The sequence below is a fragment of the Protopterus annectens genome, chromosome 15.part0, assembly GCF_019279795.1.
Source record: "Protopterus annectens isolate FY-2018-M chromosome 15.part0, PAN1.0, whole genome shotgun sequence".
Taxonomy (NCBI): domain Eukaryota; kingdom Metazoa; phylum Chordata; order Ceratodontiformes; family Protopteridae; genus Protopterus; species Protopterus annectens.
The window spans coordinates 678,082,171-678,226,349 of NC_056749.1; positions in this window are offsets into that span (position 1 = coordinate 678,082,171).

Here is a 144,179-nt window from a genome sequence, read left to right on the forward strand (position 1 = left end):
TATGAAATACTAAAGCCTTTTAAAACTCATGTGAAATCATTATATACTGGCATACCACATACTGTTGACATTAAGACGGTTAGTTACTAGCAAGAAACTTTATGATAATATAATGACTTCCTGCTGAATTTACTTATAATTTGTTTGTGTCTTTCGGCTTATCCTGGTTAGGGGTCGCCACAGCGGAACTCCGGTCCGCTAATGATTGGTAGTGGATTTTTACGTGCCAAGTTACCAGCCCTGATGCACAACCTTCAACGAAGGCACGACCCATTCACGTATGCCTCCACACAGTAGAAGCTCTTGCTGAGAATCAAATGGGAGAACGTCTTGCGTCTTGCTGTGAGGCGACAACGCTACCGCAGCACCACTTACTTAGAATGATGCTTGAAATTAGCTTATTTTATTTCAAGGTGAATTGGTTTTCAATTTTGTGAGAAACTGCAATGGGCGCTTCTTTCACACCTACAATGCTGATTTACAATGGGATATCTCAAAAAGAAAATTAATTTATGACACCAGTAATACTGGCTACTTAAATTATATACCAAAACAACAATTATAAAGATCACACAGAAAGCAAAACCTTCTAAAAGACCCTTGTAAATCTGAAACTTCACTGTGTAATACTAATACTGTTTAACCATTCATTGTGGAAGTCTGTAGGAAATAAACAAATGACCTAAAGATATAGAAGAGTTTCCTACTTATTGGACTGAATGCCTCAAAAAAGATGCAGTCAGAGAGCCATGTAGTGAGAATACTTGCATGTCATTAAGATGTCATTTGCATATATCCCATAGCCCTTCTTCATAGTAGAATTAATGTATTACACAGTGAATTCTGTGGTTTACCATGGTATTGTTCATAAGCCGCGGGGGTGCAGTGGTAGCATTGTCGCCTCACAGCAAGAAGTTCTCCCATTTGATTCTCGGCTGGAGCGCCGCCTTTGTGGAGTCTGCATGTCCTCCCCATGGTCAAGTGGCATTCGAAAGACATGCACGAATGGGCATGCCTTCGTTGAAGGTTGGGTGTTGGGCTGGCACCTCAGCACCATAAAAATCTACTGCCGATCATTAGCAGACCGGAGTTCCGCTGTGGTGACCCCTAACCAGGAAAAGCCAGAAGAAGAACAACAACAACCATGATATTTTTCATGTTTTTGCCTTAAGTGGCTTTTCTGTATTGCATTTTATATGGGATTCTGATATGATTTTAATTCTTATTTATGGACATAAAGCCTTTTAAAAGGTGAGTGCTTTTAGAAAAGCCACTTATATTCTATTGATAAAACAATAAAAAAGATGAAGTATCTCATATCTGCAGCTATTGGGATTTGGTTTTATTGTCCTCAATGCTCAGAAAAACCTTATGAAAAATAAAAAATCAGTGGGAATTCAAAAGCCATGTAGATGGAACACTTGAATGTGTTCAAGGTGTCATTCGCATATTTTTCATGGGCTTACGTCAGAGGGGGTTTAAGGTATTATACAATGCAGACTGGTTTGTCAGGATCTTTTGATGTTTTACTTAGTATATTAGAAATATAGTGCAGATTCCTTGAGAACTGCTAGCTAGTTTGGTATGGAGAAAATAAAACACATTGTAAAGTAATTGAATAATAAACATTATGGTATATTTTTTTACTTTGAAATATGATCTTTTTATAATAGATTACTTAGACGTGAAAGCAAAAAAAAAACTACTGGATGGCTCTGTACACACAGCATTATGTAGAAATAAATCCCATATGTTAAAAATGTTAGCCTTTTAATCTAAACATTGCCAACTTCACATGTTATCAAAAAATGCCTAAAAACCAGTATATTTAAGATAAATATATCTAAAGTAATCAAGAAGATTTTTGACAAAGATGTAAAAAATTTGGATAAAAAATTAAATGGAGGGATTATAGTGATATACAGATTAAGAATGGGTATGGCTCTATTAGGAACACCAGCATAGTTGAAGTATTGTAGTATAAGTTGGGTTCCTTATGATTTACAATCAAATGACCCTATCAGAATGGTCACCACTTACGGTGACAGCTTTTTTTAGCATTAACCAAATAGTTTGTATTTATTGGTAAAAATGTCTTTCAGTTTTTCCTGGTTAGGGGTCGCCACAGCGGAACTCTAGTCCACTAATGATTGGCAGTGGATTTTTATGGTGCCGAGTTGCCAGCCCAATGCCCAGCCTTCAAGGAAGGCACACCCACTCACGCTCACACCTACCTGCATGTCTTTAACGTCACTTGACCGTGGGGAGGACATGCAGACTCCATGAAAAACAGTACTATTTTAGTGATTTATTACTGCACAGGTGTACATTTAGTTTTTCTCAAGCCAAGATGATACTGGAACATCTGTCTACGTATATGAATATATTGACAAGTCTATTCAAGTGGAGTTTCTAGGAAGAACCCACTTGGGATATTTTTCTTGTAGAAGCTGTGGTCATTGCAAGAATGTCTGAAGGACAAAATATTTTACATCAGTAAACATTTCAAAATGCAATAGCTTAAAAGTTGTAGTACTGAATGAATTATCTATATGGCTATTTCTTCTTGTACCCTTTTTTTATTAAATAGGACACATTACCATAACTTTCAAACAGTGAATAAAATTAAATCTTAGTTAAATGTGATGATAAAGAGAATATAGTCAGCTTTGTTTAGGAGATACCTTCTTATGTTTTCCATAATATGAGTAATGCATCAAAACATGAGCTAAGTTTTCCCTTTTATCTAAACCACTAGTAATTCCCCTTTGGAAGCAGTGCTGCAGTGGTACTGCAGTGTAACAGAGCTTTTGAAATGTGGTGCACCTGAGAGTGCGCTTATTAGATGCAGATTTCTGTTTCCAAACAGCAAACTCAGAACCAAATCCACACTACTCAGCTGTGGAATGAACTCTCAGAAGTGCCCACGCCAACCCTTGGTCTAAAAACACAGATTCTGCCGAAAAAAAACAAATTAAACACACAAAGACGAAGACAAGAAAGATGCAGTCAGAATCTCATAGGAAGTCCACCATGTTTATTCGAGCCATCAAAGCGCAGTTCCAGATATACAAATTACTGTCTTCAGAGATATCTTCAGTACAGCTTAGGAGGAATGTCTGACTAACTGGAATTTTATATAGTCACCCTATTGCTTATAGTTATCAGTTAGATAGACAACCATGTATTTATAATAGTCAGATATTCCTCCTAAGCTGTACTGAAGATATCTCTGAAGACAGTAATTTGTATATCTGGAACTGCACTTTGATGGCTCGAATAAACGTGATGCACTTCCTATGTGAGTCTGACTGTGTCTTTCTTGTCTTTGTCTTTGTGTGTTCAATTTGTTTTTTTGGCAGAATCTGCGTTTTCAGACCAAGGGTTGGTGTGGGCACTTCTGAGAGTTTGTTCTACAGCTGAGTAGTGTGGGTTTGGTTCTGAGTTTAATAAGTGAACTCTCGGGTGCACCGCATTTCAAAAGCTCTGTTACACTGCGGTACCACTGCAGCACTGCTTTCAAAGGGGTATTACTAGTGGCATTTTTTCCTCCTTGCTGGGAGGCTTATACCCCATCCCCTGAAGGCTACTTCAAGGATCCTTTAATCTAAACCACACAGATATCTTGGAGATTCTTTTCCTCCACTAAGTCTGTGATTCTATGGATACCCTCTTGTACATCAAACTTGCACACCATGTTAGTTGATTTCAGTATTCTATTCTCTAATACTTCTAACTAGTGTGCATTGCTTTTGACAAAGACATCTGTAGTGAACTTTGAAAATATACTGCTTTGTATTTGAGCATGCACTTATCTTTTCCCCGTTAGCACAGTTACTTTAGATAAACTATGTACTTTACACTTAAAATTGTATATTTTGCTAAGTACATCTGCAGATAAGAAAGACCAGCTAATGTAAAAGACTTCTTTATTTCCAATATCTTCAGCCAATATGGCCCGAAAACACCACAAGTAATATAACAATTCCACCGTTAAACAGTTAGTTCAGCCAATGCGGCCCGAAACCACAACAACAATTCAAAGTTGAGCACGAAATATGACACAGAGTGAACATTATGATTACTTAATTAATTAATTGAACAGGAAGTTATATATGTACTGATTTTCCTATGTCCGTGTGTTCTGATGAAGCTTTGCACTGGGCAAAGAGAAAGCGCGCTCAACTTTAAATTGTTGTTGTGGTTTCGGGCCGCATTGGCTGAACTAACTGTTTAACGGTGGAATTGTTATATTACTTGTGGTGTTTTTGGGCCGTATTGGCTGAAGATATTGGAAATAAAAAAGTCTTTTACATTAGCTGGTCCTGATTTTCCTGTCGTGGGTTTGGTGTTTTTTGTTTAGCAACATTTTTTGTTTTTTTGTGGTTTTGACATCTGTAGATAACCAAAACCTTATTCTTTGGAGATAGTGGTCAAACTCCTTAATGGACTGATTTTGTCTATATTTGTTTCAACCAGTTTCTTCATTTCTTTTCAGGCTTCTCTTACAAATTTGTGGTTAGCATATAGAGTGTGTGTTTCAGTCAATGATTTGCTGCATACTGACCACCTTGCATTGTTCGCAATGGACACTGGTGCTGTTATGGCATACAGGGGTGTGAACTTCCTACCAGTGTTGCCCATGCTTCTCTGTCCACAACACTATATGGTCTGCATTTATGTTCTGTTGTTGGGGATGAAGGAAACACATTATTATGGAATAGCAGCATACATAAACATATTCCTTCTGTAAAGGTAGCTGCGCCTGGTTGCCTATAGGAGTTTGTGCAAGTCTCTAATAAAATGCATTGTAGATCCCCTGTGAATTTCCTCATGAACATACATTACCACTTGTGCAAACTAAGCTGTTTGTAAACCATTGTCCATGTCTGCCCTTGGTGTAGATATAGGGGTGCCACATTAAGACCATCCTCGATGATGGTATAAGAAAAGTGGCATAACTGTGTCTATAGTACCCGATCGAATGTTTAGGTTTGCGAATACCTAAAGGTCGACCTGATAATATCGAAAAATTAAAACAATGAACAGCTGATTTAACATAGGGAATGAATTCCCTCAGCCGCAAAAAAAAAAAAAAAAAATGTAAACCAAAATGAAGTGAGGGGGCTTCACCCCCACACACCCATTGTGGGGGGGCTGCACCCCCCACCCCCTAACTAAATATACCAACTTCGAGATCACTCTACAGTGGGGTAAGGGCTAAGTGAATTCTTTCCCTGCGTTAAATCGGCTATTCGCAGTTTTTTGCTTTTGCTATTACCAGATTGACGTTTAGGTATTCGCTAAACCTAAATGTTCGATCAGGTAATAGGAACCTACATAACCTGTGGAATGAAGGCATTGGCTTCATGCATGCATCTTTATCACTATAAATTGCATACAATAATGCATCGTTTCCTCCCTTTATGCAATTTTTATAGTGTAGTAGTCCTGCACTGAGATTGCCTATAGGTATTAGCTAATAAGGCCATGTTTCTTGGAGTTTCCCCTACAAATAAGAAGTAATTTGCTATTGTTCCCTAAGATAATACTTGCCATAAGTCTTCATTTGCTATATGTGTACACCTCTCACTTCCAGGACGCTAGGCTTAGATATCTGTAATTGTGCTGCCTGCATTATGAATAAGCTGTATTTATCGAGGTTATGGAGTACAGTTGTTTTAGTAAGCATGGCATAACAGTAGATGTTCAAAGAGATTAAAGCTAGGGTGAAGCTACCATAATTAACTCCTGTACAAGTAAAATTGCTGATTTAGAGAATAAATTGCCAGATGCCTAGAATAAAACTACAAAAGCTGAAGATTTAGGGATAAGTCCCAAGTTAAAGAATACAAGCTTCTGCTCCAGCAACTTAATGTAGCATTAAATGAGAAAGCACCATTATATTTAAGGCATGCAGTCATCCATTCTAGGTCAGAATAGAATAAGTCAGGCAAACTACCAGGATAGCATGGATGCTTGCGGTCAGATATTCACTTTCAGACAAAGTGATTACAAAAGTAAAATACATTACTACGACCATGCAAGAATGAGTGCAGTCTCTGTTACACTGAGTGGACTTATCTAGATTATCCCCTGATATGCAATCACCGTTAGCTGTTTCGATCACTGATCAAGATGTTTGTTCAGCCATAGCTGTCAGTAAAAAAAGGTAAATCTCCAGGGCCAGATAGGTTAAATCTTCAAATTTTTAACACTTTAAAAGAAGAAGCAAACTCTGGTATGACAAATTTACTTCATTCATTTCAAAATTCTTAAAAAATGAATTACTCCTGACTTTCATCTGTCATTAGTGCCATAACATAGCTGGGTAAGGATATCGCAATTCTCTCCAGTTATAGCTCAGTATCTTCAATACATGAGGACATTACACTTTATTCAAATATTTTTATCCAAATACCTAGAATCCCTGCTTCCTTCCTTAATTAATAATCACAGTGCAGTTTTATCAAAGGTAGGAGCAGCACTGGCCATCCTCATGCTTGTATGCTTTACACCCAAGGACTGAAACATTCCTTGGACCCAGCTATAGCTCTTACTATTGACGTTGAGAAGGCCTTTGATTCTATTAAATGGACTTAGTTATAGTCTCTATTATATGCAATTGGATTTCCTGAGGAATATATGCTCCCAGTCAAGGTATTATACCAAATACTACAAGCTGGACTCCTCGCAAATAATACACTGTCTAATCCCTTCCATTTAAAGGTTGCACATTTTCCCCTGCTTATTTGCAATGGTGATGGACAGGTTGACAGACGAGATCAGACAGGAGGCTCCATGGACTATGATGTTTGCAGATGACATTGTGATCTGTAGTGAGAGTAGGGAACAGGTGGAGGAGTCCCTGGAGAAGTGGAGATATGCTCTAGAGAGAAGAGGAATGAAGGTCAGCAGGACTTAGACAGAATATATGTGTGTGAATGAGAGGGAGGATAGAGGAATGGTGAGGATGCAGGGAGTAGAGGTGGCAAAGGCGATGAGTTTAAATACTTGGGATCAACAGTTCAGAGTAATGGTGAGTGTGAAAGAGAGGTAAAGAAGAGAGTACAGGCAGGATGGAGTGGGTGGAGAAGAGTGTCAGGAGTGATTTGTGACAGATGAGTACCGGTAAGAGTGAACGGGAAGGTCTACAAGAGGGTAGTAACACCAGCTATGTTATATGGGTTGGAGACAGTAGCATTGACAAAAAGGCAGGAGTCAGAGCTGGATGTAGCAGAGTTAAAGATGCTAAGATTTGCACTGGGTGTAACGAGGGTCCACAGGATTAGGAATAAGTATATTAGAGAGTCAGCCCAGATTGGAAGGTTTGGAGATAAAGCCAGAGAGGCAAGATTACGTTGGTTTGAACATGTGCTGAGGAGGGATGCAGAGTATATTGGGAAAAAGATGTTAAGGATGAAGCTGCCAGGTAACAAGAAAAGAGGAAGGCCTAAGATAAGGTTTATGGATGTGGTGAGAGAGGACATGCAGGTGGTTGGTGTGACAGAGCAAGATGCAGAGGACAGGAAGAAATGGAAACAGATGATCTGCTGTGGCAACCCCTAACGGGAGCAGCCGAAAGAAGAAGAAGAAGACATTTTCCCCTGCCTTTTTTCTTCTAGCAATTGAACCACTGAACAGAATTAGCATTAATACACAGGACCTGTCTGGATGGACTATATATATATATATATATATATATATATATATATATATATATATATATATATATATGGTTCCAATTCATATCATCGAATTACCATTTCATCGAATTGCAAATCATCGAGACCAAATCTTCGAAAACTCATTTCATCGAAAACTCATATCATCGAATCTCAAATCATCGAAAACTATAAAGCAACTACAAATAACATCCCAGACACTGTTTACTACGTTTATGCAGGGGGAAAAGCCCCCCTGCACCCCCACACCCCCCATAATGAAATATACCAACTCCAAGGTCACATTAAAGTGGGGTTAAGAAATAACCTCTTTCCCCCACTGTAGTGCAACCTTGGAGTTGGTATATTTATTTACGGGGGGTGCAGGGGGGCTTGCCCCCCTGCATAAATGTAGTAAAAACTTTGTGGAATGTTATTTGTAGTTGCTTTTTAGTTTTCGATGATTTGAGATTTGATGATATGAGTTTTCGATTAAATGAGTTTTCGACGATTTGCTCTCGATGATTTGCAGTTCGATGAAATGGTAATTCGATTATATGAAGTGGAACCATATATATATATATATATATATATATATATATATATATATATATATATAGATATATATATATATATTAGAAACCAGGGGACTGTTTTCTGCAGATGGTTGTGTGATTCTCACTCGATATCCCCTTCACAGTGTCTTTACAATGCAACTGCTTTTGGATGAATTTGGTACATTATCCAGAATGTATTACTATATCCAAATCAAAATTATCCACCTTTAATTCAAAAGCCCAAGCTTTGAAGCTAGACACCAGAATATTTCCTTTCAGATGGACCAAGACCTCTCCCCATTATGTAGGCTTTAAACTGCATCCTGATATTCAGAAAGTGCTGAAGCTTAACCTCTGTGCTTTCTGGGAATAATCTTTCTTATGGCTTCACTCCTGAAAAAAAAAACTCTTTCTTTAATGAATCACATAGCTGCAATTAAAATGTTTGCTGCTCCTTTCTATTTTATGTATTTTTGTGCATTGCTACTTGTCAAGGACATCTCTACCTTAGGAAAATTAATAAATTGGTAGATAATCATATTTGGGATGATAGATGGAAAAGAAAAGGTAAGGATGCAAGAATTGTCCCAATTCAGATATTGGGGTTTGGAATACCTGACTAGGGGCGATGCTGAAAAGCTTTTCTACTTTCTCACCTTTTTGCAGTTGATCACAAATTTTTCTCATGATAAAATATTTTGGTGGGCCGAATTTTAAATTTTTTTACACCTTGGGCACCTGGTGCCCCAAGTCACTCTTTAAACACTATAAGACTTAGCATTGCACTCTGTTACTGAAGCATGTCTAGCACTGCTATGACTTTGTAAAATTATAAACTCACCTACAATCTAGAGCAATGTGGTACCTCTATGGGATAATCTTAGTCAAATTTTAGATGGCTCCACTATTAAAGGCCTTTGAGTGGGAAAATATAGATATCAAATGGCTTTCAAATCTCATCTCCATCAATATGGGAAATAATATTCTTAACACTTTTGAAGGTTTACAAGAGCTATGGAAAATCAAGCAAGCATCTTTTTAAAAATATTTATGTCTTTGTAATATGTTAGGTAGATTCCCTTTTTCTAAGCACATTCCTTATATATATAAATGTTTAAATACTAGCCACTCTAAAACTAAGTTAAGTGCTTCCAGTTTCCAATATTTGAGTATATCCCATCCTCAACAAAAAATAGTTTCCCAGATCCATCCTGGCCTATGAGTATGCAAATAGATCCTCCTGAGATAATTGTCCCTACCTTATTAAAAGATGTTAGCCTCATACATCAGATCTCCTAGGTATGTGAAAAAGTGGTCTAATTGATTTGCATTGGATGTTGAGACCCAGGCAGAACTATTAATAGGGGATTTGTAGAACTCTTTGTTCATGATGTGGTTCCCCTAACCTACCACAACCTACAGTTTTTGGGATTGTCTACCTGTTCATTAGTTCTAGACTTGAGTAATATGTTATCAACAAAGTTGCAGAAACTTTGCAAAGTTCGCAACCAACTCCAACTACCGTACATATCACTGTACATCACTCAAAGAATTAAACTGGTTAGAATTAACACAACAGCTTTCATATACACACCTAATTGCATCACACAACCTATTTTATAGGCTCACTGCCTGTCCAGCTCTAGAAGACCTAATACAACATTACAAACCAAACAGACCCCTCAGATCTGAAGATAAAAACCTCCTCTCCTTAAAATCTACAAACCTTCTATAAACCCAGGAAAATCTCTACACTCGCACTCTACTGCTAAATCTTGGAACACCCTCCCTCCCAACATTAGGCTAACTCCTAGCCTACCTCTCTTTAAAGCCTTCCTAAAAGAACACCTAAATAAATCATGGCTATGCACATGCATAACCCCAGGCTAATACACAATCTGTCGTCCTATACATCCTTCAATTACATTAACATTTCCACTACCATTAAGCACTGTCAAGACTGGAAAAAATGTACCCTACTTTTTCTTCTTCTTTCGGCTTTTCCTGGTTAGGGGTCGCCACAGTGGATCACCTTGTCTGCTCATGATTGGCAGTGGAGTTTTACAGTATCGAACTGCCAGCCTGGTACCCAACCTTCCACAGAAGTCACACGCATGCACACACTCACGCCTAGGGCCAATTTAGAGTGTCCAATCCACCTACAGCATGTCTTTGGGATGTGGGAGGAAACCAGAGTACCCGGAGGAAACCCACGCGACCACAGGGAGGACATACAGACTCTGCACAGAAGGCACCCCAGCTGAGGATCAAACCAGAGAACCTCTTGCTGTGAGGCAGCAATGCTAACCACTGCACCACCGTGGCTGCCCTACTTCTAGCTTTCTACCTCCTTATGAACTAAACAGCACAAGTACTCTTCCAATTCAAACATGAAGAATGGTACTGTGCAAATATCCTAACACTGAGGCACTGACACTGTATCATGTTAAAAGTCTTGCCAAATTTGTAAAAGTCTTGTCAAATTTATAATTTTGTGTAAAGTGTTATCAAGATAAACGTGTAATGTATTCACTGTAAACTTATTTCTACTAAGTTTACTTGTAAGTCTTTGTGTAAAGTGTTATCACAGTTAACCTAGCAATGTACTCACTGTATACTTACACACTGTAGTTTGCTTGTAAGTCTTGTAATTTTCTAAAACTGTGGATCTTTTCTCCCCGGGCCTCCTCTGAAAATGGGTCTTGTGATCCACTTGGACTATCCCGGTTAACAAATGTCAAATAAATAAATAAATAAATAAAATATTACACGTAAGCAATAAATAAGAATTTAATGTTCCCTGTTCGAAACTAAGCATATGAACGTGTCATTCTTCCAATTCTGACCCTTTAGATTACAATACAAGACATTGATATCTTCAGTCATCAACTGTTGTTAGAACACATATAGCATCCTTATAGAAATCACCCTTAAAAATCTCCATAGAATCTTTACATTCTTGAATTATCAATAAGGGAAAACTATTTACAGCTGCCTTAAGACACTCTTTATGAAACCCTAAGAGTTGTTAGTCTCCTCCTTTTCTTAGAATCACTGAACAAATATGGGATAGCTCCTGAATGGTTATAAATTAGTAGATAGCTCCCAGGTTTAATGTATCATATTACTAACAATGCCTTTAGCTATAACTTGTGAGTCCTTTGCCATACTCCTTCACTGTTTTTATTCACTGCCCTCTCTCTCTCTCTCTCTCTCTCTGTTGTGTGTGTGTGTGTGTGTGTGTGTGTGTGTGTGTGTGTGTGTGTGTGTGTGTGTGTGTGTGTGTGTGTGTATGTGTGTGCATCATTTATTTTAATGAAATTCTCTAATAGCTGAAAGGGTTTTAGCAGTTTCATTCTATTGTTGTAAGCTTCCTGTTTTGTATATAGTTTGTTGCAGCTCTTACTGTGTTAACTATGTATCTTTTTTAAAATGTGCGAACAAAGCAAACACTGAGATGCCAGTGATAATACTTTCTTCTTCTTCTTTCGGCTTTTCCCGGTTAGGGGTCACCACAGCGAATCACCTGTCCGCTCATGATTGGCAGTGGAATTTTACAGTGTCAAGTTGCCAGCCTGGTGCCCAACCTTCCACAGAAGGCACACACACATGCACACACTTATGCCTAGGGCCAATTTAGAGTGTTCAATCCACCTACAACATGTCTTTGGGATGTGGGAGGAAACCGGAGCACCCAGAGGAAACCCACGTGACCACAGGGAGGACATGCAGACTCCACACAGAAGGCACCCCAGCCAAGGATCGAACCGGAGAACCTCTTGCTGTGAGGTGACAATGCTAACTGCTGCACCACTGATAATACTTTATTAACATAAAATAAATATAAATAAATAAAACTGATTTAACACACAATCCTGTGTAAGCACTTTGTTGAAGGTTGTTGGTAGGTAAACTATGTGTCTTATTTTATTGATACTGTTAGATCCGGTTGACTTTGTTTAAGAGTAATTTTAAATAAACATAGTATAAAAATAATATTCTAAAAGATAACTATTGCAGTAGCCTAAGCTATATAAGATATTTTGTCAAGCATCAGACCAGATGGCTAGCTTCCAAAGCTTTAGGGCACCTTTTTAGATGGCCAGCTTCCAAAGCTTTAGGGCACTTTCTCCATGCCCGAACCACTGCACAGTTGAAGGGGAACAGAATAAAACCAATCACTAGGGCACAAAGATTTCAGAGCTTTCTTGCCACAAAAGAGGGAGGCTTAAGCCCTACCAGATAGGAACACTAATAATAAAAGTCCCTTACCCTGGCATAAAAATTGTAAAAAGATGTTGATGGGGGGTAGGTATGGTTACTGCAACAGTGATCTCTTCAAACATCTATTGCTATTAAGTTTACTTACCCAGCTATACTATAATCATCATTAGATCACTGTTGCAGGAGCCTAAGCTATATGTGATCATTGCCAGAGCTTTGAAAGAAAGGGAGGAGGAAAAATGACTGGAGAGCATTTCTAGAAAAGCCTACTCTAGACCTTGAGAAGGCATTTAGTTTGTAGTTCTTGGTAAAGGTGTATAAAAATTACCAAGTTACAGACTGTAGTATATTTCCAGAGTTCACACCTTTGCAAGATGCCACAGAAGTAGCCATAGTCCTGGTAGAGTTGGATGTTGCGTGAAAATCTCCTGCTACAGTTAGAATAACAAAAGACAACAGCATGAGAAAACCATTTAGAAATTGTCCTTTTGGTTCTGGTTGTCCATTTTTCTTACTTTCATAGGAAATAAACAGTTAATAAGAAGTCCAGAAGATTTTTGTCCTATTGTTGTAGCATCGGAATTGCCCATAGACATCCAGAGTGTATAAAATTCTATGTTTCTGATTTTTAGGTTCTGGAAAGAAAACATGGAGGTGAATTGCGTAGCTCAATCTTAACTCTGAAGCAACATTCAACACAAAGGAAGGAAGGATTTATTCTCGAAGTTACCCATTTTTTGTCAAAAATGTGGTAGGGGTGACACATTATAAGAGGTTGGTGCAATGAGTAATGCTGTTTTCTAAGATAAAAACTTCAAATCAGCCTCATGAGTAGTTTCAAAAGGAAGCAGTGAAACCTTTTCAATATGAAATTAAGATCACAATAAGGAGCCATCTGCCTTCTAGGTGGCCACGCTTTCCTTTCTCTCCTTTAAACCTGCTGTTCATCCCCAGAAAAAAAAAATCTGTCATCCAGGCAGTCAAGTTTAGAAGTTGAAAAATGGGGTTTATCAGACAGCCATGTTTTGTCTGAATAAGTCCATTATGTAAGGGAGCTTGTAGTAATCCTCTTGGCCATTTTTAGAAGAAGGGAGAAATACTGTTTCCTGGGCAAAAAGGGAGTCACCGCATTTATTTTTAGGGAGCCATTTTGAATCTTTACAAGAACCCTAGTTATCGGTAGAAATGGTGGTAAAGCATACAGGAATGTTGCCATCCATGAGAATGAAAAGCCATCTGTCTTCCAGGCCTGCATACAAGGAGTCCTGGAACAAAACTTCTTTGTCTGTTGTGGATGATGGCAAGCAGATCTACCTGAGGTTCTCCTACAGCTGGATCAAATCCTGGAAAATCCCCAAGTGCCACTTCCATTTGTGAGGCTCTGTCCTTATCCCGCATAGCTTGTCTGAAATAATGTTTTGCTCTGAAAGAATGTAGTTAGCCTAGACAGGCAGATTGTGCTGAGTTGCTAGTTCCCAGAATACTATAACTAGTCTGCAAAGGAGGTAGGACCTGGATCCTCCCTGTTTTTCGTGTTGTTTGTGATTATTGGTAGATGTCCTGGAATCCAAAGATGGTTAACAGATTTGGTAAAATTTATTACAGCCATGAGTTCTTTGACATATATGTGCTTTAATTTGTGATGCTTGATTCAAAAGCCACAGACTTTCATCTCTTGGAAAGAGTTCCCAAGCAAAATGTGATGCATCTGTAGATACAGACTGAGTAGAGACTGGAAGCCAAAAATGTAAACATGGGTTGAGAAACAACTAACTGACCCACCAGAGTAACTCCTTTTTCACAAAACATAACACTGGAAGCAGAATTGAAAATAGATAATGGTGTTGGGTCAAACTGACTTGATGAATCATTGAATTTTCCTCATGTGAAGTCTGACCAAGAGAATCATGAGAATAGCAGAAGCTGTGAAACCTAGAATTCTGAGATATTCACTGTCAGATGCTAAAGTTTGGCTGGAAAATATCAGAAACTGCTCCTTGTAGCATTCCATTTTGTCCTGAGGAAGAGAAGGCATCATTAGGGATGTCCAGTAGACATTCCAAAAACACTATCCTATGAAACAGAATCATAGAATGTTTATCTGTGTTTACCTGAAAACACAGACATAAAAAAAAGTTTTTTATTCAAGTCAAAGATTCTTAACACCTTGTAAAAGAATTTGCAAAAATAGGACACTTGTCTAAATGTGGGAAAATGTGAATGCCCTGCATCCTTGTAATGTTCTTTTTCAGGAGCCAGGCACTTTGTAAACATTCTTGGATATGGTGACAAACCAAAGAGCAACGCAAACAACTGAAAATGTAAACCAAGCACAGAAAAATGTTAAAAGCATCTGAAATCTTTGAGAAGTGGAATGTAATGATAAGTACATTTTAAATCCAGAGTTACTAAAAAACTGAGAGATGGAATTAGAAGTAACAGAGACTGTTGAGAGAGTATTTTAAGGTTTGAGAATGTAATATGTAGATTTATAAAAGAAAGGCCTAGGACAGGTCTCCGTGTTTCTTATTTCTTTGGCATCAGAAAGACTCTTGAATAAAATCATTTTCCTCTTAAATCTGGTGGGGGGGGGGGTGTTCTACAACTTCTAGAGACAGCATTTGATCTAGAACAGGAGGAACAGAAAGATTTTAATGGGGGGATGAAGAAGAATCTCTTGAAAGGCAAGAAGGAACTCCCAATGACAGTTTTAACTTGGTGTCTAAAGTTATTTGATGCCACAGAGGAAAATGAAGAACTAGACTTTTGGGAAAGTTTCACAAGAGTGTCATGGTCGGAGGGGAGACCTCATTGAGGGGTATGCAGTCAGCATGCTTCTTTGATTTTGGGAGGATCCTCCCTTCTTCTTTGAATCTCCCTGCCATTGCTTTTTGAAAATGTGTTTGCCTGTGCCTTGCTAGAAATGCTTTTTCTGTTTCCTGAAAAAGGAACCTAAAATGGAAGAAAAAATGTCTACTTATACTTTGGCAAGGAGGGTTGAAAAATCTGGGTAAGCCCTTTTACCAAACCTTTTAATGATCATAGCAGAGGAAGGACCAAATAGCACTTCTTTATCCAGGTTAACATTTGTGATCTCAGCTTTGACATAGTCTGATAAATTGTTCTTGTCAGCAGTGATATAAGCACATCTTAGAAAATGTTTGGTTATCTGAGACACAGAGGACAGTAATGAATTCAGAGATGCCTTGGTCTCTGAAGATGGTGAGTCACAATTAGCTTTGTCATATTATCAAAACAAAGCCAGCAAAACGTAAACAAGTTGAGCCTGACAATTCACAATTATGAAACCTAAAGTGGAAGGAATGTAAACTTTCTTTCCAAACCTTTCCAAGGCTTTTCCTTACATAAAACCTAGATCTCAAACACATTTAAATTGTTTTTCACCATTTCAGAAACAGATATGCTTAATAAAAAATGATAGAGTAGTCACACTTCGCATGAGACTTCAGGAGAAAAAAATAGAGAAAGTTATCATTCCTTGCTACATCATTTCATCACTTAATATTGTCTCACCCTGCAAATCATGGTAGTTGAACTCAATAGAATTGTATAAATACTTTGCTAAGAAAAGTAATAGACTAACTAGAGTCAGATAAATGCTTTACAGAGGCACAGGTAGTATTACTTTTCAGTCAGGAATGCATGTGAAATATATGCTGCATTTTCTTTAGTCATTGACAAATGAAGCATGTAAGAAATGTGTGGTTTGTGCAGAACACACAATTGTCACTAAAGATTATTAGCATTCTTCATGATGCCTTTTATGCAATGTGACAAACATTTTAAAGACTTGTTTCAGCACATTATAACATTTCTAACAGAATGGAAGCTCAAGATATCATTAACATTTTTCATTGAATATTTTTATGGAGTGGCAAACACAAACTTCATAGAAAAACATAAGCAGATAAGAAAAAAGCACCCACAGCAGTGCACTAGAATATTTATTCAATTTAAATGTATATACAGCTCAGTTACTGACACATCAATATATGCTGTTTGCACTATCATCAATATTCAGAATATATCACCACTCTTAAAACTGATATCCATAGTAAGAGAAAGTTCTTTTCCATTCCAAAGTTATCCTATGTAAAATATCTTGGTCTTTAAACAGATATAAAATATGCCTCATTTGCATCAGAATACAGTTATATATGTTAAGAAGAGTGTCATGCACTGAAAACTTTCCACTTTACGTAAAGATATTTACACAACACTAGCCCAGCTAGTTCCCCCTCATCCCTGCTTATCTGTATTTCTTTCCTCTCTGCCTGTACTTTTTGGATCCCTTTCTAAACTGGTTTCTGCTTTATTCCCCCAGTTCCACATATATTCATCTTGCTATTCCCTTCTTTGTACTGGCCCACTTCTGCCAGGGTGCCATTTCCTTTGGTTATTGAAGGTAATACCTATATGCTTAAACTGTTCAAATGTGAACAAATCTCTTTTAGGCATTTCATATTCTTTACAAAGTGTATCAAATGTTTTAAAATATTTTCCATTAATTGTCAAAATGTGAGACCATTTTGTAGTCTCTGCACCTTTAGTGCTTATTCATATAGAATGCTACTCTGCCTTACATCAATACATATTTTGTGCCACAGCCTGCCTGGTATTGAAGAACCACTGCCAATCGTGTTATCTCTGCTGCATTTGTCTTGAAAAGAAGACTTTAGCAGAATCACCTGTGGTAGTTTTCGGTTATTTTTTGCTTATGTCATACCGTCTGACCTTTTGGATTTTTTTTATCTCTGCAACATTACTAGCCCAGAGGCATTGGGTGCTTGTATGCTAACCTTCCCTTTACCCATGCATTTAAAAAAATAGATGTGCATCTACAATCCTGGCAAGAATATACTTACATATTTGCGTTCTTTTTTAACCAGACACTGACTTATGACATACTGTTGATCATTATGCATGTGTATATTTGCATTCTATCAACTACTTTGTTTCAAAGTTACATAACAGGGAGAGAGAGACAATTGTGGTCCTGGCTTGGCAGAAAATGTTATATCACTATGTTAATTGACAGAATAGTTGATGACATAAAACCAGTGTTAATAGAATGACCACAAACATGAAAGAACAGATGTAAGTTATTTGCCAGAAAAAAAAAACAAAAAAAACATCTGCTTTGAAATTGAGGCACATCATTTGAGGTTTTTATGGATGTGAATGAAAACTACCTTTCCAAGTATGTTAAAGAATGATCTTGTTCCTGGAGGTGATAATTCAAATGTACTAAACAAATTAAGTAGGTAGAGACAGCAGCAGATGTCATGAGCTAAGGAATAGACTACTTTAACCCCTCAACCTCAACACATTTACTCACTGAGCTTGTTAACTTGTTTTTGCTAAAAGCCGTCTTAAAGGTCTTCTGAAGTGCATGTTTTTCAGCTGAATGAAGAGCTGTGACACTTGGTAGAAAGTGAAAAATTAATGCATACATAAACCCTAGATCTCAAACACATTTAAATTGTTTTACACCATTTCAGAAACAGATATGATTAATAAAAAAATAGCAAAGTAGTCATACCTCGCATGAGACTTCATCAGAAAAAAAATACTGCAAGTTATCATTTCTTGCTACATCATTTCATTGTTTAATATCTTTACATACTGAAATCATGCTAGTTGAACTGAGTAGAAATTGTATAAATACTTTACTAAGAAAAGTATTAGAGTAACTGAAGTCAGATAAATGGTTTACAGAGGCACAGGTAGTATTACTTTTCAGTCAGGAATTCATGTGAAATGAATGCTGCATTTCCTTTAGTCAGTGACAAATGAAGCATGTAAGAAATGTGTGGTTTGTGCAGAACACACAATTGTCATTAAAGATTATTAGCATTCTTCGGGATGCCTTTTATGCAATGTGACAAACTATTTTTAAAGACTAGTTTCTGCACGTCATACTAACATTTCTAACAGAATGGAAGTTCAAGATATCAATAACTTTTTTCATTGAATATTTTTATGGAATGGCGAACACAAAACAGCATAGAAAAACATAAGCAGATAAGAAAAAATGCACCCGTAGCATTGAACTAAATTATTTACTCTATTTAACCGTATATACAACTCACTTACTGACACATCAATACATGCTATTTGCACTATCATCAATATTCAGAAAATTATATCACCACTCTTAAAATTGATATCCATAGTAAGAGAAAGTCCTTTTCCATTCCAAATGTATCCTTTGTAGTCTCCTGGTCTTTAAACAACAAAGAGTATGTGTCATTTGCATCAGAATACAGTAATACATGTTAAGAAAAGTGTCATGCACTGAAAACGTCCCACTTTACGTAAAGACATTTTCACAAGACTAGCACTACTAGTTCCCCCTCATCCTTGCCTATCTGTATTTCTTTCCTCTCGGCCTGTACTTTTTGGATCCCTGTCTGAACTGGTTTCTGCTTTATTCCCCCAGTTCCACATATATTCATCTTGCCATTCCCTTCTTTGTACTGGCCCACTTCTGCCAGGGTGCCATTTTCTTTTGGATAGTGAAGGTAATGCCTATATGCTGAAGCTGTTCAGATGTGAACAGATCAATCTTAGGTATTATATTCCTCACAAAGTATATCAAATATTTGAAAAGATTTTCCATTAATTGTCAAAATGTGAGACCATTTTGTAGTCTCTGCACCTTCACCTGAAAGTTTCACATTATCTATAACAGTTTGACATACTTTTGAGTGATTCAGTCTATCACCTGTAGGCCCAAGGCCCCAAGATAACTCTCATATTCTTTTAAGATTATAGTGCCATGCCAGAAGCCATTCCTGTACAATTCATTTCCTTCACCTCTAAGAACTTTTAGAGGTTTTATATATTGATATATAGGTATACTGAATATGAGCGAAACACCCAAATGTCAACTTTCAAAACATCGACCACAAAATGTTGAAAACAAGAAAAGTCACACTCTGCTACTCATGCACTGAGCAATAACCTCACTGCTTGCAAAAATCAGACTTAGAAAACTTAAAAAAAATATATATATATTTTTTGCAGGAGTCAAGCCCCATGCATCCCTTATCCATACTAATTGTATATACATATATATATTTACATTTATATATATATATATATATATATATATATATATATATATATATATAGTGTATGTATATATATATATATATATATATATATATATATATATATATATATATATATATATACTAACTCTGACATTGCACAATATCAGAAAAAAGCCATATTCACAAATACCAAGAATTTTGTGATCTCACACACCTGTTGACTATCTAATTACTCATTTAAACAGATGTTGACCAAAGGCAGTTATGACAAAATTCAGTTCTGCCATATATCTGTGGGAATAAAAAATAATAGTGCAGTGTCCATTTAGAAATATAGACTAACTTTGAGAAGAGAACACATTCTGCAAAAGTAGTGTCATATTTTACACAGCATATAATCATTGGGACAGATTTCCTCTCTTCACAAAGTTATAGAGGCAGTGGGAAATGAGAAGTGTACCTAAGACATCATAACTTCATCTGAAGGGAGTAGAGCTGGGGAACCACTGACCTGGGACCATACATCTTCACCCTTCTGTGCTAGAAAGATGAGACCAATCAGCAGTTGCGTCCATTAGAAAAATGTTGAGAAGGTAAAATCCCCAAGGAACAAATGGTGCTTAACAACAAAAGTAACGTAGAAAACAAAAGTAAAAAGCACCAAAACACAGCAACATGCATAAAAGGTATGAAGTTAATATAACTGCTAAGCGCTTTCACACAATACACTGTGCTTCATCAGACCATACACAATAACATAAACCATTCATTTAAATAGCGTTTCAAATCAAATTAGCAGTTCAAAACAACCAATAAGAACACATCATTAATAAAATATTAAAATCATTATTTAAAAAGACCCCTTGCTTTAAGAACAGGTTTAATGGATGTTCTCCCATTAATACCTGGATGTCTATCAGCCTGCAGGGTTATAATCCAAAATAAGTCATGGGTTTTGGTATGGTTTTTAAAACCACCAACTCGCTTATTGGAGGTCATTGTCTCTATCACCCTAAAACCAAAAACATGTTCTTTTCCCCAATCTATGTGATGTTTAGCAAGAGCATTGCATGTATCAGAGGTATTAATACAATATATATGTTCTCTGATCCACTCCATGAGGGACCTATTGTTTTTTCCTACATAAAAACAATGGCAAGCTCTGCAGTTAGCTAAATATACTAAATCCCTACTACAACTCTTGGCATTAACCTTAAGCTTGTATTCTTTATTAGTTACTGGATGGACAAAATAAGTATACGGGTCTATATACATACAAAAATTGCAGGTGGAACAAGTTTGCATTCCTATTATAGCAGGTCTACTGGGTCCTTCTGCTGGTGAAAGGCTCTTATAACAGAGTTGTCTTTTCAGAGACTTCTTGTTCTTAAAGACAAACCTTGGTTTCTCACCAACAATAGTTTTAATCTGTTCATCTAAATGTAGAATAGACCAATTTTTCTTAATTATTTGCACGATACTATTAATATCACTGGTATAAAAGAGGGACAATAACAAATTATTTTGCTATGGTTTGGATACTTAAATACTCAATGACCAAGGGATCCCCTTTATGTGAAAAATTATACATCTATTCTTCCTGAGCTGTAAAGGGGGTTCCTTGGTTAGTGAGTATTTCTTGAAGTTTCTCCAACCTGGAGAATATTAACATCAATTATTTTGCTATGGTTTTAGAAATAGATTTCCTAAGAGGAATTGCTTCTGGGTATTTGGCTGCATAATCCAGAATAACAAATGCACATTATGGCACCCATTGCTGGATTTAACTAGTGGTCTGACAATATCTATGACAATCCTTTTAAAAGGTTGTTCTGTTATAGATGCAGTTGATCAGGGATTTATAAACCAGTGTTCGGGATGTTTTTTAACACTAGGGGCACCTCACACAAAAATTGTCTACCTCTGACATTGTACTTGCCTCTAAAATTTGACAACAACCTAGGTTTTGCTTTTGATCATTTATCATGAACTTTCTGAAGGGTTTAGGCAACAGCTAGTGACTGTTAGGGAACGCTTAAAGAAATGCTCGTTGACTAAGGAACCACCTATATGTGAACGATCATACACCAGCTCTGCTTGAGCTTTAAAGGAAAGTAATTTAAAACATCCATGTACCATCCCCAGACTGATGGACTTGTAGGACTGAAAGGAAATGATAGCAATCTGAATCCATGGGGAAGTCTACCCCCTTAGTCTTTTAACTATAACTTCCCCATATAGCTGGAAAACAATAATTTGGGGAAAAAAAGAATGATTTCTGCTGGAAAATTTATTGAGCACTTTTGTCCATATATAAAAAACCCTACATCAAAATGACATCACTGACACTCAAACCAATTTTAATAGAAACACTAACCAATCAAATGCACTCAGCAATCAATCAAGCAATTAATAAAGTGATTGAATTGAACCATCACTTATAATATATAAACCTTCTTTTTAGGAATAAGAATAATACTAAATTAGCCATTTAAACCAGGAAATGTGCCTGCATTTAACTTTATTTGGCAAAACAGCATTCTGTTCAGTAATTGAATTTCTAAGTTACCTACTCTTTCATCCTTCCCAACCTTTTCAAGTATGAAAAAATGATGCTCTGCAAATGTTCACAAACCCAGAGTTGCAGCCACTTCTCGGTTTTAATGGCTTAAAGTCAACATGTTGTATAGATGGCTATGTACACTACTTCTACTATTTTACAACTGAATTTACCAGAACAAGTAATTACCTTGGGGAAATCAAAAATTGCAATAGGCAATATGAGATTTCTCATGAATCAATACACAATATTTGCAGTACTCAGACTAGGACATCTTACCCCCCCCCCCCCAACAAATCCAGATATCTTCTCCTTAAACAATTTTTTTTACATAATAACTAGTCTTATATGTGAACATTTGCTTACCCCCACCTAACTGCTTTATCATTACCGACATAGCTAAGATGTAACTGTCTGACACAGCAGAGAATGCTATATAACGTTTATCCAATTAAAGGTTAAAATGCTACAGCCTGACACAAAAGATGCACAAGGAAGACTGAGTAACTTTGTTCCTCTACACAGCTAAAATGTAGTATTTAACTAAGATTATAAGTAAATGGCAAAACAGTTACATTGTGTCTATCAAAGAAGTAAAATGTAATGGTGACAAACATTCTATCAAAATATACCGACACACAAGACATACTTTGTTTCTTGGTATTAGCTGATTAGATGTTTATGAATTTGTCAAAACAATTGATGGTTTTGGGGTTTAACTCAGTACTGTATTTTGCTGATAATATTTTTAAAACACTATTTTTCCTTATTTTGATATGTTGAAACCAGAAAAGAATGAGTTTCTTCAAAAGTTCATAGGTTCATAGGTTCCTACTAGGCTATCTGCCCTAGGGCATTTATAAGCCTAGCCAGAGTGTGTGTGGCTTTTGCCACCCCTTGGGATGAGAATACTACACCCATTTAGGGTTTAGTTTACTGTGCCTCTGTCTAGTAGTGACACAGAGATGACCCCCGGGGTAAACCTACGATCTCCCATCCACTCGTCAAGATTTCTCTTGAAGAGAGTTAGTGAGGGGCTCTGCCTAACATGGACTGGGATTCTGTTCCAGAGTGTAGGGAGCCTCTGGGTTATGAATCTGTCCCTCCAGCACGTCCTGTTTATTTCTATGTTGAGGTTCAAATCTCTTGCTCTTGTGGCTCTGATGGATTTGGATTTTCTGAGGTGGAGCATGACCATTAATTCCAGATTGGACATGGCCTTGTACGTCAGGCATAGATCACCTCTGAGTAGGCAGTATGCGACTGAATAGAGCTGGAGTTTCTTCAGCCGGGCAGCATATGACATATGTTTGAGACCCTTTATCCTCTTGGTGAGGAACTTTTGGGGTCTTTCCAACTGTTGCAGGTGTCGGGTAAGATACATCTCAAATGGGGCATTGTACTGAATCATGGGCCTGATAAGAGAAGAGTACAGGGGTACAATGACCTCTCTTGATCTAGATGTGAATCCCTTCATGATAAAGTGGGCAATATAGAAGGTCTTCCTAACCACCTTGGCAATGTGAGTGTCAAATGAGAGGTTACTGTCGACTTGGGTCCCTAGGTCCCTGATTAACTCTTCCGTTCTTAATGGATTACCACCTATGTGGTAATTTGTGGGTACCTTGTTTTTCCCAAAGGGTATGACTATACATTTTTTGGCGTTCAGTTTAAGGCCATGGCTCTGGCACCAATTATCCATTTCTATGAGGCCTTTCTGAAGGATGCTTGTGTCCGCTGGAGTATCAATTATGGCGTCCAGTTTGCAGTCATCTGTGAACTTTGTCAGCCACAATCCTCCTATGTTTGCTTGTACCTTGGAAAAATAAATGCTGAACAAGAGGGGTCCCAGGACTGAGTCCTGTGGGACACCGCTTGTGACTGGCTTAGAGTCTGACATGGCTCCAGCAATTCTGACCTTGTGGGTCCTGTCCTTGAGCCAGTTTGCAACCCATCTTGTGACATATGGGTTTACATTTAAGCTGGTGAGTTTGTCAATGATGCCCAAGTGGGGTATTGTGTCGAAGGCTTTTGCAAGGTCAAGGTAGGCTGTTTGAACTGCCTTACCCTCATCAATGGCCTTAGTGACTGTTTCAAAAAAGTCGACTAGGTTCAAAAGGCAGGATCTGCCTTTGACAAAGCCGAATTGGGTAGGATCCAATGTCTGTAGGTCCCCAATGTCTTTGTTTATGAGTTCCATAATGATCCTTTCCATAGCTTTGCAGACCAGGCTTGTCAAGCTTATGGGGCGGTAATTTCCAGGGTCCGTAGAAGCACCTCCTTTGTGGAGTGGGACCACTGTTGCTGTACACCACTCTTTGGGTACGTATCCTGTAGTAAGGCTAAGATTAAACAGCAGCCTTATATGCGGGTTTAGTTCCTCTTGGAGTTCATGTAGCACGCAGCCCGGGACACCGTCTGGTCCCATTGATGCTGTGTTTTTAGCTTTGGAGAGGGCGGCTCTCACCTGGGCATCTGAGATGTTAGGGAGGCTACACTCTGCTGGGATAGATATTTCTCCTTCTGGGGGGGAGGGAGCGGAGAAATTTGCACTGAACCTGTCTGCCAGAATGTTGGCAATATCTGTGGGTTCAGTGTATTTTGTGTCATTTTGGACTAATTCTGAGCATATCTGGGAGTTTCCACCTAGGTTTCTAACATAGCTAAAAAAGACCTTGTGATTGTCTTTTGTGTCTTTTGCGATTTTTCTCTCAAAGTTGGCCTTGGATGATTTTATGAGTGATCGAAGTTTTTTGCTAGTACTGATCAGAGATGCCTTCCCTTTTGGGGATTTTGCTCTGTCATGTAGTAGCTTCCTCCTCCTGTTGTAAAGTTTGTTAATGGCTGGGGTCCACCAGACAGGATGCCTGCCTTTGTGGGAATGGGTCTTGGTTTTATTAGGGATTGCATGATCCATGCATTCTTGAAGGTGTCCGTAGAAGGCATTTATAAAGGATTCAGCGATGTGGGTTGTGGTTTCCACTGGCCCAGGGGCCTTGAAAGATACCACTTCAGTCTTAAGAAGTGTGAAGTCGGCTTTTGAGAAATTCTTCACTGTGGTCTTCTTTGCAGGGGGTGGGGGTGGGATGTAAATTTCCAGTGAGATTAATTTATGGTCTGATCTCACCAATGAGGGGTATACTTCCAGTGTGGAGCATTTTGTCCCCATGTTTGTGATGATCAGGTCTAGTATATTATCTCCTCTTGTGGGAGTGGTGACTAGTTGTTCCATCGCGTTTGAGTTTATGAATTCTAGGAACCTTTGGGTTAGGGTGTTGGGGCTTGAGTAATGTTCCCAGTCTATGTTTGGGTAGTTGAAGTCTCCCAATATGATGGTATTTGGAGAGACATTCATACTCTCCAGTGTCTTCAGGAAGGCTGAGTGGGGTTCCTGAGTTTGAGAGGGTAGTCTGTAGCATGCTACAAACTGTAGGGCAGTTTTGCCTATGGTTAGTTGCACCTGGATGGTCTCCGATGCTTCGTGCGTTGCCACTAACCTGGAGATGTGGGTATCTTTGATGAATATGGATACTCCCCCTCCTTTTGTGGTTCGGTCCAAGTTTTGGGGCCGGAAAGCATGATATGAGGTATAACCTGGTAGTGCTGGGGTGCTCTCAGGAGCCTTGAACCAGGTTTCAGTCACTACACAGACATCGATGTTCTCCATACTGAGGAGGGCTTGAGGCGTGCATCTTGAGGTTTAGACTTCTGGCATTGAGCAGCATTACCCTTAGTTTTTTCAATTGTGTTTTCTAGGGAGGTGGGTTTGTCTTTTGAGCCTTGCCTAAAAAAGGCACTATGGGGGTGGCAAGAGCCTTGGCCAATATCCGGAAGCCCAGGGGTGACAGGTGCAAGCTGTCCCTTGCGAAGCAGCGTGGCTTGTCAAGCATGTCATCCCAAGCGGACAGATATTGGATCCCCTTAGAATGACACCAGTAATGAAGCCAATTGTTAAAGCTGATCATTTTGTCTCTGTACTGTGGCATCATTCTTGGTGAGGGTAAGATGCTGCTCAGGGTCAGGGTCATACCGTCCTGGGCTACATAATCAGAGAGCTCCTCTATGTCTCTTTTCATGTAGTCCAGGGAGGTACATCTCAGGTCATTCACACCGGCATGGACAATGACTGAGTCATATTTGTACTTGCTTTGGAGTGACCTGAGTGCTTGTGTTATGTGGCGGATTCTAGCGCCCGACAGGCAGCTTACTGTAACCTTTTCCTTGTTCAGTCTGGTGAGTGGGACGTCAGTGTGTCTGACTATGGAGTCACCTATTACAAGTGTATCTGGCATGTTGTTTAGCCTTAAGGGCTGTGACTGTTTAGCACACTGACTTTGTGAACTATGTGTTGCATGTGCTATGTCTTGAGGTAGTGGTCGCTTGGGTGTCTGCTTTGGAGGCCTCTGTTGTTTTGGTAGATTTTTAATTAGAGCCTCCGAGTATGTTTTTGTGTGTTTATGTGTTTGGTTTGCAGTTGTGATAGGTCTATGTGAGACTGGGATTGTGGTGTGCGTGGTTACCTTCTCCTCCTGACTGGTTTTGCCAGTACTGAGTTGAGAGAGCTCAGCCTCCAGTTTGGCTATATAGTTGCATCTCTCACATATATTTGTATTTGTTGGGAGGAGGAGGAGAGGGTTGTCTGTGTACATGAGGCAGTTGTAACATTGCCTCAAGATTCCCAGATTCACCAGCTGAACAGGAGAGGACGCCAGCAACTGACCCTTCGACATGCTAGGATAGTGTATAGGATTGCTGTGTAACTGAGTCAGAAAGGACCTATAGGGAAATGGGTACTCAAGGGGATTTAGGTAAATGAAGTACTTCCTTTTTGTTTTAGAGTGCTTTATCTGTATAAAAATGCTTTAGGAGTAAGTGCTGGGCTTTTCATATAGAGAATAGACTGTTTAGATTGCAAGTACAGCAGTTCTAAGGGAAAAATTGAAGAGCAGACTTTGCGGAGCCAGAAACAGTTTAAACTTGATTAACCGGCTCTGCCCGATGCTGCTCTATGAGCAACTTCGCTCAAATTCGCGCAAAAGCGCGCTAAAGCGGGCTTTATAGCAGGGGGTTGAAAAGAGCTAGGAAATGGCCCAAAACGGCCAATAAACTACAAGTTGCTGGGCTGGAACCACTCCTTTAGGGACAAATAGGCTGCTCAGTGCTCCCCACTCCCACTGGTGAACAAAGAAGCTTCCTCCTATCCAAATAAGGATATGGACAACACAGGAACTATGACACAGCCCAGAGATCAGCAAAATCTGAAGACTGGACTATTCTAGTTCAGTAAAGGTGGGAAAACAAGGATAAAAAAGCACACCCACAAAATGCACCCCCAAGAAAAACATAATAAAATACATGTAAACCTTATTTTAGCAAATTCCCTCAGGACCCAACCACTGACATGTGCCCCATCATTTCACCCCCTCTGACAGCATGCATGTAAATGTGATGCTGATGATTTTTATTCATTAGATATTCTTGAGGTTCTAAATTCTGAAAGTTCACTCACTCACTTAAGAAAATGTCACTTTTGTCCTGAGGGAATTTGCTAAAATAAGGTTTACATGTATTTTATTATGTTTTTCTTGGGGGTGCATTTTGTGGGTGATGCCAGTAACATCCATGTATGTTTTTTCACAGAATCAAATTCATGTCTTGCTTTACTTAAACTGAAGACAGAATTAGAGAGCAGTCGTATTAAAAACAAATCACTAGTAGAGGTTTTCTATGACACATACATCTAATCAAACAGTGCAGATTGGTAACACACATAAAAAAAAAAAATTGCCCCACCTTTACCAGACATAAGATAATTTTGCTAATTAGAATGTGGGAGTAGATGCCAGCTATTCTGGAAAATGATTCCAGACAACTGTCAGACAAGGGATAGCAGTAAATAAATATATTTTGCCAAATGGAATTCTTGCTGTCTGCTGAACTGACATACTACATGTGCAAAATATGTGCTGCACTTGTTAATACATAAATCTTGTCGAAAAGCCAAGTGTATCACCTAGGGTCCTGTAGTGTGATGACATCCGCATCCTGCACAATATAATACTGGTGTAGAGCACATGAAACGTCAGACAGAATTAGAGAGCAGCCTTACTACAGAGCACATAGGCACAAACTTTTCAAATGCATCTCAAGCAGATTAACAGGTTTGCCTCCTTCAAGGTAAATAAACCTATATGGACAGCCTCAGTTTCTCCTTCATTCCAGCTTGTGTGGCCCTCCTTGAGGCTAGAGGAACTTTTGAATATGGTTTGTTGGCTAGGCTTGTAATGGTCTGCAGAATGACTGTCTAGTCCTTACCTATGAAGCTATGTTCATCAGTACAGCAAATGCAGATTGTCAGAGGGGGTGAAATGATGGGGCACATGTCAGTGGTTGGGTGGGCACTGCCAAAAATGAAGTTTACATGTTTTAATGATTTGTGTGCTGTTTGTTGTTAATGTGTAAACATGACAAGTTACAAATCATAATTCTTGGTGAGAGCCTGAAGGTAGATCACAGCAGCAAATGTTTTCTACTGATGTCTTAGTGTTTACTGGTGTCTTTTTAACTGCAACAGGCAGCCCATCAACTCACATTTCTTAAATAGTAAAAGTTTGAAACTCTAATATCCAGCATTATTGACTAACTTTAACTCTCTATGATTTGCCATCATCATCATCATGCCATCAAGGCTTAGAGCAGAACTAAGCAACAGAATCAGGGACACCTAAGAGGCATGGTGACTGTATGGGGGGCATGCAATGCTTTCTAGTCTGTATGTGTTTCTTCTTTCATTTTGATAACAAGACACCTCAAGTGCATTCACTCAACACGCTGTCTAGAACTCCTGAGTGAGTGTGTGTGTGTGTGGAAAAATATTTTGGATGCCAAAAACATCAGCCAAGAACAATTACATATCCTACAGTACATCTGAAACACTAGGTACAGGAATCATTTTACATCAAAGACATCAGTAAACACTGTCTCTATCTCTCTGTGTCTTGCTCATGCTGTCATTCTCTGTCTCATTCCCTCTCTCTCACACACACACACACACACACACACACACACACACACACACACACACACAGCTATACATTACTTTTTATAAATTTATTTACTTTTTTGTAGATTTTACATTCCCTAAACAGCAAAGCCTCGTTTAGCAAATTTTTTAAAATGGTAGCTGTTTGCTTTTTGTATGTCTGTCTGAGCTTCATTGTAGCTTAATATGCTGCCTTGAAGTGGTGGACTTGTTTATTAATGGACATTGCCAATACACTAATGTGCAATCTGTTTCTTTGAGCTCAGCACTTGTTCAGAACTCGTAAGCACTAAATAAGCTACAAATTACTACAGCACTCAACTTTCCTCACTTGTCTAGAGGAAAACAGTTTCTAGTACTTAATAAATAAGCACCTGTCCAGGCATGTCTAAAGGTCAGCTTCCGGTGTTTTCTCCTGTCTACCTGATGAATCTGGGCATCTTGGGGCAATGCAGCAATTGCCTCATGTACACAGACAACCCTATCCTCCTACCACCCAACACTACAACCTTTGAGAGATGCACTTATATAGCCAAGCTGAAAGCAACGCTCTCTTCACTGAAGACTGGACTAGACAGTCAAAAGGAGAACGTAAACACTTGCACCTCACCACACTCATCACATAGTCCCTCAAAACCTACACCACCAAAACATACACATAGAAGCACAAAACACACACCTAAATTCACAGAGGCTCTCAAAAAAAAATCTGCCCAAACAACCGAAACCTCCAAAGCAGAAATGCAAGCAACCTGCACCCCCCAACACAACCCAAATGACACATAGCCCACAAACTCAGTGTGCCACTCAACTACAGCCCATAAGGCATAATGAACCCAACACTCTAGTCATAGGTGATACTATAGTCAGGCACACTGATGTTCCACTCATCAGGCTAAACAAGGAGAAAGTTACTGTCAGCTGCCTGTCAGGTGCCAGGCTCCGCCACATAATACATGCACTCAGGTCACTCCGCAACAAGTACAAATATGACTCTGTCATTGTCCATGTTGGTGTGAATGACTTGAGATGTACCTCCCTGGACTACATGAAAAGAGACATGGAGGAGCTCTCCGATATTGTAGCCCAGGCAGGTATGACCCTAGCCCTGAGTAGCATCCTGACATCACCCAGAATGATATCACAGTATAAGGACAAAATGATTGACTTCAACAATTGGCTAAGCTTCTGGTGTCATTTTAAGGGAATCCAGTATCTGTCTGCTTGGGATGACATGATCGACAGACCAGGATGCTTTGCCAGAGATGGCCTGCACATGTCGCTCTTGGGATTCCGGATACTGGCAAAGGCTCTTGCCACCCCTAAAGTGCCTTTTTTAGGCAAGGTTCAAATGACAAATTCACCACCATAACAGGTACAAGCAAGCAAAATCTGAGGGTAATGCTACTCAATGCTAGAAGTCTAAACCTCAAAATGCACTCACTCGAGGCACTCCTTAAAATCGAGAACATCGACATCTTTGCAGTGACAGAGACCTGGTTCATAGCTCCAGAGACCACCCATGCACTACCAGGCTTTAATTCATACCACACCTTTTGGCCACCTAACCCAGACCGAAACACTAAAGATGGAGGCCTGTCAGTATTCATTAAGGATGTCCACATCTCCAAGCTAGTTGCTCAGCATAATGCATCTGAGATTATCCAAGTGCAACTAACTCTGGGCAAGACCGTAATCCAAATTGTAGCTTGCTACAGACCCCCAACCATGCCCCAGGATTCCCACCCCTCTTTTCTTGATACACTGGAAAATATTAGGGTACAACCCAACACATTAATAATGGGTGATTTCAACTACCCCACCATTAACTAGGAAAACTACTCATGTACCAACTCTTTTGCTCAACGATTTTATGAATTCATAAATTCCAAAGCCTTGGATCAACTTATCCACACCCCCACCAGGGGCAGCAATATCCTAGACCTGGCCATTACCAACATGGGCAATTGGTGTTCCACACCAGAGGTCAATTCCTCTTTGGTCAGATCCAACCACAAGGTAATCACCCTAGACATCCACATCCCGCCCCCACCCCCCATTAGGGAAACAACCATAAAAAATTTCTCCAAAGCCAATTTCACGCTTCTTAAGACAGAAGTAGCAAACTTCATGACACCCATGCAGATGAACAATAGAGGTATGACTGCTGAATCCTACACAAATACAATTTATAAGCACTTACACGAGTGCATGGATCATGCTATCCCTAACAGAACCAAGATGCTATCCTCCAAAAAAAGGAAGCCAATCTGGTGGTCTTCTGCCATAAACAAACTCTACAACAGAAGAAAGAAACTGTTGCAAAAGAGAGTAAAATCTCATGATTGGAGGAACTCTCTGGTCAACCTCAGTAAGAAGCTGAGATCCCTCATAAAATCCTCCAAAGCTAGTTATGAAAACAAAATCGCCACTGATTCTAAAGACAACCACAAAGCATTCTTTAGCTATGTCAAGAATCTCAATGGCAACACTCAGATCTGCTCTGAGTTACAGCACAATGGCACTAAATATACAGACCCAACTGATATTGCCAACATCCTGGAAGATAGGTTCAGTGCTAACTTTACCCCCCTCACCCCCTAAAGGGCCCATCTATATAGTGGAAGAATGCAAAGTTTCTGTAATCACGGCTGCACAGGTAAAAGCCTCACTCTCAAAAGCCAAGAACAAAGCATCCATGGGACCTGACAACATCCCAGGCTGCATTCTACATGAACTACAGAATGAACTGGCACCACACCTAAGTACCATGTTTAATCATAGCCTCACCTCAGGCTTTGTGCCCATTGAATGGAGCATTGTGATGGTTATTCCACTCCACAAAGGGGGAGCCATGACAAACCCCAAGAACTATCAACCCATTAGCCTGATGAGCCTGGTCTGCAAGTCCATGGAACATATAATCATGGAACTCATAAACAAAGACATTGGTAATCTCCAAACTCAGTACCCCACACAGTTCAGGTTTGTAAAAGGCAGATCATGTCTCCTAAACCTGATAGACTTCTTTGAAGCAGTCACCAAAGTCGTATATGAGGGTAAGGTGGTTCACACAGCTTATCTAGATCTTGCCAAGGCTTTCAATACCATCTCCCACTCTGGAATTATAGATAAACTCACTAAACTAGGTATAAATCCCTATGTTACAAAATGGGTTGCCAAATGGCTTACTGACAGAACCCACACTGTGAAAGTAGCAGACTCTAAATCCGACTTCAGACCAGTGACAAGTGGAGTACTACAGGGTTCAGTCCTGGTTCTCTCCTGTTTGGTATCTACTTCTCTGAAGTAGAGGCTAACACAGAAGCTCTTTGGCTAACGAAGTTCACAGATGACTGCAAACTAGGAGCCATAATCAAAACTCGTAACGATGTGGACATCCTACAAAAGGGCCTCAATGAGACAGATGCCTGGTGTCAAAGCCATGGCCTCAAGCTCAATGCCAAAAAGTGCATTGTCATCCCCTTTTGTAAAAACTCTGTACCCATGAACTACCACATAGGCGGTAGTCTACTTAACACTGAAAGTATAATAAGAGACCTTGGGACACAGGTGGACAGTAGTCTCTCCCTTGATAATCACATCGCCACAGTGGTCAGGAAATCCTATGTGGCACACCTCATAACAAAAGATTTCTCATCCAGAAAAAAAGAGGCCATTGTTCCCTCTACTCATCACTCATTAGACCCATTATAGAGTACAACACCCCTTTTTAGTATGTGCCTCACAAGACATCTACAACAACTGGAAAGGCCGCAGAAATACCTCACAAAGAGGATTACTGGCCCTAAACAAATGCCCTACGCAGACCGTCTCAAAAAACTCCAAATTTACTCTGTCTCATATCGCCTACTCAGAGGTGATCTCTGCCTAACATACAAAGCTATGTCAAACCCACAGCTGTTGGACATGCTCCACTTAATCCCCACATGCTCTAGGGATCTAAACCTTCTCACGACAATAAACAGAACATGCTAGAGGGATAGATTCCTGTCCCAGAGACTTCCCCATACTCTGGAACAGACTACCTAGCTTTGTCAAACAGAGCTCCTCATTAGCACTCCAAGAAAAAACTTGATGATTGGATGGGAAATAGGAAATTCACCCCGGGGATCACTTCTATGGCTCTGCTTGACAGGGGCACAGGAAAATAATTTTCTTGGGTGGCAAAAGCCAAGGTACCTTTTTGGCTTGGTTTATATAGGCCCTAGGGCCAATAACCTGGTACCTACCTATGAACCTATGAACCTATAAAAAAAAAATCCATTTACTTTTTACTTGACTGCTATGTAGAATTCCTGTGCAACACAAAGCTTTTATTAATGTTGGAAGAATGCCAGATAGAATGGAAATTTTACTTTAGTAAACTACCAGTGAAATGTTGTAGCAGCAGAAAATGCTTATAGTCCTCATGTTGAAAAAAATAAAAAAACATTCTATTGTTAGATTAGGGATTTCCATTTTAAAATAGTTATTAGACATTAGACAGGCTAAAGGGTAAACTAAACTGTGTTTCATTTATGCATAAAAGACAGTTAAGCAGAAAGGAATATAACCTTGCTGGCCAAGCATGGAAGACTGTTTATTAAAGAGAAAAAGATAAGCATAAAGTGTGCAGCCAGAATATTCTTTTCTCAAGGAAAAGCTCAGCTCCAGAATGTTCCTTAATAAAGCACATATGAAGCCTGAGACCAAGGTTAGAAAAGTAAATAACTTACTGGACTGAAGCAATATAATATGTTGTGTTCAGGATACCAGTTCAGTTAAGGTTAGTAAGTTCATTCCACCTGTTATTTTAGAGAAGATGTCTAACACTCGATCAATGTACAGAAAATAGGCCATCTTGAGACTATGTCAGTTTATGCTGTTCAGAACAATCAGAATATGAAGTGCAACACCTTGAATTGTTTATAAGCACTGTTAATGGAGACAGTATTTAGATACTGTAAACATCTAATAAAGCCTTATTAAATGAACTACAGTGTTTGAAGAATTCATTCTGAAAAGTACACAAGACCTGGCCCATAAGGGAGAGACTGGCACCTATTCAGTACAAGCCTGGGTAATTAAGACTTTCGTTTCTCAGTCTCATTGTATACAGTGTTTCCAGCTAATTATGGTACACTACAGTATTAGCAAATCTTACAATAGCTGCTTTTCAGGGCTATCTGATCAACTATAACCAAAACTTGGTGAAGACACTATTGCGAGCACACACACAACCCCCCCACACAAAGTGATTATCAGTAAGAACTAATGATACCTTTCTAGTACTAGCAATCCATTTTTGTTTTTACAGCAGTATGCTGCATCAGCTAGAGTAATTTATGACAATGAGAAACACAAATATTGTCTAATCTTAAAATAAGATAACTGCTGGGATCTAAAATAAGCACTCTTGAAAAACAGATGTCAACAGTTAATAATTTACTGGGGGGGGAGCTCTGTAGCCATCTTAGGGGGAATTGCATCCCATACCCTATAAATGTACATGCATAAACACACCAAAACACATGCACACACACGCACACGCACACACACACACACACACACACACACACACACACACACACACACACACACACACACACACACACACACACATTTTATATATATAATTCTGAGATTACAGAATAAGGGGAGAAGAGTGAACTTCTTTATCCATGGTATTCTTAGATCTTACAAATTCAGATGGCTCCCATCTGATTAACATGTTATTAGAAAAAAAACGGTACCCTCTGTATTAAACTGCATAGTGCACAACTTTGTCTTAATAACTATATATTGTGATTTATTTTATGGATATATGTTTTATGATAAGACTTTTTCTTTTGGCTGCTCCTGTTAGGGGTTGCCACAGCAGATCATCTGTTTCCATTTCTTCCTGTCCTCTGCATCTTGCTCTGTCACACCAACCACCTGCATGTCCTCTCTCACCACATCCATAAACCTTATCTTAGGCCTTCCTCTTTAGCTGTTACCTGGCAGCTTCATCCTTTGCATCTTTTCCCAATATACTCTGCATCCCTCCCCAGCACGTCCAAACCAACGTAATCTTGCCTCTCTGGTTTTGTCTCCAAACCATCCAACCTGGGCTGACCCTCTAATATACTTATTCCTAATCCTGTCTACCCTTGTCACACCCAGTGCAAATCTTAACATCTTTAACTCTGCCACGTCCAGCTCTGACTCCTGCCTTTTTGTCAATGCCACTTTCTCCAATCCATATAACATAGCTGGTCTCATTACCCTCTTGTAGACCTTCCCTTTCACTCTTACTGGTACTCGTCTGTCACAAATCACTCCTGACACTCTTCTCCACCCACTCCACCTTGTCTGTACTCTCTTCTTCACCTCTCTTCCACACTCACCATTACTCTGAACTGTTGATCTTAAGTATATAAACTCATCCACCTTCGCAACCTCTACTCCCTGCATCCTCACCATTCCTCTATCCTCTCTCTCATTCACACATATATTCTGTCTTAGTCCTGCTGACCTTCATTCCTCTTCTCTCTAGAGCATATCTCCACCTCTCCAGGGTCTCCTCCACCTGTTCCCTACTCTCACTACAGATCACAATGTCATCTGCAAACATCATAGTCCACGGGGACTCCTGTCTGATCTCGTCTGTCAACCTGTCCATCACCATTGCAAATAAGAAAGGGCTCAGAGCTGATCCTTGATGTAATCCCACCTCCACCTTAAATGCATCTGTCACTCCCACCACAGACCTCACCGCTGTCTCACTACCCTCATACATATCCTGTACCACTCTTACATACTTCTCTGATACTCCCGACTTCCAGATACAGTACCTCAACCCCTCTCTAGGCACCCTGTCATATGCTTTCTCTAAGTCCAAAAAGACACAATGCATCTCTTTCTGACCTTCTCTGTACTTCTCCATCAACACTCTCAGAGCAAACAATGCATCTGTAGTGCTCTTTCCTGGCATGAAACCATACTGCTGTTCACTAATCATCACCTCCCTTCTTAACCTAGCTTCCACTACTCTTTCCCATAACTTTATGCTGTAACTGATCAATTTAATCCCTCTATAGTTACTACAGCTCCGCACATCACCCTTATTCTTAAAAATCGGTACCAAAATACTTTTTCTCCATTCCTCAGGCATCCTCTCACTTTCCAAGATTTCATTAAACAATCTAGTTAAAAACTCCACTGCCATTTCACCTAAACACCTTCATGCTTCCACAGGTATGTCATCTGGACCAACAGCCTTTCCATTCTTCATCCTCTTCATAGCTATCCTTACTTCCTCCTTGCAAATCCACTGCACTTTCTGATTCACTATCCGCACATCATCCAACCTTCTCTCCCTCTCATTATCTTCATTCATCAGCCCCTCAAAGTACTCTTTCCATCTGCTCAACACACTCTCCGCGCTTGTGAGTACATTTCCCTCATTATCCTTTATCACCCTTACCTGCTGCACATCTTTACTAGCTCGGTCCCTCTGTCTAGCCAATCGGTACAGGTCCTTTTCTCCCTCCTTAGTGTCTAACCTTTCATACAGCTCTTCATATGCCTTATACTTAGCCTTCACCACCTCTCTCTTTGCCATGCACCTCATCTCCATATACTCCTGTCTACTTTCTTCATCTCTCTGACAATCCCACTTCTTTGCCAACCTCTTTCTCTGTATACTCTCCTGTACTTCCTCATTCCACCACCAGGTCTCCTTGTCCTCCTTCCTCTTTCCAGATGTCACACCAAGCACCTTTCTAGCCGTCTCCCTTACTAGCTCTGCAGTAGATAGCCAGCTCTTCGGTAACTCTTCACTACCACCCACTGCCTGTCTTAACTCTTCCCTGAACTCCACCTCACAATTACCTTTTTCAGTTTCCACCATTTGATTCTTGGTGCTGCCCTCACACTCCTCCTCCTCTTTTTATCACCAATATCATCCTACAAACCACCATCCTATGCTGCCTAACTACACTTTCCCCTGCCACCACTTTACAGTCTCCAATCTCCTTCAGACTGGCCCTTCTACATATGTTTTATGATAGGTCCACCTCCATATTTTAATAGGCAATATATTGTTATATTTCTTTATTGCCATCGATAACTGAACATATGACTCATACACACACACACACACACACACACACACACACACACACACACACACACACACACCTGTGTGTATATGTGTGAAATAAAATCATTCTATATACTTTATCACAGGAGTTACTGATATTTTGCTGAATATTGCATGCTTTCGCTAATAGAGCTAATTCTATATAGATAATTTACACACATTAAAACATTACGAAGCAGCACTCTTCAAACGTGTTTGTTAATGAAGTTTATTTAACTAATTAGCATTAGAATAATGTCTATTGTAACCCCTCATCACATATCACCTTTCACAATGCTGAACTGTTCTTTTGGAATTACAATCTTTATATTATTTATTTTTCCTGCTAGTGACAGCTTACAAAAAATTCTCATAGACTTGAGCTACTCTAAAGTGACAGAAGAATGGCAGAGTACAAATTAAAAGAAGGAAAAGGAAAACATGCAGCAATCGTCTAAAAAATACTGCCATTTTTGCCACAAATGTGAATAACATCTGGAAATTGGTCTAGGAAAAGGGAGATAATATACATGCATTTAGTTCAGCAGCTAATTTTACTTGAGTTCGATAATCATTTGTGGTTAGTGCAGAGCAATAGCTCATTTAGATATGATCTAGAAATAATTACATATCATGTATAAAATGCTACTGCATGCAGTTAATCAAAAGATCTCCTCTAAGGTTAATTATCATAGCGATTTGGATGCAAACTGCATATGCCTGTCAGTTCTGCAGCAGCTGTGCTCAATTACAGAGCCACAAAAATCGATAGCAGAAATAAGGAATATAATTTGCATCAGATAACAATGTAGTCAATCATTAGAACATTGGCGTCACGGAGAACAGATTTGCTGCATTCTCAAAATTAAGTGTTAAAACATACAGAATAAATATAGTTGAGCAGATTACAGCAACATGCATGTGTGTTTGGGTTGTTTCGAACATTATATAATGAATCATTTCTATTCTAACATTTGTCATAGGTCTATTTTTGAACTGTATGCATGGACTTATTCGGACTCACTAGCAAATAAAGTATTCATGGCAGAGAACAGCCCAGTTCTTGTTATGATAATGTGTCTTTAGGGAAAGGGTTGAACAAGGTCTGTGACCCTACCAATACAGCAATCATATTACATGACAATATAAATTCAGTCCCTATAGACAGGATTCTGTTTGCCAGTCAGATCAATACATACATGATAATTTTGAGGCAGGAGGAACTACAGTTATACAAGAGAAGGGGCAGATACGTACCTCTCAAATGTCCAGACTTTTAGAGAATGTCCAGATTTTTGCCTCATTCTTTTGGCCTGTTCCTAATAAAATTTATGATTTTCTGGCAAATTGTTGAGGAGGAGTAACTTAATAATGACATTTGACTTTCAGACTTCATACCCTTCAGAAAATGCATACACATGCAAAACCTGTTGTTCTAGAAACTTTCTAAGTTTATAAGAACGATGGATAAAATCTGTCTCTATGTTTGGGCCTCCCCCCCCTGTTATTTTTGGATTAGTCCAGATTTCTTGCACAAAGAAGTTGAGAGGTATGGGCAGATACTAAATAAAAAAAAAAAAAAAAAACAGAAGACAAGAGATGGAGCAGAGCAAAGAAGGGACTAGCAGTAAAAACGAAATGTGCCACTTTTATTGTTTTAACTTACAAATTAAAAAAAAATAATGTGAATTAAAACAGAAGCAAAATGAGGCATAAAAAGTAAGTGTAATTATATTATGTTTATTTGTTTGTTTGTTGACCTGAGTAATGGATTGATCCATAAGTGATCCATTTAAGTCACAGCACAGGAGTTTCAGAAAAACAATTATACAATAAACGCATACTAACATTCAAAACTGCGCTTGCTGATGGGGCATCCCAATCAGTGTGCTTGTATTAAATCCTGCATTACCCACAGAAAAGAGTTTTGTGTAGTGCTGCAGGGATATTTACTTTTTTGGCACGGCTTCCAAACTTGCACATCACGGCCTGTTCATTTTTACTGCACAAAGCAGTATAAAAAGAAAAAAAAGCCTACTGTTAACTTATGCAGCTATAAGTAGTAATTACCCAACATAACTCTGGGTAGCAAGGCATAGATATTTTTAATTAAAAAAATGGATTGGGATGCCAAGATCAGAAGCATCTTCAAGAATACAGCAGCCTGACACCTGTTGAAAAAAAAAGCAATGGAACCTAATACACTCAACATGTACTATACAGGTGTCGGCATGTATATGTTGCATGCATGTGAAATGCATGACTCCCACATTAGCCATCAGTAAGAAGATGTGGAAGAACACTAAAGTATATTAATACAATGGCATTATTTAAAAAAGTTAAGTAATTCATTTTTTAAATAATGTCACTGTATGATAGCAACAATCCACTCCTGTGTGTAGCTATATCAGGATGTACCCATGGTTGGCTTTGTTTAATCACTCTGGCTTCACTCTCATGATCAAACCACACCAATCATGTGTACATTATACATCAGAGTCTGTTATTTTTCATTGCATAAAGCAGTACAAAAAGAAAAAAAAGCCTAGTGTTAACTAAACTATGCCATCATGCATGTTAATTGCCCAACATAACTATGAGTAGCAAAGGATTCTGCAAGCTTCGCCCTTATAATCAAACCAGACTAACTATGGGTAAATTCTGATATAGTCCCACAGATGGTCATGGATTATTGCTTAATTATAAGTTTATGTGTGCAGTCAGGAGAATACGAATAGTAAAATATTGCCAATATATAAACACAAGCTATAAAACAACAGTGCATAATATAATTATTTATGGTGTGGCAGAAATATTTGCAGAAGAGATTATCTTCTTATAAGTGAAGTCAAGTAAAAGTAGAGGTCAATAGTTGTTAAGGGCCAGTGAATTCTATTTTTAGGCAATTAAGAGAGAGCTGGAGATGGGAATGTCAGTTTTTGTGGTAAGTTAAAGCATATAAAAGGAGGATGGTGAAGAATTGTTAAGATAAGTGGTTTGGTTAAGTAGGTTTGTGTTTATGACATTGGTTGGTAAGAAAGATCTGTACTACTAGCTCTTTTAACCAGAAGGTTTAATAATTTTTCTCTAAATTAGTCGTTAAGCTTGGATGTTAATGATTTCAATGTGTTAAGGAAAAAAGCAGTTACTAGGGTGGGGTGAAGTAGGTAGGTTCCCTGTGTCAAGCTGTTGGAAGGTATGTGCAATTGGCAGTGTAGAAGAGATGATGGTAATTTCCTGGAAGTTGTTACTTCTGTTGGGTGTCTGCTCGACTGAGCTAAAGTACAGGATTGGTATTCATTTATTAAGCCAAGATCTTGTAGCTTTTAGGTGCTTAAATGATTTGCTTGTGTGTGTGCGCACGCGTGTGTGTGTGTGTGTGTGTGTGTGTGTGTGTGTGTGTGTGTGTGTGTGTGTGTGCCTGTGTCTGGGTGTTAGGGCATTACAAAGGAATTCATTTAACTCTTTACTAAAGTTTCTGAATGTAAGTGAAAAAAATATTATATATAACCATAATAGCATTTTGGCCAGAGAACCTGATTTTTTTTTTATCCTCAGCTCTGAATGGGGGTGGGGGCTGATGGGAATTCTACAGGACATCAATTGATCCAGCCACACCTCTGGGGGAGAGTCCCACAGTTTGTGAGCCACGCTGTGAAAGGCATGCTGAGTAGAAAGGAGTTCTTAAATTTGGTCAGTATTTGGGCATTATTGGCTTGAGAATAGAGGTGGTAGGGTACATCTTTAAGGCTAATCTGTCATTAAGGGGAAGGACAGAGTGAATGTAGAGTGTTTTATGAACAAGACAATTGAGCAGTAGGACCCCACATCTTTGATAGGGAGCCGGTTGGTCCCCTTGAATGTAATGCAGTGGTGCTTGTTTGTTTTAAGACAGGAGCATGAATCTGCAGATCTTGTTTGAGAGGGTTTGTAGGTCTCTGAGGTTTGTATAGAGGCATTGATAAGTAATGGTAGGGCATATTCTAACTGAAGTTAAAGGATGCTTTTGCCAACTGTGTTTATCCCTTCACTGGTATGGAAATGTAAGATTCTGTAGCACAAAATATGGCACCAAATTATTTTTTGGCCTTAAGGCTGGTAATGTAAAGTGAAATGATTAGGCTGAGATCAAGAATAACAACCAACTAAAGTTTGCAGTTGACTGCAAACTGGGAGCCATTATTGAATCCCCAAATGATGTGGATATTCTACAAAAGGACCTTACAGAAACAGACGCCTGGTGCCAGAGCCATGGGCTCAAGCTTAATGCCAAGAAATGTATAGTTATCCCCTTTGGAAAAAAACATTACCCATGAACGACCAATTAGGTGGCAGGACACTAAATATTGAAAGTGTGATGAGAGACTTAGGGACACAAGTGGACAGTGGTCTCACTTTCGATAACCACATTGCCACAACAGTCAGGAAATCCTTCTATGTGGCATACCTCATCACTAAGGGCTTTTCATCCAGAAAAAAGGAGGTCATTGTCCCACTGTACTCATCCCTCATTAGACCCATTATAGAGTATAATGTCCCATTTGGTATGTACCTCACAAGTCATCTGCAACAGCTGGAAAGGCCACAGAAATACCTCACTAAAAGAATCACAGGCCTAAAGCAGATGCCATATGCTGACCGTCTAAAAAAACTTCAGCTATACTCTGTGGCATATCGTCTACTCAGAGGCAATCTCTGCTTAACATACAAGGCCATGTCAAACTCTGAGCTGTTGGACATGCTCCACTTAAAGAAATCCCAATCCCTCAGAGCCACACGCTCCAGGGATCTAAACCTTATCATCACAATGAACAAAACATGCTGGAGGGATAGGTTCCTGATCCAGAGACTCCCCATACTCTGGAATAGACTGCCCATACATGTCAAGCAGAGTGTCTCATTGGCCCTCTTCAAAAGGAACCTTGATGATTGGATGGGAGATAGGAAATTCACCCCGGGCATCACATCAGTCACCCTGCTAGACAGGGGCCCAGAGAAGTAAATATTGTGGGAAGAACTTTCCAGGGAATTGTTATGGCTAGGCTTGTATAGGCCTTAGGGCCGATAGCCTAGTATCAACCTATGAACCTATGAACTACTTGAAGGAAAAAACTTCTTCTATAAGCTATTTAGTATAGCTTACTGGGGTGACTAGTGGGTTACTTTATTCACTTTTATGCTGCACCAAAGAGTATTTGCTTGGTCTTTTCGGCATGCATAGTTACTTGCTTCTCTAGATATCATGGCTGCATTCCTTGGAGTGTGTTTTGGAGCTCTTGCAATAAAGTGGTAAAAATCAGTGGAAAAATGATGTAAGACTGTCATCCACATTAAAGAAGACATTGGATGTTTTTCAATCTGAAGGTAAACAATTAATGAAGATACTGTAAAAAATAAGTGCAAAGATTGAGTCTTTGGAGAGCAGATGCATTAATTTGCTGTGGAAGTGAAAGAGAACATCTATATTTAACTGAGAAGATTCTGTGTGAGAGGTAACTGAAGATTCATTTTGAGACAGAAGATCTAAAACTTGAGTACAAGAGGACTAAGTAGGCATACATGGTTTACTGAGACAAAAGCTATGGATAAATCTACAAACAGGGTACTTGTAAGGTGGCTTTCTTAATGTTGGAGAATATAATATCACTTTTTATGAAACATGTGGATGGGAGGAAAGGATATTGCAGTGGTGGAGAAAAGCAATAAGCTGAGTGTGTGCAGCTTTTTCAAATAGTTTGCCTTGGTAGGGAGATCAGTAGGTAGTCTGAAGTATTCAATGGTTTGGCACATTTATGGAATAAGTCACTATAGCTTTCTCCCAGCTATCAGGGAGGAAGTTTGTATGAGGGAGATTTTAAATAAGAGGCATATGTGTTTGAAGATGATGTCTCCATACTGTTTGAGGAAACATGGAAAGATACTATCTGAGCCATATGGGCCATGCCTGGGTAGTGATTGTAATAGCTTTTCAAAGTATTTCGAGAAACTTCCTAGAGGTAGTGGCAGGTAGGTTTTGAGTGTTAGGGTGTTTGGGGATTTGATATGTGAGGTATCAGGAAATGTATTGGTGAACTTTGTTGCAAAGACAGGGAGTTAATAGAGTGTGGTATATACTGTGTTTTATATGACCTGTTAGATGATTAACTTCCTTCCTAAAAATCTTGGGGTTAAATCTTGGGATTAAAGAAGGTTAAATATTAGGATTAAAGAACATTCCTTATAAAATGCACAATACATGAGAAATAAAATTGATCAAATTAATGCTTTCATCACTTAAAACAATACAGACCCACTGACTCCTGGATTAAAAAGTACAACTCATCAATAAACCACTTGTTTCTTGGATATAATCTGTTTGTTTTTTGTTTGTTTTTCTGTTTGTTTATTTGTTTGTTTGTTTTTCTGTTTGTTTATTTGTTTGTTTGTTTGTTTTAATCAGGATGCAGCACTGATCACAATCTTCTGGTTTCATTATCAGTATGGAAAGAAAGAGAGGACAAGTATCTACACTACAGAGTAAGAATATAATGGAAGCACATTCTAATGTTTAAAACAGTATTATATACAATGTTTACAAAACCATGCATGTTCAAAATTCACTTACTGACAAGTGCCTAAAATGCATGCTATAGAGGATGAAGCTGGGAAGGTCGGGAGTTAAAAGACTGGAGTGAGAAAGTAGTGAGATTAGGTTATGTGTCCTGTGAGAACCTGTTGCTTTTTACTTATTTTTGAAGCTGAGTTTTAAGTAAGGAAAGTGTGCAGCTTAAGGGGCTTGAGTTGCTTGTGATGGTTTTGCTAAGGCTGTCTTCCAGATGTTGGGCTTGATATTTTGTGATAAGCATAGGTTACGTACATGTTGAAGAGGCATTTAAATGTATTCCCTGCCGTGGTATATAAAGCAAGGATAAAGACCGATTGCACTAGTGGTACTGTGTAGTTGTGTTTGTTCCAGAAGGGGGGATTATGTCTTTGGTTTTAATGTGTTTAAATTAAAATAAGGGTGCATATGAAGGGGGCATGGGAGGGGGTGCAGGAATAGTTGTGGGGGATGTATGCTGGCTATATAAGGTTGAGGGGTTCCTAAATTGTATGAGGAAATCAGAGGTGGGTTAACTGAGACGCTACTATTCTGTGAGTTAGTTGTGGTATTGTGGCCAATAAGTTCTTTCACTGATCTCTTTCCAGAACTTTTTGGGGGTGTTTATTACAGAGTTTTGATTTGAGTTCATTAGTTGGCTATTATGGCACTGGATTGTTTGTTTAGCAAGGTTACTAAGGTGAATGGTTTGTTTTCAAAACCTCATCCCTGACTTTCAGTAAGATTTTAAGGTGGAAAGTTTTACATGGGTCCCTCTTGGTCTTGTAAAGTCTTATAATTAGGTGGAAGCAGAAAACGTAGACATTTTGTAATAAGCTGTTAATTCAGAGGAATAGTAGGGGGTCTCATGGACTTAGTATAAATCACTAGTCCAGGGTGGAAAGGAAGGTTTTTAGTTTGATAATGTTGGGATCAAATTTGTATCTGAATAAGATTAGTTTGGGAGGGATTTTGAGACGGTTTTGTTTAAGGTTGAGGTTTATGAGATGGCAGTCACTGAAAGAGGGGATGTTGCAGTGCAGTGGAGAAATTTAAGTAAGATTGTTTGTTATTACTAGGTGAAGGAATTAGTGGCAGGATGTTTTAAGGTTTGGGTGGGTGTTTGATGTACAAGTTGTATAAAGTCATATTGCCTGAGTAATTCTGAGAAATAGTTAAGCATAGGGTTATATATATATTAAAACTGAAATCACCTAAAATTATAAAATTTTTGATATTTGAGACAGAGGAAGTATTTTGAATTAGGGGGTTGAACTTTTACCGGAAGAAGGTATAGGAAGATATGCCACTGCTCAATGCAATGGATTCTGTTTAGAGTAGGGTAACTGGATTAGCAGACTATTTTGCTGAGGTAGGATTATCTTGAGCTATGAGATGGACTTTTAAGTGTGATTTATAGAGAAGGATTTTCTCTCCCATTTCTAATTCCTGGTCTTGCATCAAAGAGGAAATTATACCCAGGAAACAAGTGGTTTATTGATGAATTGTACTTTTTAATCCAGGAGTCAGTGAGTCTGGGCTGTGTTAAGTGATGAAAGCATTAATTTGGCCAATTTTATTTCTCATGCATTGTGCATTTCCTAAGGAAGCACAAGAGAAGGAAGGAAGATGGCACTACAAGCAAGGTATAAACAATGATACCACCCAATGGCAGACCACCAGATGCAGCAATGAGAATGGGAGGTAGAAGAGGATTATCTGTACATCTGTCTACATCATCACTTGAACAGAGATAAAAAGTTCATCCATTCAGCAGATGCAACGTTCCATACTCTCTGCATTGTCAGCTGACCACCAGCAGTTTATCACATAATCAGTGGCAGTGTTCTGGGATATATGCAGTCTGTACATTTGTACTTCTCACAGTCCTCAAAAATTAATGCACGGTTTCCCCATCTATGCTCCACTAAGGAGTTTCAGCACTTCCTTTAAGTCAGACTTTGGTTGCACCTGAATTATTTGGTCAGCAACCTGCACAGGTGGTGAAGACGGAGAAACCAAATTTAGATGGTCTGATGAGACACTTCCTGGACTTGTCCATGTAATGATCCTCGACCCAGTAGTTATAGCACTAGTTGTGCAGCTTACAAGTATCCAAGAATGTCTTTTGACTGCGGGATAATATATGATTTTAGTGCACCTGCTATTTATTTATATTTGTTATATAAGGTTATTTTTGTGTTATCATCATCATCATCATTATCATCAGTATCACATCTTCATCATCATTATCACCCCCATTTTTCTACATGGGGTCAGTATTTTGTGTCAACTGTCACCACCTATTTCAATTGAGTGCTACTCTCTTACTTTCTTTGACCATTGTGCTTGACTGTTGCAGGTCTTTTCTCATGCAGTCAATCTCTTGGCTAGATATCCACAGTTCCTCTTGCTTTCTTCCTGTCACTCCCAAATCTTTTTCACCAACTCATCCTCTCCTTTCCTGCAGATTTGACCAAACCACCACAATCTGTTCTCCATGAAGTTCTCTACAATTATTCTCTTTGACTTTGTCTGCATTTAGTTTTTGCTTTGAAATCCTCATTTAATTTCTATGTGTTATGATCACTGAGAGAAAGTGTTTGTTTCCAGACCTTCCAAACACTGTCTCTTTGCTGAAGAAGGTATGGGAGTTCAGTTGTAGGTAGTTGTGTTGCCTTATATAGCCTGAAATGGTTGAGATAGAACTTCACTTGGTATGCTGACTAGGACTTTGTTATAAATGACACTACCTCATTGACATTGGTGATGGCATATAGCACATTCCATTTGATGCTGCTAATGGTGTTTTCATCATTTTGCGAGTTGGCCTGAAAATTGTTTCAGATTTGATGGAGGATGAGTTGGGAGGTTTTTTTGCCTTAAACAGTAAGTAAATGTTAGAGTACAATTATTACTTATGTTAGGAGGATGCACTGCAGTTGATGTTACAAACGGGGGCTGCATACCTCTCAATCTCTTAGAACAAGAAATTTGGACAAAGCCCTACATAATGGGAGACAAAGGTCCAAAAATAGGGACATATCTTAAATTTTGCTCACATAAACGTAGAAAGTGGCTAGAATAACAGGATTTGTATTAACATGCATTTTCTGAAGGTTTTGATGTCTGAAACTCAAATGTATGTCATTATTTAGTGACTTCAGTCCTCAGTGATTACCAGAATGTCACAAATTGTATGAGGAACAGATCAAAAATATGGGGCAAAAATCTGGACATTCTGCAAAGTTCTGGGTAGTTGATAGGTAGGGCTGGTTGGTGATGAGGACATCAACAAGGATACTATTTCTTTGTTATGATTGGTCTTATTGGTTCTTTGATCAGTCAATAGAACTCATGGCTAGAAAAGAAACTATTTAGGTCATGTTTCTTATGAGCAAGGAAATTAGTGCTGAGGTCACTTCAGAGTAATATATATATATATATATATATATATATATATATATATATATATATATATATATATATATATATATATACATACACACATGCACACACACATATACACATACTATTCAAGCAAAGAACAACACCCAACCAGTGTATACAAAAGCAAATTTAATATATTGAAACACAAAGTGAAAAAATGCAAATGAGTATCTTCAGTGCATAACAAGTGCAGAAACAGTAGCCACTTATCAACCAAATCTCACTGAAAACTAGTTGCAAACAATTATGAAAATATTTAAATATACTGGGCTAGATTCATGAACCCCTACACTAAGTTTACATGATCTGTATTCAAGAACATCCCAAACACATTTTTGCTCTGTCAATTCACACACAAAAAATAGACTAACCATGGGATTCATGAACAATCGTGTAGGCTTTGCACAAAGCCTACACAAAGTTTATGTGTTAGTATGATGAGCAGCAGTGTTAATTGCATATATATGCTGCTCAGCATGTGTACATGAATACAAGAAAGGTTTCCTGGCCAACAACAGTGTTGGCAGTGAGGAAAACATATTGAGTAGCATGAATACACACAGTAAACAAACAAGCGTGGCTTTGAGCAAACCTATTAAACATGCTTGCACGGACAGCACAGAGTGCTCCATCAGGCAAATCAAACAAATGAATACAGAAATAAGAAAGAAGTGAGGGGAAACAGAAAGGGAAACTACAATACATAAGTTACCAGACAGAACAAGTGTACTAAGGACAATGTGCACAGAAATCAAAGAGATATATACAGAAATAAGTAAGAGCGAGGGTATACAGAATATTCAAATACTAGTAAGATAATTGATGTGAAGATGCTTAAATATAGGTAAATAAAAGCAGGCATGATACTATAGCATCTGACAGTTACAAAAATTAACATTGTAACAGAAGGGAATTACATGACATATGCATGTCATTGACATGCTGAGTTGAGATGACAGTTCACATACATCTCAACTCCCATACATTATGTGATATTTGTACAGTGTGCATTTTATCAATATAACATTTTGGAAAATAGGAATGGCTCAGAAGCCACAATCTCAGTTTGCAAGAATCAAACCTAGAATATCAATGTTAACAGTGATCTGTGCAGTAACTGTGTACACAACAGAAATAGACCTAAAAATGTACGGGGAGGATCATCCTTAAAGGGAATTATGCACTTCAGTATTCCAATGGTTATTCATCACATAAGTAGGTATATGAGGTATTACAAATGTGGGAGTAGAGAGAGAGAACCATAGCTATCCACTTCTTCACAACATAAATGAAGTATAGACAGAGTTTACTGAATTTGAAATGTCATCAGAGCAAGGGTAAGTGACAAGAACAGAATGATATTGTACAGTCAATTCTACCAACTCAAGTGAGCCAAGAAGACACTTAGGTGGAGTGGAGAGCTATTCATGGGATATTATTTTTTGTGAGACAGGTGCCCAATTTTTACTTTTTTTAACTTTCAAAGAGAGAGGAATGTTGTAGAAGGGGCTTAGAATGTGAGGGTCAGGTGGGAAGGTTAGGTGAGAAGCAGGCGCAGAAATACAGGACAAACAAGACAGACAGGGATGCTGAAGGGCACAAAAGTTTGGGAGACACCATGACTGTGGATAGGTAGGGGATATCAGAGGTACACCCACATCAACCCTGAAAACAGTGAGAATCTAGTTCTTACCCTCAGAACTGTTATCACTGTCTCCTGCCACAGTTTCCTGTGTCAGAGTTTGATGTGGCATCATCTTGGCAATATTACAAAGCATCATTTCTACATGGCTGATTTGTGCACTGAGACCCTTTTCCATGATACTTTCTATCAGTCCTGTCAGTCTTGCTGGGTGACAAAACCAAAAACTCCACTACTACTAGTCCCAGAGGACAGAAGCTGGGCTAGAGCTAACTGACACACATGGGGCAGGTAGGGAAGAGGTTGTGGAGGCAGTGCTAACAGCTTGGGGCCTTGAAGTGCTGGGTGTCATTGCTGCAACCTGTGGAGGTATGGATGACCAATCTGCAGTGGTTGGTCTACCTCTCTGTGCTGCATATCAGTTTTTTGAATCAGAAATGTATGACAACAGAACATTTTTAAGTCATATAAAATATCTGCCCCCAAACAAAAAGAGAGGGAAGGGGTTGGTGATATAAAAAAGGAGACAATTAAATCCATGGCATGTCATGACTATATAATTTCACTACACATATACTTATGATTATCCAGTCTATACACCTTTGCCACTTCTAAGTATGATGGGAGGCTCTTACACTGATGTACCATTAATCAACTGCACAGCTATTATATCAGAGATACAACTATTTATTTCAGTATTGCCATATTGCATGCGATTATGATACTTATTTGGCCTCAGTAAGGCCTTATGCATATGTACCCTGTGCCTATCTGAGGTGAGTTAGCTTCTGTTGGTGTGCCTCATAGTTTACTGCAATGTCTTGAGCTGTACAATAGAGAAGAAGAGGAGAAAAGAAACATGAAAGCATAATGAATAACAGTTTTAGTTGTTTACTTCATTCTATATAATTGAATGGAGATGGGTCAGTAAATTTACACAAGTGAGGGGTGTCAGCAGTTCCAAACTCATCCCCCCATCAGCTAAGGAGGTTTTTATTTTGCTGTTACAGGTCACTATAGTAGTAGTGACAACAACTCTCTCCAGTATGTGGGATGCCAGCTGCTTAAAAACCTCAACTTTGGCCAGCTAAGAACTACCTGTATTCAACTGGACGTATAAGAGAATTTAAATACCTTTATCTGCACTTTTTTAAAAAAATACAGTATTTAAATTGATTTAACTGTGTTGCAGGAATATTAACTGAACTGGAAGTTAGTCAGTGCTTGCTGAATTTTATTATTTGCTAGTAATTGCAGGTGTGGGGGTAGCCACATTCTTTGATTTCCTGTCTTTGCCTATTTAAGTGGTACAGTGTGAAATATTTTCTGCTTAAAAACCTCATCTTTGCCTGGCTAAGAACTAGCTGTATTCAACTGGATGTATAAGAGAATTTAAGTACCTTTATCTGCACTTTTTCAAAAAATACAGTATTTAAATTGATTTAACTGTGTTGCAGGAATATTAACTGAACTGGAAGTTAGTCAGTGCTTGCTGAATTTTATTATTTGCTAGTAATTGCAGGTGTGGGGGTAGCCACATTCTTTGATTTCCTGTCCTTGCCTATTTAAGTGGTACAGTGTGAAATATTTTCTGCTTAAAAACCTCAGCTTTGGCTGGCTAAGAACTAGCTGTATTCAACTGGATGTATAAGAGAATTTAAGTACCTGTATCTGCACTTTTTTAAAAAAAATACAGTATTTAAATTGATTTAACTGTGTTGCAGGAATACTAACTGAACTGGAAGTTAGTCAGTGCTTGCTGAATTTTATTATTTGCTAGTAATTGCAGGTGTGGGGGTAGCCACATTCTTTGATTTCCTGTCCTTGCCTATTTAAGTGGTATAGTGTGAAATATTTTCTGCTTAAAAACCTGAGCTTTGGCCAGCTAAGAACTAGCTGTATTCAACTGGACGTATAAGAGAATTTAAGTAGCTTTATCTGCACTTTTTTCAAAAAATACAGTATTTAAATTGATTTAACTGTGTTGCAGGAATATTAACTGAACTGGAAGTTAGTCAGTGCTTGCTGAATTTTATTATTTGCTAGTAATTGCAGGTGTGGGGGTAGCCACATTCTTTGATTTCCTGTCCTTGCCTATTTAAGTGGTACAGTGTGAAATATTTTCTGCTAAAAACCTCAGCTTTGGCTGGCTAAGAACTAGCTGTATTCAACTGGATGTATAAGAGACTTTAACTACCTTTATCTGCACTTTTTTTCAAAAAATACAGTATTTAAATTGATTTAACTGTGTTGCAGGAATATTAACTGAACTGGAAGTTAGTCAGTGCTTGCTGAATTTTATTATTTGCTAGTAATTGCAGGTGTGGGGGTAGCCACATTCTTTGATTTCCTGTCCTTGCCTATTTAAGTGGTACAGTGTGAAATATTTTCTGCTTAAAAACCTCAGCTTTGGCCAGCTAAGAACTAGCTGTATTCAACTGGATGTATAAGAGAATTTAAGTACCTTTATCTGCACTTTTTTCAAAAATACAGTATTTAAATTGATTTAACTGTGTTGCAGGAATATTAACTGAACTGGAAGTTAGTCAGTGCTTGCTGAATTTTATTATTTGCTAGTAATTGCAGGTGTGGGAGTAGCCACATTCTTTGATTTCCTGTCCTTGCTTATTTAAGTGGTACAGTGTGAAATATTTTCTGCTTAAAAACCTCAGCTTAGGCCCGCTAAGAACTAACTGTATTCAACTGGATGTATAAGAGAATTTAAGTACCTTTATCTGCACTTTTTTTCAAAAAATACAGTATTTAAATTGATTTAACTGTGTTGCAGGAATATTAACTGAACTGGAAGTTTTGACTCTGCTCTTCAGGTAGTCCCACCCACCCTCCCTGTTTATGTTTTGGTGTTAATCTTAGAGGCCTTGAACCTGCCCGCCCCTCTTGTAAATTTGTGTTTGGATACTCCTTCTGGGCCCATCTCATTTGCTCACCCAACTGAGTGCAGTGAGATCATATTCTGATTTCAGGCACTCCTACTGTGTACAAAGAGAGCAACTGCGAAACAGAAAAAAAAATTAAGCTTGTTTCCTGCCTTTCCTGTTAAGTGGTATAGACTATTTGTAGACTTCTGAGCCCCCAAACCCTTCTGTGTTGGAGGGAAGCCTTTTAGCTTAGTTTTTTTTCTAATAACTAGCCAGTTTTCTAGTTTCAACACTCAAATCTGTTTCTTTGATCTCAGTACTTGTTCAGAACTCATTGTAAGCACTACATAAGCTGCAAATTACTACAGCACTCAACTTTCCTCACTTGTCTAGTGGAAAGCAGTTTTTAGTACTTAACAAATAAGCACTTATCCAGGCATATCTAAGGGTCAGCTCCCAGTGATTTCTCCTGTCTACCTGATGTATCTGGGCATCTTGGGGCAATGCAGCAATTGCCTCATGTACACAGACAACCCTCTCCTCCTACCACCCAACACTACAACCTGTGAGAGATGCACTTATGTTGCCAAACTGGAAACAAAGCTCTCTTCAACCAAGACTGGACTAGACAGTCAAGAGGAGAAGGTAAACACTTGCACCACACCACACTCATCACATAGTCCCTCAAAACCTACACCACCAAAACACATACATAGAAACACAAAACACACACCTACATTCACGGAGGCTCTCAATAAAAACCTGCCCAAGCACCAGGGACATCCAAAGCATAAATGCAAGCAAACTCCACCCCCAACACAACCCAAATGACACATAGCCCACAAACTCAGTGTGCCACTCAACCACAGCCCATAAGGCATAACAACGTACCCAACACTCTAGTCATAGGTGACTCTATAGTCAGGCACACTGATGTTCCACTCACTAGACTAAACAAGGAGAAAGTTACTGTCAGCTGCCTGTCAGGTGCCAGGATCCGCCACATAATGCATGCACTCAGGTCACTCCACAATAAGTACAAATATGACACTGTCATTGTCCATGTTGGTGTGAATGACCTGAGATGTACCTCCCTGGACTACATGAAAAGAGACATGGAGGAGCTCTCCGATCTTGTATCCCAGGCAGGTATGACCCTAACCCTGAGTAGCATCCTGCCATCACCCAGAATGATATCACAGTACAAGGACAAAATGATTGACTTCAACAACTGGCTAAGCTTCTGTTGTCATTCTAAGGGGATCCAGCATTTGTCTGCCTGGGACGACATGATTGACAGTCCACGATGCTTTGCCAGAGATGGCCTGCACCTGTCGCTCTTAGGATTCCAGATACTGGCTAAGACTCTTGCAACCCCTATAGTGCCTTTTTTAGGCAAGGTTCAAATGACAAATTCACCACCGTAACAGGTACAAGCAAGCAAAATCTGAGGGTAATGCTACTCAATGCTAGAAGTCTAAACCTCAAAATGCACTCACTCCAGGCACTCCTTAAAATGGAAAAGATTGACATCTGTGCAGTGACAGAGACCTGGTTCAAAGCTCCAGAGAGCACCCATGCATTACCAGGCTTCAATTCATACCACACCTTTTGGCCACCTAACCCAGAAAGAAGCACTAAAGGCGGAGGCGTGTCCATATTCATTAAGGATATCCACACCTCCAGGCTAGTTGCACAGCATAATGCATCTGAGATTATACAAGTGCAACTAACTCTGGGCAAGACCACAATCCAAATTGTAGCTTGTTACAGACCCCCCACCATGCCCCAGGATTCCCAATCCTCTTTTCTTGATATACTGGAAAGTATTAAGGTACAACCTAACACCCTAATAATGGGAGATTTCAACTACCCCACCATTAACTGGGAAAACTACTCATGTACCAACTCTTTTGCTCAATGTTTTCTCGAATTCATAAATTCCAATGCCTTGGATCAACTTATTCACACCCCCACCAGGGGCAGCAATATCTTAGACCTGGTCATTACCAATATGGGAAACCGGTGTTCCACACCAGAGGTCAATTCCTCGTTGATCAGATCTGACCACAAGCTAATCAGCCTAGACATCCACATCCCACCCCCAGCCCCAATTAGGGAAACCATCATAAAAAACTTCTCAAAAGCCAACTTCACACTTCTTAAGACAGAAGTGGCAAACTTCATGATACCCATGCAGACGGACAATAGAGGTATGACTGCAGAATCCTACACAAATGCACTTTATAAGCACTTACATGAGTGTATGGATCATGCTATCCCTAATAGAACCAAGATGTTATCCTCTAAAAAAGGAAGCCAATCTGGTGGACCTCTGCTATAAACAAACTCTACAACAGAAGAAAGAAACTGTTGCAAAAAAGAGTAAAATCCCATGACTGGAGGAACTCCCAGGTCAACCTCAGTAAGAAGCTGAGATCCCTCATAAAATCCTCCAAAGCTAGTTACGAAAACAAAATTGCCACTGACTCTAAAGACAACCACAAAGCATTCTATAGCTATGTCAAGAATCTAAATGGGAAAACTCAGATCTGCTCTGAGTTACAGCATAATGGCACTAAATATACAGAACCAACTGATATTGCCAACATCCTAGCAGATAGGTTCAGTGCTAACTTTAGCCCCTCTCACCCCTAGAGGGCCCATCTCTATACCTGAAGAATGCAAAGTTCCTATAATCACGGCTGCACAGGTAAAAAACACACTGTCCAAAGCCAAGAACACAGCATCCATGGGACCTGACAATATCCCAGGCTGCGTTCTACACGAACTACAGAATGAACTGGCACCCTACCTAAGTACCATGTTCAATCAAAGCCTCACCTCAGGCTTTGTACCCACTGAATGGCACACCGCAACAGTTATCCCACTCCACAAAGGGGGAGCCACGACAGACCCCGGGAACTACCGCCCCATTAGCCTGACGAGCCTGGTCTGCAACGCCATGAAACATATCATCGTGGAACTCATAAACAAAGACATTGGTAATCTCCAAACTCTGGACCCTACACAGTTTGGATTTGTAAAAGGCAGATCATGACTCCTAAACCTGATTGACTTCTTTAAAGCAGTCACCAAAGCCATAGATCAGGGTAAAATGGTTCACACAGCTTATCCAGATCTCGCCAAGGCTTTCGACACCATCCCCCACTCTGGAATTATAGATAAGCTCACTAAACTAGGTATAAATCCCTATGTCACAAGATGGGTTGCCAACTGGCTCATGGACAGAACCCACACTGTGAAAGTAGCGGATTCCAAATCCGACATCAGACCAGTGACAAGTGGAGTACCACAGGGTTCAGTCCTGGGTCCTCTTCTGTTTGGTATCTACTTCTCTGAAGTGCAGACCAATACAGGAGGTCTTTGGCTAACAAAGTTTGCAGATGACTGCAAACTAGGAGCCATAATTGAAACTCCTAACGATGTGGACAAACTACAAAAGGGCCTCAATGAGACAGATACCTGGTGTCAAAGCCATGGCCTGAAGCTCAATGTCAAAAAGTGTATTGTCATCCCCTTTGGTAAAAACTCTGTACCCATGAACTACCACATAGCTGGTAGTCTACTTAATGCTGAAAATGTGATAAGAGACCTTGGGACACAGGTGGACAGTAGTCTCTCCTTTGATAATCACATCGCCACAGTGGTCAGGAAATCCTTCTATGTGGCTCATCTCATCACAAAAGGATTCTTATCCAGAAAAAAAGAGGTCATTGTTTCCCTCTACTCATCACTCATTAGACCCATTATAGAGTACAACGCCCCTTTTGGTATGTACCTCACAAGACATCTACAACAACTGGAAAGACCACAGAAATACCTCACAAAGAGGATTACTGGCCTCAAACATATGCCCTATGCAGACCGTCTCAAAAAACTACAGCTTTACTCCATCGCATATCACCTACTCAGGGGTGATCTCTGTCTAACATACAAAGCTATGTCAAACCCAGAGCTGTTGGACATGCTCCACTTAAAGAAATCCCAATCCCTCCGAGCTACATGCTCTAGGGACATTAACCTTGTCACCACAATAAACAGAACATGCTGGAGGGATAGATTCCTGTCCCAGAGACTTCCCATACTCTGGAACAGACTACCTATCTATGTCAAACAGAGCTCCTCATTAGCACTCTTCAAGAAAAATCTTGATGATTGGATGGGAAATGGGAAATTCACCCCGGGGATCACTTCTGTGGCTCTGCTCGACAGGGGCACAGGAAAATAATTTTCTTGGTTGGCGAAAACCAGGGTACATTTTTTTTCTAGGCTTGTATGGGCCCTAGGACCGATAGCCTAGTACCTACCTATGAACCTATGAACCTATGGAGACAGACTTAGCTAATCTAATCCAAACCTCAGTCTTATATTGAGACCAAGTATAGTCTCCTCCACTGCAGCAGCCTTTGGCTGTAGCACTTCATGAGGAGGACCACAAAAATCCTGAACTCCTCAACACCCCATCTCTGTGCTCTAAATTCAGCACCATCATCTCCTGCACCAGCCACTCCTGCAGAAGACAAACAGCAACTCTTCATTCTGAATTGGCACCAAATTCCAATCTCGCATTTAACAGCTAGAGTGCAAACACGGACAACTATTCCAACTGTATTTGCATGATGGAAAGCACAGAGAGGCATTTGCAAACAAAGATGACAGCATTTTATCAAACAGCAATGAAGGTGTGAAACATGGCTGTGACGTTTACCATGTGTAATGCTCAACCTATTCATCCATTTTTAGATGGTCAACACTGACAGTCTCAAAAGGCTCTGATTGTTATCTCTGTTGTTTTGAAGGTTAAACAAGAGGATGTGACACATAATTTGCTGGAATTGCACACTGTAAAAAGTTAACCAATGGGGGCATCAAACCTAAGGAAAAAATAATACATACATTTAAGCAAAAGGGATCATTTGTTAGTGCTACAGGAGAACTTCCTTTCAGCCATTTTCATTACAGATCAGCTGCATTCAGCATAAATGGTGATGTACTTCAGCTAGACGTAAGTGTGTGTGTGTGTGTGTGTGTGTGTGTGTGTGTGTGTGTGTGTGTGTGTGTGTGTGTGTGTGTGTGTGTGTGTGTGTGTGTGTGTGACTTACTGGAAGTCGTGAAATGCATTTTCATAAAAGAAGCAATAATACTCTTTGTAAATATATGTCTGATGGACAGACTTTCATGAGCTGATTAATACAGATTGGGGTATGATACATATATACTTCACTACACATACTGTCATCAACACAGAGTTGGGCTATGTAAAGAAAGATGATTTTAAGTATTCTGCCCATCATAGATATGCAAGTGCATTTTTAATTCTTTCTCATAATTATCATGCTATACACACATTCAACTGTGTTTCATAACTAAATCATTTATGAGATATGCTACTTAAAAAATTATCAAAGCATTAATGAGACATTTCTTGCAATAAGCATAATTATGATAGCCATTTGTATGTAGTGCTATCTTCCTAATCAAAGTGTTGTTTGAAATTACATTCTGACACCCTTTATAAAGATACATGTCATCTGGATTTGAACCCTGGATCAATTACCCATTTGTATGTAGTGCTATCTTCCTAATCAAAGTGTTGTTAGAAATTGCATTCTGACACCCTTTATAAAGATAAGTGTTATCTGGATTTGAATTCTGGATCACCTGTGTTTTCTCTTTAATGTTAGTGCATTTACACCTCATGCCACAAAGACAGTCATATTGCAGCTGAATGTACTCCATTCAGTATTGTCCAAAGTACTGATGTCTGCACATTGCCGCTAACCCTATTTACACTACAGAAGGCTTCCCAAATAACATATTTCACTTTTTCCTTAACTAGGTAAGCCTGATTGCTCAGCAGCAAGCAACTGCACAAGGCAAAAAAACAGGAAAAAAGCATATGATGTTCTGGTGAAAGGAAGTCAGATATCTGGTGTAATCATTTCTATATTCTATTTACACTGTATGGATTTGAACCCCAGAGCTGCTCTGTTAAGGGGCCAAATTCACTGCATTAACAGCTTCTGCAACAGAAACTGGTATACAGAATGTGCACATCACCTGCTCATTAGAAATACCACACACTGGTAACAAAACTGTTTGTGCTAATGGACATTACAGAAATTAAATTGTTCACTCTTTCCTTCACCTGTGTGCTCTGTTTGCACTCCACTAAGTAGTGCAGAAGTTACCCAGGCAAAAAGAAAAATTTATAACAATTTATATTACATACAACAAAATACAAGATGCATTTTCATAGCTGACTTCTCTGTTTAATCTAGCAGAAGCATATCGGCATCAAGCAGGAATGGAAATCAAACCAGAAGCAGATAAAAATCATGCAGCAACTGAATGTGCCAAAAAACAAAAGAAAGAAAGAATATAAGGTGAAGGACCAGATGAGAAGGCAAGAAATTTGGAAAAAGCATAAATATAGTTGCAAGTATAGAAAACTTCTGGAAGAAGCTCATTTCACACTGAGCTAATCGGTGGAAGTCAGAGGAAGGGCTCTGAGCTAACTAATCTGTGATATATAACATTAAGTATTCTGTTTTTTGCTTATTTCTGAGTTATTTATCACACTTTTATTGTCTGCATATACTTTGCTAGCTAGTTTCAAAGTGTATGAGGCATTAGCTAGAATTTGCTACAGTTGTTAAGCATCTGGTTGGGTTTGTTTGTTCTGATTTTTGTTTCCCACCCTCCGTCCCTATTGGTATCCTGTTTTTATACTTGGTGGCTTTGCAGTTGCCCACCCCTACTGTAAATTTGATCTGGAACACTCCTCCCAAACTAGTGTCATTAACTCATTCTACCTATTCCAGGGAGAACATTTGAGAAGGCCAACCCAGTTAGTTTCTGCTCCTCCTTTCTCTCTTTCCACTTTAACAAAAAAAAAAAATTCTATGCTTGTTTCCTGCCTTTCCTGTAAGTCATCTAATCCAGATGCAGATTTGCTGTATCCAGGACTGTTTGTAAGCTTCTGAGCCCCCAATCCTTTCTGTGTTGGAGGGAAGCCTTCTAGCTTAATTTTGTTTCTTAGAACTAGCCAGTTTTCTAGTTTCAGTACTCAAGTCTGTTTCTTTGAGCTCAGCACTTGTTCAGAACTCATTGTAAGCACTAAATAAGCTACAAATTACTACAGCACTCAACTTTCCTCGCTTATCTGGAGGAAAACAGTTTTTAGTACTTAATAAATAAGCACATATCCAGGCATGTCTAACAGTCATCTCCCGGTGGTTTCTCCTGTCTACCTGATGAATCTGGGCATCTTGGGGCAATGCAGCAATTGCCTCATGTATACAGACAACCCTTTCCTCCTACCATCCATCACTACAACCTGTGAGAGATGTAATTATATAGCCAAACTGGAAGCAAAGCTCTCTTCACCCAAGACTGGACTAGACAGTCAAGAGGAGAAGGTTAACACTTGCACCACACCATGCTCATCACATAGTCCCTCAAAACCTACACCACCAAAACACACACCTACATTCGCGGAAGCTCTCAAAAAAAATCTACCCAACAGGGACCTCCAAAGCAGAAACGCAAGCAACCTTCACCCCCCCCAACACAACCCAAATGACACATAGCCCACAAACTCAGTGTGCCACACAACCACAGTCTATAAGGTATAACAATGTACACAACACTCTTAGTCATAGGTGACTCTATAGTCAGGCACACTGATGTTCCACTCACCAGGCTAAACAAGGAGAAAGTTACTGTCAGCTGCCTGTCAGGTGCCAGGATCCGCCACATAATGCATGCACTCAGGTCACTCCACAACAAGTACAAATATGAATCTGTCATAGTCCAAGTTGGTTTGAATGACCAGAGATGTACCTCCCTGGACTACATGAAAATAGGCATGGAGGAGCTGTCCGATCTTGTAGCCCAGGCAGGTATGACCCTAGCCCTGAGTTACATCCTGTAATCACCCAGAATGATACCACAGTACAAGGACAAAATAATTGACTTCAACAATTGGCTAAGCTCCTGGTGTCATTCTAAGGTGATCCAGTATCTGTCTGCTTTGGGATGACATGATCGACAAACCACAATGCTTTGCCAGAGGTGGCCTGCACCTGTCGCCCTTGGGATTTTGGATACTGGCTAAGGCTCTTGCCACCCCTATAGTGCCTTTTTTAGGCAATATTCAAATGACAAATTCACCACTGTAACATGTACAAGCAAGCAAAATCTGAGGGTAATGCTACTTAATGCTAGAAGTCTAAACCTCAAAATGCACTCACTCGAGGCACTCCTTAAAATGGTGAACACTGACATCTGTGCAGTGACCCGGTACAAGGCTCCAGAGAGCACCCCTGCATTACCAGGCTATAATTCATACCACACCTTTCAGCCACCTAACCTGGACCGAAACACTAAAGGTGGAGGCGTGTCCATATTCATTAAGGATATCCACACCTCAAGGCTAGTTGCTCAGCATAATGCATCCGAGATTATCCAAGTGCAACTAACTCTGGGCAAGGCCGCAATCCAAATTGTAGCTTGCTACAGATCCCCCACCATTCCCCAGGATTCTCACTCCTCATTTCTTGATACACTGGAAAATATTAGGGTACAACCTAACACCCTAGTAATGGGCGATTTCAACTACCCCACCATTAACTGGGAAAACTACTCATGTGCCAACTCTTGTGCTCAACGTTTTCTGTAATTCATAAATTCCAACGCCTTGGATCAACTTATCCACACCTCCACCAGGGGCAGCAATATTCTAGACCTGGTCATTACCAACATGGGCAACCGGTTTCCACACCAGAGGTCAATTCCTCATTGGTCAGATCCGACCTCAAGCAAATCTCCCTAGAGATCCACATCCCACCCCCACACCCCCATTAGGGAAACCACCATAAAAAAAAATTCTCCAAAGCTAACTTCACGCTTCTTAAGACAGAAGTGGCAAACTTCACGACACCCATGCTGATGGACAATAGAGGTACGACTGCTGAATCCTATACAGTTGCACTTTATAAGCACTTACACGAGTGCATGGATCATGCAATTCCTAACAGAACCAAGATGCTATTCTCCAAAAAACGGAAGCCAATCTGGTGGTCCCGTGCCATAAACAAACTCTACAACAGAAGAAAGAAACTGTTGCAAAAAAGAGTAAAATCCTATGATTGGAAGAACTCTGTGGTCAGCCTCAGTAAGAAGCTGAGATCCCTTGTAAAATCCCCCAAAGCTAGTTCCGAAAACAAAATTGCCACTGATTCTAAAGACAACCACAAAGCATTCTATAGCTATGTCAAGAATCTCAATGGCAACACCTAGATCCGCTCTGAGTTACAGCACAATGACACTAAATATACAGAACCAGCTGATATTGCCAACATCCTGGCAGATAGGTTCAGTGCTAACTTTACCCCTCTCTCATCCCCTAAAGGGTCCATCTCTATACCAGAATAATGCAAAGATCCTGTAACCACAGCTGCACAGGTAAAAAACACACTCTACAAAGCAAAGAACACAGCATCCATGGGACCTGACAACATCCCAGGCTGCGTTCCACATGAACTACAGAACGAACTGGCACCCCACTTATGTACCATGTTCAATTATAGCCTCACCTCAGGCTTTGTGCCCACTGAATGGTGGATGATGCACAGCAATGGTTATCCCACCCCACAAAGGGAGAGCCACCAGGGACCCCAGGAACTACTGAACCATTAGCCTGATCAGCCTGGTCTGCAAGGCTATGAAACGTATCATTATGGAACTTATAAATAATAACATTGGTAATCTCCAAACTCTGGCCCCTACCCAGTTCAGGTTTGTAAAAGGCAGATCATGTCTCCTAAACCTGATAGACTTCTTTGAAGTGGTCACTAAAGCCATAGACGAGGGTAAGGTGGTTCACACACCCTATCTAGATCTCGCCAAGGCTTTTAACACCATCCCCCACTCTGGAATTATAGATAAACTCATTAAATTAGATATAAATCCCTATGTCACAAGATGGTTCGCCAACTGGCTCACTGACAGAACCCACACTGTGAAAGTAGCAGACTCTAAATCCAACTTCAGATCAGTGATAAGTGGAGTACCACAGGGTTCAGTCCTAGGTTCTCTCCTTTTTGGCATCTACTTCTCTGACGTAGAGGCTAACACAGAAGGTCTTTGGCTAACAAAGTTCGCAGATGACTGCAAACTAGGAGCCATAAGCAAAACTCCTAACGATGTGGACATCCTACAAAAGGGCTTCACTGAGACAGATGCCTGGTGTCAAAGCCATGGCCTCAAGCTCAAGCCAAAAAGTGCATTGTCATCTCTTTTGGAAAAAACTCTGCACCCATGAACTACCAGGTAGGCGGTAGTCTACTTAACACTGAAAGTGTGATAAGAGACCTTGGGACACAGGTGGATAGTAGTCTCTCCTTTGATAATCACATCGTCACAGTAGTCAGGAAAATCTTCTACATGGAACACCTCATCACAAATGGTTTCTCATCCAGGAAAAAAGAGGTCATTGTTCTCCTCTACTCATCACTCATTAGACCCATTATAGAGTACAACGCCCCTTTTGGTATGTACCTCACAAGATATCTAGAACAAGTGGAAAGGCCACAGAAATACCTCACAAAGAGGATTACCAGCCTCAAATAGATGCCCTATGCAGACCATCTAAAAAAACTCCAGCTTTCCTCTGTCGCATATTGCCTACTCAGAGGTGATATCTGCCTAACATACAAAGCTATGTCAAACCCTGAGCTGTTGAACATGCTCCGCTTAAAGTAATCCCAATCCCTCCAAGCAACATGCTCTAGGGACATAAACCTTGTCACCACGATAAACAGAACATGCTGGAGGGAAAGATTCCTGTCCCAGAGACTTCCCATACTCTGGAACAATCTATCTATCTATATCAAGCAAAGCTCCTCATTAGCACTCTTCAAGAAAAATCTTGATGATTGGATGGGAGATAGGAAATTCACCCCGGGGATCACTTTTGTGGCTCTGCTTGACAGGGGCACAAGAAAATAATGTTCTTGGGTGGCAAAAGCCAGGGTACCATTTGGCTAGGCTTATATAGGCCCTAGGGCCAATATCCTAGTACCTCCCTATGAACCTATGTACCTATAAGAATCTCATGTTGATCAGGAACGAATGCAGGAATGGTTAAGGAGAGGAGAATTCAAACCAAAAGATGGAAGGTTAATACTGGCAGCCCAGGATAGTGGGCTACGTACATGCTGGTTTACAATGTCCATTGAACATGTGGGAAAAACAGACAAATGTAGGTTTTGTAAAACTGAATTGGAAACAATTACACATCTCATTGCTCGTTGTGACATACTAATGGCAGAAGGACTGTATACTGAAAGGCATAAAAATGTGGCAAGACTGTTGCACTGGGGATTGTGCAACATTATGGTATTGAAAAACACTGGACACAAGAGCCACAAAACATCATAGAAAATGATAAAGTCTACATCACATGGGATCACTCATTACCAACAGTTCAAAAGATAGATACAATAAAACCAGATATAGTGATCCATGAAAAGAAGACAAAAATAGCATTGTTCATTGAAATCACCACACCCATTGACTACAGTGTGTTGCATACAGAGAGACACAAAATCATAAAATTGCAGGACTTGCAGGCAGAAATGAGAGCAATGTGGAAGAAAGATACCAAGACAGTTCCGATAGTAGTAGGGGCAACATGTTTTATAAAAAAAGAATCTACAATCATATTTAGACATCTTAGCAATACATGTAACCCCATACAAATTGCAGAAGGAGTCATTACTGGGCACATTAAGGGTGCTGTGAAGAGCACTTCTGGCTGATGTCAAAGATTGAAACAATACTAATTTCATGAAATTTAATCGTGCTTTGACTTAGGAATGGGGTCCTTTTCCCTTCATGGTATTAGAAACCCAAAAGACTTGGAGAAATAAAAAAAAAAGAGAGATGGCCTTTTGGGACATCACCGCTTCCAAACCTTGTGTACAGCTGCAAGTAGTGCCATATGTGTGAGTCTTGGTAATTGCCTGGGTTGCCTGCACAGACATTTAGGATGATCCCCTGGGCATTACAAGTATGCTGGCAGTTGACTGAGTGGAACCTATTCCTGTTGATGTATGTCCATCCTTGTTTTTATTTATGTTTTATTTCATTTATTTAACATTTTCTGACTGGGAAGGTCTGACTAGGACAGAGTCTATTTTCTTTGGAGGCCTGGGGAGAAATGCACCAAACTCATGTTTTTGGAATGTGGGAGGAAACTGGAGTGCCCAGAGGAAACCCATGCAAATGCAGCGGGGACATGCAGACTCCACACAGAAGGCACACCTGCTGAGAATCAAACCGGAGATCCTCTTGGTGTGAGACTGTGAGGTGACAACATTAACTGCTGCACCACTGTGCTATCCACCAGGTGGGGCTATTATTTCTGAGTACAGTCTATGTCCCCCAAGACTTCAAGGAGGTGTACTACAGCACTGAATTATTGCGTTGTTCTTGCTCTCTCATCTGATGTACATGGAAAATAAATGTACTCCCTTGCATGTTGTAGCAGAACATTAAGACATTGGTGCAATATTCTGGATGCTGAGGACTGTGAAACCCCTAGTAGATCCCCTGTGGTATATACCAGTAGCTAATATCCTTAAAGCTACACATACCTGAGTTTCCAATAGTATAGGTTCTCCTTGATTTCCTCCAGAACTGAGGTGGGGTGCCAGGGGTTGCAGAGTTCCTGTAGTGTTTGTCCATCAACCCTGTATCATCGTACTATTTCAATATCATGCAGTCACTGATATGTTACATGGGGACTGAACACCCTTCTCCTTGGATGAGGTCTATCGGCAGCAGCAATACAGATCTGAACCTTTTGCACATAGACTTGTAATGGAGCAGCATCAGCTCCTAACTTTCCTTTTTTTTCCAAAGTGTGATGGTGGCTGTATTCCAGTAGGTTTTGGAGTTCATGGCAAAGGGCTACACTATATCTGTGTGGTTACTTTGTAGCTTCCTGAATGGCTCTGCCATCTTGGATTGCTTAAGTAACATGTAATTCAGCTGCTTATGTGTTCATTAGCATACTCTGCTGTTTACCTTTGCTTGTCAGCTCTACACAATGTGTAGAGCTATTTAATGAATGCAAAATGCACATGATAGCAGTGCAAAAATTAGCCGTTGTTGAATCCGGACATAAGTGTAGATTTTGTCTACACATGTGGTAACTTTTATGAATACCCCTCAATATTTAAGGGTGGAAGAAAATCAGTAGGAAAACTAAAATTAGGAGGAAGAAGGTGTGAGTTATACTTGTTGTCTACTCACTCAGAATGATGTACATTTAATATACACTTACCCAGGGTTTCAATAAACTATGTGTAGACTTTGCTGGAAGCCTACACAGAGTTTATGTTTTTTTGCACAATGAGCAGGAGTGCTAATTGCATATGCATGTCTTGCATTGTGCTTACATGGATACAAGCAGTTTCACGGCCAGTAACAGAGTTGATGGCCAGGAAATCATGTATAGCAACACAAACGTAGATAGAACATGCAGACAAGTTTGTCTGTGGACAAACCTGCTCTGCAAAAAACTGTGTGGGCAGCCACAATGACAACCAGGGGTTACAATAGCTGAAACAACTGCAGTATTAATGCATCATAGAAAAGTGTACTCAGTAAAATGTACACTACTAGTTTTTCCAGTGTGAAATAATGTATGTTGTGGTGATCAGCAAGGGCAAATACAAAGCAACATAAACAGGGAAAGTGTGCAGATTAAAATGGCCACAGACATGAATGACATGACTGGAGAAAGAGAAGTGTGCATGTAGAGTATGGCAATGTACCCAAGATAAGTACAGTAGCATAGCATGAAGCACATATGCAGATAACACATACTTGCTGCTGTTTACACCTCCTTTGTGAGTATATGTATATCATCAACATGATAGTATATATATATATATATATATATATTATAAAAACACACCGACGGGGAGAACACTGGAATCAGGAACGGAGGAGTAAGGACCGACGGAGGAGTCGCTAGACCGACGAGTAGTAGAAAGGAATGGGGAGTGTGTGTTGTGATGGTGATGGAACGGTAAGGTAAGTGTGGGTTAGGTGCTGTGGGTATAGGGATAGGGTGGGATAAGTGAGTGTAGGGTGAGGTCTGGGAGTGGTTTAGCAAAGGAGGGGCTGTAAGGATAGGGGTAGGGATAAGTAGAAGTGAGGGGTTAGTAAGGTAGTTAGGGGGTGGGGGGATAAGGTAAGGTTAGTAGGGGTGGGATAAGTGGGGGGGGGAGGGGTGGGATAAGTGAGTTAGGGTGGGTAAGTGTTAGGATAGGATAGCGGGTTAGGTGGTAGGGGTGGGTAAGGTGGACGGTTGGATAGGGGTGGGTCTGGCAGGAGTTAGGGTGGGGGTTAGGGGTAATAAGGCTGTTAGGGGTAGGGTGCAGTAGTGATATTTTTATTAGTGGTGGTTTAGTTAGTTAGGTTAGGGGTGAGTATAGGTTAGTTGTAGGGGTTTTAGTTTTAGTTGTAAGGATAAGTTGTTGTTGTTAGGGTTGGTGGTGGTGTTGTGTTGGTTTGTTTTTTTTTTTGTTGTTGTGGTTTGTGTGTTGAAGTGTGTTTTGGGTTGGTGATGTTTTGTGTTTGGATGTTGGTGGTGTCTTTGGTGTGTGTTTGTTGTGTGGTGTGTGTGAGTATGTTGTTTGTGTCGTGAACTGTCGATTATGTGGTCAGGAACTGTCGAAACATCATAAGCCTTGAAAATCAAAAATATAAGAAAAAAAAAGCATAAAACTGAAAGAATCCCATCAACTCAAAATCCTGAAAAGCCCTAAGAAAATCAAAACCCAAAAATCCTGAAACTGAAAATCAAAAAAAAACACAAATAATGCTAATATGTCACTAAAAAAAAGAAAAATCCTGAATAAACAACTATAAAGACAAACTCCCCTAACTCAAAACCACTCCTATATACACACCACACCTGACTAATATCTACCACTCCCTCACTCACCCTCTAACCTAACCTAACCTCAACTAACGTGCCCCTAACCCCAATATTTGTCACTATTGCATACATGCCTAACTCCTCACCCCTAACCCTAACTCTAAAAAAACCCAAGCCTAACCTGCTTACTAACCCCCCGCGCAATTTAACCACACCACAGGGCTAAACATAGCAAAGCCACAATGACTAACAAAACAGATATTTTTGTGTTCTGTGGATTTTGTATTTCAGTTTTTTGACATTTTTTTGGATTTAGTTTTTTTGATTTTGAGTTTTTTTGCTTTCCCTCTTTCTTTCAGGCTTTTATTTTCAGTTTTTTGATTTTCAGGCTTTGATTTTTGATTTTATCGAATTGAATGGGAACCATATATATATATATATATATATATATATATATATATATATATATTTATATATATATATATATATATATATATATAAATATATATATACATACACACACACAAACACACACACACACACACACACACACACACACACACACACACACACACACACACACACACACACACACACACAGTGGATATAAAAAGTCTACACACTCCTGTTAAAATGCCAGGTTTTTGTGATATAAAAAAAAATAAGACCACAATAAATCATTTCAAAACTTTTTCCACCTTTAATGTGACCTATAACCTGTACAATTCAATTGAAAAACAAACAAATCTGTTAGAGGAAAAAATATAAAAAATAAAAAAAATTGTACAATAGGCTGGTTGCATAAGTGTGCATACCCTTAAACTAATACTTTGTTGAAGCACCTTTTGCTTTAATTACAGCATTCAGTCTTCTAGTGTACACACCTGCCATCAATTAAAGAGACTCTGATTAACCCCAAATAAAGTTCAACTGTCCTAGTAGGATTTTCCTGACATTTATTCAGTTGCCTGCTACAGTAAAAGCCATGGTTCTCAGAGAACTTCCATAGCATCAAAGGAATCTCATTATTGAAAGGTATCAGTCAGGAGAAGGGTACAAGAAAATTTCCACAGCATTGGATATACGTGGAACACAATGAAGACAGTCATCAAAAAGTGGAGAAAATATGGGACAACAGTGACGATGCAAAGAACTGGACATCCCTCCAAAACTGATGAAAAGACAAGATGAAAACTGGTCATAGAGGCTACCAAGAGACCTACAGCAACACTGAAGGAGCTGGAGAAATTTCTGGCAAGTACTGGTTGTATATTACATGTGACAACAATCTCCCATATTCTCCATATGTTTGACCTATGTGGTAGGGTTGCAAGATGGAAGCCTTTTCCTACACAGAAAAGCATCCAGACCCAGATAAAATTTGGAAAACAATACAGCAAGTCTCCCAAAAGCATGTGGGAAAATGTGTTATGGTCTGATGAGACCAAGGTTGAACCTTTTGGCCACAATTCCAAAAGGTATATTTGGTGCAAAAACAACACTTCACATCACCAAAAGAATGTCATCCCCACGGTGAAGCATGGTGGTGGCAGTATCATGGTTTGGGGTTGCTTTTCTTCAGCAGGAACTGGGGCTTTAATCAAGGTGGAGGGAATTATGAACAGTTCCAAATACCAGTCACTTTTGGCTAATAAATGAAGTATTCAAAGACAGAACTCAAGTGTGAAAAAATAAAATAATTTTAATATAAAATCACAAAACTCTCATAAGAGCTTTCATCTCCCGAAGAGACTTCATCAGATAAATCAATGACAAAACAAACCCCTTTTATAGTGAGTACAATTATTAAGGTGATACACTAATTAACGTATCACTTAATCTTAACACAAAAAAACCACTCAGAGTATCAGCTTTTTCTTTCAATATAGAACCTATAGAAACCTGGTCATTTAAACCAGGTAAAAAAAGTTGCATTTAGTTTTAACTGCCATATAAGCTCCCTTTTAAAAAGTGTTCTCTGCCAGTCACCTCCCCTTGAAGTTACTTTGATCTTTTCCAAAATACCAAGAGTAAGTCTTTTAAAATTAGGACAAACAAGTGAATGTCTATAAAGTGCATTTGTCTCCTTCTTCTTAATAATGTCATATTGGTGCTCGTAGATCCTTGTTGTTAATACCCTTTCTGTCTTTCTTATATAGAATCCTGCACAGTCTTCACACTTTGCTAGACATACCACTTTACTTGATTCACAGTTGCCATTGGCAAATGTGACCTTACTGTGCAGAGTATTCTCGAGCACCAATATTTTATTTCTATAGATGTAACTACACAGAGTGCACCTTCCACATAGGGTGGTGCCTTTTATACTTTCATCATAGTGGTTTAATCCTCTCTCCAGTAGTTGTTTAAAATGTTTTCCAGTCTTATACACGAAAACTGGCTCTGTTCAACTAGTTCATGTATTTCCTAATTAACCCTAAAAATATTGCACTTTTTGTTTACTAATCTCCTAATATCTCCAGGATACATATTCTCTTCCAAGACAAATGCCTTTTCATATCTTTTTTCATATCTATCCTGTTTTCTCTCACTATATTCCTTCCTAGAAGTGGTTGATATTTTTTACCCCATCCTACCTTCACTTCTTTAAATATACTATCCACCATGGACATGGGGTATTCTCTCTCCAAAATAATTTCTTTCAATTTATTTAGTTCACTCTCTAAATCTTCCCACTTGGAGGTCATTCTTGCCACCCTTATGGCCTGTCTTTTAACTGCGCTTTTTTTCTGAGAATGAGGGTGGTTACTACTGTAATGTAAATATGAGTTACAAAAAGTTTTTTTTCCTGAATATATTTGATTTAAAACCACATTCATTTTGTGAGATCAATATATCCAAGTAATTTATACTATCTTTGTTACAGGAATGAGTACATTTCAAATAACTATAACATCCATTAAGATACTTAATAAATTCACCAATTTCTCTAGCTGTTCCATCCCACAAAACAAAAATGTCATCCAAAAACCTTCCATAAAATCGCATATGCTTAAAATATGGACTAGGGAACACAAATTCCCCTTACCATCCTAACATGACCACATTTGTGAAAGTGGGGGCACAAGCCCCTTAATTTGCTGGTAGAACTCCCCTTCAAAATATATGAAGTTATTCAAAACTAACTCCATGAGTTCTACCACCAATTTGATTTTATCATCAGATAAAAGTGAATAGTGCTAGCATATCTTGAAAATATTGTATTCCCTCTTTCTTAGGAATACTGGTGAACAAGTCTACCATGTCAATAGTGAGAAAAATAAGTCCTTCCTTCCAAAATTCCTTTTTGATCTTACCCAAAATGTCCCACAAGTCCTTCAATAAGTGTGGTGTCTTGTGAACTAAGTCCTTCACCCACCTATCTATTAACAAAGCAATGTGGTGGGTTTTACTCTCCCTTCCAGCCACAATGGGTCTCATGGGTGGTTTTATTTTGTTCTTATGAACATTTGGGATACCAAATATGTTTGAAATTATTCTTTTTCTGTTGCAAAAATGTGTAAGTATCTAGGTCTATACGGTCCTCAAGCTTCTATTCTCTGATGTGCAATAGTAATCTTATTTTTAGAAATAGGGGAGTAGGTGTCAATATTATATAATAAACTAGTCATTTCATTGCTATAGTCCTCGATTTTAAAGGTGACTACCCCCCTCCCCACTCTTATCGGGTTTCATCACGCTTAGATCTTTGTTCCTCCTCATACCAGTCAAGATTTCCTTTTCCTGTCTAGTTACATTTTGCCAACTTTTCCTGTCACCTGAATACATTTTGTACTTATCCTCCATAATAGCCTTTTCAAAGACTTGCAACAAAGGGTGCACTGGGGGATTGAAGGTACTACTTCTTTTTAAACTCAAAGTATTTAGTATTACTTCATTTGCATTCTTTCCATCTTTAAAAAAAAATTCAAAATTCAGCTTTCTTATGAACATTTTTACCTTTATAATGGAATCTGCTATGTCCACAGGTCCAGTTGGCACAAATTTAAATCCTTTCATAAATAAGGAAAAATGCTCCTTGGTTAATTCTAACCCTGTATAATTGTATACTTTAAAAAACTTTGTAAATACCAATCAGTCCATTGAACATGTATCTTATTACCTCTTCATCCTCAACCCCTGCTAATTTCATCCCCTTCCATTCTACTGAAATTGTCCTGAATCTGTGGTTTGTTTTGCCTTTTTGGCTATTGGTTCCGACCTCCATACTTCCTGAAAACCCTGGGACATTTCTGAGAAGGAATCAAACTCATCCAAACCACCCCTGAAATCAAATCTAGATACCCTTTCTTCCCTACGTGGTGACTGGCAGTAATTCCCATTTTGATTTACGCTATTTGTGTTCTTAGTATCCAGTATAGTGTAAGCTCTCTTATACTCATATTGTTCCACATCCCTATCTAGCTTCCTCTGTTTTCTTAAAAACACATTGTTACATTTCTTTTCAACCCTACATAGTACCTGGCGGTACAAGGACTTGTGTTCAAAGAACAATAAATCATCCATAATAGCTTTGTCATCGACTTCACTACCTAGGTTTCCTAATAGTGTTTCAGTGCACTTAATAATTTTTAAAATCAACTTCAAACCACAGTTGTCAAAAAAAAAATAAATAAATCCATTAACAATTTTGCTTGTGTACTGTAACCCAAAAGGGAATTTGTAAAATCTAAGCCCCTGAGGGACCACTTTCGACTTAACACATTCCACTTGTTCTCAATTTGTACACATTTAAATTTTAAAAGCTTTTTTTCAAAAACAGTAATCATCTCTTTCAAAGTTGGACTATATTTGTTGTTGACATTAACACTCTCATTAATAACATTGCTTTCAAGTCTTTTAAAATTAAAAGTTGTGTCCATAATGTCCTTAAGAACAATATTACTGTTGGTAGAGCCCCTTCCATGTTCCATAGACAGCGCACGCCTATCATTCCCATGTGTTCCTGCAACCAGAACTTGAGAAGGAATATTAACTGGGCTTTTAGAAACAGTACGTGTTGTGGCTAAAATAGTGGCATTGTCCGTAACTTCCTCAATCACATTCTTTCTTTGAGGGAAATCAACTTGTCTATGAGGTGAATGCCTAAATGCTAGCATTCTGCCATGGTTAGCTGGTCCTCCTTCTTCTGCTGACATCATAGAGGCAGCAACATAGGTAGGATAAATATACAATAGTTGGGGGATGGATGTCAATATAAATAATTTGTTTTGGCCAGTATGCAATATATCTCCATGAAAACTCATTAGTGGGGCAAATGTTAAGATGTGGGTGATTAAACATATCATAGACATATAACATCACTGTAAGAAATGATGTCAGAGGGATTTGGAATCAAACTCTTGATGCTATGGGCAAAAAACAGTATTCAGTCAAGTGATCTATGCCAACACTCCACATAGGAAGTTACACTTTGTTACCTCCAGCAGTGTAGAGGACTTTCAGACTGTTTCACAGTAGAGGCTTTACTTTGCTGTAACTGTATACATATAGCGCAGCAAATTTAAGCAGTGTTGTACAGAGATAACTGGACTAGTGCAGCGAATTGCAATAGCTCGCCAGGTTTTGCCATAGTACATGAGGAACCCTTCACTGCCTTTTGCACTGGTGCATAATGCCAAAGTCCATGCAAATGTAGCGGTCATAAAGGAAAAGCATTTTTATGGGCCAGTTCTGGCCATGTGTGTTGTGTGTGTTTCCATTTTTTAACCGGATTAAAGGTGTGAAAATGGAGTAGATAGAAAAGTGGAGAAATGAGAGGGGTAAGCAGGAGGAAGAACAAAGTGGGAATAATAAAGGAATTTGCAAGAGGGAATTAGAAAAGAACAATAGGTCTCCACTTCTACAACACAGTGATGTGCACACGTAGAGAAACTTTGACGAATTTGGACTGTCACCACAACACAGATGGGTGACAACAACTCAATAATGTTGTATAGCTAATTGGACCAAATCAAGTGTGATGAGAAGACACATGTGAAGTGGAGAGCTATGTATGAGATGATTTTTTTTTTTTTTTTTTTTGGATTTCAAAAAGAGAGGAATATTGTGGAAGGGACATAGGAATGTAAGAAACAGGTAGGTAGGACAGGTGAGGAAGCAGGTGCAGTCAAATAAGGCAAACAAGACAGACTGACACAGGTATGATGACAGACACTAACAGTTGGGGGACAGCATGATTGGGGAGAGGTAGGGGACATCAGAGGCACATGCTCGTCAAAAGTGAGAAAAGTGAGAATTTAGTACTTACCCTCAAAACTGTCATCACTGTAGCCTTCCTCAGTTTCCTATAAGACTGCTTGACATGGGAGTCTCTTTACTATTTTAATGGACAACTTCTCCAAGCAGCTGATGTGGGAACCAAGGCCAGTTTCTATTACATCATGCACCACCCTTGACAGTTCCTGGAGGGTGACATAATCATTGCTTCCAGCAATATTCTCAGAGGGTACCAATGCACCAGCAGCTGGGACAATGCTACCTGATGTGGATAGCCCAGGTAGTGCCGGGGCTGTACAGACAGTACTGCTTGATAGCATCCCAGAGGTGCTGGGTATTGGTGCGGCAGACAGTGGAGGGTTGGCAGGCAAAACTTCAGTGGTTGGCCTACCTCCCCCTGCTGAAAAGCAGAGCAGTGTGATTTCAGGTAAGCCACCAAAGAGAAAAAGAAGAGAGAGCGAGAGATAATGGGTGGGGTGAAACAAAACTAGAAAAGAGATGATTGGAACCATAATATGCCACATTCATACTTTATTACAGTAAATATAATTTTATTATTATACTAGTTATATAGGTTTCACAATCCAAAAATGACTGAAGTGTCACAAGTAATCTTTGGAATATGCATATATTTCATATATGCTTTAAATATACTATTTATTAACTTTACAACATGGTATTTAAGCTAATATTGCTTCATTTCAAATGTAAAAATGATACTTGTTGAATATGAGTCTGTGGTCTACTTCTAGGAATTTAATCCACATAATCTGAATACACTATTAAACTTGCCTAATTCAATTGCCACGATGTATAAAGAAAGCATGCATGCTTGCTGTTACAGTTAATATATGCATGCTGAAGTTGATACTGACCTATGGAATCACAATATATTTATTACAATCAGGGTCAGTTGTGCTTCATACTTACCCCTTGCCTCTCTGAGTTGCTACAAAATTTCAGCATGTGCCTCCCTATTCGCCAAAGCTTTTTCTGCAACTGTAAAATAGAAAATGAAAGATGAGACAAGAAAGCATTGTACATGCCACTCTTGGCTATCTACAGCATTCCATAGCATTTAAAGTTGTTTGATCTGTATACTTACACAAGTGGGGTGGTCAGCAGTTCTAAACTCATCCAGCCACTGGTCAAGTTGTGCTTGCTTGTGCCTCTTCATGTCATTGTAGTGGTCCCTCTATTGCTCTCTAGTGTGTGGTATGCCAAATGCACTAGAGACAGCTAGGCATTTCCAAGCCTCTGTTGTATACTGAGACCTGGTATAGTCCCCTTGCAGCAGCCTATGACCAGAGCACAAACACAAACACATCCATGACAACCACATTTGCATGATGGTAAGTGAAGAGAAACATTGCCAAACAAAGAGGAAGGGAGTTCATGAAACCACAATGTTGATGTCAGAGTTGGCATTGATTTTTGGCATGTTTGCTGCTAGAGCTGGTCACACTTTGTCCACTGGTTAACAGTGAAATGCTAAATGACTTGCTTCCAAGACATGGCTTTGGAGGGATCAGTGGGATGACTTAGCATATATTTTGTGGGGACTTACACATTGTTAAAAGTAATTTGCACAAGGTGGGTTTCAAACCTGTGTAAAAGGGAGAATGCATATATTTCTACAGAGATGATTAATCCTCATTGCAATACATCATGTGCTTATTATCTGTGCTCTTTACAGACATACAGCTTAAGTAGTGACTATCGCTATGCATCAATTAGATATGTATGTGTGTGACATTAAAAGGTCCTGGCTTATGCATTCTCAGGTGTGATGCAGGACTAATGTCTGGCAGTATATTGGAAATGGATAGACTTTCATGACTTTAGTAATAGAGTTTGGAGCTATGACACATACCTCATAATACATTTTGTTTTACAGTTATTCTTGGTTTATTGGAGATGTGCAGATGATTGTCAGTAAACTATTGCCTCCATCAGAGTTATGCAACTGCAGTTTTATTACAGTCATCACTCTCATGCTAAACCAGTTACACAGATAATACATATGATACCTACAAAAATGTGTATGCAAGCAGTAGTAATAGCTTTCTGTCACTCAACCTGAAACACATAGGTATTGTTATGTAGTATTACCTTTATAATCAAAGTTTTTTGAAAAAATACAGTGGGTTACCATTACTAAAATTCTGACCATAAACTCACTGCACTTACACCTAATACCACAGAGAAAAAACTATGGAGCAGCTGTATTTTCCACACTCAGTATTCTCCAGAGTGCTGACAGCCGCACATCACCACTGAGATTGTGCAAAGGAAGGCAAACCAGATTAAAATGTTCTGTTTTTTTTAAGAAGCGAACATTATTTGCACAAAGGTAGCAATGCAAAAATAAAAAAGGCAATAGCAAACATATATCACTTGTGTAAATACTCATTATGACCCTTCCTCAGTAAAAATAACTACTATAGGACTCCAACCCTGCTTTGCTTATGTTCTCGCTTTTTCAGCTTAACATATTTACACCTTGTATCACAGAGACAATCTAGTAACAGGTGGAATTTCTGCAGTCATTACCATCCATGTTGCTGAGCACCATGCAATGCTGCTAAGCATGCTTGCACTTTAGAAGGTGACTGACAGTAATTTTTCATTTATAAGCAGCTAACTGTGTCTGTGCTATGCCACATACCATGTACATGGAAAAAGAAAAATGAAAAAAAATGTAAAAAAGTATAAAAAAAGGAAAACAAGGGTTAAACATTTACACAGCTCTGGATTTGAACCATGACAACACCCAAGGGCTCTCAAGGGCTGGGGGTTGGCATAATGGATAAGGTGTTTACAAATACAAGGTTTGATTCTCACCTTTGAAAGAAAATTGGCTAGGCATAAAATAGTCTGCAAGAGCAACTAGCCAGGCACTGCACTTGTACACAGGTGTAGGAGGTGGTTTACTATTGAAATGTCACTGTGCACTTGTGCAGCTATGAAGTATTTGAACTACAGACGTTCAAATACTTCATATGTGTGCAGGTTACATGAGCGAATGTTATTTTTGCGAATGGACTGTGCATTCTCAAATATAATGTTTGATTATGTACAGGGATCGCGGTACAGTGCGGTTAGGGAAATACATCCCTTTCCTCACTGTAGTGCAATCTCGGAGTTGGAATATTAAGTTGGGGGTGTGGGGGGCTTGACCCCCTGCATAAATGGGATGTTAGGTGTAGGGATTAGGGAGTTATGGCAAGGGTGGCATTGTTGTTAATGCTGTAAAATGTCATTGTCGACATTTTTGGCATTAACAGCTGTTTTTCAGCAACAGGGCCATTAGGTTATTTGTACTTTAGGCGAAACATTTCACTGTTTAGTACCATTTTTTTTTCCTTAATTTTTTATATTTCAATAGTAAACCGTAGGAGGTTATCTATCTTTGCCACAGACACAGCTGTGCAATAACATACAACCAATTAACATTTCATACCCAGTAATAATGAGTTCATACAGCCAGACATTCTCAGTTGAGTATAATTGTGTACATAGTATATTTAGTGGAATGTGTGATCACACATTATTTACAAATATGTTTGCAAATCTACAGTTCTGCCTTCTCTTTGTATTCTGGAAATCATTCTCTTATCTCTGCTTTACTATCACACATACAATTACTAGTGCATATTTTCTCATATTTCTTTCAAGGTGTGATGCAAATACATGACAGTCAAGAAAAGTTTTCAGCAAAGGCAGGAAACTATGCTATTATGCCAAGGAAATATACATGTGGGATGTTTGGTTTTGTTTAAAAGCTCATTGAAATTAGTTCCACATGTTGTAAGTGTATCTTGAATGACACACTCACCTTAGTGAAGTGTGTCTGTGCGTTACTGTGTCTTGCTTCAGTCAGAGTAATAATTCAGAGTTGCAAGCCATTAGCACCCTATACTTACTTCTACTGCACAAAGTTAAAAGTTTGGTATTCAACAATTCTAAGGAATTCACACTTTTTTTGCAGCATCAGAGTGCTGAGAGGGCTGAATCTACACTGAAAGGTAACCTTGTATCTAGGGTGCTTGAAGGGGTGGAGACGGTTTTCAATCATGCTTATTGCTCCACTTGTGGGAGTTTTGGGATAAGTACCCTTTTGGAAGACTTTTTCTATAGCGGGTATTTCAGTAAACTGCAGAAGTATATATTGCAGATGTCAATCATGTCAGATGTTGCTGGCATTGTTGGACAACTTAAACACATTCTACACTGCTATATTTATAAGTACCAATTAGGCAGGTATCTGCCATTCACTGATGTTATGGTTTTGCACACTTATTTTTCTATTACAGTTTCATTTGGGGCTGACACAGATGTTAGCAGTACATAGCCACTACATGGGGAAGTAAAGGTTGCGAGCATTGACTGGGATTAATTTTACTGTATGTACATAGGGACATGTGCACTAACCATTGCTTCCTGGCCAGGGCAAGGGCATATTATGCACGCCTATATCCACCTATACCCACAGTGACTGGGGGTTCCCCCTCTGACTCCTCACTTATGTGTGGATGTGGTGGCCTTAGCAGCGATGGTAAAAAAGTTCGCTCCTAGCCCTAGGTGTTCATGTTACAGCTGTTTTCACAGGATGATATTGTGTAGAATAGTACAGTCTGTGATAAGTTTGGCACAAGTACTGGGATCATACTGCAGAGCCCTCCTGATGCATCTAAGCACCGATGCCATAATTTCAGCAGCCCATACATATACTCTATGATATTTCTTGTTTGAGCATGTGCCTTATTGCAGTGTGCCTGTGTGGGTGTGTATGCATTTCTGATAGGCGCCATCAGCCATGATTCAAGTCCATCCCCTGCATCTCCAGGTAAATGGCCTTGTGGGATATCACTGCTATAAAACCTCTGGTAGAGCTACAAGGTGTGCCAGATACAGGAGTTGTAGTACCTGTCGGGGTTGCCAGCACACACATTCAGGATAATTCCCCTAACATTACACATGACCTGGCAGTTAATGAAGTAGGCCCCTTTACTGTTTATGTATATTTACAGATATATATATATATATATATATATATATATATATATATGTATACACACACACACACTATGGCACTTAGAGGTGTGCATGGCACAGGTATTACTGCATGCCAAGGGACTGGAAGGCACTCATCTTTTAGAATCATGCCTCACAATTCTCGCAATACTCCTGAAGTATAGTAATATCTATACAATCTACAGCCCTTGTACCTTTGTGTGAGTGTGTGTGTGTGTGTGTGTGTGTGTGTGTGTGTGTGTGTGTGTGTGTGTGTGTAGAGATATATACATATATATGCACACACAAACACACACATTATATATATATATATATATATATATATATATATATATATTATATATAAAGAGAGAGAGAGAAAGAGAGTGAGAGAGAGAGATAGCAGCATATCACAGTTCTAATATAATTGGTAATTGATTTTATTACACAAATATAGAGCTAGTCTCACTTCACCAGAACATGAAATAAAAAAATTACTGGCAAATGGAAAATAAAATATTTTTTCTTATAGAACAACTTCTGCTGCAAAAGCTACATAAAAAGTATTATCCTGAACAGAACTAATGGTTCCAGTTGTACCCATAACGAAAAATATTCAGGAAACAATTATTCAAAATAGAGTACAATGATTACTTTGAAGACTCTCCTTGCTTGGACTCTTGCTGTGAATGGTTAACAGTTCCTTTAATTAGTACCTCATCCACAAGTTTCCAAAAACCCTGAGTAGATATATAGTCTTTGTAGAACATGCTTATTTGTACAAATGGAACCGACGTCTCTGGCACACAAGTCCTTGGCACATAAAGAAAAGTCTCTGGTACACAAAATAAATTCTTTGGCATATAATTGAAAGTCCCTAAAGATCGTGTGTTCCTTTATGGCATATGTCAGTGACGTTTTGAGTAAGGGGATGGGACTTTTTACAACATTTCATTGTTTTCCTTCTTTTGTTAAATAGTTTAAAATAATGGTGTTCCACCAGAGAGGTTTATTCCTGAGCTTGCCATTATATTTAAGTTGGATGGGCACTGACTTTTCTATGTAGCTTTTTAGGTGCTGTTAACAATTGGAGGTGAATAATGCATCTCCTTTGGCTGAAGCCATTTGTGGCTGGATTCCTGGAAACTTTGTGTAGGCCTTCTAAAACAGCCCCCCCCCAAGTCCTTTAAAACCATTCTGAAATACTTCCTAGCTAAAAATCTTGCTCAACCCCAGAATAAACTATATCCATAAATGGCAACGAGTCCCTGTTCATACCTTACACCTCCTTACTCCCCTTCTTAACTCACTTACCGACTCTATCAATGCCTTAACTCTGTTTTTTCCTCCCACAGCATATTGCAATTCCTAACTTTAAAACTGTTTTTTGATTTGTGATATTGCAATTTCTGTTTGTATTACACTAACTTGCCTTTAATTTCTTTAAGCCAGCTAAAATTTTGCTAAACATTAAGTCATTGTCATACAAGTTGTATCTATTCCTTACCAAAGTTTTCATGTTATGTGTAATTTGGTATAATAATTTAAAGTGTAGTTTTTTATTTATTTTTTATTGTATTATTTTTGAGGATTGTAAAATTATTGTTCTTAAAATGTTTTTGTAATTCTTTAGAGTTTTTTTTCCCCGGGCCTCCACTGAAAATGGGCCCCTACCCAGTCAGACATTCCTAGTCATCAAATGTCAATCAATCAATAAATAAATAACTAAATATAATAAATAAAAGCTGAAGTAGATTTGCCTAGGAGAAGTCATTTAGTGGTGAAATGGTTCTACTAGGTCTGGCAAAGAAGATGAGTCTTTTGTGGTCAGACGTAACCAGGGATGAGGAGATGAATGAAGGGTAGAGTTGGAGGCTAACTTGTCAAGGACCAGGTCAAGTATACTAGGATTTCTAATGGGTAGTTTTGCAATTTGATTCTATACATTGGTATTAACGAAGTCAAAGAAATGCTGAGCATATCCTTTTTTAGATGTACAAGTGTGCCTGTCAATGCTTGGGTAACTGAAGTCATCTAGCAAGAAGATATGTGGTTTCATATTTAACTGATCAATGGCTTAAGGTAATTTCCATGATCTTTGGGGGACATTGATAGGGATCATTAGCTAGTAATGAAGTGATAGTTGTATTTGTTAAGGATGATATGGATCTCCAGGAACTCCATTTTATGGTCATGGGAATGCAGATACTCCCCCACAGTTACTCAAGGGCTTTAAGACATAATAGGAGCTACACCCTGGTATAGCAGGAGTGCTGTCATTGGATTTAAATCATGTCTCAGTAACCACACAAATATGAATGAGTTCAAGTTGTGGACAAGATTCAAGTTCTGGAATCTTTCTGTTTAGACTCCTAACCTGGAGTAATGCCACCATAATGTCTGAATTTGGGTTTGAATTTACTATATAGGAATTTCTTGTAGGGAGACTGCCTAAAAAGGCATTGTGGGAGAAGCAAAGGCTTTAGCCACTATGCAAAAGCCTAGGTGTGAGAGGTGTAAACAATCCCTGGTGAAACAGGAAGGCTTATCTGCCATCCCAGGTTGACACATACTCATTTCCCTTAAAATGGCACCAACTAATTAGCTAGATATTAGTCAGCTATGCTCAACTTGGTGTCTAGGCATCATTCTTGGTGAAGGTAAGCTACTACTCAACACTAGCGTCGTTCCTGCCTCTAACACATAAAGAGTGTGTTCCATCATGTGTCTCTGCAACTCCCTCTGGGTAAAGAACCCCAGGTCTTTCACTTCCCATGGGCAAGCACTAGGTTGTTGTTATATTTGCCTGTTTTAAAGAAACTCAGGTCTCTTGTGACATCACAGACCTTGGCACTGGACAAACAACTTACCACCACCCTGTTGTTCCCCAGTCTGGTGTGTGTGGAGTCCATATACCTAGTTGTAGAGTCGCCTATGACTAAAACATTTTCCGATTTGGAAGTGGCCTGCTTTCCTGATTACTCTTAGGTAATTAGTCTGGAACTGAAGTATGTGGGAGTGAATAACCTGTATTCTGGAAGCTGATATCTTTTAGAATGTATTCTAGGAGGCTTTGGATTTTTTTTCTTTACAGCCTCAGTATAAGTTATGGATTTAGTAGTGTTGTGACTAATATGGTGCTGTGAATGTATGATGCTAACTGGTACTGGAGTGATATGAGAGGTCTGCCTCCATGATTTTTTAAATATTTACATTTCGTACATATTGTACTATCAATTGGTAAAAGTAATAAACATTCAGTAAGCATTGGGCAGCTGCTATACTGCATTACATCACCTGGCCACAGATGGGGTAAGAGCAGACTGTTGAGCCATGTTGCCAGAGAATGGAGACTTAGGGATGGTCATTGGGGAGTGGGGTGGGGGTGGGGGGCTGCTATGAATGACCCTGAAGATTTATGGATGAAATATTTAAGGTGATACTCTTAGGTTAGGTTGTGGCTAATCTAGCAGTATTTAGTGAAAAGACAGAACTAGGCTTGCCAATAGTGATGATTCACCTATTGGCTACTAGCTGGCTACATTCATAGGCTCATAGTAGTTCTTTCCATGGCTTTGCATATAATACTTGTGAGACTTGGGTCTGTAGATGGCTCACCTTTGTGCAGAGGGATGGCTGCTGCAGTTCTCTATTCATGAGGCACAAAGGCTGTTTGGTGGCTACAGTGAAATAGCAATTCCAGAGGGTCTGACAGGTCATGTTTCATGCTATTTAGAAAGTATCCTGGGATATTGTGTGGGCTCTTCAATGCAGCGTTCTTAACCTTAGAGAGAGCATTGAGGACCTGTTCCCTGTTGATAGCAGGAGGAGTTATATTTGATGGTATTTTCTGAGGGAAGATTGAGAGGAGAGAGGGGTAAAGTTAGAGCTGAATTTGTCTGCCAGTAGGTTTGCTATGTCTTCTAGCTTGCGACAAAACAACAAATAAAGCACTAATAAAATAAGTAACAAAGGGCCAAAGCTCCAAAGGCAAACCAAAACTTTAATATGTGAGTGCTTTTGTTCACTCAGATCAAATGAGCTTCTACAGACAAATTCAAACAGTAAAACCTCTCCTTATATAACCTTATATAAATGAGACGTACCTCCCTGGACTAGCCCAGGCAGGTATGACCCTAGCCCTGAGTAGCATCCTGCTATTGCCCAGAATTGTACCACAGTACAAGGACAAAATGATTGACTTCAACAACTGGCTAAGCTTCTGGTGTCATTCTAAGGGGAACCAGTATCTGTTCCTGGGACGACATGGCCGACAGACCACGATACTTTGCCAGAGATGGCCTGCACCTGTCGCCCCTGGGATTCTGGATACTGGCTAAGGGTCTTGTCTCCCCTATAGTGCCTTTTTTAGGCAAGGTACAAATGACAAATTCACCACCTAAACAGGAACAGGCAACCAAAAACTGAGGGTAATACTACTCAATGCTAGAAGTCTAAATCTCAAAATACACTCACTCGAGGCACTCCTTAAAATGGAGAACATCGATATCTGTGCAGTGACTGAGACCTGGTTCAAGGGTCTAGAGAGCACCCCTGCATTACCAGGCTATATCTCATGCCACACTTTTCGGCCATCTAACCTGGACCAAAACACCAAAGGCGGAGGTGTGTCCATATTCATTAAGGATATCCACACCTCCAGGCTAGTTGCGCAGCATAATGCATCCAAGGTTATCCAAGTGCAACTAACTCTTGGCAAAACTGCAATCCAAACTTGAGCTTGCTACAGATCCGCCACCAGGATTCCCAATCCTCTTTTCTTGATATACTGGAAAATATTAGGGTTCAACCAAACACCCTAATAATGGGCAATTTCAACTACCTCACCATTAACTGGGAAAACTACTCATGTACTAACTCCTTCACTCAATGCTTTCTGGAATTTATAAATTCCAATGCCCTGGATCAACTTATCCACATCCCCACCAGGGGCAACAATATCCTAGTCCTAGTCATTACCAACATGAGTGACCGGTGTTCCACACCTGAAGTCAATTCCTCATTGGTCATAAGCTAATCGCCCTACATATCCACATCCTGCCCCACCCACCATTAAGGAAACCATGGTAAAAAATTCCTCCAAAGCCAACTTCATGCTTCTTAAGAGAGAAGTGGCAAACTTCATGATAACCATGCAGATGGATAATAAAGTTACAACTGATGAATCCTACACAAATGCACTCTATAAGTACTTACATGAGTGCATGGATCATGCTATCCCAAACAGAACCAAGATGCTATCCTCCAAAAAAAGGAAACCAATCTGGTGGTCATCTGCCAAAAACAAACTCTACAAGAGAATGAAGATACTGTTGCAAAAGAGAGTAAAATCCCATGAGTGGAGGAGCTCCCTGGTTAGCCTTAGTAAGAAGCTGCAATCCCTTATAAGATCCTCCAAAGCTAGCTATGAAAACAAAATCACCACTGATTCTAAGGGCAACCACAAAGCATTCTATAGCTATGTCAAGAATCTCAATGGCAACACCCAGGTCTGCTGTGAGTTACAGCACAACGGCATGAAAATTACAGAACCAACTGATATTGCCAACATCCTGGCAGATAGGTTCAGTGCTAACTTTACATCCCTAAAGGGCCCATATCTATACAGGAAGAATGCAGAGTCCCTGTAATCACATCTATGCAGGTAAAAGCTGCACTCTCTAAAACCAAAAACACAGCATCCATGGGACCAGATAACATCCCAGGCTGCATTTTACATGAACTTCAGAACAAACTGGCTCCCCACCTAAGCACCATGTCCAATCATAGTCTCACGTCAGGCTTTGTACCCACTGAATGGTGCACAGCAACAGTTATCCCACTCCACAAAGGGGGAGCCACCACTGATCCTGGGAACTATTGCCCTATTAGCCTGATGAGCCTGGTCTGCAAGGCCATGGAACGTATCATCATGGAACTCATAAACAAAGACACTGGTAACCTCCAAACTCTGAACCCCACCCAGTTCAGGTTTGTGAAAGACAAATCATGCCTTCTGAACCTGATTGACTTCTTTGAGGCAGTCACCAAAGCCATAGACGAGAGTAAGGTGTTTCACACAGCCTTTCTTGACCTCATCAAGGCTTTCGACACCATCCCTCATTCTGGAATTATAGCTAAACTCACTAAACTAGGTATAAATCATTACATCACAAGATGGGTTGCCAGTAAGCCGCGATGGTGCAGTGGTAGCATTGTCGCCTCACAGCAAGAGGTTTTCCCATTTGATTCTCAGCAGGAGCGCCTTCTGTGTGGAGTCTGCATGTCCTCTCCATGGTCGAGTGTCATTCGAAAGACATGTGTGAATGGGTGTACCTTCGCTGAAGGTTGGGCGTCGGGCTGGCACTTTGGCACCATAAAAGAAATCGACTGCCAATCATTAGCGGACCAAAGTTTTGCTGTTTGGTGTGTATTTCTACTTTTGCTGTGGCGACCCCTAACTGGGAAAAGCCAAAAGGAAACAACAACAAGATGGGTTGACAATTGGCTCACTGACAGAACCCACACTGTAAAAGTTGCAGACTCCAAATGTGACTTCAAACCAGTGACAAGTGGAGTAGCACAGGGTTCAGTCCTGGGACCTCTTCTGTTTGGTATCTACTTCTTTGAAGTACAGGCTAATACAGAAGGCCTCTGGCTAATTAAGTTCGCAGATGACTGCAAACTAGGAGCCATAGTCGAGTCCACAAATGATGTGGACATCCTACAGAAGGGCCTCACTGAGACAGATGCCTGGTGTCAGAGGCATGGCCTCAAGCTCCCTGCCAAAAAGTGCATTGTCATCCCCTTTGTTAAAAACTCTGTACCCAGGAACTACCACATAAACGGCAGTCTACTTAACATTGAATGTGTGATAAGAGACCTTGGGACCCAGGTGGACAGTAGTCTCTCCTTTGATAATCACATCGCCGCAGTAGTCAGGAAATCCTTCTATGTGGCACACCTCATCACAAAAGGGTTCTCATCCAGGAAAAAAGAGGTCATTCTTCCCCTCTACTCGGCACTCATTAGAACCATTATAGAGTACAACTCCCGTTTTGGAATGTACCCCACAAGACATCTGCAGCAGCTGGGAAGGCCACAGAAGTACCTCAGAAAGAGGATTACTGGCCTCAAACAGATGCCCTACACTGATCTTCTCAAAACACTCCAGCTTCACTCCGTAGAATATCGCCTACTCTGAGGAAATCTCTGCCTAACATATAAAGCTATGTTAAACCCAGAGTTGTTGGACATGCTACACCTAAAGAAATCCTAATCCCTCCGAGCTACATGCTCTAGGGTGCTAAACCCTGTCACCACAGTAAACAGGACATGCTGGAGGGATATATTTCTGTCCCAGAGATTTCCTATACTCTGGAACAAGCTACCCATCTATGTCAAGCAAAGTTCCTCATTAGCATTCTTCAAGAAAAATCTTGATGAGTGGATGGGAAATAGGAAATTCACCCCGGGGATCACTTCTGTGGCTCTGCTCGACAGGGGCAAAGGAAATAACTTTCTTGGGTGGCATAAGCCAGGGACCCTTGTTGGCTAGGCTTACTTAGGTCCTTGGGCCGATAGTTTAGTACCTACCTATGAACCTATGAAATTACATGACCAATAAAATGCATTGCATCACAAGTTTAAAAGTGGTTATTAAAAGGCATATACATATTATAAAGATATTTACATATACTTTAAAATAAATTTTAAGCACAAGTGGAGCATTATTAATATATAAGAACAATCAAAAAGGTGCATCCATACAAACCTATAAGTACATAAAATATTGTGTTATAAGAACATTCTATACTGAATTTCATAAATTAATTCAGCGGAATAAATTTTAAGCTTGAGTAAACACTTAGCAGAACACTGTTCATTAAGGCCTGAATAACTATGTGCAGTTAAAGTAAGTTGCCACCATAACTCTTGTCTTTTGAGTAATAGGGATGTATGCCCACCTCTAGGGTTCTCCATCATCTGGTCGATCACCTTAAATTTAAAGTGGTGTCCAGGGTTGGCCCTAATGTGGTTGGCCAAAGCATTATTTTCTCTGTTTCTATATATACTATAAATGTGTTCATAGATCCTTTCTTTGAACCTACCATTGATTTTGCCAATATAAAATGCTGGGCAGAGTTGACATCTTGCCAAATATACCACGCTTTTAGAGTTACAGTCATAGCTAGCAGTGAGCATAAAATGCCTACTAGAAATTGTATAGTTCCTACCTATATCTATGTACCGGCAATAGTTACATGCTTCATACTTAACCATTCCTGGGTTCCTGTTGTACAATTTATGCTCTTTCTCCAATATATTTTTTAAGTTAGCTCCTTTTCTATACACAACTCGTGGTAAGGCGCCCAGTTTAGATCTAAGATCTATGTCTCCCATAAGGATACACCAGGTTTTGACAGGGTGCCCCTTATGGACTCACTATAAGGTGTGTATGTAGTAATTAAGCTGACAATATATCTATTCTTCAGGACTTTTACCCGCAGGGGTGGCAGGGCTTGGTATATGAGCTAATAAGGCTGGTAGTTCCAAAATGAGTGAGAAGTGCCCTCCCCTCTTTTTATTTGGACTTCTTTTATGAGTCCCTGCAGTAACACTTCTGGATATCCACTTCTTTCAAACATTTGTTTTAAATTATTGCATTCCTGCACAAATTCTATACCTAAGGTGATCATCCATGCTGTCCTAACCAGCTGACCTTTGACTATAGATTTTTTCTGGTATTATAGATGGCAGCTTGTGTAATGTAAAAATGAGTTTTAGTAGGTTATCTTTCTATAAATTTTACATAAGTAGCATCCCCTTAAGATGTCCTTAGTTAATTCCACATCCAAATAAGCAATCTTTACCCTGTCAAAATTGGATGTGAATTCCAGGAAGGATTTGCTGGCATTCATCTCATCCACTACTTCCTTGACCGTAGTTTCATCTCCATTTATGATCATCAATACATCATCCAAAAATTGCGTATAATACACAATTTTATCATTGATGTTACTATTGGTAAACACAAAATGGTGATCTCACTTAACTTGATTGGAGAAACTACTGCCACATGGGGACCCCATAGCAACTCTCATTTTCTGTTGGTAGTATGTACCATTAAATATGAAAAAAATATTCTGAAAAATCATGTATAGTAGTTCTTCAACTAATCTAATTTCATTTGCAGGGTCACCTCTTTCTGCTAACACATCTACCACCCATTCAATTCCTAAATTGTGAGGGATGCCTGTGTAAAGGTCTTTTACATCCACAGTTAAAAAGTTGAGCTCTTCTCTACATTCTTGATTATTCAGGTCCCTTAAAAATGACCAGGAGTCTTTACAAATTTAGTGTTCCATTACTATGTATTTTTTTTCCAAGATACCATCAACCACCTTAGCACAAGCATATGTGGCTGAATTTCTCCCATCAATTAAGGGGCGTAGAGGAGGGTTAGCAAGATTCTTATGAATCTTTAGAGTGCCAAAGATAACAGGTGTGATAGGTGTTAATGTTGTTAAATAGTTAAACATATCCAAGTCTATTTGACCAGAAATAAATAAATCATTAATGTAACCTCTTATTTTCCTGTATGCTACATTAAGTTCATTTAAATACACCATTTCGTAACTGTCCTTTTTTCAGCATTTCCTCCATTCTACAGTTATAATCATCCTTGGTCATAAATACTAATCCCCCCACCCTTGTCTGGCTTCATGACTCTGATATTAGCAAGCCTCAAACCATTTAATTCCAGTACATTTTCATTAGTCATATTCTTTGGTAATCCCCCATGAGCATAAGAGCCCTTTAATTTATTTCTAAAATCAATTTCACATGTTGTTTTCAAATAGTGCTGATGTGGGATGCAAGGGTGGGTTAAAAGTACTAGGAACCCTAGTTTCATTCACATTATTCATTTCACAACCATGAAATAAAAGCTGTAAATTTAATTTATTATTTATTTTATTACATTTTCTGACCGGGAATGTCCAACTGGGCCAGAAGCCCATTTTCAGTGGAGACTCGGGGAGAATAGATCCACAGAAATATAAAATCAGGCAGTTTTTACATTCAAACATTGACAAAAAATACAAACGCATGATTGCAATATTGAGAGAAATAAAACAATTACATTCAAAAACATCAGCAGACAAAATATAATGCATGTTTACAATATTAAGGCATGAACATTACGTACATGAGTCTAAATAATTACAAATGTTGTGGCTGTAGTAAAAATAGAGGATTGTACTAATGTAAAGTTTAAAGTTCACCAGTACAGTGCCTATATTGGCTTTCTGCGTTGGTATAAATGTCAGTCTCCTTGCTAAAAGTTCAATTAAATTAGGTTCTATAATCACAGTAGTAAAGTTAAATATATTAAAGTCACCTTGCTCGTTAGTTTGAATAACAGGATGTCCAGCTGCTTCACTGTGGTTGTTTTCCTCACCAGAAATAACAGGCCCATACTCATTTTCTTTATACTGGACTTCCCAGTTTACTACTATCTCTGTTTGTTATAGCAGTTGCTTTTCCGTGATTTCACCTTCCTTTTGTTGCCTCCTTGTTGCATTTGACTGTTGTTGTACACAGGAACATGAAAGTTTTGTTCCTCTAAAACTCCATTGATGTTCCTGACTTGCAAACGTTCACTTCTTAGCTGGCTTATCCCTTCCTTACTTAAAATGCAGGTGGTAAGTGAAGTAAAACTAGTAGCCTGTCAAGTAACAGCACTACCAAATTCTACTGCTACTAAATTCTATAATGACACCAGGACAAAAAACTGACCACAGATCAGTGACAGTCAAGGCTATGAGCTGATAATGTGTATCGCCTTGTAGCCCTGGGTTTTATTCTCTCAGTCTTTATTTACATACTTTTTTCTTAGCTTTGAGAAACCCATTAACCAAGCAATAGTGATGTGTTGCTGCCTGTAGAAAGGTATTTGCAACTTGGGCGCTGACCTTATTAACAAGTGAATAAAATAAAAACAAGTGAATAAAATAAAAATAATGCAAACATGGATGTGCACACGCAAACATGAACATGCAACTGTACTTACATACCATCACATATCCACAGTCTAAGTACACATTTTGCTATATTAAAATTTATGCAAAGCAGCATACAGAAACACAAGTATTTACATATATAATGAACAGAATCATAGACTATAGTGCACTCCTAAGGTCAAAAGGTCATCTAACTGTAAAAATGGAAACGTCACTCACACACACACACACACACACACACACACACACACACACACACACGCACAAAACTAAAGTTGTCAAGTGCAATTAAAATGTTCAATAGGATTTTTTTTCTTTTAACTTCATAGGGATGCCATTCTTTGAGAAAACAGTGTGCTTAAACTGTGGTGTACATATATGAGACTACCACCCATTTATAAATTGTTAGATTAGAAAATAATAAAAATGTTCTGCTTCCCAACTAAATCACACACCAATTCTGTGAAAAATGTATAACTGAACCCAATGATTCAGGACAGTAATAGTCATAATCAGTTGTCATTGATTCTAATGATTCTAATAACGGTTCAATATTCATACATCAAAACAATAAATTCTATATATTCCAAAAAAAAATACAAAGCAATTCAACAGATGGCCCTTTCTCTCAGTGTAGTAATGCCCACCAGGGTGGGCCTTACCTGGGAATTAATTCTGATAATGCTCCACCCCTCAAGCATTATTACTCGCATGCAATTCCAAAATCTATAGTATATTCCTTTGATTTAATAGCTAAACTCTTGGTGCTAAACACCAGAAAGAATTTCCACTTTGGCTACACTTTCACACATCTTTAATGGGGGATTTACATGTACTACTGTCACAGATAAATTATACAAAAACTGTCATGAAATCAAAGACAGAGGGAAACTGAGCACTCTGCTATAGAAAGGTCATCCATACAGCATGTCACTGAAAACTATAAAAACTCAAACTATAACTAACTGTAGTTAATAAACTAAACGTAAGACACATGAACTGAATGATTACCTACCCACCATCTAAACTTTGCTAATTTGGACAAATACCTAACATGATCTGCTTTTAATTGCTGAAGGCTCACTTCCTGTCATTTGTTATTACAAAAACCTAAGTGTTTAATAAACCTTAAGTGATGGCAATAAAACTGTCCTAATTTGCTATATGCCTGTCCTTACTTAATTTTCACAGATTATAACTTCTGCTGTGAAATACAATTCCACAGGTCATAAGCAATGCTACATGGTGTTTATGACTATTAGATGTTAAAAGATTCACTCTTTTTCTTAGGTTTTATGACTACAAAACAAGCCAAAGGTTCAAAATAAAATTAGTCAATCTTCCCATCCATATTGATATACTCAGTTGCAGAGCTGTCCCCTACAGCATTAAAACTTGGTAATTTATTTACAGTACATTTATTGTGTTGGAAGAAAGTAGACAGGAGTATAAGGAGATGAGGTACATGATAAAGAGAGAGGTGGTGAAGGCTAAGGATAAGGCATATGAAGAGTTGTATGAAAGGTTGGACACTAAGGAGGGAGAAAAGGACCTGTACTGATTGGCTAGACAAAGGGACCGAGCTAGGAAAGATGTGCAGCAGGTAAAGGTGATAAAGGATAATGAGGGAAACATACTCACAAGTGAGGAGAGTGTGTTGAGGAGATGGAAAGAGTACTTTGAGGGGTTGATGAATGAAGAGAATGAGAGGGAGAGAAGGTTGGATGATGAAGGGATAGTGAATCATGAAGTTCAATAGATTAGCAAGGAGGAAGTAAGGACAGCTATGAAGAGGATGAAGAATGGAAAGGCTGTTGGCCCAGATGACATACCTGTGGAAGCATGGAGGTGTTTAGGTGAAATGGCAGTGGAGTTTTTAACCAGATTGTTTAATGAAATCTTGGAAAGTGAGAGGATGCCTGAGGAATGGAGAAAAAGTGTTTTAGTACCAATTTTTAAGAATAAGGGTGATGTGCAGAGTTGTAGTAACTACAGAGGGATTAAATTGATTAGTCACAGCATGAAGTTATGGGAAAGAGTAGTGGAAGCAAGGTTAAGAAGGGACGTGATGATTAGTGATCAGCAGTATGGTTTCATGCTGGGAAAGAGCACTACAGATGCGATCTTTGCTCTGAGAGTGTTGATGGAGAAGTACAGAGAATGTCAGAAGGAGTTGCATTGTGTTTTTGTAAACTTAGAGAAAGCATAAGACAGGGTGCCTGGAGAGGAGTTGTGGTATTGTATGAGGAAGTCAGGGGTGTCAGAAAAGTATGTAAGAGTGGCACAGGATATGTACGAGGGTAGTGTGACCATGGTGAGGCCTGCGGTGGGAGTGAAAGATGCATTTAAGGTGGAGGTGGGGTTACATCAAGGATCAGCTCTGATCCCTTTCTTATTTGCAATGGTGATGGACAGGTTGACAGACGAGATCAGACAGGATTCCCCGTGGACTATGATGTTTGCAGATGACATTGTGATCTGTAGTGAGAGTAGGGAACAGGTGGAGGAGACCCTGGAGAGATGGAGATGTGCTCTAGAGAGAAGAGGAATGAAGGTCAGCAGGACTAAGACAGAATATATGTGTGTGAATGAGAGGGAGGATAGAGGAATGGTGAGGATGCAAGGAGTAGAGGTGGCAATGGTGGATGAGTTTAAATACTTGGGGTCAATAGTTCAGAGTAACAGTGAGTGTGGAAGAGAGGTGAAGAAGAGAGTACAGGCAGGATGGAGTGGGTGGAGAAGAGTGTCAGGAATGATTTGTGACAGACTAGTACCTGTAAGAGTGAAAGGGAAGGTCTACAAGAGGGTAGTGAGACCAGCTATGTTATATGGGTTGCAGACAGTGGCATTGACAAAAAGGCAGGAGTTTGAGCTGGATGTGTCAGAATTAAAGATGTTAAGATTTGCACTGGATGTGACGAGGGTGGACAGGATTAGGAACAAGTATATTAGAGGGTCAGCCCAGGTTGGAAGGTTTGGAGACTAAGCCAGAGAGGCACGATTACATTGGTTTGGACATGTGCTGAGGAGGGATGCTGAGTATATTGGGAAAAGGATGCTAAGGATGAAGCTACCAGGTAACAGGAAAAGAGGAAAGCCTAAGATAAGGTTTATAGATGTGGTGAGAGAGGACATGCAGGTGGTTTGTGTGACAGAGAAAGATGCAGAGGACAGGAAGAAATGGAAACAGGTGATCTGCTGTGGCAACCCCTAACAGGAGCAGCTGAAAGAAGATGATGATGAAACTTTTAACTATTCACAAATGACTGCAGGTATCAAGCTTTTTCCACATGTTCACAGATGGTAACCAACTGAAATGCTGAGACTCTTCAGTGCGAGTCCTGAAATGCAGAGACTGAATGAGCGAACATGCAGACTTATAAACAATGAGGCCAAGATGATCATTCTTCATAATTTTCCAAAGAACCATAAAGACGGAAAAAAAAATGTTCAGTAAACCTTGACAAAAACAGATGTATGAAGAATACAGGAGAAAGGTACTGGAGATATGAAAGTGATATCCCGGTTATAGATTTCAGAGGCAAATGGCCAAGGCTTTAGACTGCTGAAGAGTTTGAATAGGCCATCATTTCTTTTTGAACCATTCACTTTCTTTTCCTGGACCCTGACTGCTGGACTAAGTCAAAAAATGATGGTGCGGCTATGCGGTAATGGCTACGTGGTAACGGTTTCAAGAATCACTGCTCATACTGCCTTTGCAGTTATGGCTTAATTGCTTTTATCTGCTCTTTTGCTTTATATTTTCCCTTGATGAGTTAATTCTGTTTGATACAAAGTGATCATGACATGTGATAATGCTTTGCTTGACTTTGTCTTTAAGAAGAACTGTTACGAAGGTACATTTTCACATTAGCAAATTTGTCAGGTTTTAGTGCATCGAATTTCCACTGCCAGAGTTTTCAGATACTCTTAAGCTAATAGTTCAGATACGGCCCTTGGCATTTCTGGCTTGCTTCCTACCAACCTATTTTGTTTCACTTGCTAAAACACTAATACATTCAGACAAAATCTGTTTCTTTTATGCATGTTGACTTTACTGATCACATTCACATCACAAAGCAAAGTGTCGGTAACTGTTTTTAAAAATAAAAGAAGTGTTCAGGCTGCAGTAGATTTCAGAATCATTTCTGATTCCTTTCCAGCAGTTTGTATTAGGCTGGCAATGCCATGCATATGCATTTTTCTTTTTTTACTTTCTTGGAGGTAGAGGAGCTAAATTTTCTCATCCCGTGAATAGGGGAGGTAGAACACAAGTTAGAAGTTAACTAACTTGTAGTGTGCAGACAATTCCACTCACTGTTGTTACTGCTGGTTGGTGGTATTATTCCAATTTCATAATTAATGGTCCCACTGTCCAAGATGAGATAAGCAGTCTGCCTCACAAACCTGACAATGCAGGGTGATATCAGCCATACATTTGAAGTACAAAAATAAATGTAAAAAAATCAGGAATTAAAGGGGCCACTCGGGAATTCATGGCACCCCATTACTTTGCCCTCAAAACCTGAAAATACTGAGGAATTCAGTATGGTTGAGAGGTATGGTTTAGTATAACCCCCATAGGGTAGGGACACTTCCTTAACCATATTGGTACCTGGTCATGTTTCAGACATTCTTCTAGGTACACTATTTCCAAATGAGTCTTTCTATATTTAAGCAAACTTGTGTCAAACTGCTTCAATAGAGTCCTGATATCAGTGCCGCTGACCGGTTGTTCCACTGTAGCATTAAGATTATCCTGTTGTAGCCTAAGGGAAAAATCATGCTCCAACCATTCCCTTAGCTCTGGAACTCCAATGAGCCTCCGTGGCAGTTCACCTCCATGCAGGTTATAACTCAGTCTTTCATTTGGCTGTTGGTCACTAAGGACATCTTAAGGGGAGGCTACTTATTTAAAATTCATAGAAAGATAGCCTACTCAAACTAATGTTTACATTACACAAGCTGCCATCCACAATACCAGAAAAAATCTATAGTCAAAGGTCAGCTTGTTAAGGCAGCATGGATGTTCACCTTGGATATAGAATTTCTGCAGGAATGCAATAATTTAAAACAAATGTTTGAAAGAAGGGGCTATCCAGAAGTGTTACTGCAAGGGCTCATAAAAGAAGGCCAAATAAATAAAGGGAGGGGCACTTCTCACCCATTTTGGGACTACCAGCCTTATTAGCTCATATGCCTAGCCCTGCCACCACTGCGGGTAATAGCACTAACATAAATACGCCAATGCGCAGTAATAACAATAGTGATAAGAATAGATATATTGTCAGCTTAATTACTACATATACACCTTATCGTGAGTCCATAAGGGGCACCCTGTCAAAAAACTGATGTATCCTTATGGAAGACATAGATCTAAATTGGGCACCCTACCAAGAGTTGTGTATAGAAAAGGAGCTAACTTAAAAATTATATTGGAGAAAGAGCATACATTGTACAACAGGAACCCAGGAATGGTTAAATGTGAAGCATGTAACTATTGCAGGTACATAGGTTCATAGGTAGGTACTAGGCTATCGGCCCAAGGGCCTAAGTAAGTCTAGCCAACGACATACATATAGGTAGGGACTATGCAATTGCTAATAGGCATGTTTTGCTCACTGCTAGATATGACTGTAACTCTAAAAGCATGGTATATTTGGCAAGATGTTAACTCTGCCCCACGTTTTATATCTGCAAAACCGATCGTAGGTTCAAAGAATGGATCTATGAACACATTTATAGTATATATAGAAACAGAGAAAATAATGCTTTGGCCAACCACATTAGGGACAATCCTGGGCACCACTTTAAATTTAAGGTGTTCCACCAAGTGATGGAGGGCCCTAGAGGTGGGCATACATTCCTATTACTCGAAAGACAAGAGTTATAGTGGCAACTTACTTTAAATGCACATAGTTAACCAGGCCTTAATGAGCAGTGTTCTGTTATGTGTTTTCTCAAGCTTAAACGTTTATTACCCTGAATGAATTTATGAAATTCAGTATAGAATGTTCTTATAATACAATATTTTATGTACTTATAGGTTTGTATGGATGCACCTTTTTGATGGTTTTTATATATTCATAATGCCCTACTTGTGCTTAAAATTTCTTTTAAAGTATATGCAAATATCAATATGTATATACCTTTTAACAACCAGTTTTAAACTTGTGATGCATTGCATTTTATTGGTCATGTGCTTTCATGGTTATATAAGGAGGAGTTTTATTTTTTGAATTTCTTTTTGAATTTGTCTGAAGAAGTTCATTTGATTTGAGTGAATGAAAGTGCTCACATATTAAAGGTTTGGTTTGCCTTTGGAGCTGTGGCCCTTTGTTCCTTATTTTATTGTATCTTCTGACTTAGTATAGGTGACTCTGCTAAAATTGTGTATTTGCAGACATAACTAAAGAATGCCTTGAGATTGTCCTTGGCCTGGGAGGCTAAATTTACCTCAAAATTTTGTTTGGGTAGACTTTATTCACCGAGTTGTTTGTTTAGTTTGATGAGAGTACTTTTATCCTGCCGCTACTAGCAGTGGTCTAACCAAGCTACACTCAACTGGTAATAAATGTCCTTTTGCTTAAGAGAAAATGGTTCCTGAGAAGCAGGTGGTAGATTATTTGGTGATCAGAAGTTTCATCCCAGATGTAACAGAGGTCTGTAGGTTGTTGTAGCCTTCCCCTAGTAGATAATCTGGATCACATATGCAGCAGCTCACAAGAGTGCTAAGCAGCATAATGGTCCAAAACCAGACTAGTCAGGGACATCTCATACACACTGCCCAATCAGAGGTTGGTAGGACCCAACGTCCCTGTGCTTCTTCTGTTGCCAGGAGCGGGGACATCTCATACACACTGCCCAATCAGAGGTTGGCACGACCCAACGCCCCTGTGCTTCTTCTGTTGCTGGAGCGGGGACATCCCATACACACTGCCCAATCAGAGGTTGGCAGGACCCAACGTCCCTGTGCTTCTTCTGTTGCCAGGAGCGGGGACATCCCATACACACTGCCCAATCAGAGGTTGGCAGGACCCAACGTCCCTGTGCTTCTTCTGTTGCCGGAGCGGGGACATCCCATACACACTGCCCAATCAGAGGTTGGCAGGACCCAACATCCCTGTGCTTCTTCTGTTGCTGGAGCGGGGACATCCCATACACACTGTCCAATCAGAGGTTGGCAGGACCCAACGTCCCTGTGCTTCTTCTGTTGCCAGAGCAGGGACATCCCATACACACTGCCTAATCAGAGGTTGGCATGACCTAACATCCCTGTGCTTCTTCTGTTGCCGGAGCGGGGACATCCCATACACACTGCCCAATCAGAGGTTGGCAGGACCCAACATCCCTGTGCTTCTTCTGTTGCCAGGAGCGGGGACATCCCATACACACTGCCCAATCAGAGGTTGGCAGGACCCAATGTCCCTGTGCGTCTTCTGTTGCCGGAGCAGGGACATCCCATACACACTGCCCAGTCAGAGGTTGGCAGGACCCAACGTCCCTGTGCTTCTTCTGTTGCCGGAGCAGGGACATCCCATACACGCTGCCCAATCAGAGGTTGGCAGGACCCAACGTCCCTGTGCTTCTTCTGTTTCCAGGAGCGGGGACATCCCATACACACTGCCCAATCAGAGGTTGGCAGGACCCAACGTCCCTGTGCTTCTTCTGTTGCTGGAGCGGGGACATCCCATGCACACTGCCCAATCAGAGGTTGGCAGGACCCAACGTCCCTGTGCCTCTTCTGTTGCCAGGAGCAAAATAGTAGCACTAATCCCACACTGGTTCTTAGGAAGCAGTTTTCAGGCTTTTCAGTGATTGGTAGTCTCTAGGAAGGCTATTTATTTATTTATTTATTTCCAGTTTGATTACTGGGGAGGTCCACTCAGCCCAGAGGACCTGTTTTCAGTGGAGTCCCAGGGAGAAAAGCTCCAAAAATATAAATTACAGTACTGATAAAAAGTATAAAAGGTACATTATAGACAACAGTTTATGAACATTCGTTGTCACAAAAAGTCAAACAAAAATACATTAAGGTTTATCTTAAGGGTTAAACAATTATAAAAACACTCTTGTAGAAGTATTGGGGAAAAGCATTATATGTGCACATTAAAAAGAGAGTAGGAAGGCTAAACATTAATGCCCATGTGATCCTACATTCACAAGGTACAATTAAGAAACAGAAATCCTAAGCTGATTCCTAAAAAAAAATGGTTTGCAAGCTACCAGTGATTGGTAGCCTTGCCTAGATGTTTGTCATTTTAACAGCAGGATTGAAGAAATGGGTTAATAATCTTGGTATCAGAGTGTTAACTAAACAATGGGAAGATATGAAAAAGATGGTAACTGAAGCCATAACAGTCTAAAGGGAATGCCCTTCTACTTTGAACTTCAAGTGCTTTCTAGTATGAGCAAGTAAAATGAGACTAGGAGGAGCTTCCAAAGCCAAATGTACAGAAGGGCAGGACGATCAAGAGCCACTCAATTTAATAGTACAATAAGGTAAAGGATGGGGCTTGCAAACAGTCATGGATTAGCGACAACTCCCCAAGACTAAAATCTTTACCTGGTCTGCTTACTTTTAGCACCTCCCATATATTGTCTAGACTTAATCTTTTTGCAATCAGGAAATGGACAAGAAATTCTGTGCTAACTTGACCTAGTAACACATTTAAAATTCAAGGGAAAAAATTAAAATAAAATAATGTGAAGTAATGCAAATTTAAGAAACAGCAATGTGAAAAGTAAAAGAACAGACTAATAGAAACAATGCAAATGTGAAAACCTTAAGTGTAGAATTCCAAAGTAGCCAAACAGTAGCACTCACGAATCAGAGGCAGCGCTTTAAGATAATTCAGGGTTCAGCTAAACTGCGCATTTTCCTTTGAGAATCATGTGAGTCGAATCAAAATTATAATGAACAATGAACTTTCTTTCTGTTTCTGACTATCTGGATTCATTGCTCCAGAAGCTTGTGTTGTCATACCCAGAAGGAGTGTCTCTGTGTATCTCCATATTGGTACAGGTCCTTGTGTTATTCACTCCAACATAGGTCACCACATGGTTTAGGGATCTTAGAGTCCACATAATATCACAGATTCTGGCACAAGGCAAGCAGCTTACAATCACTCCATTCATCAGGGTGTCTCTGTCTTATGTCCAGGCACACACCATAAAGCTTCTCACAGTGACATTTGTGAAGGTTACCTCCAGAAGAATTAATAATTTCATGCTATTTACAGCTAGAGGGGAATTCCATTCCCACCCTATCCATACTGCAAAATATCTTCCTATAAACAAATCAGTAGATCCAACTTTTTCCTAGCCTTGTCTTCAAATTTCACTTTCTAGAATACTACTCACCTGTTTCACAAAGTCTCAAACCTTACTTTAAGAAACCTAAACAATTAGAAAGTTTCATACAGTTTCAACATTTAAACCCACAAAGTAGTAGCAGTCTTGGTACATAAATAAGCCAAATGTGGAAAAAGCAAGAGAAGATGTGAGAGAACTGCATGAGATATTTATTTATTTGACAATTGTTAACCGGATTGGTCCAGCTGAGTCAGAGACCCATTTTCAGTGGATACCAGAGGAGAAAAGCTCCAGTGATAAAATAATGAACATAAAAACATATGGATTATTAATAAACAATACAGTCAAAGTTTTACATAATCCATAGTGAAAAAGATGCAATAAGGAAATTACAGTAGTACAATACGATCGAGAAACTAAAAATATATTTTTTGTGAACAACAAAAAACTAATTTTATACTTGTGTAGAAAAATGACATTTTAGGTATTTGTAAATATCTATCGCAAACTAAGTCTAGGTCAGTATAGGTAAGGGGTGAAGACAGTTGACAAAGTTAAGAGTTTCAGTGAACAAAAATAAAAATGTGATAGTAAACAAGAGTATAATACAAGAGTATTAAGGAAGATGAAATATGAATAGTGAGCAAATGTACTATAGGTAAAGCCGGAAATTATGTTGATGAGAGAAGTAGTGGACAAAATGACTGACTTCAACAATTGGCTAAGCATCTGGTGTCATTTTAAGGGAATCCAGTATCTGTCTGCCTGGGATGACATGATCGACAGACCACGATGCTGCATGGCCTGCACCTGTCGATGTTGGGATTTTTGGTACTGGCAAAGGCTCTTGCCACCTCTATAGTGCCTTTTTTAGGCAAGGTTCAAATGACAAATTCACCACCGTAACAGGTACAAGCAAACAAAATCTGAGAGTAATGCTTCTCAATGCTAGAAGTCTAAACCTCAAAATGCACTCACTCGAGGCACTCCTTAAAATGGAGATCATTGACATCTGTGCAGTGACAGAGACCTGGTTCAAAGCTCCAGAGAGCACCCCTGCATTACCAGGCTATAACAGCAACAGTTATCCCACTCCACAAAGGGGGAGCCACCACTGATCCCGGGAACTATCGACCTATTAGCCTGATGAGCCTGGTCTGCAAGGCCATGGAACGTATCATTATGGAACTCATAAACAAAGACATTGGTAACCTCCAAACTCTGGATCCCACCCAGTTCAGGTTTCTGAAAGGCAGATCATGCCTCCTGAACCTGATCAACTTCTTTGAGGCAGTCACCAAAGCCGTGGATGAGAGTAAGGTGGTTCACACAGCCTATCTTGACCTTGCCAAGGCTTTCAACACCATCCCCCATTCTGGAATTATAGCTAAACTCACTAAGCTAGGTATAAATCCATACATCACAAGATGGGTTGCCAACTGGCTCACTGACAGAACCCACACTGTAAAAGTTGCAGACTCCAAATCTGACCTCAAACCAGTGACAAGTGGAGTACCACAGGGTTCCATCCTGGGACCTCTCCTGTTTGGTATCTACTTTTCTGAAGTACAGGCTAACACAGAAGGCCTCTAGCTAAAGAAGTTCGCAGATGATTGCAAACTAGGAGCCATAGTCAAGTCCCCAAATGATGTGGACATCCTACAGAAGGGCCTCACTGAGAGAGATACCTGGTGTCAGAGCCATAGCCTCAAGCTCAATGCCAAAAAGTACAGTGTCATCCCCTTTGGTAACAACTCTGTATCCATGAACTACCACATAGGTAGCAATCTACTTAACACCGAATGCGTGATAAGAGACCTTGGGACCAGGTGGACAGTAGTCTCTCCTTAGATAGGCACATCGCCACAGTAGTCAGGAAGTCCTTCTACGTGGCACACCTCATAATAAAAGGGTTCTCATCCAGGAAAAAAGAGGTCATTGTTCCCCTCTACTCGTCACTCATTAGACCCATTATAGAGTACAACTCTCCTTTTGGAATGTACCTCATAAGACATCTGCAGCAGCTGGAAAAGACAAAGAAGTACCTCACAAAGAGGATTACTGGCCTCAAACAAATGCCCTACACTGACCGCCTCAAAAACTCCAGCTTTACTCTGTAGCATATCGCCTACTTCGAGGTGATCTCTACCTAACATATAAAGCTATGTCAAACCCAGAGCTGTTGGACATGCTACACCTAAAGAGATCCCAATCCCTCAGAGCTACACGCTCTAGGGACCTAAATCTTGTCACCACAATAAACAGAACACGCTGGAGGGATAGATTCCTGTCCCAGAGACGTCCTATACTCTGGAACAAGCTACTTCATCTATGTCAAGCAAAGTTCTTCATTAGCACTCTTCAAGAAAAATCTTGATGAGTGGATGGGAAATAGGAAATACACCCCGGGAATCATTTCTGTGTCTCTGCTGGACAGTGGCACAGGAAAATAACTTTATTGGGTGGCGTAAGCTATGGAACCTTGCTGGCTAGGCTTACGTAGGCCCTTGGGCCGATAGCCTAGTACCTACCTATGAACCTATAATTCATACCACACCTTTCCGCCACCTAACCTGGACAGAAACACTAAAAGCAGAGGTGTGTCCATATTCATTAAGGATATCCACACCTCCAAGCTAGTTGCTCAGCTTAATGCATCCGAGATTATCCAAGTTCAACTAACTCTGGGCAAGACCGCAATCCAGATTGTAGCTTGCTACAGACCCCCCCACCATGCCCCGGGATTCCCACTCTTCTTTTCATGATATACTGGAAAATATTAGGGTACAGCCTAACACCCTAATAATGGGCGATTTCAACTACCCCACCATTAACTGGGAAAACTACTCATGTACCAACTCTTTTGCTCAACGTTTTGTGGAATTCTTCAATTCCAATGCCTTGGATCAACTTATCCACACCCCCACCATGGGCAGCAATATCCTAGACCTGGTCATCACCAACATGGGTGACTGGTGTTCCACACCAGAGGTCAATTCCTCATTGGTCAGATCCGAACACAAGCTAATCACCCTAGACTTCCACATCCCGCTCCCACTCCCATTAGGGAAACAACCGGAAAAAATGTCTCCAAAGCCAACTTCACACTTCTTAAGAAAGAAGTGGCAAACTTCACGACACCCATGCAGATGGACAACAGAGGTACAACTGCTGAATCCTATACAAATGCACTTTATAAGCACTTACACGAGTGCATGGATCGTGCTATCCCTAACAGAACCAAGATGCTATCCTCCAAAAAAAGGAAGCAAATCTGGTGGTCTTCTGTCATAAACAAACTCTACAACAGAAGAAAGAAACTGTTGCAAAAAAAGAGTAAAATCCCATAATTGGAGGAACTCCCTGGTCAGCATTAGTAAGAAGCTGAGATCCCTCATAAAATCCTCCAAAGCTAGTTATGAAAACAAAATCACCACTGATTCTAAAGACAACCACAAAGCATTCTATAGCTATGTCAAGAATCTCAATGGCAACACTCAGATCTGCTCTGAGTTGCAGCACAATGGCACTAAATATACAGAACCAACTGATATTGCCAACATCCTGGCAGATAGGTTCAGTGTTAACCTTACCCCCTTCTCACTCCCTAAAGGACCCATCTCTATACCGGAAGAATGCAAACTTCCTGTAATCACAGCTGCATAGGTAAAAACCTCACTATCCAAAGACAAAAACACAGCATCCATGGGACCTGACAACATCCCAGACTGCCTTCTACATGAACTACAGAATGAACTGGCACCCCACCTAAGTACCATGTTCAGTCATAGCCTCACCTCAGGCTTTATGCCCATTGAATGGTGCACCGAGACGGTTATCCCACTCCACAAAGAGGGAGCCATGACAGACCCTGAGAACTACCACCCCATTAGCCTGATGAGCCTGGTCTGCAAGGCCATAGAACGTATCATCATGGAACTCATAAACAAAGACATTGGAGCTCTCCAAACTCTGCACCCCACACAGTTCGGGTTTGTAAAAGGCAAATCATGTCTCCTAAACTTGACAGACTTCTTTGAAGCAGTCACCAAAGCCATAGATGAGGGTAAGATGGTTCGCACAGCTTATCTAGATCTTGCCAAGGCGTTTGACACCATTCCCCACTCTGGAATTATAGATAAACTCACTTAACTAGGTATAAATCCCTATGTCACAAACTGGGTTGCCAACTGGCTTCCTGATAGAACCCACACTGTGAAAGTAGCAGACTCCAAACCAGACTTCAGACCAGTGACAAGTGGAGTACCACAGGGTTCAGTCCGGGGTCCTCTCCTGTATGGTATCTACTTCTCTGAAGTACATGCTAACACAGAAGGTCTTTGGCTAACTAAGTTCACAGATGACTGCAAACTAGGAGCCATAATCAAAACTCCTAACGATGAGGGCATCCTACAAAAGGGCCTCACTGAGACAGATGCCTGGTGTCAAAGCCATGGCCTCAAGCTCAATGCCAAAAAGTGCATTGTCATCCCCTTTGGTAAAAACTCTGTACCCATGAACTATCACATAGGCAGTAGTCTACTTAACACCAAAAGTGTGATAAGAGACCTTGGGACACAGGTGGGCAGTAGTCTCTCCTTTGATAATTACATTGCCACAGTGGTCAGGAAATCTTTCTACGTGGCACACCTCATCACAAAACGTTTCTCATCCAGAAAAAAAGAGGTCATTGTTCCCCTTTACTCATCACTCATTAGACCCATTATAGAGTACAATGCCCCTTTTGGTATATACCTCACAAGACATCTACAACAACTGGAAAGACTGCATAAATACCTCACAAAGAGGATTACTGGCCTCAAACAGATGCCCTATGCAGACTATCTCAAAAAACTCCAGCTTTACTCCATCGCATATCACCTACTCAGAGGCTATCTCTGCCTTACATACAAAGCTATGTCAAACCCAGAGCTGTTGGACATGCTCCACTTAAAGAAATCCCAATCCCTCCAAGCTACACACTCTAGGGACCTAAACCTTGTCAGCACAATAAACAGAACATGCTGGAGGGATAGATTTCTGTCCCAGAGACTTCCCATACTCTGGAACAGACTACCTATCTATGTCAAACAAAGCTCCTTATTAGCACTCTTCAAGAAAAATCTTGATGATTGGTTGGGAAATAGGAAATTCATCCTGATGATCACTTCAGTGGCTCTGCTTTGACAGGAGCACAGGAAAATAATTTTCTTGGGTGGTGAAAGCAGGCTTGTATAGGCCCTAGGGCCAATAGCCTAGTACCTACCTATGAACCTATGGAGTCTGAGATATGTCATTGCAGGATGTAAAATAAGAAATAACTGCAAAGTAGAGTTAGGATACTGTGCAGGAGTAGGAGTAGTATAGGGAGAAATTACTGGAGAAAAGATAAAAAACAATAGAAGTGGATAATGGGATGCATCATGAATTGGTATGATAACAGATACATATAAAGGGAGATAAGGTGATAGAAGAAGAATGATAGTGTGGATGGTTAAGTGAGTGAGGTGTTTGGGGAGAGATGTGAGAGAGGGCTGGAAGGGGTGAGAGGGTTGAAGAAGGTTCATGTCAAGAGCAGATCCATGAACTTAAGAGGAATTGTTTTAATTGCTTTTTGAAATGAGTAGAGTTTTGGGTATTTCTGATATGCTGAGGTAGTTTGTTCCAGACTACGGACACATTGTGGTTATATAATATTTTACCTGTGTTTCTGTTTGGTTTATGTATGACAAGGATTTGTTGGACTGAGCTTCTGAGTAGTCTGGTGAGAGTGTTGAAAGATACAAGAGAACAGAGGGAGGGACAGGCAGTAGGTTTGTATCGGATGGAGTGGGTGGTTAGGATTTGTGATATGAAAAGTTGGTGGTGGAGTTCTGGCCATTGAAGTTGGTTTAAAGTTATGCAATGGTGGGTTTTGTACGGCTGATTAGTTGTAAATCTAGTGATTTTATTGTAAGTTTGTTCAAGTTGTGAGATTAGTGAGGATTGTAGGTTAGAGAGGATGGGTGAAGCGTAAAGAAGACCTAGTAGTAGGAATACTCTAGCTATGGATAGCTTGGCCTCAGGATCAAGATATTTTTTGTTGCGGTATAATAACCTTAGTTTTTGGTGTGTCTTTTTGATACACAGATGAATGTGCTGGTCACATTTAAGCTGATCATCAATAATGGTGCCGAGAAGTTTAGTATGAGGATCGGCTTTGAGGATGGTGCTGTCTAGTGAGTGGACAGAGAAGGAGGATTTATGGTGTGAGAGTGAGTTAGATAGGAAGTAAGAGTTTAGTTTTCTTAGGGTTTAGAATTAGCTAGTTTTCATTAAGCCATTTTTCAATGGAGTAGAAGGTGCTTTGTGTAAGGGAAAGAAAATTAAATATATTAATGGAGGTTGTGATGAGGGTTGTGTCATCTGCATATTGGACAAGGGTAGAGGGTGGCAAAAACTGAAGATTGTTGGTGAAAAATATTAAATACTAGGGGGCCTAAGAAAGAGCCCTGGGGACTCCTGTTTTTATAGGCAAGAAAGGTGAGCAGGAGGTGAGCCATCAGATAGATTGAAGTCTATTAGAGAGGTAGCCGGAGAACCACTGCACAGCAGAAGAAGAGAGGTTATAGTCATGTAATTAGTGGCTGTCAAAGCATTACCACTTGTGTTAAGTTAATTGAAAATGGTGCTCTTGGATGCTTTGAATTCATGAAAATCATGATATGCACAAGCAACTAAAAAAATGTCCACTTCCTTGCATTTTGTTTTATGTTCTAACTGATGTGTTATTCTACTGGAATATTAAAATAAGGAATAGTTAAAATATATATATATATATATATATATATATATATACACACACACACACACACACACACACACACACACACACACACACACAACCATAGATCAGTGTAGCAGTGTACCCAAGGAGATGTAAAAGTGACATAAAATAATGTTAACAGTGTTATTGCAACATGATTTTCAAGAACTATTACCTTAAGACTGTCAAATAGATGGTATATTAAGCACGGAAGGATCATGCAGGACTTTTTAATGAAGCTAACTTTCCAGTAATATGGTGTACAAGAAAAAAGGCTGCAACCCTACTTAAGATATGCTTAACATGTTTATAATCATATTTATATTCTCTTTGTATGTTCATAAAGAGTACGAGTAGTAGCATTTTGCTAGTGAAGTAGTTTTAATTTACATGCGAAAAACGCTTTAATAATAAAATTGCGCTCAGTACCTCATCTATCAGGATTCCTGAGTTGTGAACTGTAAGTAAAACTCTTTGATCAGATTTACTCCAGATGACCAGTAGAAGACCTAGAGGCACATTTATTTGGTAGCTTCTAAAAGTAAAATGTCAGGGAATGGAAATGGAATGGAAATGAGCTGAATCCTCTCCTCTCCAGTTCACTGGTGAATATTTAAATGCCTGCATGGGCATGAAGTAACAGAGTATTAGAACTATAAAGAAATAAAATGAGCACTGTTAACTTTAGTTAGTTTTATCTATGAGACACATGATCAAAGGTTTCATAGCTGGAAGTTTATCCTAACAAATCAACATACTGATTGTAAAATTATAGCATTGTTAGCTCTTTTCCTGCTATTTAAAGTGGATGTTTCAAAATAGTCCTAAGGATACTGAAAATTTTGTTTACTAGTAAAGAGATTCTGTAATAAAAGTATGTTTCAAAAAGGACTTATAACAAACGTAAAATTTAGGTAATAAACAAAGCATCAGCTATAGACATACTCTGTTTTAAATGTGGGTAAAATAGTCACATGGGGTAGTATATAATGACATGCATTTTGTAATTTTGTATTCACAGAGATGTCTTATTATTAATAAGAAATGCAATGTTTGGGTGGGCAATTCACACTTTTGTTTCACCTGCTTATCTAAGAAGAGTTTATGATACCACTGTTTTTTTTTCTTTTTTTTTGTATCCTAGCAAATGTATTATAAACTGATGGACTCTGGTGCATTTCTAATCTAATCTATCTATCTATCTATCTATCTATCTATCTATCTATCTATCTATCTCTCTATCTATCTGTCTATCTATCTATCTAGGTGTGTGTGTGTGTGTGTGTGTGTGTGTGTGTGTGTGTGTGTGTGTGTGTGTGTGTGTGTGTGTGTGTGTGTGTGTGTGTGCATCTGTCCTTTTATTGTGTTTAATAGTACAGTTAGGGAAAGTGTGAGTACTACCCAAATGTGTAGGGTTGGGGTGAAGGACAGGGGTAGTGTTGAGGCTGGCACATATGCCCCTAATCCCAAACTTGTACATTAAGGTCCTAAACATCCTTCCCCTAAAAGTATTATTATTCAGATACATCATATCTGATGACTTGTGTTTTAACTAATTGGAAAACAGAAGTGTTTTTATTTTCTGTTACTTTTTTGTGATATTACATGTTTTGTTAATAAATGTTCTTCAGACATTATTTTTAGATTAATCGTGATTAGGGTTGCCACCTTTTCAAATGCCCAAAGTGGGACATTTTTGGTACAAACGTCAGATTTTGCAGGGTGAAATATACCCATGGCCAGTACAAAAGACAGAATTTAATTTTTTGCCTAAATAAAAGCTTATTCTTGTAGCATTTTAGTTGCTTATTCTGTTTCTTATAACATTTAGGTGTTTTGGATACAGAATAATAGTTTTATGCAACTATTACATAAAATATAGGAAATCATTTTGCCCTAAAATCTCAGGACATTTGCCATTTTTACAATTTTTTTTGCAGGACACAACTACCCAAAGAGGGACTGTCCCTCGCAAAGTGGGACAGGTGGTAACCCTGTGATGCAGCTTTTTTTGTAGGTAATTAACAGTAATATATTCACACACACATGCACATACACCCCCCCCCCCACACACACACATTTATCTGTCTATCTATATATATTTTTCAGTAACACATGAGCATTAATAAACCAGAGGCTTAGTTTTGCTGAAACACAAGGCAGGCCTGTGTATGTTTTCAGCTAAATGGTATAATTTATTTCCTGCTGTAACTGACTTTCTTTTGCCTCCAGTGTTGCAGTAAAGCAATCATGTGGATGAATGAATCTATGTGCCCCTCAGGAGGTTTCACAGCAGATAGGTTACAAGTACTTATTTCAGGCACATTGTTGAAAGTGCCCTTCGCTTTCCTAGTTAAAGACACAGAAATAGAAGTCATTAAGTCCCCAGAAATATATGCAACAGTAACAAGTGCTTCTTTCAGCTTTTAAGCAGATCTGTACTTTGGATCAGTTTTATTCATATGTCAAAATATATTTTTAATGAGGAAATTACAACAGTTCTTCATTAAGTTTGCCAGCAAATGCTTTAATGAAACTCTCCTATGCACATGCTGATATAATAATTGCTGTCACAAAGAATACTTACAGTTCATTAAAGCACATTCTTTGATCAAAAATTAAGTTTAAATTGTCTAGAAATGAACTACAGAGCATGATGCTGAAGTTCAGGATTCTCATTAAACAAAATCATTCATCATTTTCAAGGTGTAGCCTGTAGATAAAGAAATAACAGCTCTTAGATTAACAAGGGACATTTCAAGGAATCGGGCATGAAAACATTTAAATCTAGAACCTGCCTCTCCAGGGTGTGTGTGTGTGTGTGTGTGTGTGTGTGTGTGTGTGTGTGTGTGTGTGTGTGTGTGTGTGTGTGTGTGTGTGTGTGTGTTGCATTTAACAGTTTTTGTACCTACAGAAAATTTTAAATGACAATTCCAACTGTATATTTGTAAAGTATTTCATTTTGCAATTGCATTTCACTGGTAAATCATTTACCTTTAAACATATATTGTTAATAACCAAGTGTGCATTAAATAACAAATAATAAACATATTCAAAAAACGTATAAAATGACAAGCATTCACCATTTTTCTGGAGGATGGAAAAGGCTAAGATGGAAGACTGATCTATCTATCTGACAAAATTAGCCACCCACATAAACCAGAACCACAACGCATAGTGAAGTTACATGTGTAACCTCAGAGGATAGGCCCAGATTGTCAGTGAACTCATATGTAATGATACCACATATAATGGGTCTGTAGTTATAGCTGACCTGTAGTCCCACAGGTTTTGTGTTAACTTCATTCCCCTGCCCCATCACATGTGCCACATGACACTCCTACAACCTGTAACATACCCTCCATATCTACAGAGCAGGTTGTAACTGGCCTCGCTATGAGGGATACACAGTACCTACTGGACATTCTAACATCCCAGGCTGTGTCCTACATGGGATCTGAGAAGGATTACTAGCACCATCTGGAACATCTTGCAATCATTCTGAAACCACAGGCTGAACCCCAGCTGACTGGACAATGGCAACTGTTATACGCTTGCACAGAGGGTGTGCATCCACTGACCACCAGAACTATAGACATCTTTGCCAGAGTCCATATGTGTATGCCTGTAAGGAAAATCATCATGGAGCTGATCAGCACACATATATGTGATCTACACATAGTTGACTGTACACAGTTTTGACGTTTGCCAGGGTGATCATACTGTTAAACATAGTGGACATGTCCGAGTTAGTCACCAAGGACCTGGGTGAGGGAACATCAGGGCATACAACCCCCAGGACTTAGCCAAGCCGTCCGACTATATCTCCCCACTCAGGCATCATTTACAAAAGCACCTACTTAGGCATCCACAGTAATATCATTGCAGGAGTCACTAAGTGGCCCACAGATGGCACACATACCCAACATAGGGACATCTGCCTCCAATAGCGGATCCATGAGCAGGAGTGTTCAACAGGGCTCAGTCCTGGGTCCTCTACTGCTTGGAATCCATTTAAGCACAATACTAATGAATACTGAGTGTCTGTGGCTAACATTGTTGGCTGATTCCTGCAAACTGTGAGCACTCAGTCTGTGAGTTATGTCAATATACTACAAGAGGGTATTGATGAACAAATGCCTGTTGACATACTAATGGTCATAAACTCCATGCAAATATATATAGTTTCATAGTTTAGTTTCATAGTTTAGTACTAGGCTATCTGCCCTGGGGCATTTGTAAGCCTAGCCATAGTGATGTGGCTTTTGCCACCCCATGAAATGGTACAAAAATGTACAGAATAAATTTAGAATAATGTGCCTCTGTCTAGTAGTGACACAATGAAGGTCCCCTTATGTAATAGAGTTAGTTTACTGTGCCCCTGTCTAGCAGTGACACAGATGTGACCCCTGGGGTAAACTTACGATCTCCCATCCACTCATCAAGACTTCTCTTGAAGAAAGTGAGGGGCTCTGCCTAATACGAACTGGGATCCTGTTCCAAAGCATGGGAAGCCTCTGGGTTATGAATCTATCCCTCTAGCATGTCCTATTCATACTTGTGCTGAGGTTTAAGTCTTTAGCTCTCGTGGTCCTGATGGATTTGGATTTTTTGAGGTGGAGCATGTCCATCAGATCCTGATTTGACATGGCCTTGTACGTCAGGCAGAGATCACCTCTGAGCAGGCGGTATGCTACTGAATAGAGCTGAAGTTTCTTTAGTCTGGTAGAATAAGACATATGTTGGAGACCCTTGATCCTCTTGGTGAGGTACTTTTGTGGTCTCTCCAGCTGTTGCAAATGCCGGGTGAGGTACATACCAAATGGGGCATTGTTCTCAATCATGGGTCTGATGAGGGAGGAGTATAGGGGTACAATGACATCCTTGGATCTGGATGTTTTTCTAACCACTTTGGCAATGTGGGTGTCAAATGAGAGGTCGCTGTCAACCTGGGTCCCTAGGTCTCTGATTACTTTTTCCATACTCAAGTGGGTTGCTGTCTATGTGATAATTTGTGGGTACTTTGTTCTTCCCAAAGGGGATGACTATACATTTTTTGGCATTTAGTTTAAGGCCGTGACTCCGGCACCAGTTGTCCGTTTCTGCGAGGCCTTTTTGTAGGATGTATGTGTCCGCTGGTGTATCGACTATGGCGCCTAGTTTGCAGTCATCTGCAAACTTTGTCAGCCACAACCCTCCCATGTTTGCTTTAACATCTGAGAAATAAATGCCGAACGAGAGGGGTCCCAGGACAGATCCCTGTGGGACTCCACTTGTGACTGGCTTTGAGTCTGACATTGCTCCAGCGATTTTAACTTTATGGGTTCTGTCCTTTAGCCAGTTTGCAACCCATCTAGTGACATAAGGGTTTACGTTTAAGCTGTTGAGCTTATCTATGATGCCTGAGTGGGGTATTGTGTCGAAGGCCTTAGCCAAGTCCAGGTAGGCTGTATGGACTGCTTTGCCCTCATCAATGGCTCTAGTGACTGTTTCAAAAAAGTCAACCAGGTTCAAAAGGCAGGATCTGCCCTTTACAAAGCCGAACTGGGTGGGGTCAAGTGTCTGTAGGTCCCCTATGTCTCTGTTTATGAGTTCCATAATGATTATTTCCATAGCTTTGCAGACCAGGCTGGTTAAGCTTATGGGGCGGTAGTTCCCAGGGTCTGTAGAGGTACCCCCTTTGTGGAGTGGTACCACTGTTGCTGTACGCCAGTGTTCAGGTACATATCCTGAAGTAAGGCTAAGGTTAAATAGCATTTTTATGTGCGGGTTTAGCTCCTCTTGGAGTTCGCGTAGCACGCAACCCGGGATACCGTCAGGTCCCATTGATGCTGTGTTTTTAGCTTTTTTTAGGGCGGTTCTCACTTGGACATCTGAGATGACAGGGAGATTACATTCAGCTGGGATAAGTATTTCTTCTTTTGGGGTTGAGGAGGGAGAAATTTGCACTGAACCTGTCAGCCAGAATGTTGGCAATATCTGTGGGTTCAGTGTATTTTTTGTTGTTGTGAACTAACTCTGAGCAAATCTGAGGGTTTCCACCCAGGTTTCTAACATAGCTGAAGAAGGCTTTGTGGTTATCTTTAGTGTCCTTAGCGATTTTTCTCTCAAAGTTGGCCTTGGATGTTTTTATGAGAGAATGTAGTTTTCTGCTAATGTTGATCAGAGATGTCTTCCCTTTATGGGATTTTGCTCTGACGTGCAGTAGCTTCCTTCTTTTGTTGTACAATTTGTTAATGGCTGAGGTCCACCAGACAGGACACTTGCCTTTGGTGGAGAGGGACTTGGATTTATTTGGGATTGCATGATCCATGCATTCTTGGAGATGTCCATGGATCCATATGTAGTATAATTTCCATCACTAACATCTATGTACCTGCTAAGTAGCATCAGTCGCAACATGTGATGTACATACTCAGGGATGATACAACTGGGCACACAGGCCCGGCCACACACATTTTCTCCTAATGTGCCTGAGATCACCATGTCTTCCCAGTTATATGACGGGAATCATATGTCATAACTGATGGCACAGTCACCCATAATTGACATTCTCATAACCTCCATGTACTCTTTCCTCAGCATGCAAATATCTGAGTGGAGTGGCCATTTGGTAATGTACCTTTCCAAGCACTACTGGCAATTGCACACACCAGTATGGTCCCTCACAAGAGAAGTTCACATTTTCAGTATCTGTTCAATGGCGATAGAATGAAATCAGTGTCATTGTAACCTGTGGTATATAGACTACTCAGAGGGGATCTCTGCCTTCCATATGGGCCAATGTGTGACCCTGCTTGATTGTAAATGCTGCATATCTGTTGGTGGCATGGTACATGGATTAATCACTCTAAGGAGATTAACCTAGTATGTGACATTAGTAATACATGTTGGTGGGAGAGATCTGTCTAGCAGACATTAACACACCTTTGAAGCAGAACCCTGCTTAACGGCAAACAGTACACCTCAGTGCACCTCATTACATACCATCTGTATGACTGGCTGTGTGACCATCATTTCACCACAAGGCTTCTGCCTGTGTCCCTCTTGGACTGGGGAAATATGTGCTGATCATGTACATAAGGGTATAAAGTTATCTAGGACTGTGAGGGCTGTATTGCCATTATGCTAGGGAAGTTCAAACATCCTATGGTTCCATAAGCTGATGTAAAATGCTCTAACAGCCACACACACAAACCTTGCTACATTAAGGATAGCACCACTTCCAAATACTGCTTATGGGACATGGCACAACACACACATACTTCAAGTTGGCTGTATGTAGATTAGAACACTTATTTATCTAATGGTGCTCACTACAGATCATAGTACATGATGCACGCAACACACCTCGCTTCTGCTATTACTGTCTCTTTAGGACATACTATGCTTGATGACATCAGTAGGCCTAGTGGTGGCCAAGCATTTGGATACCCACATCACCTGCTACAAATAAAATACTGAAAAAAACTACCTCTTTCTGAGTTACTGATGTGATCATATTTAAGTCATATGGATACACACACACACACACACACACACACACACACACACACACACACACACACACACACACACACACATACATACACACACACACACACACACACACACACACACACACACACACACACACACACACACACACACACCAAGAGGTCTGGAGCAAGATTAGAGCCCCTACCTGTCTAGTGTTACACACTATAGATCATAGTATTCATCTCACATACCTCAACGTAAGTCTGATATTGCAATGGCAGCTGGTATTCTTAAGGTAGATGACATCATCAGGCCTTGTAGAAGAAGGCAGTTTGGAAGCCAGCAGCAACTTACAGGGCCAAAACATGCATAACCATTGCAGTTTGATAGCCAATGAGACATTCTCAGTTGTTTTGCAGACACACACACACACACACACACACACACACACACACACACACACACACACACACACACACACACACACACACACACACCTGGAGTGAGAATGGAACCACTACCTATCTATTGTTACACACTATAAATCACAATACTTATTGCATGCACCATGTCATAACCCTGACAACACAGTGGCAGCTGGTAGTCTTAAGGCAGATTACATCATCAGGCCTTGTAGAAGAGGGCAATTTGGAAGCCAGCAGCACCTTACAGGGCCAAATTGTGCATGACCATTGCAGTTTGATAGCCAGTGAGGGATTCTCAGTTGTTTGCAGGGGGTTACAGACACACACCAAGTGACCTGGAGTAAGATTAAAACCTCTACTTATCGAGTCTTACACACTATAGATCACAGTACTTATTGCATGTGCCATGGTTGATATTGGTTTTACATATGACTGCCAGAAAATACTTGTGGATTATGCAAACTAGGCTTGTGTTGAACTGCATCTGTGGCCTGCAGAGTGATACTGCTTCATACTGTTATCTGCATCTAGTATCCTAGCAGTCAGATAACTGTTATTTATCCTAACTATGTATCTAGTTACCAGTATGGGTATATGTGGCTGTTTACACATGGATGGGCAAGCCTGTGGGCAGGATAAATGTGCCCTGTCCATGCGTGCAGAGACAACATTATACATTACACCACCTGCTCATATGCTGCTGTATGTGTGGTGACATCCAGCAGGCACAGGGGTCTGTAGGTAAGTGCATTATGTACAGCTGAGCCCTTACATTTGATCCTATGAGCAACATTATAGATATGTAATAGTGCAGCTATACTCACCATTAGTAAGGTATGTAGTACAATACAGACATCCACAGACATATATATAAAAGGGATGTATATATAAATGTAGCTGTGTGTGTGTGTATGTACATGTGTTATGTAAATATATGGGGAGAGAATGGGGTGTATGTTTTATATATATATATATATATATATATATATATATATATATAAGTATTGAAATCTCCACAGCAATAGGCATAAAACAAATACTTTAATAAAGCAAAATAACTTACTATTACACAAATAAAAAGACAATCGCTTTCAGTAAGAATCCTTTTTTCAAGGCTGTATGTGAGGGCTGACTTTGTCTGATGCAAGAAGTACAAACCTGATACATGGATAGATACAGGTTATGTAGGTTACCTGGCATGAATTTGAATATATGTATGTGAGTAGGAGTAAGGTGTCAGCCCCTAGATTGTCAGTGAATGTGCTATGTGTTGCCTCTTAGCCAAAGCCATGGCATACTGACCATGCCTACGTCTGCCTACAGGGACATCAGCAGGGGGTTCCTACTCTGAGTCCTCCTGTGACTGTGGCTGTGGTGACATAGGCACTGGTGGGGGCTGTGTATCCCCTCCCTTTGCTGATCCTGCAGCAGCTGTTTCCACAGGATCATATTGTATAGCATAGCACATACTGTGAACATATGTGCACATGTGACTGGAGAGTATTGCAGGGCTCCACCAAATATATCTAGGCAGTAAAACCATGATGTCAAAAGCACAAAAACACGCTCTATGAGGTTCCTAGTGTGTGTGTGCCTCATTATGGCATCCATCCGTGGGTGTGCATTTCTGATGGGTGTCATCATCCATGGCTCCAAGGGACTAGCCATCATTCCCCTGAAAATGGCCATGTGGGATGTCCCCCCTAGTAAACATCTGGTACAGCTGTGATGCCTGCCAGATATGGAACTCTTGATAACTGCCAGGGCTGTCAGCAAACACATTCAGAAAATCCCCTGGGCATTGCACACCACCTGGCAGTTGATAGAAGGTTACCCCTTGCGGTTGAGATAGATTCTACCCTCCTCACTGGGTGGTGTCTTGCATACCTCTTAACCTCTTAACAAAAGAAATCTAGATAAAGCCTAAAATATTGGGTGGACAAATGCCAAAGAATAGGGACAAATTTTAAATAATTCTCTTATAAATTTAAAAGTTGTTAGAATAGCAGCGTTTCTGATAGCATGCATTTTCTGAAGGATATGAAGTCTGAAAGTCAAATGTTTTTCATAATTTAGTAACTTCAATGTTATGTGATTTGCCAGAAAACTACAAATTTTATGAGGAACAGACCAGAAATATGGGGCAAAAATCTGAACAGTTAAGAGGTATGGTGCCTGGATGTGTACATGAGTGCAATCTATGGTACAAAGTATTTCAGGGTAGTGTGCTACATGGTAGAAGTGTTGCATATTGCTGGCCCTCAGTTCAGCGGTGAGTACAAAGAAATGGCATGTGGTAGCATGGCATCCAGGAACTGGCGGAGTACCCTGTATGCAGATGCCTGTGAGATCCCCATCATGACCCCATTTGGTCTTTGGAAAGTACCTGCATTTAATATCTAAGGGCTACATATACCTTTGTTTCCACTGGGATGGGATCCCCTCTGTTGGCTCTGGGTCTGAGTTGATGATGGCAGAGCTCAGTGAGTTCTTGTAGTATGTCCCTGTCCACCCTGTAGTGCTCTACCATCTCCAGCTCATGTAGCTCCTGAAAGGTTACCCTGGGCCTGAACACTCTTCTCCTTCTCTGTCCAGGCCTATTATCAGCAACACCAACAGCATTGACATCAGCATCTAGCACATACAGATGTAGCAGATGTGCAGCAGCCCCTAACATTCACTCAGTTAAAATTACAAAGTCTGTACTCCAATGGTGTAGACTGTTGTGGGAAAATCAGAATTTAGGGTGTATGCATACTTTATACAGCTCTGCTGTAGGTGCAGAATTTGTGATTGGCTAACAATGATGCATTCCACCTGCCTACAATATAATTAACATCATTTAATGGCCCTATTTCTGTGTGCATTGCCACACACAGTGCCACGCCATGCAGTGCAGGATAGCTTAAACAAGTCTAAGCTTCTATTGCATACATCCTGTTTTCAGGCGGAAACACTTTATAATCTCGAAATACTGAAATGTCAAATTTCAGTATCTCTAGGCTATAAAGTCAAAGGTTTGAAATAGCAAACGTGCATGGTTATGGCTTTATGCTATGTAATATCTGGGGTTGTATGTGGATGGTGTGCGGTGCCGTGTGTGGATTTAGGTGTATCATCAGGTAAGTGAGTGTTTTTTAAGGGTTTTGGGTGGGAGTTTGAGTGTATGTGAGTGTGCTGATATGTGGCGATATATGTGTGTGTGTGTGTGTGTGTATGTGTGTGTGTGTGTGTGTGTGTGTGTGTGTGTGTGTGAGAGAGAGAGAGACTGTAGACTGTGTGTGTGTGAGTTTGCTTTTGTTTTCTGTTTGTGCAATCTCAGAGTTAGCATATATAAGTAGGGGGAGTGGGTGACACAGCTGCCCACATGAGGGGTGCAGGGGGGCATGCCTCCCTGCTTATTTGTGATGTAGGTGTTTGGATGTGTGTTGTTTTGTTTGTTTATTTTGTGGTGTGTGTGTTGTGGTATATGTGTGTTCTGGTGTTTGCTGTGTTTTCGGTGTTTTAAATTTTGCAGGTTTGGGCTTACGTTGTTGTGTGAATTCGATTTCATGGTCTTGAAAAACTGAAATTTGAGATTTCAGTCTTTCAATATTATGAAGTGAATCCTTTCAGACACACTCAGTAAGCAAACATGAGCACCAAAGCTTAAAAAGGAGTTTAGAAGTCAGTGGACACCCCCCAATGCCAGCTAGATGCTGTGTAAACATCAACATGGGTGTAGGACCCTACACGAAGGGGATATGCGGACACGATTACTTCTTGCTGCTATTCAGTAACTCCACCTCATTTGCATACATACCCATGCTCACAGCCTGGAACCTACACACTTCATAGCCCTATCAGGTTAGGAATAGCAACAATACACCATTGTAGGGACCCCCACAAGGTCCTGTAATACATTTTTGTCACATCACATTACATTTTTTCCAATTTTTAGTTTTTAATTTTTCTATAAAGCATGTTTGAGCAGTGCAGTGCAAAAAAACTGAGATGATGTAAAAAAATTAATTTAACTTATGTCCATTAGTCTTTCTGATATACAGGATAATAGTTTTGCTCTTATATGTATGTGGTATTATATTTTCAGGAGATTTATGTCTATTTATGTACAGTTTTAAACCCCTTTTGTCTGTCTACACTTCTGCACACAAAACTTTTCCACATACACTATGGACACTGATACCAAGTCTGAACAGATGCCTTTCTGCTTGTTGGATCACTCTACCTGCCTCATTTGCATGAAATTCACCTGCTTAAGAGGCAATTTGCATGCCACAGAAGTTTCCGTGTTTGCATGTGTGTGCGCACCGCTCAGCAGCATTTGCTGAATCTCAAAATGTTCGCTCTCATGTAAGCATTGCGGCATGATGCCTACACAGAAAAAAGTGTAGGCTTTAAATTCCCCTGATTGTCTCCATACAATGGAGGATCAGCCACAGAGAAACCCCTTATGTGTCCAAATTTTTGGTTCATATTTCTGGTATGTTCCTTATAAAATTTGCAATTTTCTCGGAAACTACTGAAGATTAAATTCACTAAATAATGGCAATCATTTGAGATTCAGAATTTATGTTCTTCAGAAAGTGCGTCATCATACAAAACTTGTTAGTTCAGCAACTTTCTAGTTTATAAGAACAATATTTAAAATCTATCCCTGATGTTGGGTCTTTATTCCCCCATGATTATTTTTGGCTTTGCCCAGAATTCTTGTATTAAGTGGCTGAGGGATATGGTATCGGGTGGAATTCATGTGCAGTTCGTACTGTCCCATTCATGTCATGCTGTGGAAGGATGGGGTCATACTGAGCTACTGCCGCTGTTGCCCTGGTGGACGATGGGAGCCATAGCTTATGGTGCTGAAGGATGGCAGACATAGCCGGACGATGGGAACTAAACTTCATGTCACTGAAGGATGGTGTCCCTGTGAATACCCGCTTGATGTACTAATAAAAGCAAGACTATACTCCTCCTTCTTAGCCACTTCGGAAGGTGGCTACTGAGACACTGTGTAGGTCCATTTCATAAGGTGTATGCCTGGCTGCCAGTGAAGCCACTGGTAGCCCTTGAAGCAGTGAGTGCTGCTGGCACCAGTACAATGCTGTAAAATCTGTAACTGAGCTACAGCTTTCTGCAAAATCATTTTTTCCTTTTGTTCAGCACAGGTAAAGTGAAGGGGCCAACCATAGTAGTTGCCACAGGAGAAAGATGACTATTTTAGAGCAACGTGTGTAGTCACTTTTGCTATATTAATTGTGCTATTTATAGAACATATTCATTTAAGTAACCTTTCCATTGGGTATCACTGTTGCAGGTCATGATGCCAATAAGCTACAGTCTCATAAGCCAGCAACAGCCCTTGCCCAAGCAGCTGCTCTCTGTGTTTTTTTTTAACTGAAGTACTGTGTCTCTCTGCTATTGTCCGACTGCATTTGCTTTTAGACTGGATTTATTCATTTAAGGCTTGGATACTTGCATAATTTTTTTCTTAACTTTTATATCGCAGTTTGTTTTATTTTTTAATGTTGCTCTACCGTTCTTGGCAAGCATCAGTTAGAAAAGTATTCCTTTTCCATTCACTGACTGAAATGGAATACAATCTAGCTAATTAGTGAAGATGAGCTGAGAAATATGATTCTTATTTAGCTGCAAGTATTTAAATGTATTTAAATGTATTATTTAGCTGAAGTGTTGTGTGATTCTGCTATTGCCTGACTGAATTTAATTTTCCCAACAACCCATTCTAACCCTACTGTGCTTTTAAACTTGGCGGCTTTGCAGCTGCCTTCCTCTATTATAAATTTGATTTTGGACAGCCTCATCTCATATTCTTATTCTACTGGACAGTGAGAGATCAACTGGGGAGGTCCACTGGTTAGACTCTTAAAGCTTCAGTTAGCCTCTCTTTGATACTGTACCACTCACTCAATACACGCTGCAGATATTAATAATGTTTTTTCATCTTAACTTTTAAAATCTGTAACATCTGGGACTATAATACCAATCACTGGTGACCCAAGGAATTGCTTCTCAGGAATTAGCTTGGGAATAATACTTCTGTTTTGTTCCTGGTAAGAGAAGAAGCAGAGGGATACTAGTTCCTAGCATCCTATTCTCACATAATCATGAAAAAGCCTAAAAATTGCTTCTTGGGACCCAGATTGGGATGAATTCTACTGCTTTGTTCCTGGTAAGAGAAGGATCATGGGACATTGGTTTCTGTTGGCCTCTGATAAGACAGTGTATATGGGACTTTGGTTTCTGCTGGCCTCTGATAAGACAGTGTATATGGGACTTTGGTACTTCACTGAGTGGTCTGGCTGCATCTTTGTTGAGAATCTCCTTTAGGGCCTTTATGCAACTTGGCTTTCTGTTGAATCCAACTAAGAGAAGATAATGTGACTGTACTGAACCCATAATCATCTGGGTTAACATTACTTCTCAGGAAATAGCTTGCAACTAGTGCTTCTCTTTGCTTCTGGTGGGAGAAGGAGCAAAGTACACTTTAAATCATTTTAGAGTACTGCCGTTTTTGATACTGCATTTAAACTGTTAAATTATGCATTACTGTGCAAGTATTTGCTGCTTGAGTTACAGTGTAAATTGACTATTTCTACACTTCCAGCTTAGATTACTGTTTAAGTTGATTATTTACTGCACTTACAAGCTATTTCAGTGAATTAATGTTAGAAGGGTTAGCCAAGCACTCGAATGGCAGCGGAGAGTGGTCTGTCCTAATTCTGTGCTGAAAATCACTAAGGAAACCTTAGAGTGTGCTTATTGTGTTTGGCCATAGAGCATTTTTGCTTGCTTACTGGTTTTCTGAGCCTGTGGGCAGCCACAGTGGTGCAGTGGTTAGCATTGTCGCCTCATAGCAAGAGGTTCTCTGGTTCGATCCTCATCTGGAGTCTGCATGTCCTCTCTGTGGTCGCGTGGGTTTCCTCCGGGTGCTCCAGATTCCTCCCACATCCCAAAGACATGCTGCAGGTGGATTGGAGACTCTAAATTGGCCCTAGGTGTGAGTGCATGTGTGTGTGTGCCTTCTGTGGAAGGTTGGGTGCCGGGCTGGCAACTCGACACTGTAAAACTCCACTGCCAATCATGAGCGGACAGGTGATCCGCTGTGGCAACCCCTAACCGGGAAAAGCTGAAAGAAGAAGAAGACTGGTTTTCTGAGCCTGTATAAAGGCATTGTGTTTGCATGCAGCTTGGCATCAGGCACTGTTGGTAAGCACTGCCCTGTACTGAAGCAAGCACATAGAATTTTTCATAAAACTACCTCTGAAATTGCACAAAGAGCAACTATTTTGTACATTGAGAAGGATATCACATTGAATATAGTCTTAATCTACATTCTTATCCAGGCTAGCCAGCTATAAACCCATTTGTGCCATCCCCTTGTCGATCATGTAATAAAGATCAGTAACCATGAATATGCATCTTCCTATTATCTCTGGTAGTTTGGTGGATGTGAGCATTCTAAGACAATGCAACAACTGCCTCTTGTTTTCTGACAACTACCTAATTCTGAAACAAACTGGTATGGCATGTGACAGATGCAGTTATACAATGTCACTGGAAACAAGGTTCTCACATACAAACACTTCCCCAACATATAATGTCTCATCTCATGGCATATCAACTTCAAAGCTCATAAGACGAACTATCACACAACCCAATATTTTGGTAATAGGCGACTCCATTGTGAGCAATACAGAATTCCCACTCTCCAGTCTGAACAAGGAAAAAATTGGCCAGTTTCCTATCAAAGAACAGGAAATGCCAGATCATGCATGCATCAGGTCATTGAAACACAAGCTTTACCAGAAATGGTCTGCACCCTTCTCTTCTAGGCTTTCAGATACTGGCAGAGGGATTAGTCACCCCTATGGTTGGGTTTTTAGGCAGTGTTGAAATAAACAACCTCCCAACATATCAAAATATTCTCTAGATAAACTCAAGGTACTGCTGGATAATGTTAAAAGTCTAAATAAGAAACTACCCTCCCTGGAAACTCTCCTCGCTTTGGAAGATGTTGACATCTGTGCAGTCACCAAGACATGGTTCAATGGCACAGAAAGCACCTCAGCTGTGCAGGACTACAATATCTTTCATATGTTCAGATCACAAACTGAACATGAAAGAACCATCTTCATTAAGGATAAATATACCCCGAGACTGGTCAGACAATATGACTTTTTGAGCTACTCCATGTCCAATTAACTATAGGCAAACCCCCCTGCCAAATCATAGCTAGCTCGAGGTTCCCCACCATAAAACAGGAAAAGCATGCCACATTACCTGCACTTACTGGAGTCATTTGCCATACAGCCCAACACGTTACTCATGGGTGATTTTAATTATCCTACCATTGACTGGAAAACATACACAACCACAAACATGGTGGCTCAGAGGTTCTTGGACTTTGTCTGTCAAATGCTCTGGAATAGGTAGTCAGCACACCCACAAGAAGTTCAAATGTCCTAGACATAGTACTCACACTAACATGGGAGTGCATTGCACACCCCTTGTGATATCGTCCTGGGTAGTATCAGACCATAAATCAGCCTTGTTCAATGTAATTATAAAGATCAGATACCTCATTAAGCTTAAAAATGCTTAACAATTTTTCAAAGACAAATTACAGTTTCAAAGTCCCTTTGAATGCAGATAACATCAACTCTGATTCAGACATGTACACCAATGTCCTGTATAACCATTTAAGCAGCTGTATAGAATTGGCTGTACTTAACCTGATTAAAATCAGTTCTTGCAGAAAAAAACAAGCCACCCTGGTGAACCCATAGTATAAACAGGCTGTACAACAAGAGAAATAAACTAATGTTCAAGTACAAGAGGGAACTTGCTCAGCAGAGGAATAAATCCCTCTCTAGTGTAAGCAAACAAATTATAGATCTTGTCAAGTCCTCCAAAGCTAATTACAAAGAAAAATAAGTCTCCCTAGCTAAGGATATGCATAAGGCATTCTTTAACTACATCCATAATCCAAAAGGGAAATACCCAGCTATGCTCAGAATTGGTTGTGGATGACATCACCCATACTCAACTAGACGTAACAGCCAACCTGCTAGCTGAAAGGTTTGGTGCAAACTTGAACTGCCCTGTCCCCTCCAGTCATCCCTCAAAGTATACCTGCCACCATTCATCAGCCTATTATCTCAAGAAAGTAGTCATCTTGGTGCTCTCCAAGGCTAAAAACATGGCATCAGTGGGACCAGACAACATCTTAGGTTGCTTTTTAAACAACTTAAAATATGCCTTAGCAGACCCACTTGGATTCTGCTTTAAACACAGCCAGAAAACTGGCTATGTTTTAGTGGAATGAAAGACATCAACAGCAATCCCTCTACACAAAGGGGGACTATTAACCAACCCTAGTAATTATAGGCCAATATGCTTGACTAGCCTCATCTGCAAGGCCATGGAAAGAATCATTATGGATGTTATTAACAAGAACATAGGTAATCTCCAAACTCTGAACCCAACCCAGTTTGGATTTGTTAAAGGAAAGTCATGCCTGTTAAACATGGTTGACTTCTTTGAGAAAGTCATCAAGGCCCTGGATGAGGGAATAACAGTCCATACCATCCATCTTGACCTAGCCAAGGCATTTGACACAATCCTCCACTCAAGTATTATAGAGAAACTCTCCCAATTGGGAATTAACCCCAACATTTCCAGGAGGATTTCCAACTGGCTCACTCACAGGACACATACTATAAAAGTGTGTGACTTCACATTTAGCAAAAGACCAATTACCAGTGGCATACACAGGGTTCTGTGCTGGGCCCCTTTTTAGCAAAAGACCAATTACCAGTGGCATACACAGGGTTCTGTGCTGGGCCCCTTACTTGTTCAGAATTTATTTCTCAGAAATCCAGGCAAATGTTTACAGCCTGTAGCTGACTAAGTTCACTGACTACTGCAAATTTGGAGCAATTACTGAGTTTCCCAATGATGTTAATATACTGCAGACAGGGTTAACACAGAAAAAAATGATTGGTGCCAAATACACAGATTAAAGCTAAATGCAAAAAATTGTTCTTTTTGTGAAAGCTGACATCCCTGCTAATTACATTCTAGACAACAACCCCCCTCCCCCCCCCCCCCAGGTGTAGACCCAGTGGTAAATGATCTGGGTACTTAGGTTGATAGCAAACTGAACTTTGACCACCATATATATATATCTAGAGTGGTAAGGAAATCCTTCTATGTGACACATCTTATAAGTAACAGTATCACATCTAGATCCAAGAATGTTATAATTCTATTATTTATACGCAGCTCTCATCAGACCAATAATTGAGTACAATGCTCCCTTTTGCATGTACCTCACAAGACATCTGCAGCAATTGGAGAGATCACAGAGGTTTCTCACCGGGAATCACAGGTTACACAAAACAAGTCTTAAACTGAAAGACTGAAAGCCCTGTCACTGTATCTTGTCTCCTACAGGTTGCTAAGGGATTACCTGGGCCTGGCTTACAGGGCAGTCTCTGAGCCGGCCCTGATGGAAATGCTACACATTCATAAATCAAACTGCACTCGCTCCAGGCACCTTAACCTAGCCTCTGACATGAACTGGTCAAGTCGGAGAGGTAGATGCATCTCCAAGAAACTGCCATTGCTCTGGAACAAGTTTCTAGTTCATGTGAAATAGAGTCCATCTCTGACCCTCTTCAAACACAACCTACATCAATGGATGGGTGACCACAAATTCACTACTGGAGTGGTGCCCATTTCTCTCCTGGACAGATTAAGTATTTATTAACTACCATAGGCTCTTACTTCTGTGAAATTCACTCACCTAATCACCGTCAACTGGGGCAACTCGGAATAAATATGGCTGGGCTTGTAAAGGCTCTTTGGCCATTTGCCTAGTAGTCTTCTATGAACCTATGTACCAATGACTCAGTCATAGTCCATGTGGGTATAACTATCCTGAGATGTACTTCCCTGGGTTATATGAAGAGAAATTATGTTCCCCAGGCCAGTATAAGCCTAGTATTGTACAGCATTTTTCCTTCTCCAAGCAGGATGCCACAATATCAACAGAAAATAAGTGTATTTAATAATTGGCTCAGTGTTTAGTGTCATTTGAAGGGGGTACAATATTTGTCAGCCAGGAAGATATGGTTAACAGATCATGCTTCTTTGCCAGTGATAGTCTGAGTCTGTTCCCTCTAGGCATTTTGATATTAGTTAAAATCTTGTCGACCCCTATAGTGCTTTTTTAAGCATTGCTAGCCTGATAAACCTTCCAATATAGCAAAACCAACCCAAGAAAATTTAAAGGTGTTTATGCTGAATACCAGGAGTCTAAGCAAGAAACTCCACTCCCTGCAAGCTCTCCTCACTTTGGAAAATGTAGATGTACATGCAGTTACTGAGGCATGGTTTAAAAACATAGAAAGCACACTTGCAGTGCAGGGCTATAATGCCTGGCACACATTTAGACTGCACTGGATTGAACAAAAGTTGGAGGTGTCTCAGTTTATATAAAAAACACACATCAGTCCTGGTCAAACAATATGGCATAATTCAGATTCTCCACATCCAAATTACCATCAGCAAAGTTCAATACCATATCCTTGCAAGCTATAGGTCTTTTTCTATGACCAAGGAAACCCATAACACCTACTTAAACATACTAGAGATACTCTCCATTTAACCTGACACCATATTCATGGTGACTTTAACTACCCCTCTGTAAACTGGGAATTATACATGACCACAGACATGAAGATCCAAAGATTTCTGGGCTTTGTAAACACAAACACCTTAAACCAACTAGTCTGCACACCATTGGGGTGTTAACATCCTTGAGCTGATCCTCACAAATGTGGAAGAATGTTGCACTCCCCCAGACAGTGTAATGTCCTCGCTGGTCAAGTCAGATCATAAAACTGTCTCCTCGAAAAGAAAAATAAAACTCAGGACCCAAGTTAACAATAGAACTTTTAGGAATTATTCTAAGGCAAACTTCCTACTATTAAGCGACACTCTAGCAAAATTTCAAGCCCTCTAAACCCTGAGAACATCACTGCTTATGTGGACTTGTGAACAAACCCCTGTACAATCATACTAATGGCTGCACAGAGACAGCTGTACCTACTGGGCATAGTCACAAGACAAACTCAAAAAATAAGCCAGCCTGGTGGAATCCAAACATCAATCGGTTGTATAACAAAATGAAAACCATCATGACAAAAATTAGGATTTTCAATGCCCATCAAGATAAAAACTCCTTCATCAATCTAAACAAATGACTAAGATGATTAATCATCTCTAATAAATACAAATTTGTGGTAAAAATAGCCTCCTAGGACAAGGACAGTCACAAGCCATTCTTCAACTATGTATGGAACCTCAAAGGCAATACAGAACTGTCTGTCTAACTAATTGTAAATGGAGCCACCTATACTGAGCCAGAAGATAAAGCAACTCTTCTGGATGACAATTATAGCTCCAATTTTAACACCCCCCTCCTGACACCTCATTGAAAATACTCTCTGCAAAGCAAAGAACACTCGCTGCATTGATAGACCCTTAATAATATCCCAGGATGTCTCTTTAATAGCAGTAGAGGTGACCTATCAGGACCACTAGAATCACTATTTAACTGTAGCCTCCAGACAGGCTTTGTCCCAAGTGAATGTAATATTGCAACTGCCATCACTTGTGCAAGGGCAGGCTATCTATAGACCCAGGTAGCTACAGACCCATAAGTCTGTCTAGTCTCATATGCAAAGCCATGGAAAGAATTATCACTGACATAATAAACCTTCAGATACTGGATCCAACCCAGTTGGTTTTGTCAAGGACAGTTCATACCTATTTAACCTGGACTCCTTTGAGAGGTTTACCAGAGAAACGGACAAGGGCAAAACAGTGCATACTGTCGACCTTGACTTGGCCAGAGCTTTTCACAAATACCTTACTTGGACATTGTAGACAAACTCACATTAGATATAAGCCTCAAAATAGGACCCAGGAAGTTAGGATAGGGAAGTCTACCTCTACAAAATGGCCAGTCATTAATGGAGCTCCTCAGCGTTTGGTGCTGGGACCACTCCTTTTTAGATCTACTTGTCTGAAGTCAAGGCCAACATCAGGGGCTTGTGGATGATCAAGTTTGCAGACAGTTGCAAACTAGGAATAATTATAGCATCCTCCCCAAAGATGCATATACCCTTTAAGAAGGTGTGGCACAGAACAGTAACTGGTGCCAAAGCCATAGTCCATCCTCAATGCCTATAAAGGTATAATAGTAGTATACTTTGGGAAGACAGTTACCCCTGGAAACTATCAGATAAGAGTGTAAACCTATTTCAAGTGTAACTTGGACTAGTGGATGGGGCACCAGAAATTTACTGCAGGTCTGGGATCTATATCTCTGTTAAACAGAGACAGTAATGCTGGACCGCCCATGCCCAAGCATGATCAAAATATTTTAACAGTAACGTTGAATGCAAGTAGTTAACGTCAGTGTGTGTATGCTTGCATGGACTTGTGTGCTTGTGTGTGTGTGTGTGTGTGTGTGTGTGTGTGTGTGTGTGTGTGTGTGTGTGTGTGTGTGTGTGTGTGTGTGTGTGTGTGTGTGTGTGTGTGTGTGTGTGTGTGTGTGTGTGTGTGTGTGTGTGTGTGTGTGTGTGTGTGTGTGTGTGTGTGTACGCGCATGTTTGAGTGTGCATTTATTAGTTCCAAGTGTTTAGTTTCATGAAACAAGTGACAGGTATATGACAACTGTAAATCACTTTGTTAGATGAAAATGAGTTGAGATTTTAGTTTACTGACTAAAGCATATCCAAAGACTTACTTTGGTTAGTTTGAACATTCAACATACACCTCCATGTTACCTTACTTGACAATGGAGTAGTATTCATATAGTGCATTATATGAATTAGATTAGGTAGCACACTTACCTTTGGTGCTAGAAGAACAGAACGCTGTGGGCTCTATTCCCACTCCAGGTTAATGGATTGTTGATACTGCAGTTCAGGATTAGGCAGATGCTGTACTCCTAAGTGTGTTGACCTTTGGATGAGGCATTAAACAGTGATCCCAGCTACCTGACTTGGTGGTAGCTCAGGTGGAAAAGATTTCACAGTACCTAACAAAAAGTGCAGGGGAAGGTACCCAATGCCCTAGCCAGAATTCCCTAGTAATATAAATGCCATCTTGGTTCTCCCCTGAAGAGAGACCACTAGCCTGGTGACACTTGCCTGATCAGCAAAGAATAAATGAATAAAAACTAAAATATTTTCTGCTCTTTTCTCATACAAACTATTTTTATCTGATAAACTAACTTGCATCTTTGATGAGACTGAAGCATAATTTGCCAGAAAGTGTACTGAAAATGAATTAATTTTCCAATATCCCATTTAATTTCTTCAGTGTCTTAGAAGTTCCAGTAGCTACTGTGGTTCCAGGCCTGCAACAGATGTAAGGCATAAAAGAAATCCTAGCTAAGATGGTAGAGATACATTCACATATCCACTGCTTGAACAGTTAAGAAACAGATGATGTCACAGAAAATGAAGTCAACACAATGATGTCTTATGAAGTCCACATAGATGTCACCACCACTGGAAACTATAACAGGAAGTGATGTCGAGAGGCAGCGATACTTACCACTTCACAGCTGTGCACCAATGCATTAATTACATAACTATAATAAAATTTATTTTTCAGTTAAAAATATAACAGAAACATCTAAAACCAATGACATGTATAGAGTGTAACAGGCAGTTCTAAATAAATGTCTGTTGTAACCTCATGATTAATTATTGAAACCTGGCAAACATTTGTGGCTATACCCACCAGTGTAAGTGTCACATTCATAGTGATTATGTTTCTCTGCATTATAGGCATATTTTCATTCTATAACACTAAACGTACATTTTAAAGAAAAAATAGTGACATGTTTATATGCATTCCTATTAATGCAGCTTTGTATGGAGACTTTCCATTTTTGCTAATATTGTTATGAATAATAACATTGATGAGGAACTCTGAAGAAACAAATATATTTTGACGCTCATTTCAAAGTGATGAGAACTGACATAGATACAAAGCTTGATTTTCCAAATTAAATGCGGGTCACACATGCTGTAGTTATTGATATTGTAATGTCAGGAAGTTAGCATGATGTTTTAGAATCTTCATCATCGTTTTATTACCTTTCTTCACTTACTGAAGACTAAGAAGCACTCATCTGCTGAATAAAGTTTTCTGTGATTCAAAAGAACTGAGTTAGAATACTTCTTCCTGAAGCTTGAGATATGCCAGATAACCACTTCTAGACCAGAGTTCCTCAGCTACAACCCTAAGGAAGCCAGAAGTCCAGAATTGCTATAAAAAAAACGTCTGACAGTGAACTAGTCTTGAGAAGCTCAAAGAGTTAAGACCATATCTACCCACAATGAGCATGGCCAAAAGGACCAAGAGAACAAGATTACTTCTCCAAACCGCAGGCGAGTTAACTTTGTTTTTATGCTTTCTTCTCAATATGGAACACACATGACTTACTAGTTCCTTCTGACTTCGGGCAGCACTGAATACTTTATAGGGTTGCCACCTTTTCAAATGCCCAAAGTGGGACATTTTTGGTACAAAGTCAGATTTTGCAGGCCGAAACATACCCTTGGCCACTACGAAAAACAGAACTTCACTTTTTTGCCTAGATAAAAGATTATTCTTGTAATGTTTTAGTTGCTTATTCTGTCTCTTATAACATTTAGGTGATTCAGATACAGAATAACTGTTTTATGCAACTATTACATAAAAATATAGAAAATAATTTTGTCCTAAAATCTCAGGACATTTGCCATTTTTACAATTTTTTTGCAGGACACAACTGCCAAAAGAGGGACTGTCCCTCGCAAAGTGGGACAGGTGGTAACCTTATCCACCAAAGCCACATCAGCAGTCATTTTCTATACCATTTTACACATTTCAATGTAACAATGAGTTTTGATCAGATGAGCTTTAGATTAAATGAGCTACCCTTTTACTTTGTCAGTGTGTGTGCAATATATATATATATATATATGTGTGTGTGTGTGTATATATATATATATATATATATATATATGGTTCCCTATCAGAAGCCTGAAACACTATAAGCCTGAAAATCAAAATCCTGAAACCAAAAGCCTGAAAATTCAGAATCCTGAAAACTCAAAATCCTGAAAGCCCAAAATCCTGAAACTCAAAATCCTGAAAACACAAATAATGTTAATATGCTAATACAAAGACACTAATATCTACCAACTGACCTTGACCCTAACCCTAACCCTAAGGTCCGTCACTATCGCACACTCACCTGACCCGCGCCCTAACCCTAACTCACTTAAACCGCCCCTAACCCTAATTTCTGTCACTATTGCATACATGCCTAACCTGCGCCCTAACCCTAACTCACTTAAACCGCCCCTAACCCTAACATAAAACCAACCGCACACTTACCTGAACCCAACGCATGACCTAACACTACAGGGCTAACAATAGCAAAGCCACAATGACATCAGTATGTCTATTTTGTGTTTTCAGGATTTTGAGCTTTCAGGATTTTGAGTTTTCAGGATTCTGAATTTTCAGGCTTTTGGTTTCAGGATTTTGATTTTCAGGCTTATAGTGTTTCAGGCTTCTGATAGGGAACCATATATATATATATATATATATATATATATATATATATATATATATATATATATATATATATATACACACACACACACACACACACACACACACACACACTGATATATTGAATGACCACTGTGTTGAATTGCAAAACACCGAGATGACATTGCCGAAACTGCTATTTAACAAACTCCCGGAACATTGTATTTTACCTCTGGGAAACTAACCACTTGGCCACCAACACAAAATACAAACCAAAGCAAATCAAACCCACCAAAGTGGGGGGCTTTGCCACTCACACAACCCATGTGGGGGGCTGTACACCACCACCCCCTTACTGTGGAGAAAAGGGCAAAGTTCACCATGGAGGCCAAGTGGTTATTTTCCCGGAGATAAAATATGATGTTCCAGGAGTTTGTTTAATTACGCTTTTGGTAACGTTGTCATGGTGTTTTGCAATTCGACAAAGTTGTGATTTGATAAATCAAAGTAGATCCATATATCTATATATCTATATCTATCTATACATGTATATATTTGTGTGTGTGTGTGTGTGTGTGTGTGTGTGTGTGTGTGTGTGTGTGTGTGTGTGTCTGTGTATGCACATGCACGATTGTGCTTGTTCATGTGTGAGTGAGGATCCCGGAACACTTTTATTAGTTTTCATCTTCAGTGCTTCCATGGCCTCTGAATTCCATGCCATTTGTGACTACCATAACAAGGTCATTCTGTTTTCTTCCTACCGAGTGTTTTTTAAATATACTGATGTTTCACAGTCCACTTGTCAAAGTGCACTGACATTTTTGCCATTAAAGGAAATGCTGTGCAATGAATTACTCAAAGTTTAGTTTTATTCTTTCATTATTATGTTACTGCTATCATTCTGTGAAATTATCTGTATATAGTATAACATCAACATCTTTTCTTTATTTTGGAATATCAGTTAACACATCTAAAAGATGTGCCATGCTTAACCCTGAGGCAGTCTTCTATGAACAGTCCATCTGTCAAACTATGTTTGTCTAAGCTTCATTGCTGGAGATTTCTCCTTTAGCAATTTTGTTATTCAGGCTAAGTATGTATCCCTCATCAGACCTTTCTTTCTCTGTATGAAATTAATAACAGATAGAGCCAAATTCAAACCATATAACATTTTCTGGAAGCCCTTTATAAAGTACATTTCTCAGTATAACCAAACAATATTAACTATTTCTTTACATATAGCAATCCAACTTAAAGCCACACCAATGTACATGAACACCGCAGCTGCTACTGGCACATTCTTGGTTGTAATGAAGGCATATTACAAATATACTGCATGCAGTTAGGGACCTGTTCTCAAAGAGAAGTTAATTACATGTATATGTAAACTTTAGTAACTGTGAGAGGTTATAGGAGAGTGAATCTTTATTTTATATAATTTTAGGAGACATGCTTTCTAAAGTTCTGCACTCCTCAGCAGTGAAGAAATGGTGCAAGCATCGCATGTTGCTGAAATATAATGTATCAAATGCATATTTTTCAGTCATGGATAATCATAGCACGTTAGCCTTGTAACATGCTTCCATTATACTTTGTGTTTTTGGGATGTTTTCATGAGTTAGAACATTGCTGATATTCATGATTAAAAGTATGTCACCTTTTTAGACATTTTGTTAAATTCCTTCAGTGACATCTTGTAATAGCAAATATATAGTTTTATATACATGTTGTGGCAAATTGGATGCATAATTCCAAAGTTCTAGCTCTCAACCTGTTATCTCAGTATTAAGGACAAAGTATAATTTAAATAGGGGTAAAGTCACAAAATGATAAGTATTTTATTTGTTTACCAGGAAAGTCCAAATGGGAAAAAGCCCATTTTCAGCAGAGGCCCAGGGAGAAACTCTCCAGATGCATGTCTTTGGAATGCTAGAGGAAGCTGGAGCACCTGGAGGAAACCCATGCAAACACAGGGAGGATATGCAGACTCTGCACAGAAGGCACCCCAGCCAAGAACTGAACCAGAGAACCTCTTGCTGTGAGGTGACAATGCTAACTGCTGCACCACTGCATCGCCCATGAATGAATTAATCTTGGTCACTTACAAAAGTTAAGATTATAATAAGTTTTGCAGTAATGCATATTTCCTGAAGAATAAGAAAGTGTAATGATTATGAGTGGCGATAATCAGTGACTGTTATACTTAAGGAATTGCTAAAAAAATCAGCTAATTTTACATAGTACATTGACTGCACACATAACACTGAACTTATAAGCAAAATCTTAAAAAAAAAAAAAAAAAAAAAGACAACACATTGTTTGGGGACCCCCATATCCTCCATTCTTAAATATACCAACCCCATGGCTGCACCAACTTGGAGAAGGGATAGATCTCTCCATAGATACAAATCACTGCCAGTACATATTTTGAATCATACGTACACTGATTTCCTACAAAGAATAATCTGCAGCTCAGTTCTTCAAATCTTTCTGGCCTATTTTGTCCCAGTGAGGAAAACAGTTTACTTTTAAACACATCTTATCAGCTTTCACAGGCTGCACCAAAGCTGCATTTGTAAAATAAAGCTGTATACTAGAGCTTAATGTTTCATTATTATTTCAGAAGAGAATCTCAAAACAAATATTCAGTTATTGCATCAGCACATTTGAAGTATAAATCAAGCCCAAAGAAAATAAAGTGCTTGCATTTTAACTCATTTTCTTCAGGGACATGAAAGCAAAACAATTCTCACCACTGGTTTGTATATCTCCACAGTTTTCCAGTGGCCTTTCATTTCAGTCTAAAAAGTTCTCTATAACTCATTCATACCACAGCAGTTTGAAGAAATTAATCTGTATGTGATATAAATACTGTAAATGAAATGCTGAATGCTGTATTTCTAAGTGCATACTGCTTTAAAACATTACTAATTCCATTGCCTCGTGTAAATATTTAAGCAATAACCCATAAATGGGTGTGGATATCACAGGATTAACCCATGCTTGGCATGTTTAATCAGGAAGGGGAAGCAATGTAGAAAAGACGATCTCTATTGCCGTTTTTATTTTTTTACTGTCACTCAATGCAAGAAAGAAGGACAAAGACCAAAAATTTTTTTGGGGGAGTGGCAAAGGTCCAATAACAGGAACAGATTGTATTGCTGTTATAAGCTTAGAAAGTTTCTGGAACAAGAGGTGTTGTGTTAGTGTACATTTTCTGAAGGGTATGAAGCCTAAACCACAATTCTCTGCCATTATTTAATGACTTCCATCCCCAGCTGCTTGCCAGAAAATTATTATTATTATTTATTTATTTTTTTTAATGATGAGATCATAACTATCAGGCAATAAAATCTAGACATTCTGGAAAGATCCTGACACATGAGAGGCACAAGAGTCTGCTTGTATTTTTACCTGTCCTCCATAACATATTCCAATAGAAAATTCTGGCCATTCAGTGGTAATTTAGTGACTGGACTTTTTTTTTCTATTGGTATCTGCTCAGTTTCTAATGGGCATGCTGGTTGATCTGTCCAATCACTGTGCACATTTTTTGAATGACAATGAGCCATTATTGTATAATATGTAAATGGCCTGATTTCCTTAACTGAACTCAGATAATTCTAAGTATTAGGCAAAGGGCAGATTCCTGCATATTCAGTTAATGGGTCATTTTGAGACACATTTATGATTTATTGTTGAATAAAAGGTAAGATTTCTAAGCTATGGCAGATTCACTAAAATCTCAGTGGAGAGGCTCATTGTATGGTACTAGATGATTGGAGTTCAACTGAAGACTAGCAGTGTTCCTAAGTCAGATACAAGTCTTCATACCTTGAGATGGATTCTCAGGAAGGAAGGATCTCTCCAGCTACTTAGACTGGGAATCTCTGGAAAAACTACATAACTGTGTGTCTGGACTGGGGTGCTCTGGGTAAGAAACAGGTTCATTCTGACTACAGCAAATGCACCTTAGCTGAACCAGACATTTGCTGTATATTTAGACTTTGTACTCAAACTCTCAATTAATGTTCTAACTTTGTCTTGCAAAATGTTACAAGGATTAAGAGAGTTTAGAAAAACTAATTTCTGTTCTCTTATTCTTAGTCAGCCCTTTGTTGTACAAGTATTTTTCTTCTAACAAGCTCCATTGCCTATAATGTCGAGTTTATTAATACACAATAAAAAAGTTCTGCTCTTCAGCACCATCTATTCCAGCTGTCTTAGACCCTTTAGGGACAGAATTATTGCTTTCAGAGTTTTACTTTACATAGTTCCAACAAAGGACTGCAAAGCATTCATTCGATCCTCAGAGATATTATGATGTTAACTCCTTCTCATTCTGATGCGTCACAGTGCTGTTCATTATCAGTCTAACTCCTCCTCATTCTGATGCGTCACAGCGCTGTTCATTATCAGTCTAACTCCTTCTCATTCTGATGCGTCACAGCGCTGTTCGTTAGCAGTCTAACTCCTCCTCATTCTGATGCGTCCCAGCGCTGTTTGTTAGCAGTCTAACTCCCTCTCATTCTAATGTGTCACAGTGCTGTTCGTTAGCAGTCTAACTCCTCCTCATTCTGATGCATCCCAGCGCTGTTTGTTAGCAGACCTCACCAGCCATCACTGTTTTCTTTTGTGACTCATGTTGCTTTATCACTACAGAGTTCAACATTTGTTCATCTTTCATGGTAGCAACACAGATTTAGTTTTACTGACTACCTCTTTTATCTCTCATTTTTCAGTGTGGGCAATTCACAATCAGTTTTACCAGGTTTGCTCACAGATTTCTTTCTTTTCAGTTCACAGTAATAAGCCACTGTTCTCTTCATCTGTGGTTTTACTTTTAGACTTCTTATTTTTTTCTTACTTTACACACCACAGAACATTCTTCCTCCTGTCAAGAGGTTTAATTTTTAAAATCAACATATTATATCAACTTTTGGTTTCACAAAATATCACCAGAGGTTTAGTAAAGTAATTGTGCTACATAAACACCATCATTTGCTGCAATGTTATGCTATAGCACTAAGAAATATCTTTCTTTTTTAAGCTAATCTTTAAATTCAATGAAGTCCTACTTTTATCACTGAAACAAGTCTTCACATGGGTACAAAAATATTATGTTTGCCACACTCTAGCAAACAAATGGGATACTGTCCCACTTACTCAGATGCTACATCAATATCACCAGGTTTTCAAATCATGCCTAAGAGAACACCTGTCAACATCCTGGTTTTGTAACTGTACATCTCCAAGATAACCCTTACATCTCCACTCTTCTCTCTCCTATTGTACCCAGCTCAGTCTCTCCCCTCTCCTAATATACCTCAGACTTCTCTACTTTCTCAACTCACTGTCACTCTGATAGCACCTCCCTCTCTTCTCACTTAGTATATGCAGCTCCTTACCCACAGCTGCATAAAATAGTACAATATATAACTCTTAGAATGGTATTTTAATGTACTCTTCATAACTATAATAACAATCAAAATAATGTTATTGTATAATATTATGCTTGTTATGAGCAACTTCTGATTATGTAAATGATTTTTCTTATATGATATTGTACTTATGTGTTATTTGTGTCTCCACACTTTTTTTTGTATTGCACTTACTGAAACTTTCCTCTCCTTGCCTCTGCTGAAAATTAACCTTTGTGTCCAGACTGACTTCCCCCAGTCAACAAAAGTAAAATAAAATAAAGAAATAGCTACTTGAATCTATGCTAGTTCCTCAATGCTTTGAATTCACTACTCAAGAATACTTGTTTTTTTTTTTTTTTTTTTACTTGAGTCTCAAACACTTTGCTACATCTTCATACTATGTGATACAGCATAGAGTCTTCCTAGATGTTTTCTGTGCCAAAATATACATCTGCATACAATATCTAAGGCATTTCACTGATGCAAAAATATATATACTTTGCTACAGACAACACCTACTGTGATTCAGTGTTATATAACATTTCCCCCATTTGCCAGTGATTTTCACATACTGCACGTCTTTGTTTTCACTTCTCAACAAACAGGGCTTATTCCATATACAGAGCGTTTGCCTGAATGCAATTTTCTTCACAGAACAGTTTCAGGCACGGATTTTCATTTGCTTTAAACACAGGCCAATTCCCATGTGGAAGAAATGTCTGGTTCATGTAATCAGTACATTTTTACTGATGCAATACTCTACTCTGAATTACTCATGTGACTTGTTGACAGGGTCCATGCTAACATTTTGGGGGCCCCCAGCAAATGTCAAGTTGGGGGCCCTCTAGGTGCTTTCAGTAGAAGTACCATCCTGTCAATGCCATCTCTCCTAAGCAGCCTTTTAGCTCATGCTGCAAACTTTTAGGGGGAGTATAAACAGACAGACCTGTAGTTACAAGCTCTTACATTACAACAGGCCTATGTGCCACACGATGTTCACCTGTCTAACAAAGGGACACTTACAGTTACTGGCATTTAGTTGCAACAATGGTACATTACAACAACTCTATGTATAGGTCTGGACTTAAAGTGAAATGATGACTAGGCCTACCGTTTCAACACCCCCCCCCATACACCCTCCAATCCTCTCCTCTGACCCCCCCCCCCTTTTTGGGCCCCCATACCATGCACATTACTTTTTTCTTCCTTTTCTCACATTTTGCCTTACTCTCAGCTTTTTCAAGAAGCCATAACTTTCTATATGCTCTGAAGTACATTTCAAAGTTTTGTTTTGTTTTTTACACAACCTTTTCATCCAACAATGGCTTGAACAGAAATTACGATTAAGGAAAGAAATTCACTGTTGCTGTTCAGCTTTAGTTTTCCTTGAATCATTTCAACATACATTTCCTGAACAAGACAGCCCAGTAATAACATTTAGGAAATAACTCAAATAAGCCAGGGCCCAAGAAGCCATATGTTTACAGGTGGTCCGAGATGCATTTTAGAGCATTTTCTCAACATTTTACTGTAATGGTGGCCTAACAAAAATCATGAAAAAGAAAAGAATTTCAGTCTTATTTTTTTTCTTTCAAAGAAGACATAAGTTGTGCCCAAGGCTTAATGTTCAAAGCTGACAAAATAGTAACTCGCAATAAACTAACAAGCCAGTAGTTGTAGAAATACATAGGTCTTATCTGGGAATACTGCCTGACTCCCTAACCTCCTACAAAAGACAGTCACTGCCAATGTATCCCTTTGGTATTAGACTGGGATGAAAGCAAAGGTTCAAATTGCCTTAGTAATATATTTCAAGTGACTGTTGATACACATACACATAGCATGTTCTTCACCCCTAACCCTCAAAGGCAGCCAGCCGCATGTATATGTGCCTGATACATGATTGTGAGAAAAATTTCAGTGACATAGTCTAATCTGTTGCTCCTATACAGTACACCACTCCTACCCAAGCTATAGTAACCTTCTTTGTACACCTCTGAGCTCTGTGAGAAACAATGCCCTCAGTTCAAACACAAGCTATAATGACTTTGTGTGTGTACCTCTAAGGTTTGAATGTGATGAAAATTATAACCACCGAATCCCCAATTCCTCATAACCTGCAGTAGTTTTCTGTACACACACATTTGAGCAGAGCCGGTTTTGGAATGGATGTGGTTGAAAACAGAGGCTATTATCAGCTTTATCCTAAAAGGGTCATATCTCAGCACTGTTCAGGTTAAACAGTGCATTCAGAAAATTGATAATTTTTTCTCCAACCAGCAACAGCTTTTGTGAAGGGCACCACAGAGTCAAGGATGATTAAGGGAGTCCCCGTTATCCATTTAGACAGGCTGGTGAGTGAGGGCCACCAGACTCCAAGAATATCTAAGTGTCTGAATGTTCTGTGATATATTTTATGTCTTACCTTTGAAATATAATTACTTGTTAGATACATTTTTTACTGATACACAGAAGAATAATGTCTTTGTCCATTATTGGGTGCACTGCGCGTGTGCACACACACACACACACACACACACACACACACACACACACACACACACACACACACACACACAGTCATATGCCATAGCAGTACTACATTTGTACTTATTTCAGCAAACAGTAATACATTGTGCAGCACTGGTACTGCTACATGAGATCATTGAATGTTATTTAGCAGTCACCAAACAGCAGCAGAGATAAGTCACTTTTATTTACCTCATTGAGGAATAATGCATACCTGTCACTGTCCCTGATTTCAGAGAATGTCACTGATTTTGTTCATACTTTTGTTTTGTCCTTTGTAAAAAGTTTGATTTGCTGGTAAATCTTTCAGGATTACAGTCAATCAATCCAGACATCAGAGTTTTATACTTATTGTCCAAAAATGCATGTTGATGCAAAAGATGTTATTCGAGTAACTTTTTAAGTGAAGTAGAGTAATATTTAAATGTATTCCTGATTCTGACCTTTTATTCTATTATTTTTGGGATTACACTGAATTCTTAAGCAAAGAAATTGAGAGTTAGAATATCTGGTGTTCTGGTATTTATAAAACTACCTGAAAGAGAAAACTATCCCTGATGATCGGAAGCATCAGCTCTTCTTAAAATGCAAAGTTTGCACTGAGATAAGTCACTCTGGGCTGCTGATCTCTCTAGTGCTTATACTGCTCCTGTTCTTCATCCTAACAGGGTCATAACACAGCCCTGTTCATGTTAAAGACCATAATTAGGAAGTTAATACATTTTTTCTTCCTTATTTTCCCCAGTCAGTACCAGCTTTTGTGGGGTCCCCAAACAGTCAAGGATGATTAATGGGGCCCCTTGCAGCCACGGGTTTTACAGGGACCTAAAGCTGGCTATGTAGTTAGTTTTAGTGGAGAAAATGTACAACAGTAGGGTTTAACTAAGCCAGGGGCACTATGTCAGTGGTAAGATATTTAATGAAATTCTGATGCATAAACAATTATGCTTCCTTTTGATATCAGTGGTACAATGACTTTGTTAGAATCGGGTCCTGCAATTTCTGACCTGCACCTCTGCTGATTAACTGCTGAGGTGCAGGGCTAATAAAGCCAAAACTGTGGGAGATATCATAGAGCAATTGTCAGTGAATAGCCAGATCCCTTAGTGTCCTAAAATCAAATGATTACCATCTTATAATATTCCTTTCCAAGAAAAATGATGTAAGGTTTTTATGAAATAATAGAAATTATAAAATATCTTTTATTTTTCTTGTTGATGGATAAACACTCCTTTGTGTAAAGTCTGCAGCAACAGTGTTATTTATATGGGTTTACTGTGCTGGGGGGGGGGGGGGGTTCTGATTAGTTCCTGTCTTTAGTCACTGGGATATGGCCAGAAGGTCTCATCTCATTTGCATATACCGAAACAGTGACCGTTGGGGTGCAAACAAATTTGGTGAGCTGCCTCTGCTAATCCCATCTTTTATAATCGGTAATGACAGTTCAATCACACAATTCTATAGATTACAATAAAAAGAAAACAAAAGTGGAAGGAACCACCAGCAAAGCACCAACAGCACTGATCTACAAAGATATAAACTATTTATTAACACGTTAAATGCTTTCGTCAGAATACAAGACTGCTTCAGAACAACCAAGTACAGACCATTACAACATTAAATACCCTGCCCTTCTTGTCAATTGGGCAACAGTACAACATCATTTCCTTTTTGTTATATAAAGCATCGGTGTCATTTTATGCACTCTGTGACTCAAAATACAACCTTCTTAAAAACAATACCCTATTAAAATCAAATAAAAAAGCTGATTTTAATTTCAATACAGAGCTAATAGATATCTTGTCATTTAGCCCAGGTGGCTGACATGCATCAAGTCTTATCTGCCACTTGAGCTCTAAAACTTCTAAGAAATCGTCATCCGGTCCACATCGTGACCCCAGATCAACTTGGTCTAGCACAAAAAATTTAAAGGAATGTGTTGGATGTGCTTTTAAGTGTTCATATAAAGCATTAACATATCTTTTATTGTGACTGTCGTAATTGTGTTGGTATATTCCTTGTCTAAGGGCTCTTACTGTCTTTCCCACATAATACCCGTCACATGACCTACATAGTGCAATGTAAACCACCCCTTTTGTATAACAATAATGCTTTTTATGGGTGGTAATTTTGCCAAAGTTCCTGACATTAATCGAGTCGGTATCTAGTATAAATGGACATTGGGCACACCTCCCACATTTAAAAGTTCCACCTGGTCCTGACTTTACCTTTTTCCTCTCCACTAAGCCTTTCAATGATGTTTTCAAGCCTGAAATGTATCATGAGCATTTGATACTGGTAACAATTGACATCTGTGACCTCTTTTCTGGGCTCACGAAGTGGACCGTTTGACAATTTCTTAGAATTTTTAGAGCTCAAGTGGCAGATAAGACTTGATGCATGTCAGCCACCTGGGCTAAATGACAAGATATCTATTAGCTCTGTATTGAAATTGAAATCAGCTTTTTTATTTGATTTTAATAGGGTATTGTTTTTAAGAAGGTTGTATTTTGAGTCACAGAGTGCATAAAATGACACCGATGCTTTAAATAACAAAAAGGAAATGATGTTGTACTGTTGCCCAATTGACAAGAAGGGCAGGGTATTTAATGTTGTAATGGTTTGTACCTGGTTGTTCTGAAGAAGTCTTGTATTCTAACAAAAACGCTTAACATGTTAATAAATAGTTTATATCTCTGTGGATCAGTGCTGTTGGTAGTTTGCTGGTGGTTCCTTCCACTTTTGTTTTCTTTGGTTCAAGTTTGCTGTCATATTCCCAGTTTGTCACTGGTATGGATGGAGGGGATCAACATGGTAGTGCTGACAGCACGGATTTAAATGCTATTTTACAATCTGTGGCTATACTTGCATCTATTGTCTCTGGACTAACTACCAAGGTAGAGAAACTTATGGGACAGTTGGAGCAGCAAAAAAAAAAACAGTCAAGGACTTAATAATATGGGTTTGTTGAGTCCTGAGATGTTAATGATTACTCCGGCACAAAGGAACTTTTGTTCTGTTAGTCGCATAGATGAAGGAGGTCCGGTTGCCACTAGGTACGTACGTGGGAATGAATTAGCATCAGGCACTACACAAGGTGTACATGGTGACATCACATCACCAGTCTCGGTTGAGCAATGGCTCAGGAATGGAGTCATATTCCGAGAGCCTAATGTGAACAATACAAACAATTTTAATAGTTTTCAGCAGCAATTTCGGGGCTTTAAGGAATTATCGAAATACAAAAGACTGAAACTGGAAAACAAGTATTTGCACAAGTGTTTTAAGAGGGAGCAAATTCCGAAGGGCCTTCAAATGTGGAAATATCCAACTGGGTTAGTGAAGGACTCACAACTACACCGTGACTTAAAAGTTTTTTCAACAAACAAGGATGTGAGTTATTACAAATTCTTATTGGAGACAACAACAGAAAAATGGCTTTTATTTTAAAGGACATTAATAGACTTGATACTGACATCAAGAGAGACATTGTTTGAACACAGACTGGTTGAATTTAATACTTTATTTAAAAGTGTTGACAATGAACTTGTCGATTTACAAAAAAAGAGAAGAAAAGAGATAAAACTGACTATGATGCGGGTAGGGCATACCCTGATCCACCTGAGGGCCAACAATCTAGGTAGTTTGAGAGATTCAATGAAGTGTATGTAATTAATGAGGAAGATGGTATACAAGATTCCCAATGTGACAGTGTCCCTTTAGAACCACCACCTCTGAGGAGATCTCAGCGATTAATGAATCAGAGGGGGTGGGGACAAGGGAATGGGGGATATGGGCAGGAGAATTATTGGAATCATTGGAGGAGGGGGAGACAAGAACAATATTGGAGGTAGCTAATGATGAACATGAAGGGATTAATGTGAATGTATGTAATATTATCATAAATGTTGAGGATGATTTTAGTATTTTTAACTTCAGTAGGAAAATAGTGAGTACGGATTGGGCTGAACTGTTCTCCAAGGGACTCAATTTTGTGCCAGCGACTAGGATTAATATAGTCAACACTATTTTGCAATTCAAATTATATATCAGGAAGTTGAATTTGGCACTCTTTTTTTCACAGACAGGGGACACGATCAGTAACTTACTGGTTAACACTGGTTCATTGACTAGATCAAGTACCTTTATTCCCTCCCATGTATCCAGGAGTACAAATGTTCAAGACCTTTTGTGAAAAGGAATTTAGGAAGGTGGCCTTTAACAACAAACATCTTTTGGGCAATGATGGGGTAAGCAATTTAACAACAAAAGAAAAGGCATTGCTACACGATATTTTAGAAAACGACGAAATCAGGATTATGAAACCGGACAATGGGGGAGGAATAGTTATTATGAATGTAGGATCATAGGTAAGTACTAGGCTATCTGCCCAAGGGCATTTATAAGCCTAGCCAGAGTGTGCTGGCTTTCGCCAACCCCTTAGATTAGTTCCCTGTGCCACTGCCCAGCAGAGCCATTAGTTTCTTGTGCCTCTGTCCAGCAGAGCCACTGCAGTGATCCCTGGAGTAAATTTTCTGTTTCCCACCCACCTGTCAAGGATTCTCATGAAGAGTGCTAGTGAGGGGCTCTGCCTGATGTATATTGGAATCTTGTTCCAAAGCATGGGGAGTCTCTGGGTCAGGAATCTATCGCTCCAGCACGTCCTATTTATCATTGTGGTAAGGTTTATATCACTAGAGCATGTGGCTTTCAGGGATTTGTTTTTTTTAGGTAGAGCATATCCATCAATTCTGGGTTGGACATGGCCTTGTATGTCAAACAGAAATCACCTCTGAGTAAGCGGTATGCAACCGAGTACAGCTGGAGTTTCTTTAGTCGGGCTGCATAGGTCATCTGTTTGAAGCCAGTAATCCTCTTGGTGAGGTACTTTTGTGGTCTTTCCAGCTGTTGCAGGTGTCTTGTAAGGTACATCCCATATGGGGCATTGTATTCTATAATGGGTCTAATAATGGGTCTAATAAGTGATGAGTAGAGAGGCGCAATAACCTCCTTTGTTCTGGATGAGAACCCTTTTGAGATTAGGTCAGCCACGTAGAAGGATTTTCTAACCACCTTGGCAATATGATTATCAAAAGGGAGATTGCTATCTACTTGGGTCCCCAGATCCCTTATTACTTTTTCTGTATTTAGGGGACTACCACCTATGTGGTAGTTTGTGGGTACTTCGTTTTTTCCAAAGGGGATGACTAAGCACTTTTTGGCATTTTGCTTGAGGCCATGATTTTTACACCAGGTATCCGCCTCAGTGAAACCCTTCTGGAGGGTGTCTGTATCAGCCAGAGAATCAATTATGGCCCCTAGTTTGTAGTCGTCTGCGAACTTGTTCAGCTAAAGTCCTCCTGTGCTTGCCTGTACCTCTGAGAAGTATATACCGAACAGGAGGGGTCCTAGGACTGAGCCCTGGGGGATGCCACTTGTAACCGCTTTAGAGTCGGACCTAGAGTCTGCATGTATGTCATTACAATAGTAAAATGACAGAATTAATGTATAGTGACATCTATACCGAGGTTTCCAAAAATGAGCTTAACATAGCTTATAGACATATTGATTTGAATATTGAACAACTATTATTGAATGGGCAAATTACTTTGCAAACTTTAAGATTTTTAGAGACAAAACACCCAAAGATTCCAACAATATTTGTAATCCCTAAAATTCACAAAAGTATTCTTAATCCCCCCTTATGACCAATAGTCGATGCAAAAGCATCTAAAATGTTTTGCCTGACTAAGTACATTGACACTACAGTAAAGCATACTCTGGACAATAGGGACCTGATCATAAAGGATTCCTGGGATTTCCTTTCAAAAATAATGCCTGAAATGTATCATGAGCATTTGATGCTGGTAACAATTGACACCTGTGACCTGTTTTCTGTAATACCCCATAATATAGGACTGGAATGGTTCTGTGACTATTTATTTAAGAACAATTCATTGAACCATGACAGCATATTAACTATTAGGTCCTGTATGGAGATGGTTCTGGACAACAATTTTATTACTTTTGAAGGGCATTTATTCAAACAAGTGCAAGGGGTGGCAATGGGTGCGTGCTGTGCACCGGTTTTTGCCAGCATTGTGCTGGCTCAGTGGGAGGACCTCTCATAGTGAATTCTGAGTTTAAGGACATGTGGGTACTATATGGACGGTACCTGGACGATATGGTCTTATTTTGGCATGGGAGTGAAAAAGACCTGAATAGGTTTTTCACTTATATCAATGAAACAACAACATTTTTGAAGTTCACCATGACCAAGGACCATGACGCTTTGAACTATCTAAATGTTACCATCAAAAAAGATTATTCCAAGGGTAAGTTCACTTCACATCTTTATAGGAAACCCACCTATTCATCTCTCTATTACACTTTGAGAGTTGGCATCCTTTGCACCAGAAGAGGTCACTAGTCAAGGGTCAGTATGTGAGACTGGCCAGAATGACCGCTGAACAAGACGATTTTCT